The 144179-nt window shown below is 40.1% G+C and overlaps 1 protein-coding gene and 2 pseudogenes across 1 annotated transcript; all 3 read right to left on the reverse strand.

Annotated features, from left to right (window-relative positions):
• Positions 1-30426: 30426 nt before the first annotated feature.
• On the reverse strand, positions 30427-31150 carry LOC113922919 (annotated as a pseudogene).
• Positions 31151-42047: 10897 nt separating this feature from the next.
• On the reverse strand, positions 42048-111839 carry LOC113922351 (integumentary mucin C.1-like). Its single transcript, XM_027594277.1, has 5 exons — positions 111680-111839; positions 62836-62871; positions 60581-60682; positions 42687-42722; positions 42048-42184 (listed from the first exon to the last, which is right to left on the reverse strand). The coding sequence occupies exons 1-5, from the start codon at positions 111681-111683 to the stop codon at positions 42048-42050; spliced, it is 315 nt and encodes a 104-aa protein (XP_027450078.1). The 5' UTR covers positions 111684-111839.
• On the reverse strand, positions 79863-80723 carry LOC113921619 (annotated as a pseudogene).
• Positions 111840-144179: the final 32340 nt, after the last annotated feature.

Below are 144179 nucleotides of genomic sequence, written 5' to 3' on the forward strand. Positions count from 1 at the left end.
TACCCTCCAGGTATTATATGGATATGGAAGCTTTTCCTTCTTTTTACTTTATTCCCTTGAGGAAAGAATAATCACAACTTGTGCTAATTTGTCCCTAATGGTCATTAACTCCAAATCCAGTCTAACTAAATTATGGCTACATGCTAATATACACACATTTCCCTGTGGTTGTACAGTAAACATACACTGAGATCTAGTCTATGAAAATTCATTTTGTATAAGGATGACTTAAACTATTATGGAAAAGAAGGTGTTAGCTATGTCTATTAAGGTATACAAATCTCTCTTGGCCCTTTGCAATTCCTACCTAGCCTTGATCCCATCAAGCTCAGCTCAAACAACAGAACACACCTATTTAATCTTCAATAGTCCTCTTTACCTCTTCTCCATTAACATGCCAAAATCATCATTACAAAATAAAATAGATTTAGTGAGAATCAAAGTCCAACTCAATCATTTCCTTATCAAGGCATGAGCATGTTGCTTTCCATGAATTGTGCAAGGCTTAGTGTACTGCTAGTAAGAATCAAGGCAAGTTTAAACATTCCCATTTAGCAAGTGTGTGAAAACTGGGCAGACATCCACAGTGGAAAGGACAACACACCACTACTTGTTTATATACAACATCCATTCCATTATGCAGTAAGGTGTCAAAGCCCTCCAGCCAAAACCCACCAGGAGCCCAACTGTAGCTCAGCAGATTGGATTCATCATCAATGCAGTGGGAGAGACCATACACATGGGGAACTGCAAAGAGATGTCCCAGCTCAAGGGTGTTAGAAAACACTTAACATAGGATTGGGACTTGTGTTAGGTGATTTCGGGGAGGTTATAGGAAGCAGGCCTCTGCCCTGGATTGGATGCTGTCAGAGAGCATGAGTATGCTATGATTGGGAATCTTTTTTTTTTTCATTTTTTTTTATTATGTTCAGTTATCCAACATATAGTACATCATTAGATTTTGATGTAGTGTTCAACAATTCATTAGTTGTGTATAACACCCAGTGCTCATCACAACATGTGCCCGCCTTTATACCCATCACCCGGTTTGATTGGGAATCTTAACAAACCTTCTCTAGAGGGAGAAGAGACTGGAATAAGGCAAAGCTGAGATAGGTAATGAAGCAGCATCACTCATTAACTAGGGAAAGGGCTCTGTGTTCTGTGGTTTGGCACACTGACATTGTTTCTCTCTGCATGGTAACAACACTGGGAAGTGATCTTGTTCTTTGCCTCCTTTCATCACAGTCATTAAGTGCCCTTGTCTGTCCTTGGTCTTCTGAGACTTTGTATGTGTTGGGAAAACACCATTTCCTAGCTCTCAGCCCAGCTCAGCCCCTAACACCTCTGAAGCCCAACCATGCCAGGCCAGTTCCCAGATGGCAGAGCTGCTTTCCTGCTTCTCACCTCCTGAGTCATTACAGAATAGAGTATGATCGTGACTCAGTTAAGAGTAGACTTTGATGGAATCCAAAATGGACATTGGTGCCTGATAAATGTTGATTAGTGCATTTAGGTGAGAGCAAACTCTAGTCTCTAGTGATGGGCCCAAGAAGTATATTTTATGTTTAAAACTTGGGGACACATGTACAATGTCCAATTCACAGTCACACAAGAAGGACTAGATAAAATTCAAGGTATCTGTCACTAGGATTGACTGAATCATTAAACAACCACTCTCCAACCTCTTAAAGATAAATGATTTTTTTATGTTGCTCAAGGTTATTTTTTATTTGAAAACAGAGTGATTAGTGATAAGACAGAGATGGTAGATGTGTTAAGTAGCAGGGTTAAATCAACTGAAGAGACATTGTGCCTAAGCCCAGCAGGATCAATTGCAAAAAGCCCAGGCTACCTTTATTTTAGTGATTATTCAAATCTAGTTTATTCTTAATCTTGTTGATGACACCTGCAAGAGAATAAAATATGTTGTCAAGAGGGTTTCAAAAAAGGATGAAGAATGTGGCTTCTTTCTTGGGAATCTGCAAGGAGACTAGCAAATGTCAAATGGCACTGAATTCCATGGAGTCAAAGGAACATGACATGTTCATCCCGAAAGAAACAGGATTGGCAGCCCTGGACAGGAGCCTAGGGAAGCTGGAGTTTTGGGAGAACAGGAAGTAGGCCAATATGCATTAGTTTTCCCTTTACCATAACACAGAACAACCCAGCATTCTTCTCAAAAGGGATGAATACTCCTTTTTCCCCCCACAGGCTGCCACTACACATCTTTGAGCAAGGTACCAGGCAATGGCCACGACACCGAAAAACTATAAGTCATTTTGAAAATGTTTCCTCAAGACTTTGATTGTTTAGGTACAAATCCAATCTCTCCCATGTGTTCCAGGGAAAGTCTTTCATTGTAAGTCTTCCATTTCTTCATCTTTACAGAGTTTACTTAGTAGAGTGACTCTGAGATTTAAATTACATTGATATGTGAATTGTATACTGCAATGTCTGGCATATGTCCACACTCAATAAGTTTTATAATTGATGTTCCATGAGTGTGAATGACAGAAAAGATGAACCAGGACTAGGAAGACTGTACTATCTTGATCCTCAATGATTGTCCAAATTCCCAAAACTATCCTGAATAATGTTCACAAGCTTCTGCCTTAGGGAAGTCTCATTTATAGCTGTTCTATTTTTAGAAAAGTAAAGGAAACAGCAACTTTTCTGATAAAAGAAAAAAAAAAACACACATAAACAGTTACCTGGTCCCAAAGAGACACTTACTTTGATGTTTCTAATGGCATTTCTGCTAAAGATGAATTTTCCCAATAAAATGCTAATGCGGGGGGGAGCAAGATGGCGGAGGAGTGGGAGACCTAAATTTCGTCTGGCCCCAGGAATTCAGCTGGATAGGGATCAAACCATTCTGAACACCTACAAACTCAACAGGATATCAAAGAAAAGAATAGCAGCAACTCTCTGAACAGAAAAGCGATCACTTTCTGGAAGGTAGAACATGCGGAAAAGTGAATCCGAGGCGATATTTCAGAAGATAGATGGCAGGGGAGGGGGCCTCTGTCAGCCTCTACTGGCAAGTGATAGAGCAGCAGAGCACAAAATCGGAAATTTTAGAAGTCAGCTCTGCTGAGGGACATCACTCCAGTGGCTAAGCGGGGTGTGGAACCCTCGCTGGGACAGTGTGGTCTCAGGACCCTCAGGGTCACAGAAAGACCAGGGGTGCCTGAGTGTGGCAGAGCTCCCAGGTATCAGAGCGGGGAAGCCAGCTGCAGAGACGGAGCCAAGGAGTGGACCCTCAGCTCAGAGTTGCCATAAACTGTGATCCGAGGCACAGTCGGGCCACTGCTCTTCCAGCAGGGACCCAACAAGCGGCAGATCCAGGGAGATTCCCCTTCCTCCCCTGGGAGGAGCAGCACAGGAGCACACCGCAGGGATCTACTGAGTTTGGAGACTCCAAACAGGGTCGGAAGCCAGAGATAGAAACCTCGGACACTGGCCAGGTGAGCACGGAGTGCAGCTGGAGATCAGGAGACGGGAGTGATTGACTACTTTTCTCTGGGGACTCACTGAGGAGTGGGGCTCTGAGTTCTATTCTATGCTCCTTGGGGAGGAGATTGGGAGGCCGTCATTTTCACTCTTGTCCTCCAAAACTATACGGAAACCTTGCAGGGAACAAAAGCTCCCAAGAGCAAACCTGAGCAGATTACTTAGCCTGCCCCCTGCAAGGGTGGGGCAATTCCGCCTCCAGCAAAGACATCTGAGAACCACAGGGACAGGCCCCTCCCCCAGAAGATCAGCAAGAACAGCCAGCCAAGACCAAGTTTCCGATCAATGAGAACGGCAGAACTCCAGCATTAGAGGAATACTGCACGTGCAATTCATAGCTTTTTTCCCATGATCCTTTAGTCTTTCATAGTTAATATTTTTTAATTTTCTTTTTCTTTTTTTTTATTTTTCTTTTTCCCTTTTTCAACTAACATATTATCAAAACTTTTTTTAAAAAATCTTTTTTATTTTTCATTTTAGGGTCATATTCTATCCCTTCATAGTAGTTAACCTTATTTTTGGTATATATATATATATATATATATATATATATATGTATATATATATATATATATAAGTTGTTCTCTATTTAAAATTTTTGGGTACAGTTTCTTCTAATAGACCAAAATATACCCTAAATCTCTAGTGTATGGCTTTGTTCTAGTCTCCTGCCTGATCACATTCTCTCCTTTTTTTTTTTATCCGCTTGTTTCTTTTTTCAACCAACTTCTTATCTTATCAATTCCTTTTATAAAATCTTTTATACTTTTCATCTTTACAATCATATTCCATCCCTTCATTGTATTAACCCTTATTTTGGTACATATATAAGTTTTTCTTTCTTTATTATTTTGGGAGGCACTTTCTTCAAACAGACCAAAATACGCCCAAAATCTAGTGTGTGGCACTGACCTATGCACCAGCCTGACCATATTTGATCATATTCTGTTTTTGTTGTTGTTGTTGTTGTTAGTTTGTTTGTTTTTATCTTTTTCTTTTTCTTTTTTATTCTATTTTCTTTCTTTCCCTTTCTATTCCCCTGGTTTGAGGTCTCTTCTGATTTGTTTAGTGTATATTTTTCTGGGGCCATGTTACCCTCTTAGCATTTTGTTCTCTCATTTATATATTCTCCTCTGGACAAAATGACAAGATGGAAAAAAGTCACCTCAAAAAAACAACAAAAGGCAGTACTGACTGCCAGGGACCTAACCAATATGGACATTAGTAAGATGTTAGAAACAGAGTTAAGAATGATGATTTCAAAGACACTAGCTGGGCTTGAAAAAAACCATAGAAGGTATTAGAGAAAACTTTCTGGAGAAATAAAAGAACTAAAATCTAACCAAGTCAAAACAAAAGGCTATTAATGAGGTGCATTCAAAAATGGAGGCTCTAACTGCTAAGATAAATGAGGCAGAAGAGAAAATCAGTGATATATAAAACCAAAGGATGGAAAATAAAGAAGCTGGGAAAAAGAGAGATAAACAACTAATGGATCACGAGGGCAGATTTCGAGAGATAAGCAATACCATAAGACAAAAAAACATTAGAATAATTGGGATCCAAGAAGAAGAAGAAAGAGAGAGAGGCAGAAGGTATATTGGAGCAAATTATAGCAGAGAACTTCCCTAATTTGGGAAAGGAAACAGGCATCAAAATCCAGGAGGCACAGAGAACCCCTCTCAAAATCAATAAAAATAGGTCAACATCCCGACATCTAATAGTAAAACTTATGAGTCTCAGAGACAAAGAGAAAATCCTGAAAGCAGCTCGGGAGAAGAAATCTGGAACCTAAAATGGTAGAAATATTAGATTGGCAACAGACCTATCCACAGAGACCTGGCAGGCCAGAAAGGACTGGCATGATATCTTCAGAGAACTAAATGAGAAAAATGTGCAGCCAAGAATACTATATCCAGCTAGGCTGTCATTGAAAATAGAAGGAGAGATCAAAAGCTTCCAGGACAAACAAAAACTAAAAGAATTTGCAAACACGAGGGAGCAAGATGGCGGAGGAGTAGGAGACCTGGATTTCGTCTGGGCTCAGGAATTCAGCTGAATGGTGATCAAACAATTCTGAACACCTACGAACTCAACAGGAGATCGGAGAGAGTAGCAACAACTCTCTGGACAGAGAAGGGACCACTTACTGGAAGGTAGGACATGGGGAGAAGTGAATCCGAGGCGATATTCGGGAGGATAGACGGCGGGGGAGGGGGCCTCCGTCGGCCGCTTCTGGCAACTGATAGAGCTGGGGAGCACAAAATCAGAACTTTTAGAACTCGGCTCCGCTAAGGGACATCGCTCCAGTGGCTAAGGGGGGGGGGTGGAACCCTCGCGGGACAGTGTGGTCTCAGGACCCTCAGGGTCACGGAAAAACCAGGGTTGCCTGAGTGCAGCAGAGCTCCCAGGTATCGGAGCGGGGAAGCCGGCTGCAGAGACGGAGCCGAGGCGCGAGCTCTCAGCTCGGGGTTGCCATAAACTGTGGTCCGCGGCCCAGTCGGGCCACTGCTCCTCCAGCAGGGACCCAACAAGCGGCAGATCTGGGGAGACTCCCCTTCCTCCCCCGGGAGGAGCAGCGCAGGAGTGCACCGCAGAGATCTGCTGGGTTTGGAGACTCCACACGGGGTCAGGTGCCATAGATAAAAACACTCGGTCACAGGCCAGGTGAGCACGGAGTGCGGCCAGAGACCAGAGAGACAGGAGTGACTTCTTTTCTCTGGGGACGCACTGAGGAGCGGGGCCCCGACTCCTCGGTTCCTCCGGGTGGAGATTGGGAGGCCACCATTTTAACCCTCGTCCTCCAAAACTGTACTGAGAGCTTGCAGGGAACAAAACCTCCTGAGAGCAAACCCGAACAGCTTGCTTAGCGGGGACCAACAAGGGCAGGGCAATTCCGCCTCCGGCAAAGACATTTGGGAACCACAGCAACAGGCAACTCCCCCAGAAGATCAGCACGAACGGCCAGCAAGCCAAGATGAAGTTTACCGATCAAGGAGAACAGTAGAACTCTAGCACTAGGGGAATACTGCACATAGAATTCATGGCTTTTTTTACAATGATTCATTAGTTTTTCAAAGTTAATTTTTTAACTGTTTTTTTAATTTCTCTTTTCCCCTTTTTCAACCAACATCTTATCAATCCCTTTTTTAAAAAAACATTTTTTATTTTTCATTTTTAGAGTCATATTTTATCCCTTCATAGTAGTTACCCTTATTTTTCACATATATATATAAGTTGTCCTTTCGTTAAAATTTTAAGATACAGTTTCTTCTAACAGATCAAAATATACCCTAAATCAGTAGTGTATGGCTTTGTTCTAGTCTCCTGCCTGATCACATTCTCTCCCTTTTTTTCTTTTTTTTTTTAAATCTTCTTCTTTCTTTTTTCACACAACTTCTGATCTTATCAATTCCTTTTATAAAATCTTTTATAATTTTCATCTTTACAGTCATCTTCCATCCCTTCATTGTATCAACCCTTATTTGTACATAGATAAGTCCTTCTTCCTTTAAAATTTTAGGAGGCACTTTTTTCTAACAGACCAAAATACACCCAAAATCTAGTGTGTGACACTGATCTATGCACTAGCCTGATCATATTTGATCATATTCTGGTTTTTTTTGTATTGTTCTGTTTTTGTTTTTATCTTTTTCTTTTTTTTTTTTTTTTTCTCTCTCTTTCTTTTTTCTTTCTTTCCCTTTCTTTTCCCCTGGTTTCAGGTCTTTTCTGATTTGTATAGAGTATATTTGCTGGGGACGTTGTTAACCTGTCAGCATTTTGTTCTCTCATTCATCTATTCTCCTCTGGACAAAATGACAAGACGAAAAAAATCACCTCAGCAAAAAGAACAAGAGGTAGTACCGTCAGCCAGGGACCTGCTCAATACGGAAATTAGTACGATGTCAGACATAGAGTTCAGAATCATGACTTTAAAGATACTAGCTGGGCTTGAAAAAAGCATGGAAGTTATTAGAGAAACCCTTTCTGGAGAAATAAAAGAACTAAAATCTAACCAAGTCGAAATCAAAAAGGCTATTGATGAGGTGCAATCAAAAATGGGGGCACTCACTGCTAGGATAAATGAGGCAGAAGAGAGAATCAGCGATATAGAAGACCAAATGATGGAAAATAAAGAGGCTGAGAAAAAGAGAGATAAACAACTACAGGATCACGAGGGCAGAATTCGAGAGATAAGCGATACAATAAGACAAAACAACATTACAATAATTGGGATCCCAGAAGAAGAAGAAAGAGAGAGAGGGGCAGAAGGTATATTGGAGCAAATAATAGCAGAGAACTTCCCTAATGTGAGGAAGAAAACAGGAATCAAAATCCAGGAGGCACAGAGAACCCCTTCCAAAATCAATAAAAATAGGTCAACACCCTGACAACTAATAGTAAAACTTATGAGTCTTACAGACAAAGAGAAAATCCTAAAAGTGGCTCGAGAGAAGAGATGTGTAACCTACAATGGTAGAAATATTAGATTGGCAACAGTCCTATCCACAGAGACCTGGCAGGCCAGAAAGGACTGGCATGATATCTTCAGAGCACTAAACGAGAAAAATACGCAGCCAAGAATACTATATCCAGCTAGGCTGTCATTGAAAATAGAAGGAGAGATCAAAAGCTTCCAGGACAAACAAAACCTAAAGGAATTTGCAAACACGAAACCAGCCCTCCAAGAAATATTGAAAGGGGTTCTCTAAGCAAAGAGAGAGCCTAAAAGCAGCATAGATCAAAAAGGAACACAGAAAATATACACTAACAGTCACCTACAGGCAACACAATGGCACTAAATTCATACCTTTCAATAGTTACCCTGAACGTAAATGGGCTAAATACCCCAATCAAAAGACACAGGCTATCAGATTGGATTAAAAATCAAGACCCATCAATATGCTGTCTGCAGGAGATTCATTTTAGACCCAAAGACACCCCCAGATTGAAATTGAGGGAGTGGAAAACCATTTACCATGCTAATGGACATCAAAAGAAAGCTGGGGTGGCAATCCTTATATCAGACAAATTAGATTTTAAAACAAAGACTGTAGTAAGAGATGGGGAAGGACACTCTATCCTACTTAAAGGGTCTATCCAACAAGAAGATCTAACAATTGTAAATATCTATGCTCCTAACATAGGAGCAGCCAATTTTCTACAGCAATAAATAACAAAAGCAAAGAAACACATTCACCACAATACAAAAATAGTGGGGGACTTTAACACCCCCCTGACTGAAATGGACACCTCATCTAAGCAAAAGATGAACAAGGAAATAAAGACTTTAAATGACACACTGGACCAAATGGACTTCACAGACATATTCAGAACATTCCATCCCAAAGCAACGGAATACACATTTTACTCTAGGGCCCATGGAACATTCTTCAGAATAGATCACATCCTAGGTCACAAATCAGGACTCAACTGGTACCAAAAGATTGGGATTATTCCCTGCATATTTTCAGACCACAATGCTTTGAAACTAGAACTCAATCACAAGAGGAAAGTCGGAAAGAACTCAAATACATGGAGGCTAAAGAGCATCCTACTAAAGAATGAATGGGTCAACCAGGAAATTAAAGAATTTTAAAAATTCATGGATACCAATGAAAATGAAAACACAACTGTTCAAAATCTTTGGGATACAACAAAGACAGTCCTGAGAGGAAAATATATAGCAATACAAGCCTTTCTCAAGAAACAAGAAAGGTCTCAAATACACAACCTAACCCTACACCTAAAGGAGCTGGAGAAAGAACAGCAAAGAAAGCCTAAACCCAGCAGGAGAAGAGAAATAATAAAGATGAGAGCAGAAATCAATGAAATACAAACCAAAAGAACAGTAGAACAGATCAACGAAACTAGGAGCTGGTTCTTTGAAAGAATTAACAAGATTGATAAACCCCTGGCCAGACTTATCAAAAAGAAAAGAGAGATGACCCAAATCAACAAAATCATGAATGAAAGAGGAGAGATCACAACCAACACCAAAGAAATACAAACAAATATAAGAACATATTATGAGCAACTCAATGCCAGCAAACTAGATAACCTGGAAGAAATGGGTGCATTCATAGAGATGTATCAACTACGAAAATTGAACCAGGAAGAAATAGAACACCTGAACAGACCTATAACCACTAAGGAAATGGAAGCAGTCATCAAAAATCTCCCAACAAACAAAAGCCCAGGGCCAGATGGCTTCCCAGGGGAATTCTATCAGACATTTAAAGAAGAATTAATACATATTCCCCTCAAACTGTTACAAAAAATATAAATGGAAGGAAAACTTCCAAACTCATTTTATGAGGCCACCATTACCTTGATCCCAAAAGGAGACAAAGACCCCATCAAAAAGGAGAATTACAGACCAATATCCTTGATGAACATGGATGCAAAAATTCTCACCAAATACTAGCCAATAGGATCCAACAGTACATTAAAAGGATTATTCACCATGACCAAGTGGGATTTATCCCTGGGCTACAAGGCTGGTTCAACATCCGCAAATCAATAAACGTGATACAATACATTAACAAAAGAAAGAAAAAAAAATCATAGGATCCTCTCAATAGATGCAGAAAAAGCATTTGACAAAGTACAGCAACCTTTCTTGATCAAAACTCTTCAGAGTATAGGGATAGAGGGTACATACCTCAATATCATAAAAGCCATCTATGAAAATCCTACAGCGAATATCATTCTCAATGGGGAAAAGCTGAGAGCTTTTCCCCTAAGGTCAGGAATGCGGCAGGGATGTCCACTCTCACCACTGCTATTCAACATAGTATTAGAAGTCCTAGCCACAGCAATCAGACAACAAAAAGAAATCAAAGGCATCCAAATCGGCAAAGAGGAAGTCAAACTCTCACTCTTTGCAGATGATATGATACTGTATGTGGAAAACCCAAAAGAATCCACCCCAAAACTGCTAGAACTCATACAGGAATTCAGTCAAGTAGCAGGATATAAAATCAATGCACAGAAATCAGTGGCATTCCTATACACCAACAACAAGACAGAAGAGACACAAATCAAGGAGTCGATCCCATTTACAAATGCACCCAAAACCATAAGATACTTAGGAATAAATTTAACCAAAGAGGCAAAGGATCTGTACTCAGAAAACTATAAAATACTCATGAAAGAAATTGAAGAAGACACAAAGAATTAGAAAAACGTTCCATGCTCATGGATTGGAAGAACAAACATTGTGAAGACGTCAATGCTACCTAGGGCAATCTACACATTCAATGCAATCCCCATCAAAATACCATCCACCTTTTTCAAAGAAATGGAACAAATATTCCTAAAATTTGTATGGAACCAGAAGAGACCCCGAATAGCCAGAGGAATGTTGAAAAAGAAAAGCAAAGATGGTGGCATCACAATTCCGGACTTCCAGCTCTATTACAAAGCTGTCATCATCAAGACAGTATGGTACTAGCACAAAAACAGACACATAGATCAATGGAACAGGATAGAGAGCCCAGAAATGGACCCTCAACTCTATGGTCAACTAAACTTTGACAAAGCAGGAAAGAATGTCCAATGGCAAAAAGACAGTCTCTTCAACACATGGTGTTGGGAAAAGTGGACAACCACATGCAGAAGAATGAAACTGGACCATTTCCTTATACCACACACAAAAATAGACTCCAAATGGTTGAAAGACCTAAACGTGAGACAGGAGTCCATCAAAATCCTAAAGGAGAACACAGGCAGCAACCTCTTCGACCTCAGCCACAGCAACTTCTTCCTAGAAACATCGCCAAAGGCAAGGGAAGCAAGGGCAAAAGTGAATTATTGGGATTTCATCAAGATAAAAAGCTTTTGCACAGCAAAAGAAACAGTCAACAAAACCAAAAGACAACCGACAGAAAGGGAGAAGATATTTGCAAATGACATATCAGATAAAGGGCTAGTATCCAAAATCAATAAAGAACTTATCAAACTCAACACCCAAAGAACAAATAATCCAATGAAGAAATGGGCAGAAGACATGAACAGACATTTTTCCAAAGAAGACATCCAAATGGCCAACAGACACATGAAAAAGTGCTCAACATCACTCGGCATCAGGGAAATCCAAATCAAAACCGCAATGAGATACCACCTCACACCCGTCAGAATGGCTAAAATTAACAAGTCAGGAAAAACCAGATGTTGGTGGGGATGTGGAGAAAGGGGAACCCTCCTACACTGTTGGTGGGAATGCAAGCTAGTGCAACCACTCTGGAAAACAGTATGGAGGTTCCTCAAACAGTTGAAAATAGAGCTACCATATGATCCAGCAATTGCGCTACTGGGTATTTACCACAAAGATACAAATGTAGGGATCCGAAGGGGTATGTGCACCCCAAATTTTATAGCAGCAATGTCCACAATAGCCAAACTGTGGAAAGAGCCAAGATGTCCATCGACAGATGAATGGTTAAAGAAGAGGTGGTATATATACACAATGGAATATTATGCAGCCATCAAAAGGAATGAGATCTTGCCATTTGCAAGGACGTGGATGGAACTGGAGGGTGTTATGCTGAGTGAAGTAAGTCAATCAGAGAAAGACATGTTGTCATATGACCTCACTGAGATGAGGAATTCTTAATCTCAGGAAACAAACTGAGGGGTGCTGGAGTGGTGGGGGTTGGAAGGGATGGGGTGGCTGAGTGATAGATTGGGGAGGGTATGTGCTATGGTGAGCGCTGTGAATTGTGCAAGACTGTTGAATCACAGATCTATACTTCTGAAACAAATAACGCAAATTATGTTAAGAAAAAAAAAGAAGAAGAAGATAGCAGAAGGGGAAGAATGAAGGGGAGTAAGTCGGAGGCGGAGACAAACCATGACAGACGATGGACTCTGAAAAACAAACTGAGGGTTCTAGAGGGGAGGAGGGTAGGGGGATTGGTTAGCGTGGTGATTGGTATTAAAGAGGGCACATTCTGCTTGGAACACTGGGTGTTATGCACAAAAATGAATCATAGGACATTACATCAAAAATTAATGATATAATGTATGGTGATTAACATAATAAATAAATAAATAATAAATAAATAAAAATAATTTGCAAACATGAAACAAGCCCTGCAAGAAATACTGAAAGGGGTCCTCTGAGCAAAGAGAAAGCCTAAAAAGCAACATAGACCAGAAAGGAACACAGACAATATACAGTAACAGTCACCTAAACGGCAATACATTGGCACTAACTTCATATCTTTCAATAGTTACCCTGAATGTAAATGGGCTAAATGCCCCAATCAAAAGACACAGGCTATCAGTATGGATTAATAAACAAGATCCATCGATATGCTGTCCTCAAGAGATTCATTTTAGCCCCAAACAAACCCCCAGATTGAAAGTGAGGGGGTGGAAAACCATTTACCATGCTAATAGACATCAAAAGAAAGCTGGGGTGGCAATCCTTATATCAGACAAATTAGATTTTAAAACAAAGACTGCAATAAGAGATGGGGAAGGACACTATATTCTACTTAAAGGGTCTATCCAACAAGAAGATCTAACAATTGTAAATATCTATGGCCCTAACATGGGAGCAGCCAATTATATAAGGCAATTAATAACAAAAAGCAAAGAAACACATCGACAACAATACAATAATAGTGGGGGACTTTAACAACCCCCTCACTGAAAGGCACAGATTATCTAAGCAAAAGATCAACAAGGAAATAAACACTTTAAATGACACACTGGAACAAAAGGATTTCACAGACATATTAAGAACATTCCATCCCAAAGCAATGGAATACACATTTTACTCTAGTGCCCATGGAACATTCTCCAGAATAGATCACATCCTAGGTCACAAATCAGGTCTCAACTGGTACAAAAGACTGGGATCATTCCCTACATATTTTCAGACCACAATGCTTTGAAACTAGAACTCAATCACAAGAGGAAAGTCGGAAAGAACTCAAATACATGGAGGCTAATAGCATCCTAATAAAGAATGAATGGGTCAACCAGGAAATTAAAGAAGAATTTTAAAAATTCATGGAAACCAATGAAAATGAAAACACAACTGTTCAAAATCTATGGGATGCAGCAAAGGCAGTCCTGAGAGGAAAGTATATAGCAATACAAGCCTTTCTCAAGAAACAAGAAAGGTCTCAAATACACAACCTAACCCTACACCTAAAGGAGCTGGAGAAAGAACAGCAAAGAAAGCCTAAACCCAGCAGGAGAAGAGAAATAATAAAGATGAGAGCAGAAATCAATGAAATACAAACCAAAAGAACAGTAGAACAGATCAACGAAACTAGGAGCTGGTTCTTTGAAAGAATTAACAAGATTGATAAACCCCTGGCCAGACCTATCAAAAAGAAAAGAGAGATGACCCAAATCAACAAAATCATGAATGAAAGAGGAGAGATCACAACCAACACCAAAGAAATACAAACAATTATAAGAACATATTATGAGCAACTCTGCCAGCAATTTAGATAACATGGAAGAAATGGATGCATTCCTAGAGATGTATCAACTACCAAAACTGAACCAGAAAGAAATAGAACACCTGAACAGACCTATAACCACTAAGGAAATTGAACCAGTCATCAAGAATCTCCCAAGAAACAAAAGCCCAGGGCCAGGTGTCTTCCCAGGGGAATTCTACCAAACATTTAAAGAAGAATTAATACCTATTCTTCTGAAACTGTTCCAAAAAATAGAAACGGAAGGAAAACGTCCAAAGTCGTTTTATGAGGCCACCATTATCTTGATCCCCAAACCACACAAAGACCCCATGAAAAAGGAGAATTACAGACCAATATCCTTGATGAACATGGATGCAAAAATTCTCACCAAAATACTCGCCAATAGGATCCAACAGTACATTAAAAGGATTATTCACCATGACCAAGTGGGATTTATCCCTGAGCTGCAAGGTCGGTTCAACATCCACAAATAATCAACGTGATACAATACATTAACAAAAGAAACAAGAATCATAGGATCCTCTCAATAGATGCAGAAAAAGCATTTGACAAAGTACAGCATCCTTTCTTGATCAAAACTCTTCAGAGTATAGGGATAGAGGGTACATACCTCAATATCCTAAAAGCCATCTATGAAAAACCTACAGCGATTATCATTTTCAATGGGGAAAAACTGAGAGCTTTCTCCCTAAGGTAAGGAACGCTACAGGAATGTCCTTACCACTGCTATTCAACATAGTACTAAAAGCCCTAGCCTCAGCAATCAGACACAAAAAGAAATAAAAGGCATCCGAATCGGCAAAGAAGTCAAACTCTCACTCTGCTGATGATATGATACTTCGTGTAGAAAACCCAAAAGACTCCACCCCAAAACTGCTAGAACTCATACAGGAATTCAGTAAAGTGGCAGGATACAAAATCAATGCACAGAAATCAGTGGCATTCCTATACACCAACAACAAGACAGAAGAAAGAGAAATTAAGGAGTCGATCCCATTTACAATTGCACCCAAAACCATAAGATACCTAGGATTAAATCTTACCAAAAGGCAAAGAATCTGTACTCAGAAAACTATAAAATACTCCTGAAAGAAATTGAGGAAGACACAAAGGAATGGAGAAACATCCCATGCTCAAGGATTGGAAGAACAAACATTGTGAAGATGTCAATGCTACCTAGAGCAATCTACACATTCAATGCAATCCCTATCAAAATATCATCCACTTTTTTCAAAGAAATGGAGCAAATAATCCTAAAATTTGTATGGAACCAGAAGAGACCCCGAATAGCCAGAGGAATGTTGAAAAAGGAAACCAAAGCTGGCGGCATCACAATTCCGGACTTCCAGATCTATTACAAAGCTGTCATCATCAAGACAGTATGGTACTGGCACAAAAACAGACACATAGATCAATGGAACAGAATAGAGAGCCCAGAAATGGACCCTCAACTCTATGGTCAACTCATCTTTGACAAAGCAGGAAAGAATGTACAATGGAAAAAAGACAGTCTCTTCAACAAATGGTGTTGGGAAAAGTGGACAGCCATGTGTAGAAGAATGAAACTGGACCATTTCCTTACACCACCCACAAAAATAGACTCCAAATGGATGAAAGACCTAAATTTCAGACAGGAGTCCATCCAAATCTTAGAGGAGAACACAGGCAGCAACCTCTTTGACCTCAGCCACAGCAACTTCTTCCTAGAAACATCGCCAAAGGCAAGGGAAGCAAGGGCAAAAGTGAACTCTTCGGACTTCATCAAGATAAAATCTTTTGCACAGCAAAAGAAACAGTCAACAAAACCAAAAGACAACCGAGAGAATGGGAGAAGATATTTGCAAATGACATATCAGATAAAGGGCTAGTATCCAAAATCAATAAAGAACTTGTCAAACTCAACACCCAAAGAACAAATGATCCAATCAAGAAATGGGCAGATGACATGAACAGACATTTTTCCAAAGAAGACATCCAAATGGCCAACAGAAACATGAAAAAGTGCTCAACATCGCTCGGCATCAGGGAAATCAAATCAAAACCTCAATGAGATACCATCTTACACCAATCAGAATGGCTAAAATTAACAAGTCAGGAATCGACAGATGATGGCGGAGATGTGGAGGAAGGGTTACCCTCCTACACTGTTGGTGGGAATGCAAACTGGTGCAGCCACTCTGGAAAACAGTATGGATGTTCTTCAAAAAGTTGAAAATAGAGCTAACATACAACCCAGCAATTGCACTACTGGGTATTTACCCCAAAGATACAAATGTAAGGACCCGAAGGGGCACGTGCACCCGATGTTTATAACATCAATGTCCACAATAGCCAAACTATGGAAAGAGCCAAGATGTCCATCGACGGATGAATGAATAAAGAAGAAGTGATATATATATATACAAGGGAATATTATGCAGCCATCAGAAGGAATGAAATCTTACCATTTACATCGACATGGATGGAACTGGAGGGTATTATGCTTAGCGAAATAAGTCAATCAGAGAAAGACATGTATCATATGACCTCACTGATATGAGGAATTCTTAATCTCAGGAAAAAAACTGGGGGTTGCTGGAGTGGGGGTGGGGTGGGAGGGATGGGGTGCTGGGTGATAGACAATGGGGAGGGTATATGCTATGGTGAGCACTGTGAATTGTGTAAGACTGTTGAATCACAGACCTGTACCTCTGAAACAAATAATACATTATATGTTAAAAAAAAAAGAAGAAGAAGATAGAAGGAAGGGAAAAATGAAGGGGGGAAATCGGAGGGGGAGATGAACCACAAGAGACTATGGATTCTGAGAAACAAACTGAGGGTTCTAGAAGGGAAGGGATGGGGGATGGGTTAGCCTGGTGCTGTGTATTAAAGAGGGCAGGTACTGCATGGAGCACTGGGTGTTACATGCAAACAATGAATCATGGAACACTACATCAAAATCTAATGATGTAATGTATGGTGATTAGCATAACATAATAATAAAAATAAATAAATAAATAAAATTAACAATTAAAAAAAATAATATGTGGAATCTAAAAAAGCCAAACTCATGAAAACAGACAGAAAACTGTTGTTACCTGGGTCGGGGTGTGGAGAGTCAGGACAGATGTTGTTTAAAGGTACAAACTTACAATGAGGAGTGAAAGAACATCCCAAAGATCCCTTCCTTCATTTGGGTGAGTCTCTGAGGCACAAGAGTCATTCCGCTTGCCAGGACATGCTGGGGGATCATCATAGAGTAGATCGAGAAATGCAGCAGGAATCTCTTAGAAGGTGCTCTGCTCTCTGAGGCAAGGGGATGTCCTGGTCCTAGGTAACCTCACTTCTGCCATGAGGCACATACTTGTCATGCCATGGTGGAGAGTTAACATTTTTAAAAAATCTAAACAAAACATATTCTGAAGGAAAAGAAACAGAAAAGTTAAAAAAAAAAAGGTGAAAAAGGAAGTAGCCAGAAAGTAAAGGGGCACTAGGGTTACAGCCAGTATGGAATAAACCCCAGCAGCCCAGACAGTCACTCAAGGGCTCTCAACAGAACCAGGCACAAACTAAAGGCTGACCTAGCAAATGGTTCGGTATTGAGCCCCTGCTGTATGCCTTCCACCATGCTGCCAGTGCAGGGCACAGAGACCCACCAGATGGAGTGAAGGGGATGACTGGTTTGCTGAAGAAAGACTACAGATGTGCATCATTTAGGGTCCACTCAGGACTTAAAAACAACACAGTGGGTGAAACAGGGGAACTTTAAAGAATACCGAATTCTGATACATGGGTAACTCCAAGGAACCCGCATGTGGAGCACCAGGGCTGAGGGAGAATATTCAAGGAAAGATAATGGTGGAATGGGGCCTTCTCCCTGAAACTGGTGGTCAGACCTAAGTCAACAAGGTGGAGTTCCACCCACTGCATAGCAGAGATGTTCCCTGATTTTCCCAGACTGAAGCTGGTCTGTAGTTGCTGGGCCAGCAGGGAACAACCATCCCCCCTGCCCCTCGGAGTGCAGGGGGCAGGAGACAATCAGCAACCCATGGCCTAAATGTGCAGAGGAGGTAAGGGCTCAGGGTGTACGTGGGCAACATGGGGCCTGAAGAGAGAGATGCGGCTCAGTGGGAACCCCCAGGCCACTAGCAGGGACTGCTGAGTGAATTGGGACTGGGGCAGAAAAGGGCCCTTGGGATGCCAGGTCCCATGTCAAGAGGGTTGTGGAGAGATTAGTGCCTATCCAGACCCAGCCTGCCAGTGCCCCCAGGACTGCAAATGCTGGCCACGTGGCTGGGGCAGGACTCATCCACGCAGTCCCACACCCACATTGCTGACCACCATGCTGCAGCTACAAACCACGGGGAAGCCCCTTCCTCCTGCAATCTCTCTCTAGCGGCCTGTACGGAGAAAGTGAACATCAACATCACTGTAAAGGACCCATGCTTAATGAGTCCTCTGCACTGTGGCAGAGCATATGCTGAAGGGTGCATTTGGGACTCAAGGGCAGTAAATTGACCACTGACACAACAGGACACATAAAAATCCAAATAACTCTGAGCCTCAGATTCCCAGGTGCAGTAGCAGGACTCCAAGTTCCCCACCAAGGGTTCCACCAGCACAGCTGGAGGCTCATCGTCTGTCCTATCAGCTTCCACAGTAAATGTGGACCAAAAGTTCGACTCAGAGATTGTTTTTCTGACATGATAGGAATTTCGATGACTTGTAATGCTTCGAATAGCATGTCTTAGTATTATCCTTTTAAGAGGCATCTAAAAATTGAGTTATAATATATGTAAGATTGAAAATATGCTCACAAATACCAACAAATTTTTTCACTAAAACAAATGGCATTATTATATATATGGGGAATATTATATTAAAATGAGACTGAGTTCATTTCTGCACCTTTAATTTCATACATTTATGTGGCATCTGTCTATTTTTATTTAAACATATTTTATGAAAAAACAAAGTTAAGGGTGCCTGGATTTCAGCCAGTTAAACGTCAGACTCGTGATTTCCAAACAGGTCATGGTCTAAGGTCCTGAGATCAAACCCAGGATCTGGCTCTAGGCTCAATGCAGATTCTTTTTCTTTTTAATTTAATTTTATTATGTTATGTTTGTCACCATACTATACATCATTAGTTTTTTTTATTTTGTTATGTTATGTTAATCACCATACATTACATCATTAGTTTTTATGTAGTGTTCCATGATTCATTGTTTGTATGTAACACTCAGGGCTCCATTCAATACGTGCCCTCTTTAATACCCATCACGAGACTTACCTATCTGCCCACGCCCCTCCCCTCTAGAACCCACAGTTTATTTCTCAGAGTACATAGTCTCTCATGGTTCGTCTCCCCCTCCGATTCCTCCCCTTCATTTTTCCCTTCCTACTATCTTCTTTTTGTTTTTTTTTTAACATATAATGTATTATTTCTTTCAGAGTTATAGGTCTGTGATTCATCAGTCTTACACAATTCACAGTGCTCACCATAGCACATACCCTCCCCAATGTCTATCACCAAGCCACCCCATCCCTCCCCCCAACCCCAGCAACCCTCAGTTTCTTTCCTGAGATTAAGAATTCCTCATATCAGTGAGGTCATATGATACATGTCTTTCTCTGATTGACTTATTTCACTTAGCATAATACCTTCTACTTCCATCCAAGTCATTGCAAATGGCAAGATCTCATTCCTTTTGAAGGCTGCATAATATTCTCTTGTATATATATATACCACTTCTTCTTTATCCATTGATCTGTTAATGGACATCTTGGCTCTTTCCATAGTTTGGCTATTGTGGACATTGCTACTAGAAATATTGGGGTACATGTAACCCTTCAGATCCCTACATTTGTATCTTTGGGGTAAATTCCCAGTAGTGCAATTGCTAGATCATATGGTAGCTCTATTTTCAACTTTTTGAAGAACATCCATACTGTTTTCCAGAGTGGCTGCACCAGCTTGCATTCCCACCAACAGTGTAGGAGGATACCCCTTCCTCCACATCCCCGCCATCATCTGTTGATTCCTGACTTGTTAATTTTGGCCATTCTGACAGGTGTGAGGTGGTATCTCACTGAGGTTTTGATTTGGATTTCCCTGATGCCGAGCGATGTTGAGCACTTTTTCATGTGTCTGTTGGCCATTTGGATGTCTTCTTTGGAAAAATGTCTGTTCATGTCATCTGCCCATTTCTTGATTGGATCATTTGTTCTTTGGGTGTTGAGTTTGACAAGTTCTTTATTGATTTTGGATACTAGCCCTTTATCTGATATGTCATTTGCAAATACCTTCTCCCATTCTGTCGGTTGTCTTTTGGTTTTGTTGACTGTTTCTTTTGCTGTGCAAAAGCTTTTTATCTGGATGAAGTCCGAAGAGTTCACTTTTGCCCTTGCTTCCCTTGCCTTTGGCGATGTTTCTAGGAAGAAGTTGCTGTGGCTGAGGTCGAAGAGGTTGCTGCCTGTGTTCTCCTCTAAGATTTGGATGGACTCCTGTCTGAAATTTAGGTCTTTCATCCATTTGGAGTCTATTTTTGTGGGTGGTATAAGGAAATGATCCAGTTTCATTCTTCTGCATGTGGCTATCCAATTTTCCCAAACCGTTTGATGGAGAGACTGTCTTTTTTCCGTTGGACATTCTTTCCTGCTTTGTCGAAGATTAGTTGACCATAGAGTTGAGGGTCCATTTCTGGGCTCTCTATTCTGTTCCATTGATCTATGTGTCTGTTTTTGTGCCAGTACCATACTGTCTTGGTGATGACAGCTTTGTAATAGAGCTGGAGTCCAGAATTGTGATGCCACCAACTTTGCTTTTCTTTTTCTACATTCCTCTGGCTATTTGGGGTCTTTTCTGGTTCCATACAAATTTTAGGATTATTTGCTCCATTTCTTTGAAATAAGTGGGTGGTATTTTGTTGCGGATTGCACTGAATGTGTAGATTGCTCTAGGTAGCATTGACATCTTCACAATGTTTGTTCTTCCAATCTATGAGCATGGGACGTTTTTCCATTTCTTTATGTCTTCCTCAATTTCTTTCAGGAGTATTGCATAGTTTTCTGAGTGCAGATTCTTTGCCTCTTTGGTTAGGTTTATTCCTAGGTATCTTATGATTTTGGGTGCAATTGTAAATGGGATTGACTCCTTGATTTCTCTTTCTTCTGTCTTGTTGTTGGTGTATAGGAATGCCACTGATTTCTGTGCATTGATTTTATATCCTGCCACTCTACTGAATTCCTGTATGAGTTCTAGCAGTTTTGGGGTGGAGTCTTTTGGGTTTTCCACATAAAATATCACATCATCTGCAGAGTGAGAGTTTGACTTCTTCTTTGCCGATTTGGATAATTTTATTTCTTTTTGTTGTCTGATTGCTGAGACTAGGACTTCTAGTGCTATGTTGAATAGCAGTGGTGATATTGGACATCCCTGCCATGTTCCTGACCTTAGGGGGAAAGCTCTCAGTTGTTCCCCATTGAGAATGATATTCGCTGTAGGTTTTTCATAGATGGCTTTTATGATGTTGAGGTATGTACCCTCTATCCCTATACTCTGAAAAGTTTTAATCAAGAAAGGATGCTGTACTTTGTCAAATGCTTTTTCTGCATCTATTGAGAGGATCATATGGTTCTTGTTCTTTCTTTTGTTAACATATGGTATCACATTGATTGATTTGCAGATGTTGAACCAACCTTGCAGCCCAGGAATAAATCCCACTTGGTGGTGGTGAATAATCCTTTTAATGTACTGTTGGATCCTATTGGCTAGTATTTTGGTGAGGATTTTTGCATCATGTTCATCAGGGATTTTGGTCTGTAATTCTCGTTTATGATGGGGTCTTTGTCTGATTTTGGTATCTAGGTAATGCTGGCCTCATGGAAATGAGTTTGGAAGTTTTCCTTCCATTTCTATTTTTTGGAACAGTTTCAGAAGAACAGGTATTAATTCTTCTTTAAATGTTTGGTAGAATTCCCCTGGGAAGACATCTGGCCCTGGGCTTTTGTTTGTTGGGAGCTTTTTGATGACTGCTTCCATTTCCTTAGTGGTTATAGGTCTGTTCAGCTTTTCCATTTCTTCCTGGTTCAATTTTGGTAGTTGATACATCTCTAGAAATGCATCCATTTCTTCCATGTTATCTAATTTGCTGGCATAGAGTTGCTCATAATATGCTCTTATAATTGTTTGTATTTCTTTGGTGTTCGTTGTGATCTCTCCTCTTTCATTCATGATTTTGTTGATTTGGGTCATCTCTCTTTTCTTTTTGATAAGTCTGGCCAGGGGTTTATCAATCTTGTTAATTCTTTCAAAGAACCAGCTCCTACTTTTGTTGATCTGCTCTACTGTTCTTTTGGTTTGTATTTCATTGATTTCTGCTCTGATCTTTATTATTTCTCTTCTCCTGCTGGGTTTAGGCTTTCTTTGCTGTTCTTTCTCTAGCTCCTTTAGGTGTAGGGTTAGGTTGTGTATTTGAGACCTTTCTTGTTTCTTGAGAAAGGCTTGTATTGCTATATACTTTCCTCTCAGGACTGCCTTTGCTGCATCCCAAACATTTTGAACAGTTGTGTTTTCATTTTCATTGGCTTTCATGAATTTTTAAAATTCTTCTTTAATTTCCTGGTTGACCTATTCATTCTTTAGGCGAATGCTATTTAGCTTCTATATATTTGAGTACTTTTCGACTTTCCTCTTTTTATTCAGTTCTAGTTTCAAAGCATTGTGGTCTGAAAATATGCAGGGAAGAATCCCAATCTTTTGTACTGGTTGAGACCTGATTTGTGACCTAGGATGTGATCTACTCTGGAGAATGTCCATGGGCACTAAAGAAGAATGTATATTCTGTTGCTTTGGGATGGAATATTCTGAATATTTCTGTGAAGGCCATTTGGTCCAGTGTGTCATTTAAAGTCTTTATTTCCTTGTTGATCTTTTGCTTAGATAATCTGTGCCTTTCAGTGAGGGGGGTGTTAAAGTCCCCTACTACTATTGTATTGTTGTCAATGTGTTTCTTTGCTTTTGTTATTAATTGTTACTTCCACGTTAGGGGCATAGATATTTACAATTGTTAGATCTTCTTGGTGGGTAGACCCTTTAAGTAGGATATAATTTCCTTCCTCACCTCTTATTATAGTCTTTGGTTTAAAATCTAATTTGTCTGATATAAGGATTGCCACCCCAGCTTTCTTTTGATGTCCATTAGCATGGTAAATGGTTTTCCACCCCCTCACTTTCAATCTTGAGATGTCTTTGGGTCTAAAATGAGTCTCTTGCAGACAGCATATTGATGGGTCTTGTTTTTTTATCCAATCTGATAGCCTGTGTCTTTTGATTGGAGCATTTAGCCCTTTTACATTCAGGGTAACTATTGAAAGATATGAATTTAGTGCCACTGTATTGCCTGTAAGGTGACTGTTATTGTATATTGTCTCTGTCCTTTCTGGTCTATGTTACTTTTAGGCTCTCTCCTTGCTATTTCTTGTAGGGCTGGTTTCGTGTTTGCAAATTCCTTTAGTTTTTGTTTGTCCTGGAAGCTTTTGATCTCTCCTTCTATTTTCAATGACAGCCTAGCTGGATATAGTTTTCTTGGCTGCATATTTTTCTCGTTTAGTGCTCTGAAGATATCATGCCAGTCTTTTCTGGCCTGCCAGGTCTCTGTGGATAGGTCTGTTGCCAATCTAATGTTTCTACCATTTTAGTTTACAGATCTCTTGTCCTGAGCTTCTTTCAGGATTTTCTCTTTGTCTCTGAGACTCGTAAGTTTTACTATTAAATATTGGGGTGTTGACCTATTTTTATTAATTTTGAGGGGGGTTCTCTGTGCTTCCTGGATTTTGATGCCTGATTCCATCCCCAAATTAAGGAAGTTCTCTGCTATAATTTGCTCCAATATACCTTCTGCCCCTCTCTCTCTTTCTTCTTCTTCTGGGATCCCAATTTTTCTAATGTTGTTTTGTCTTATGGTATCACCTATCTCTCGAATTCTGCCCTTGTGATTCAATAGTTGTTTATCTCTCTTTTTCTCAACTTCTTTATTTTCCATCACTTGGTCTTCTATATAACTAATTCTCTCTTCTGCCTCATTTATCCTAGCAGTTAGGGCCTCCATTTCTTATTGCACCTCATTAATAGCCTTTTTGATTTCAGCTTGGTTAGATTTTAGTTCTTTTATTTCTCCAGAAAGGGTTTCGCTAATATCTTCCATGTTTTTTTCAAGCTCAGCTAGTATCTTTAAAATCGTCATTCTGAACTCTAGTTCTGACATCTTACTAATGTCCATATTGATTAGGTCCCTGGCAGTTGGTACTGCCTCTTGTTCCTTTTTTTTTTTTTTTGAGGTGATTTTTTCCATCTTGTCATTTTGTGCAGGCGAGAATAGATGAATGAGGGTACAAAATGCTAACAGGGTAACAGCGACCCCAGAAAAATATACACTAAACAAATCAGAAGAGAACTGAAAGCAGGGGAAAAGAAAGGGAAAGAAAGAATAAAGGGAAAAAAAGAGAAAGATTAAAAAAACAGAATTTGATCAAATATGATCAGGCTGGTGAATAGATCAGTGCTGCACACTAGATTTTGGGCATATTTTGGTCTGTGAAAAGAAACTGCTTCCCAAAATCTTAAAGAAAGAAAAACTTACATATACACAAAAATAACGGTAAATACAATGAAGGGATGGAATATGACTGTAAAGATGAAAATTATAAAAGATTTTATAAAAGGAATTGATAAGAAGTTGGTTGAAAAAAGAAAGAAGAGAAATTTAAAAAATTAAAATTAAAATTAAAAAAAAGGCAGAGAATGTGATCAGGCAGATCTGTTAGAAGAAACCATATCCCAAATTTTAAAGAGAGCACAACTTATATATATACCAAAAATAAGGTTAATATGACTCTACAAATGGAAAATAAAAAAGTTTTTAAAAAAGGGATTGAGGGCGCCTGGGTGGCTCCGTTGGTTAAGGGACTGCCTTCGGCTCAGGTCATGAGCCTAGAGTCCCAGGATCGAGTCCCGCATTGGGCTCCCTGCTCAGCAGGGAGTCTGCTTCTCCCTCTGATCCTCCCCCATCTCATGCTCTCTCTCTCTATCTCATTCTCTCTCTCAAATAAATAAATAAAATCTTTTAAAAAAAAAGAGATTGATGAGATGTTGGCTGAAAAAGGGAAAAAGAAAAATTCAAAAAAAATAGAAAAAGAAAAAAAAGAAAATTAAAAAAATTAACTTTTAAAGACTAAAGAATCATGGGGTGGGGGGAAGCCATGAATTCTATGTGCTGTATTCCCCTAGCACTGGAGTTCTGCTGTTCTCATTCATGGGTAAACTTGGTCTTTGGCTGGCTGTTCTTGCTGATCTTCTGGGGGAGGGGCCTGTTTTCATGGTTCTCCAAATGTCTTTGCCGTGGTGGAATTGCCCCACCCTTGCCGGGGGCTGGGCTAAATAATTTGCTTGGGTTTGCTCTTGGGAGCTTTTGTTCCCTGCAAGCTTTCCATACAGATTTGGAGGATGAGAGTGAAAATGGCAGTCTCCCAATCTCCACCCCGGAGGAGCAGAGAACTCAGAACACCCCAGAGGAGCGGAGAACTCAAAACCCCACTCCTCAGTGAGTCCCCAGAGAAAAGCAGTCAATCACTCCTGTCTCCCTAGTCTCCCGCTGCACTCCGTGCTCACCCGGCCTGTGACCAACCATCTCTATCTCTGGCACATGACCCCGTGTGGAGTCTCCAAACCCAGCAGATGCCTGTGGTGCGGTCCTGTGCCACTCCTCCCAGGGGAAGAAGGGGAGTCTCCCCAGCTCTGCCACTTGTTGGGTCCCTGCTGGAAGAGCACTGGCCCGACTCTGTTGTGGTTCACAGTTTATGGCCACCCCAAGCTGAGAGCCTACTCCTTGGCTCTGTCTCTGCAGCTGGCTTTCCCACTCCAATACCTGGGAGCTCTGCCACACTCAGGCACCCCCGGTCTTTCTGTGACCCCGAGGGTCCTGAGACCACACTGTCCCAGTGAGGGATTTACCCCCTGCTTAGCCACTGGAGTAACATCCCTCAGCGGAGCCAACTTCTAAAAGTTCTGATTTTGTGCTCTGCTACTTTATCACTTGCTGGTAGCGTCTGACAGAGGCTCCCTCCCCCTACTATCTATCTACCCAAATATCACCTCGGATTCACCTCTGCATGTCCTACCTTCCAGAAAGTGGTCGCTTTTCTGTCATAGAGTTGCAGCTATTCTTTTCTTCAATCTCCAGTTGACTTTGTAAGTGTTCAGAATGGTTTGATCCCTATCTAGCTGAATTCCTGGGACCAGATGAAATTTAGGTCTCCATCTCCTCTGCCATCTTCCTCCTCCCCCTTTCACATCATTAGTTCTTTTTCTTTAAATATACATTTTTAATATACATTTTTTTGAGATTTTATTTATTTATTTGTCAGAGAGAGAGAGGGAGAGAGAGAGAGCACAAGCAGAGGGAGCAGGAAAGGGAGAAGAGGTTCCCCACGTAGCAAGGAGCCCCATGTGGGACTCAATCCCAGTACCCTGGGATCATGACCTGAGCTGAAGGCAGCCACTTAACCAATTGAGCCACTCAGGCGTCCCTTAGGTCTTGATGTAGTGATTCACGATTTTCAATGAGGATTCTACTTGAGATTCTATCTCTCCCTCTTCCTCTGCCCCTCTCCCCAGCTCACACTCTAAGTAAGTAAAAAATAATAAATAATAAATAAATGATAAATAAATAAATAAATAAATAAATAAATAAATAAATAAATATTTTTTAAAAACTTCTACCATCTTGTGAGCTTAATAAGAGCACCAATGGTATAGGCTAGCCTGAAAGAATTTCTGATAAGTGAGGGCACCTGGGTGGCCCAGTCAGTTAAACATCTACATTTGGCTCAGGTCAAGATCTCAGGGTCCTGGGATGGAGCCCCATGTGGGGCTCCCTTCTCAGCAGGGAGCCTGCTTCTCCCTGTCCAACCGTCACTTCCCCGTTTGTGCTCTCTCACTCTCTGTCTTGCTCTATCTCTAAATAAATACATAAAATCTTTTTAAAAAAGAATTTCTGATAAGGGAAAATCAATTCTATTTTAGCTCACACACTAGAAATAGATCCCAATTTTGCCGTTTAGGTAAAATTTATCTTCCAATGTATACTAAAATTGGTAAAAGACAGAGATCTTCTCTTTTTCTGTAGACCCAAAGAGAGAAGGTAGGCAATTTGATATTAGGGCTTTAGTGACTCTCTGAAGGAGCAGTATGCCGGAATCTTGGGACTCATTTCCTCTCCTTGAGTATCCTACCATTTCAAAAGAAGAAAGGATCTGGTCATCCTACCCAGAGCGAGAGAGCTGGATCAGATGCTTTTTCTAAGTTCTCTGTTGCCCAAAGCCACTTGAAATTAGATTGGAATGTTGCAATCTATCCAGTGGACGTTAGAAAAACTCAGCTAAAGAAAAACGGACTGAGTGAGTATAGAATTCTTGCTACATGTCGAAGGCACATTGTTACATGTGGAGACTAGGGAACAATTGTTCTTCCATGCTGAAGAATGGGACAAGAGAAATGAGCTAAGAATTCAGCAGAATGAAGTTCAAGTAAACCCCACGGGGACTGCCAGTAACAACCATAAAACAACATTGTCATAATGACTGACAAGATGCTATGGTAAAGATAGTAAGAAGGGAAAAATGAAGGGGGGAAATCAGAGGGGGAGATGAACCATGAGAGACTATGGACTCTGAGAAACAAACTGAGGGTTCTAGAGGGGAGGGGGGTGGGGGGATGGATTAGCCTGGTGATGGGTATTAAAGAGGGCAGGTACTGCATGGAGCACTGAGAGTTATGCACAACAATGAATCATGGAACACTACATCAAAAACTAATGATGTAATGTATGGTGATTAACATAATAAAATTTTAAAAAATAAAAAGTTAAATTAAATTTTTTAAAAAAGATGCTATGGTAATTGCTGCTTGGGAACACTTGCAAACCAAAAGGCAGATTTCTCCATAGAATTCAAAGGACTGTGAATTCAGAACAACTTCAGGGATTCATGGCAAATGAGAAATGTTCTTAAATGTGACATACACTTGTCACCAGGGAGAAGGATTGGGAGAGGAAAGCGGTGATTTATCCCGGATAACCAATTTTCCAGGTCTTATACAACAAAGAAAATTACTTGGAACCCCTTGTTCCCTCAATGGGGCTGTACCATTTAGAGTGCCTGTGAGGGTGCTGAAATAGGAACTACAGTTGAAATGATGGGATGTCTCCATTTCAAAGGGGACAACATCAAGGGAAGGGGTTTTCTGTTCAGACATGTAGTGTGTGTTTGTAGGTATTGGTGAAGAAGAAGGAACACAGAGGCAGTAGGAAAAAGAAAGGTCAACTAGGTCCTGTTAGAACCCAGGCTTGGGCCCCAGAGTCAAGCCCACATTGGTACTCAACATGAAGATATAACTGACCATTACTTTTGTTGCTAATTTTTACTATTGTTACACATAACAATAATTACCTATTATTACTGATGCAAAAACATTTGTAAGGCAAATGCCCCTCTCGTGTTCCCGTCATTATTCCACATGCTGGTTAGTAATTTTATAAATGCCTGAAGTTTCCAAAACATTGCACTAAGGAGAATGTTTTCAATCAGATATGCGGGGCGGGGGGGGATATCTCAAATTGACTACAACAGAAATGGAAATGATCGTCTCATGGGCCTGGGATGCTTAGAAGGGAGAGTTGTCGTCAGCTGAGGCTTGAGCTTATACCTCAAACAATGGGATTAACAGACTGTTCATTCCATTTTTTGCCTCTGGTTCTTTGATGATGGTTCTATTTTCAGTGAGTTTTGCCTTTCATCCTCTAACACTCAATCCTGGGCTCAAATCTTCCCCCACTACATATAACATGAAGAGTGAATCTCTTTCCTCTATTTAAATAAAAAACTGCTAGGCTTCAGTCTGCTGGATCAACCTAAGTCACTGCCCCACATGCATCCCTCCATTCCTGAACAATCAACTCTGACTATAGATTTGAGATTCACTGACTGGTTTGTTTAGGTTTCAGCCACAGGCTCTGCCCCTGGAGACCTGGGTAGATTCAGCTTCTACAGAAACACAAGGAGCCATCTGGAGATACATGGATACTCAAATGTTAATCAGGGTAGGCTCACTCAGGAAAAGGGAAATTCATCCTATACAGCTCCACTACCAAATATCAACAGAAGGCATTTCATGTATTTCACAGTACATTCCTAACATTTGGACAATAACATTCTCCTGACAAAACTGTGAGATAGGCCTCATTGGTTGCACATTTGTCAGAAAGAGGAAACAAAATTTAAAATATTATGTGACATGTCTAAGACCTGTCAGACAGTTAGGAGGGCTCAGGGACCCCATCTTCGACTAGCCATACGGGTGAGTGGTTCACAGAAGTGACCATCCTAAATGAACTTTCTAATAAAAGCGTCCAGTGCTATTTTTTCTTCTGGTTTTATGAAGAGATAAATAATATATAACAATGCATAAGTTTAAGGCATACAACATAAAGGGTTGTTATATGTATTAACATTGCAAAATGATGATATATGTACTAACATTGCAAAATGATTACCACAGTAAGTCTAGTTAACATCCATCACCTCACATATTTATAATTTTTTTCTTGTAATGAGAACTTCTAAGGCCTACTCTTTTGGCAAATTTCACCTATACATACAGTATGGTTAACTTAGTCACCATGTTGTCAATGATTCCCCAGAACTTCATTATCTTATTGCTGCAAATTTGGACCTTCTGACTACCTTCACCCATTTTGTCCTTGCCTCTGGCTACCACCAACCTGTTCTCTGTATCTGTGAGTTCGGTATTTCAATTTTTATCATTCCGTGTATGAGTGAGTTCATACAGTATTTGTCTTTCTCTGTCTGACTTACTTCATTTAGCATAATGTTGTTGAGGTCCATACATGTTATCACAAATAGCAGGATTTCCTTCTCTTTTGTGGCCAAATAATAGTTGAATATATATCACATTTTCTTAATGCATTCATCCATCAATGGACACTTAGGTTGTTTCCATGTCTTGTGTAGTCTACATAAGCCTCCAGTGAATATGGGGGTACAGATATCTTTTCAAGACAGTGATTTCTTTCCTTGTGATAAATACCCAGAAATGGATTTACACAATCATGTAGTAGTTCTAATTTTAATATTTCATGAAAACTTTAACCATTTTCATGTGGCTGCACCAATTTTCATTCCACCAACACTAGACAAGGGTACCGTTTTTTTTAATTTGGAATTTTAATTATGTACATAAATAGCAACTTGAGAATGAGGAGTTCTAAGGCTGCACATTATCTCTAGGTGAAAGGATTTCTGTTAGTCCACTTGCAGTATGGCATCACCCAAGATAACAAAGAAGACTAGTATAGTTTGTCCTGAAGAAGAAAGCCAGTTTACTATATTCAGTACTGGCTTCTCTGCCATTTTTCTGTAGAAATACTGGTTTACTGCATGGAGTTTCCAATGTTTACCTATAACTGATTAAAATGGGCAGAGCATGGAGCATTCTATTTATTTCCAGGTGAATTCTTCACATTTCCTGGCTTTTGAAAGTTCTTCCACAAATCTTCTACGACTATTATCCTCGTAAACCCCAGTCATATAATTTCTCCCCACTGACCTGGACAAATACGATGGCTTGTTGTGGATAATAAAGAGAGGCAGCAAGTCCCATGAATCCAGGTGGATACACCAGCTTCTTTATTTTTGAACCTCTAGCCAAAAGAAGTCCAACAATGCCAGCAAAACCAATAATACCAAGTCTTGGAAAAAATCCAGGAGGTGCATTTTGGAGATATTCATAGCTGCCTAACCCCCATTGAACCAAGCTCTGCACCCTGGGCTTAGTTTGTGAGTACATTTCCTGACACCAACTTGTATATGGCTCACAGTAACGTCAGAGATGTGAAATGCTTTCTTCAAGTGGGGTCCTTGGCTCCTCCACATATTTAGATTGACCCTCAGGGACGGAGTAGAGTGAAAGCTCATTAACCTTCACAGAAGTTTTGTGAAGTGAGTCCTTTTTAGGTGATGCATAGACTCTGAAGGTGAGCAGACTCAGGCTGGCTGGCCCCACAGACCTCTGAATTACCTTGAACATGCTGCTGGCAGAGGTGGCTCCGGCGGGGTCACCAAGGGTACCCTTTTTTTCCACGTACTCAGTTAACACTCTTGTCTTGATAAACTTGATAATAGGTCTTCTTATCTGGTCATAAATCTGGTAAGTTTTACAACTTTCTTCTTCCTCCAGGATTTCTTTTGCTATACATATAAATTATAAAATAAACCTGTTGATTTCCACAAAAATACTGCCAGGATTTCTTATTAAATTGTTTTCAAAGTATATATCAATTTGAAAATAATTGACTTTTTCACATTATTAAGTCCATAACCATGATCTCTACCTCTGATTTGAGGTTTTCTTTAACTTATGTCAATAATATTCTCATTTGCTTAGTGGAGAGCTCTGCAAAAGCTTAATAAAATATGTTCCTAGCTATTTCAAACATTTGTACTTATAATAATTTCATTTTTAAATAAATTTTTATTGCTTTATTTCTGGTAAGACATAAAAGGAAGAAAGAAAAATGCTTTTGTACCTCGAGTTCATATCCAGGTGTGTGGCTAAATTTTATTAGTAATCCCAATTAATTACATTTAATTTTCTCTATATACCATATGTTCTTTATAAATGATTCTAATTTTATTTCTTCCTTCCCACACCTTCTGCTCCTCCCTTCTTTTTTCCTTCTTTATTGAATTGCCTTAGACGTTTAGTACAATGTTCAATAAGAGGAGTGATAGTGGGCAACATTCACCGTAGTCAATTTCAGTTAAAATGGGAAATACTGTTCCAAAGCTAGCAAAACTCATCACATGTACTCAAATGATTTTACATCTGAGCACACTTAGGAGTCTGAAATCAACCATATTACTTCTCTATTGCTGCATAACAAATAACTACAAATTTAGTGTGGGTTAGAAAAATACACATTTATTATCTCACAAGTTCCAGGGTGAGGGATTCAGGCACTAGCAAACTGGTCCTCTCCACAGGGTCTCACAAGGCTGCAAGCAAGGTGGCAGCCAAGACTTGTTCCTTTCTAGAGCTCTAGATATTATTCCAACATCACATAGTTGTTGATAGAATTCATTCCTTGAGGTTGTAAAACTGAGATCCCAGCTTCTTACTAATGGTAGGCTGACCATGCCAGTTCCTAGAGGTCAACTACAGTCCCATGCCACATTGTTCACTCCATAAGCACCATGTAACATGAATGTTTGCTTCTTCAAAACCATCAAGAGAATCTCTCTCTTCAATCTCTGAACAAAGGGACATCATATGACTTTTGCCAGGCTCTATTAGTTAGAATCAAGTCACATGTGCCATGCACTCAAAGAGAAGGGATTACACAAGACCTGGATCATTGGGGCTCGATAGAATATGCACACCACACAAGCAAGTCTCTTAAAAGTGAAGCATGTTTTCACTGTCATGCCACATTGGAGATTTTCAGGGAAAGCCTGGATAGCTCCATCTCAAAATGCTAGAGGAAGAATTCCATCATCAAAAGATATGAGTCCAAGAGATCTTTCACATCTTGTCAGTGAATATGCCTGAATCCCATCAAGGTAGGACTTCCAATAGGCATGGTCAGGCATCTTCACTTCAGGGGATCAAGGCGATCACTGTATAACCCCACACCCTGGTACTGAACAGACATTAAGGTGAAAGACTTAATTACAGGTGTTGACAGGATGTTCCAAAGGATCAACAGAATCTTAAGCAAGGCTGAAATGGTTTACATTGGGGATCACCCTCTGGGACAGAGCAAAAACTTTACTGCCATGAAAGGAGAACTTGAGTAGCACAGGAAAGGCACGGTGAGGTTGTCAGCTTGGGTGAAGGGCTGACAGCTACCAGCCAATTGAATGGACCAAATCCACAAAGGTTTGGCCACAGCTACTTGAAAATGACTTACGTGTGGTCAGAACAGAATAACCTTTCTTGTGAGTAGGTCAGGTTCCCTAGCTATGTAGGCAGTAAGTGGGAGGCAAAAAGAGCCTGAAAGAGGAAATAAAACTGCCTGGAGAAAATGGCAGAGCCCAGAAGGGCACTTTGCTAAGGATTGTTTGGAATATTTGCTTCTGAGTTTCCTTCTGTAATGGTTTTCCATTGCTGCTGTCACAAATTACCACAAAGTTAGCATCTTAAAACAATATGCATCTCACAATTCCCTGGATCAGCGTTTAGTGCACTACTTGGCTCAACTGGATTCTCCGCTTAGGGTCTTACCAGGCAAACACCAAGCAGAAAGAATAATTTTCCTTTCTGGAGACCCTTGGGAAGAATGTTTCTCAGATCATTCAGATTATTGAAGAATTCACTTCCTACTCAAGTGGTGCCCTTCACTGTCAAATCTGCATAGGCACATTGAACAATTTATGTGTCTCACATATTTCTGCTTTTCACCCCTGCCTTCCTCTTTTGCTTTTGGGGACTCACGTGATTACATTGGGCTCAGCTGGATAACCCAGGAGAATTTCCCTATTTTAGGGTCAACTGTAGTAACCTTCATTACTGAAATGCCCCTTTGGTCCTATAACACAACATATTCATCAGTGTGTGATCTCATCATATTTATAGTCCTGGGGATTGGGGCCTGAGACCATCTTGGACACCACTCTACTGTCCACCTCACCTTCTACCTAGATATAGATAGATGATAGATAGATGATAGATAGATAGATAGATAGATAATAGATAATAGATAATAGATAGATAGATGATAGATAGATAGATAGATAGATAATAGATAATAGATAATAGATAGATAGATGATAGATAGATAATGTCTATCTATCTATGTATGTATATATCTGTATATATCCACATTTATCTATATAAGTACAAATAGATACAAGATAAATGTGGATATATACAGATAGATATAGATAGATATACAGATATTTCACAGAACTATATATATATACAGAGAGAGAGAAGTAAACCTTCATGAATGATGTCACCATTGTTCCAGTTGCTCCAGTACAAATCTTCAAAACTATGCCCAACTCCTCTTTTCTTTCACAACCCGTATCCAAATTGTCAGCAATCCTTAAGCTCCTCCTTCAAATTACACCCAGACACAGACAACTTCTCATCACCTCCATGTTCTCCTGGACCTGGTCAGCACCCTAGGTGGCCTGAAATAGCTTTCTATACTTTGCATCTGCATACACATTGTGTCCCCGTATTCCATCCTCAAGATATTAGCCATAACTATCATGTGAAAATGTTAATCCTGCCATGTAATTTCTCTGTTCTCAGCCTTCTAAGGCTTATAATCTTTCAGCAAAATCTGAAGTCTTCAAGATTGTTGAAAAGCTGTGCCTTACCTGGCCTTTCACACACGACAGTCTCATTGGTGGTTAGAGTCAGAGCACACATGGCTACGGTGGGAAGTAGAAAGAATGGAATCAGCTAAAAATACTATCAGTGAGGGTTCACGATTTCTGAGACCAGGAAATTTTTATTCAAAAAAATTAAGCCATGCAACTGGTAAAAGGTAACTAGCAATAAACAGAAGTAGTCTGTGACTGTGGTGGAACAAAACAAAAGCAAGACCACTCCATAATCATGGATGAACCCACTGTCAGAGGACACTGTTCCACTACAAAAGGAATCAAACATCTGCCTCCCATGGTGAATATGTGTGATTACAGCCCTTCTCTCAATAACAAATCTTTATTTCAAATTCATTCCTCTCACTCCATAGATGAAAAACTTTAAGATACCTGCAATGCTCAAAGTCCATTCAGGAGATATCAAACATACAGTAATTAGAACAGGGAAAGTCTAACTATAATTGACTGGTACACAAAAATTCTTTTAAACCATCAAAACACAGTCATGTTGAAAAACAGAGTGAAGAAGAAAACTATCAGTAAATTAGGGATAGTAGAAATTTCTTCAATCTGCTAAATGACATCAATAAAATGCTACAATTAACAATATGTACAGTTGAGAAGCCCTGAATGCTTTCCCCTAACATAAGGAATCAGAATTTGGTAAAGATCTCTGCTCTTATCACCTCTAGGTAATCTTTATGAAGGTCCTAGCCAGTGCAATTGGCAAAAAAAAAAACGGAAAAAGACTTGTAAGAACTCAGAAACATTGAAACAAACTGACTTTCCTTCCAGATGATATGGTTACACACATGTACACCCACACAGACAGACACACACACACACACACACACACGCAAAAAACGTTTGCTAGAAAAAAATAAAGTGATGTCATAAGATAGAAAGTCAATATATAAAAATCAATTATATTTTCCACATGTTAGTAATAATCAATGGGAAATGAACATTTTTTAAAAACACTCTCCAAAACAGCATAGAAAATATGTATTTATTTATGGACAAATTTATCCAAAATATGCCAGACCTCTACAGGGAAGCTACAAAATATTGATGACACAAATCAATCACCATAAATAAATGTACACACATTTTGTACAAGTCTTAGAACAAACAATAATGTTAAAGTATCAATTTATCTATCTTCAATTCAATCTCAATCAACATGTTGGCACGCCTTTTTGTAAAAATTGACTAACAGTTGGGGCACCTGGGTGTCTCGCAGTTGGTTGGGCGTCTGCCTTTGGCTCAGATCATGATCCTGGGTTCCTGGGATGGAGCCCTGCAGGGGGCTCCCTATTCACTGGAGAGTCTGCTTATCTCTCTCACACTCTACCCCTCCCCCTGCATGCTCTCTCTCTCTCTCTCTCTCTCTCTAAAATAAATAAATAAATCCTTTTTAAAAATTGACAAACAGATTCCACAACGTACATGACAAAGTAAAAACTGAAAGGTAGCCAAAACCATCTTGAGAAACATCAAAGTTGGAAGAATCACACCACCTGATTTCAAACTGACAGCTATATTAATTAAATCACTGAGATATCAACTCACAGAAAGTCTAAAAATACACTCACACATATACACTTAATTCATCTTTGACAAAAATGCTAAAGCTACTCAATAGAAGAAAAGAAAGCCTTTCAACAAAGTATACTGCAAAAGAGTATTACTACCTGTTTGATAAAAGAAATAAACCATGATTCAGACCTTTTCCCACACACAAAAATCAAAGACTTGATCATAAAACCTAACATTATAAATAATCTGGAAGAAGACCTAACAGATAAACTTTTTAAACATAGGGTATACTAACATTTCTTTGACAGAAAACCAAAAGAAGCCCTAACAGGAAAAAGAAAATTGAAAAACTGGATTTCATCAAAAATATGATGTTTCATTTACCATCTCAGTCCATTAAATAGTAGTTCCTAGTAGCACTAAGCTTTGTAACCTGAGAAGAAATATATCTAAATGGACCAAATGGATGAAGAATTTTGAGTTCCAAACATTCATTGCATCTCCAGGGTTGTTCCTTTACAAGATGAGCAAATCCTAGAGAAAAACAGGTGTCCAGTTAAGATAGAACAGGTGCCCAGTATTTACACTCAGTTACAGATTCCTGGTAAGGAGAGGTGAGGTGTGATCCACTTGCACATAGCTACTAATTTCACCCACAGCTATTATGAAGCAAAACCTTTCCTGTAAATATAGGCGCATATTCTTGTGTACATCATTTCCATTTTTGTGTTCAGAAACTGTGTCCTCTGTAGGCCACGGGGGCCAAAACTGAGCTTCCGCATGCATCTCCTTTAGGACCCAAGAATGTCTAGGGAGCTATATAAGCATTTCAATCCTTTTCTTGGCCAACAAATTTTTGTTTCACATTCATATGATTTTAATCCTTCTGCTGAATTCCCAAAGACATTTCTTATCTAAGTGCATCATACAAGTAGTTTTTTTCCCCCTACTTGCCTGGAGCCCATTTCCCTAAAAAGACATGCAATTCTTGGCTACAGCACAACAGACTAATACATTCAAGTGGACCAAATGGATGAAGAATTGGATGTTCCAAACATTCATTGCATCTCCAGGATTGCTCCTTTACAAGATGAGCAAATCCTAGAGAAGAACAGGTGCCAGGTTAACACGAATACTTAACACCCACTGCAGAATCCTGGGGCCACCAGGAGAGGTTTGGTGTGATCCACTTGCCATATCAGCTAATTTCACCTACCCAAAGCAAACCCTTTCCTGTAAATATTGGATGCATTTTCTTGTGCAAATCATTTCCATTGTGTTAAAGGGGACCGTATCTTCTCTAGGTCACAGTGGGGTGCCAGGAGGGGGGGCCTGACCTGAGCTTCCCCATACATCTCCCTTAGGAGCCAGGGATGTCTAAGGAGCTATGTCAGCATTTCAATCCATTTTGTAGCCAAAGATTTATTTTTGTTTGAAATCCTGATAATTTTAAGTCTTCTCCTAAATTCCCAAGACATTTCTTATCTGAGTGTATCATACAAGTAGTTTTGGGTTTTTTTTCCCCTACTTTAATGGAGCCCATTTGCCTGACAATACACGCAACTCTTGGCTGCAGCCCAACAGACTAGGGACAGGAGCCTAATATTTTGTCAGGTCCTAAATGAAGAGCTTTCAACTCCACTCTCTGGGCCAACTTAACCTTTCACCTTCTCATCAGAGTTTCAGTATCAACAGAGCCTGCTGCAAACAGACTTCCACACAGCAACATAGGCCTCAACTCAAGAACTCCCACTGGAAATCCAGCCATCCTTCTTGTCACACCCCACTCAGTAATGAGGTCAGGGATGTCCTTGCAATTCTATTTTCCACCCAACAAGTAGCAACACAACTTGCTTCTGTTGTGTGGGACTTTCCCTGAACTTCTTCTGCTACAATGCACGTAAAAATAAATCGCCACTCTATGAGTGACATTCCTGTTCTGCCCATCACATATTTGACAGTTTCTCTAGCATCAACCAGAACACAACACAAAACCGTATTTTGCCTGATGCTCTTCATTGGAAGGGCTTCTTTCATCAAACACCACTGAGTTGTTAGCAACTATTTTTTAAATAGACTGGCAGAAGAATATGCCTCAAATAGTGTTCAAACCCAAAATCCCAAGACAACTTTACAAAGAAATCTTATTTTATTTCTATTAATTCCTATTTGATTTCTGTCAATCCAATTTCATTGCAACATGATGGCAGAAACATCTATCATATAGTCACATCTATGGGCTCATAGGGACTACCTAGGGCTAACTCTAAGTAAATCCACTGACAGTTTTGGCTCAGGGTCTGATGAAAGTCACTTTGTGAGAAGAGGCTAACAGGATTTCTACATAACGACTATGATTTTACCAAAACCCCAATAGTCCTAATAATCTCTGACATTCTTGCTTACTAGCATGATCTGAAAAACATGACAATGTGTTGCAAATTTGAGCAATATCTTTATTTCTCCAGGTGAAGGAATTCTCATGAATTTCAGAGATGGGACACAGCTTGGAATATTAGCTGGCAATTTCAACTACCCTCCAGTCTTCTATGGATACTAAAGTTCTTCCTTCTTTGAGTTTATTCCTCTGAGGAAAGAATGATCATAACATATGCTAATTTGACCATAGTGGTCATGAATTCCAAATCCTGTCTAACTAAATTATGGCAACATGCTAATATACACACATTTCCCTATGGATGTACAGTAAACATACACTGAGATCTAGTCTATGAGAATTCATTTTGTATAAGGGTGACTTAAACTATTATGGAAAAGAAGGTGTTAGCTATGTCTATTTTTTTATGACCTACTTTTTTTAAAATTTTTTATTGTTATGTTAATCACCATACATTACATCATTAGTTTTGGATGTAGTGTTCCATGATTCATTGTTTGTGTATAACACCCAGTGCTCCACGCAGAACATGACCTCTTTAATACCCATCACCAGGCTAACCCATCCCCCCACCCCCTCCCCTCTAGAACCCTCAGTTTGTTTTTCAGAGTCCATTGTTTCTCATGGTTGGTCTCCCCCTCCGATTTCCCCCCCTTCATTCTTCCCCTCCTGCTATCTTCTTTTTTTTTCTTAACATATATTGCATTATTTGTTTCAGAGGTACAGAACTGTGATTCAACAGTCTTGCACAATTCACAGTATCTATGTCTATTAAGGTATACAAATCTCTCTTGGCCCTTTGCAATTTCTACATAGCCTTGATCCCATCAAGTCCAGCTCAAACAACAGAACACGCCTATTAAATCTTCAGTAGTCCTCTTTACCTCTTCTCCAATAACATGCGAAAATCGTCAATAAAAAATAAAACAGATTTAGTGAAAATCAAAGTCCAAACTCAATCATTTCCTTATCAAAGCATGAGCATGTTGCTTTTTATGAATTGTGCAAGGCTTAGTGTACTGCTAGTAAGAATCGGGGCAAATTTAAACATTCCCATGTAGCAAGTGTGTGAAAACTGGGCAGACATCCACAGTGGAAAGGACAACACACCACTACTTGTTCATATACAATATCAATCCCATTATACAGTCAGGTGTTGAAGCCCTCCACTCAAAACCCACCAGAAGCCCAATTGTAGTTCAGGAGCTTGGGTTCATCAACCCTGCAGTGGGGGGAGGATACACATGGGGAACTGCAGAGAGGTGTCCCAGCTCAAGGGTGTTAGAAAACACACAGGATTGGGACTTGTGTTAGGTGATTTGGGGGAGGTTGTAGGGAAGCAGGCCTCTGTCTTGGATTGAACACTGTCAGGAAGCACAAGTATGCTATGTTTGGGGATCTTACCAAACCTTTTCTAGAAGCAGAGACTGGAATGAGGCAAAGCTGAGATAGGTAATGAAGCAGCATCACTCATTAACTAGGAAAAAGGGTTCTCTGCTGTTGTGGGTTTGGAACACTGATATTGCTTGTCTGCATGGAAACAACACTGGGAAGTGATCTTGCTCTTTGCCTCCCTTCATCACAGTCACTAAGTGCCCTTGCCTGCCCTTGGTCTTCTATGACTTTCCATGTGTGTAATGGGAGAACACCATTTCCTAGCCCTCAGGCCAGCTCAGCCTCCAAAGTCCAGCCATGCCAGGCCAGTTCCCAGATGCCTGAGCTGTTTTCCTGCTTCTCACCTCCTAAGTCATTACAGAATAGAGCATAATCATGGCTCAGTTAATAGTAGATTTTGGTGGAATCCAAAATGGACTTTTGGTTCCTAGGAAATATTGATTAGTGCATTCAGGTGAGAGAAACCTGTAGTCTCTAGTGATATGTCCAAGAGGTGTATCTTATGTTTAAAAATCGGGGACAATGTACAAAATCCAATTCTCAGTCACATAGGAGGGACTAGATAAAATTCAAAGTAGCTGTCACTGTGATTTACTGAATCATTGCACAAGCACTCTCCAACCTCTTAAAAATATAGATTTTTGATGTTGCACAACATCAAAATTTCCAAAATTTTTTGGAAAACCAAAAAGTAGAGATAAGACAGAGATGGTAGACTTGGTAAGTAGTTGGATTAAGTCAAATGAAGGGACAAGTGGCCAAGCCCAGCAGGATCAAATGCAAGGCCCAGGCAAATTCCATCTTAGTTATATTTCATTATATTCTTCATTTGTTGAGGATGACCACAAAAGGATAAAATATATTGTCAAGAGAGTTTCAAGAAAGAATGAAGAATGTGGCTTCTTTCTTGGGAATCTGCAAGGAGACTAACATATGTCAAATGGCACTGAATTCTGTGGAGTCAAAGGAACATGACATGTTCATCCTGAAAGAAAGAAACAGAATTGGCAGCCCTGGACAGGAGCCTAGGGAAGCTGAAGTTTTGAGAAGATAGGAAGTAGGCCAATATGCATTAGTTTTTCCTTTACCATAACACAGAGCAACCCAGCCTTCTTCTCAAAAGGGATGAATACTCCTTCCCCTCCCAAAAGCTACCACTGCACTCCTTGAGCAGGGTACCAAGCAATGGCACCGAAACTGAAAGACTATAAGCCATATTTGAAAATGTTTCCTCAAGACTTTGACTGTTTAAATACAAATCCAATCTCTCCACATGTTCCAGGGAAGTGTTTCATTGTAAGTTTTCCATTTCTTCATCTTTGCAGTGTTTACTTAGTAGAATGACTCTGAGATTTAAATTACATCGATATGTGAATTGCATACTGCAATGTCTGGCATGTGTCCACACTCAATAAATTTTGTAATCAATGTTCCATGAGTGTGAATGACAGAAAAGATGAACCAGGACTAGGGACTCTGTACTTTCTTGATCTTCAATGAATGCCCAAATTCCCAGAAATACCTTGAATAATGCTCACAAGCCTCTGCCTCGGGGAAGCCTCACTTAAAGCTGTTGTCTAATTTTAGAAAAGCCTTTCAAGGAAACGGCAACTTTTTGGTTAAAAAAAAAAAAGGAAAAAACACACATAAACAGTTACCTGACCCAAAAGAGACACTTACTTTGGTCTTTCTAATGACATTTCCACTAAAGATGAATTTTCCCTATAAAATGCTAACATTTTAAGACTATGCAGGTATACATCAAAAACTAATGATATAATATATGGTGATTAACATAACAATAAAAATTTTTTAAAAAAGACTATGCAGGTAAATTATTGAACAAGAGGCTGCAAATCTCAGGCTCCTCTGAGATCTATCTGTTGACTTGATTTGTAAAACCAAGAGGAATTAGAGAATGATGAAAACAGAACTACCTCAGGCCTTCTCCCTCTTGCCCCCAAAATATAGTCTACTGGGACAAATACAGAACCCAGGAATCCACAAGCCCCATAGAGAAAGAACTTAGAAGATGAACCATGAGAGATGATGGGCTCTGAAAAACAAACTGAGGGTTCTAGAGGGGAGGGGGGTGGGGGGATGGGTTAGCCTGGTGATGGGTATTAAAGAGGGCACATTCTGCATGGAGCACTGGGTGTTATACACAAACAATGAATCATGGAACACTACATCCAAAACTAATGATGTAATGTATGGTGATTAACATAACAATAAAAATTTAAAGGAAAAAAAGTCAAAAAAGAAAGAAAGAACTTAGATCAGGTGGATTTACACTTTAGAAGGCCAGTTGGAGCAGCGCTGGTCTTGGTATCAGGAGCTTCAGTGGTGTCCTCATCAATGTCACTGTCCTCAGTGATTTCATCGTAAGTGGTGGTGATACCAGTGAAGCCACCAGCTGGAAGTGAAACAAGGAGGAAAAGATCCAGCTGAGACACTTGACTCTGCCACAATAAACAAAATTTATCCTGCCCAAGCTTGGAGGTTGTTCCTCATTCTGAATTCAACTCTGCAAATGTCAACAATTCTGTCACATCCTAGGCCTGGCTACCCACTTTCCTTTGGCCTCATTCTTCATAGTCCTGCCTTGTGGGACAGAAAGAATTTGGGTTTCCCTATAAGGACTGCAACACTAAGAGAAGACATAGGCAAATATTTTCTCCAAGTTTACATAATTCACAATTTATATAAATCCATGCCAGAGACTTTATATTCTCTAATGATATATAAGAAATCAGCACATTTTCTATATGTTCATAATGAACTTTAGAAACAAGACTGTGCTTCTCCAGGCTTCTGCTTTGGAGTGTCTATACTCTGTCCTCCATGGCTGTTTGACACGAAGTTGGGATGGAAAACAGTCAACACAGGAAGGAGTGGATGTGTAAGCATAGCCTTACCAGTAGAGCTATCAGATGAAGCATCTGTTGAACTCTCTGAAAGAGAAAAAGAAAAAATAGGTGAAAGTTGAACACGAGTATTGGGGGGGTGGAGTGAAGAGAGATTATGGACAATATTGCAGGTTTTCACAACTGAAGAACCTTAGGCTTTCTGAAACATGCTGAAGGCAGAAAGATGCACAGATCATATGAACCCACAAAAATCCCACACAAAAAAATAATACGTCTCCATTTTTGCTTTCCTGAAAACAACCTCTGATGACCTTCTTAAACATATTGTCCTGAACTAACAATGAAGTTGCATTCCAAGGTTAAAACAGAAAACACCTGACTGAAATGTCAAAGCCTAAAGGGAGAGTCCACTCTATCTTGAGTGGTCAGGCAAAATGGGGATGGAACAGGGTAGTGGAGTAGAGAACACAGAGGTTAGCATTCTAAGCCCCTCCAAACCCACATCCACACAGAGCTTATATCATAATGTACTCTTGCTCCAGACCTTATTTCAGGTAAGAAGCTTTACTTACAGCCCAAGACCAGGAAGGTGGAAACTGCCACCAGGACCAGCAACGCCAAGCCCTTCATACTGGTGAATTGATTAGCAGGGAGCACAGAGAAGAAAGCGTCAGAGCTCAGGAGGAGGTGGGACTCTGACTCCAGCAGTCCACATCCTGACATAATATAAGCAGAGGGCACCAATCAGAAGCTGCCAGACTAGAGTCCAGGCTAGTTAATGTCAGGAAATGTTTTTACTGGGAGAAACCACTAGAGAGTCAACAGCACAGCCAGAGGCCCTTTGGAAAGGTCACAACTTCAGTCTCTTGATTCTGACACAAGTTTCAAGTCAAGAGTTTCCCATATTAAACATTTTCCAGAAAATAATTTTGCTTCCAGGCTTCCTCTCACCTTGTAGGGTAAAGTGGCACCATGATTACCAGCTCTGCTGACAACCTGGAGGAGCCCAATACCCAGGCTTGCAGGATTACTCAAACCTGCAGTGCTCCTTTCATACACATTAGAAGTTGGATGACTACAGTGTGCATGGCCCTAAGTTTCCTGAAATCAGAATCATCAGGGTATGGCAGCCTGCTCTCTGAACCATCCACCTAGGTCAGACTGTACCTTCCTCCAGTGATGGCCTTCCTCATGTACATGTAGATACTCTCATCTGACACTCAAACACAGTGAGCCCACACTGATAAGATCTCTCCAAATTTAAGCACTTCTTGTGGAAAAATTCAAAGTCAAAGAGAAAGATAGAAAATGAAATGAATGTTTACTAATTAATGTAGGCATTGAATCAATGAATTCATGCAACAAATATTTATTGACTGCTACACTTTAGAGAAACAGCAATGAACAAAGCACATAAAAATTCCATGGATACATGCAACTGTGGGGATTCGTCCATTAAAAAGTAAACCGACAATTTACATGGAAAATATTTATTATGTTAGTCACCATACATTACATCATTAGTTTTTGATGTAGTGTTCCATGATTCATTGTTTTCGTATAACACCCAGTGCTTCATGCAGTACATGCCCTATTTAATACCCATCACCGGGCTAACCCATCCCCCCACCCCCCTCCCCTCTAAAACCCTCAGTTTGTTTCTCAGAGTCCATAGTCTCTCATGGTTCATCTCCCCCTCCAATTCCCCCCCCCATTTTTCCTTTCCTTCTCCTAATGTCCTCCACGCTATTCCTTATGTTCCACAAATAAGTGAAACCATATGATGATTGACTTTCTCTGTTTGACTTATTTCACTTAGCATAATCTCCTCCAGATCCATCCATATTGATGTAAAAGTTGGGTATTCATCCTTTCTTATGGCTGAGTAATATTCCATTGTGTATATGGACCACATCTTCTTTATCCATTCATCTGTTGAAGGGCATCTCAGCTCTTTCCACGGTTTGGCTATTGCGGACGTTGCTGCTATGAACATTGAGGTGCATAAGGCCCTTCTTTCCACTACATCTGTGTCTTTGGGGTAAATACCCAGGAGTGCAATTGCTGGGTCATAGGGTAGCTCTATTTTTAATTTTTTGAGGCACCTCCACACTGTTTTCCAAAGTGGCTATACCAATTTGCATTCCCACCAACAGTGTAAGAGGGTTCCCTTTTCTCCACAACCTCTCCAACATTTGTTGTTTCTTGCCTTGTCAATTTTTGCCATTCTAACTTGTGTAAGGTGGTACCTCAATGTGGTTTTGATTTGAATTTCCCTGATGGCTAATGATGATGAACATTTTTTCATTTTTAAATTAATTTTATTGCTTTATTTCTGTTAAAACCAAAAAGGAAGAAAAATGCTTTTGTATTTGACTTCATAACCACTTGTGTGGCTAAATGTTTTAGTAATCCCAATTAATTGTCTTCAGTTTTCTATGTATGGCATGTGTTCTATATAAAATATATTAATTTTAATCTTCCTTTCCAAACCTTCTACCCCCTTCTTTCTTTTTCCTTGCTTTCTTGAACTAGCTTAGCAATTCACTACAATGTTGGATAAGAAGAGTGATAGTGGGCAACATTCACCATACTCAATATCAGACAAAAAGGGAAATATGTTCCAAAGCTAGCCAAACTCTTATCCCATGTACTCAAATGATCTTATGCCTAAACACATGAGGAGTCTGAAATCAATCATATTACTTCTCTATTCCTGCATAACAAATGACCACAAATTTGGTGTGGCTTTAAAAAAATACACATTTATTATCTCATGGATTCCAGGGTGAGGAGTTCAGGTACTAACAACATGGGTCCTCTCCACAAGGTCTCACAAAGTTGCAAGAAAGGTGGCAGCCAAGACTTGTTTCTTTCTGGAGCTCTGGATCTTACTGCAACATCACATGGTTGTTGACAGAATTCATTCCTGAGGTTGTAAGACTGAGAGCCCAGCTTCTTACTGAGGGTCGTCTGAGGCCACACCAGGTCCTAGAGGTAACCAGCAATTCCATGCCACATTGTTCTCTCCATAAGCACCATATAGCATGAATGTTTGCTTCTTCAAAGCCAGCAAGAGAATCTCTCCCTCCAACCTGTGAATAGAGCGTAATCAAGGCAGTGACATCATATGAACTTTGCCACGCTTTATTAGTTAGAATCAAGTCACGTGTGCCATGCACTCAAAGGGAAGGGATTATACAAGAGCTGGATCATTGAGGCTCATAATAGAAAGTGCACACCACACAATGAAGTCTCCTAAAGGTGAAGTATGTTTTCACTGTCATGCCACATTGGATCTTTTCAGGGAAAGCCTGGATGGCCACATTTCAAAATGCTATAGGAAGAATTCCATCATCAAAAGATAAGAGTCCAAGAGATCTTTTACATCCTAGTCACTGAATATGCCTGAATTCCATCAAGGCAGGACTTCTAATTAGAGAAGGCATGGCCAGGCAGCTTCACTTCAGGGGATCAAGGAGATCACTGTATAACCCCACACCCTGGTACTGAACAGGCATTAAGGTGAAAGATTTAACTGTAGGTGTTGACAGAATGTTCCAAAAGGATCAACAGAATCCTAAAGCAAGGCTGAAATGGTTCACATTGAGGATCACACTCTGAGACAGAGCAGAAATGGGACTGTCACCTGCCATGAAGGGAGAACTGGAGGAACACAAGAAAGGCACAGTGAAGTTGTCAGCTCAGGCAAAGGGGCTGATGGACAGGTTGCCAGCCGATTGAATGAACCAAATACACAAAGGTTTGGCCACAGCTACTTGAAAATGACTTACTTGTGGTCAGAACAGAACAACCGTTTTTCTCAGGTTCCCCAGATATGTAGGCAGTAAGTGGGAGGCAAACAGAGCCCGAGAGAAGGAAGTAAAACTGCCTGGAGAAAATGGCACAGCCCAGAAGGACACTTTGCTAAGGGTTGTTTGGAATATTTGCTTCTGACTTTCCTTCTGTGATGGTTTTCCATTGCTGCTGTCACAAATTACCACAAAGTTAACATCTTAAAACAATATGCATCTCACAATTTCCCTGGATCAGAATTTAGTGCACTACTTGGCTCAACTGAATTCTCTGCTTAGACTCTTACAAGGCAAACACCAAGACAGAAAGAATAATTTTCCTTTCTGGAGACCCTGGGGAAGAATCTGCTTCCAAGATCATTCAGGTTTTTGAAAAATTCACTTCCTGCTCAAGTGGTCCCCTTCACTATCAAATCTACAAAGGTAAATTGAACCATTTATGTGTCACATATTTCTGCTTTCCACCTCTGCCTTCTTTTGCTCTTAGGGCCTCAAATGATCACATTGGGCTCAGCTGGATAATCCAGGAGAATCTCCCTATTTTAGGGTCAACTGCAGTAACCTTCATTACTCGAATGTCTCTCTTGTCATGTAACAAAACATATTCATCACTGTGTGATCTCATCATATTTACAGTCCCGGGGATTGGGACCTGAGACCATCTTGGAGGCCACTCTACTGCCCACCTCACCTTCTACGTATACATATGTGTGTGTATACACACATATACACATATACATATATACATATCTACATATGCATATATATATTTCTATAGAGACAGTCAACCTTCATTAATGATGTCACCATTGTTCTAGTTGCTCAAGTAAAAGCCTTCAGGACTATGCCTGACTTCTCCTTTCTTTCACAACTCATATCCAACTTGTCAGCAATCCTTAAGCTGAACCTCAAAATACACCCAGACACAGACAACTTCTCATCACCTCCATGTTCTCCTGAACTTGCTGCACACGCTAGGTGGTCTGAAATAGCTTTCTATACTTTGTCTTTGCACAAACACTGTCTCCTCATATTCTGCCTTCAGGAAATTAGCCGTAATTATCATGTGAAAATGTGAATCCTGTCATGGAATTCCTCCACTCTCAATCCTCTAAGACTTATACTCTTTTACCAAAATCTGAAGTCATCATGATTGCCGACAATCTGTGCCTTACCTGGCCTTCCATACATGACAGGTAGGTGATTGGAGTCAGAGTACATATGGTTACAAATCAAGGATTATAATGGAAAGAATAGAGTCAGCTAAAAATACTATCAGTGAATGTTCACAATTTTATTTCTAAGATCAGGAAAATTTTGTTAAAAAAATTAAATAACCGGGGAGGAGCAAGATGGTGGAGGAGTAGGAGACCTAAATTTCGTGTGTTCTCAGGAATTCAGCTAGATAGGGATCAAAACATTCTGAACACCTACGAACTCAACAGGAGATTGAAGAAAAGAATAACAGCAACTCTCTGAACAGAAAAGCAACCACTTTCTGGAAGGTAGGACATGCAGAGAAGTGAATCTGAGGCAATATTCAGGAAGATAGATGGCAGGGGAGGGGCCTCCGTCAGCCGCTACCAGCACGTGATAGAGCAGCGGAGCACAAAATCAGAACTTTTAGAAGTCGGCTCCACTGAGGGACATTGCTCCAGTGGCTAAGTGGGGGTAGAACCCTCGCTGGGACAGTGTGGTCCCAGGACCCTTGGGGTCACAGAAAGACCGGGGGTGCCTGAGTGCAGCAAAGCTCCCAGGTATCAGAGCGGGGAAGCCAGCTGCAGAGACGGAGCCGAGGAGTGGGGTCTCAGCCCGGGGTTGCCATAAACCATGATTCGAGGCACAGTCGGGCCACTGCTCCTCCAGCAGGGACCCAACAAGTGGCAGACCCAGAGAGACTCTCCTTCCTCCCCTGGGAGGAGTGGCACGCAGGGATCTGCTGGGTTTGGAGACTCCACACGGGGTCAGGTGCCAGAGATAGAAACACGTGGTCACAAGCCGGGTGAGCACGGAGTGTGTCCAGAGACCAGGGAAATGGGAGTGAGTGACTGCTTTTCTCTGGGGACACACTGAGGAGCAGGGCCCTGAGTTCTCCGCCCCTACGGGGTGGAGATTGGGAGGCCACCATTTTCACTCTCGTCTTCCAAAGCTGTATGGAAAGCTTGCAGGGAACAAAAGCTCCTGAGATCAAACCCGAGCAGCTTGCTTAGCCCGGACCAACAAGGGCGGGGCAATTTCGCCTCCAGCAAAGACATTTGGGAACCACACCAACAGGCCCCTCCCCCAGAAGATCAGCAAGAACAGCCAGCCAAGACCAAGTTTACCGATCAATGACAATGGCAGAACTCCAGCACTAGGGGAATACTGCACATAGAATTCATGGTCTTTTTCCCATGATTCTTTAGTCTTTCAAAGTTAATTTTTTTAACTTTCTTTTTCTTTTTTTTTGAATTTTTCTTTTTCCCTTTTTCAACAAACATCAATCCCTTTTTTAAAAAATCTTTTTTATTTTTCATATTTAGTCATATTCTATGACATCATAGTAGTTAACCTTATTTTTGGTATATACATATAAGTTGTTCTGTCTTTAAAATTTTGGGATACAGTTTCTTCTAACAGACCAAAATAAGCACTAAATCTCTAGTGTATGGCTTTGTTCTAGTCTCATGCCTGATTACATTCTCTTCCTACTTTTTTTTCAAAACCTCTTCTTTCTTTTTTCAAAAAACTTCTTCTCTTATCAATTCCTTTTATAAAATCTTCTACAATTTCCATCTTTACACTTATATTCCATCCCTTCATCGTATTTACCCTTATTTTTGTACATATATAAGTTTTTCCTTCTTTAAAATTTTGGGAGACATTTTCTTCTAACAGACCAAAATACGCCCAAAATCTAGTGTGTGGCACTAATCTATATACCAGCCTGATCATATTTAATCATATTCTGTTTTTTTTTTCTTAGTTTGTTTGTTTTTCTCTTTTTCTTTTTCTTTCTTTCTTTTTTTCTTTTTCTTTTTCCTTTCTTTCCCTTTCTTTGCCCCTGGTTTCAGGTCTCTTCTGATTTGTTTAGTGTATATTTCTCTGGGGTCATTGTTACCCTGTTAACATTTTGTTCTCTCATTCATCTGTTCTCCTCTGGACAAAATGACAAGACAGGAAAAAAATCACCTCAAAAAAAAAGAACAAGAAGCTGTACTGACTGTCAGGAACCTAATCAATATGGACATTAGTAAGATGTTGGAACTAGAGTTCAGAATGATGATTTTAAAGATACTAGCTGGGCTTGAAAAAAGCATGGAAGATATTAGAGAAACCCTTTCTGGAGAAATAAAAGAACTATAATTTAACCAAGTCGAAATCAAAAAGGCTATTAATGAGGTGCAATCAAAAATGGAGGCTCTAACTGCTAAGATAAATGAGGCAGAAAAAGAATTAGTGAAATAGAAGACCAAATGATGGAAAATAAAGAAACTGAGAAAACAAGAGATAAACTACTAAACCACGAGAGCAGAATTCGAGAGATAAGTGATACCATAAGACAAAACAATATTAGAATAATTGGGATCCCAGAAGAAGAAAGAGAAAGAGGGGAAGAAGGTATATTGGAGCAAATTATAACAGAGAACTTCCCTAATTTGGGGAAGGAAACAGGCATCAAAATCCAGGAGGCACAGAAAAGCCCCCTCAAAATCAATAAAAATAGGTCAACACGCCAACATCTAATACTAAAACTTACAAGTCTCAGAGACAAAGAGAAAATCCTGAAAGCAGCTCGGGAGAAGAGATCTGGAACCTACAGTGGTAGAAACGTTCGGTTGGCAACAGACTTATCCACAGAGACCTGGCATGCCAGAAAGGACTGGCATGATATCTTCAGAGCACTAAACGAGAAAAATATGCAGCCAAGAATACAATAGCCAGCTAGACTGTCATTGAAAATAGAAGGAGAGATCAAAAGCTTCCAGAACAAATAAAAACTAAAGGAATTTGCAAACACGAAATCAGCCCTACAAGAAATATTGAAAGGGGTCCACTAAGCAAAGAGAGAGCCAAAAAGTAACATAGACCAGAAAGAAACAGAGACAATATACAGTAACAGTCACCTTAGAGGCAGTACAATGGCACTAAATTCATATCTTTCAATACTCACCCTGAATTTAAATGGGCTAACTGCCCCAATCAAAAAACAGGCTATTAGATAAGATTAAAAAACAAGACCCATCGATATACTGTCTGCAAGACACTCATTTTAGACCCAAAGACACCCCCAAATTGAGAGTGAGGGGGTGGAAAACCATTTACCATGCTAATGGACACCAAAAGAAAGCTGGGGTGGCAATCCTTATATCAGACAAATTAGATTTTAAACCAAAGACTATAAGAGATGAGAAAGGACATTATATCATACTTAAAGGGTCTATCGACCAAGAAGATCTAACAATTATAAATATCTATGCCCCTAACATGGGAGTAGCCAATTATATAAGCCAATTAATAACAAAATCAAAGAAACACATCGACAACAATAAAATAATAGTAGGGAACTTTAACACCCCCTCACTGAAATGGACAGATCATCTAAGCAAAAGATCAACAAAGAAATAAAGACTTTAAATGACACACTGGACCAAATGGACTTCACAGACATATTCAGAACATTCCATCCCAAAGCAACGGAATACACATTCTTCTCTGGTGCCCATGGAACATTCTCCAGAGTAGATCACATCCTAGGTCACTAATCAGATCTCAACCAGTACCAAAAGATTGGGATCATTCCCTGCATATTTTAAGACCACAATGCTCTGAAACTAGAACTCAATCACAAGAGGAAAGTTGGAAAGAACTCAAATACATGGAGGCTAAAGAGCATCCTACTAAAGAATGAATGGGTCAACCAGGAAATTAAAGAAGAATTTAAAAAATTCATGGAAACCAATGAAAATGAAAACACAACTGTTCAAATGGTGTGGGATGCAGCAAAGGCAGTCCTAAGAGGAAAGTATATAGTGATACAAGCCTTTCTCAAGAAACAAAAAAGCTTTCAAATACACAACCTAACCCTACACCTAAAGGAGCTGGAGAAAGAACAGCAAATAGAGCCTAAACCCAACAGGAGAAGAGAAATAATAAAGATCAGAGCAGAAATCAATGAAATAGAAACCAAAAGAACAGTAGAACAGATCCACGAAACTAGGAGCTGGTTCTTTGAAAGAATTAAGAAGATTGATAAACCCCTGGCCAGACTTATCAAAAAGAAAAGAGAAATGACCCAAATCAACAAAATCATGAATGAAAGAGGAGAGATAACAACTAACACCAAAGAAATACAAACGATTATAAGAACATATTATGAGCAACTATATGCCAGCAAATTAGATAACCTGGAAGAAATGGATGTATTCCTAGAGATGTATCAACTACCAATATAGAACCAGGAAGAAATAGAAAACCTGAACAGACGCATAACCACTACCATAACCACTAAGGAAATGGAAGCAGTCATCAAAAATCTCCCAACAAACAAAAGCCCAGGGCCAGATGTCTTCCCAGGGGAATTCTACCAAACATTTAATGAAATTAATACCTATTCTTCTGAAACTGTTCCAAAAAATAGAAATGAAAGGAAAACTTCCAAACTCGTTTTATGAGGCCACCATTACCTTGATCCCAAAAACCAGAAAAAGACCCCATGAAAAGGAGAATTACAGACCAATATTCTTGATGAACACGGATGCAAAAATTCTCACCAAAATACTAGCCAACTAGTACATTAAAGGGATTATTCACCACGACCAAGTGGGATTTATCCCCGAGCTGCAAGTTTGGTTCAATATGTGCAAATCAATCAATGTGATACAATACATTAGTAAAAGAACGAGAATCATATGATCCTCTCAATAGAGGCAGAAAAAGCATTTGACAAAGCACAGCATCCTTTCTTGATCAGCTCTTCAGAGAATAGGGATATAGGGTACATACCTCAATATCATAAAAGCTATCTATGAAAAACCCACAGCAAATATCATTCTCAATGGGGAAAAACTGAAAGTTTTCCCCCTAAGGTAAGGACCATGTCGGGGATGTCCTCTATCACCACTGCTATTCAACATTGTACTAAAAGTCCTAGCCACAGCAATCAGACAACAAAAAGAAATAAAAGGCATCCGAATCGGCAAAGAAGAACTCAAACTCTCACTCTTTGCAGATGATATGATACTTTATGTGGAAAACCCAAAAAACTCCACCCCAAAACTGCTAGAACTCATACAGGAATTCAGTAAAGTGGCAGGATATAATATCAATGCACAGAAATCAGTGGCATTAAGATACACCAACAACAAGACAGAAGAAAGAGAAATTAAGGAGTCGATCCCATTTACAATTGCACCCAAAACCATAAGATACCTAGGAATAAACGTAACCAAAGAGGCTAAGAATCTGTACTCCGAAAACTATAAAATATTCCTGAAAGAAATTGAGGAAGACACAAAGAAATGGAGAAAAGTTCCATGCTCATGGATTGGAAGAACAAATATTGTGACAATGTCAATGCTACCTAGAGCAATCTACATATTCAATGCAATCCCTATCAAAATATCATCCACCTTTTTCAAAGAAATGGAGCAAATAATCCTAAAATTTGTATGGAACCAGAAAGACCCCGCATAGCCAGAGGAATGTAGAAAAAGAAAAGCAAAGCCGGCGGCATCACAATTCGAGACTTCCAGCTCTATTACAAAGCTGTCATCATCAAGACAGTATGGTACTGGCACAAAAACAGACACATAGATCAATGCAACAGAAGAGAGCCCAGAAATGGACCCTGAACTCTATGGTCAACTAATTTTCAACAAAGCAGGAAAGAATGTCCAACGGAAAAAAGACAGTCTCTCCAACAAATGATGTTGGAACAACTGGACAGCCACATGCAGAAGAATGAAACTGGACCATTTCCTTATACCACACACAAAAATAGACTCCAAATGGTTGAAAGACCTAAACGTGAGACAGGAGTCCATCAAAATCCTAAAGGAGAACACAGGCAGCAACCTCTTCGACCTCAGCCACAGCAACTTCTTCCTAGAGACATTGCCAAAGGCAAGGGAAGCAAGGGCAAAAATGAACTATTGGGACTTCATCCAGATAAAAAGCTTTTGCACAGCAAAAGAAACAGTCCACAAAACCAAAAGACAACTGAAAGAATGGGAGAAGATATTTGCAAATGACATATCAGATAAAGGGCTAGTATCCAAAATCTATAAAGAACTTATCAAACTCAACACCCAAAGAACAAATGATCCAATCAAGAAATGGGCAGAAGACATGAACAGACATTTTTCCAAAGAAGACATCCAAATGGCCAACAGACACATGAAAAAGTGCTCAATCGCTCAGCATCAGGGAAATCCAAATCAAAACCTCAATGAGATACCACCTCACACCCGTCAGAATGCCTAAAATTAACAAGTCAGGAATCAACAGATGATGGCGGGGATGCGGAGAAAGGGGAACCCTCCTACACTGTTGGTGGGAATGCAAGCTGGTGCAATCATTCTGGAAAACAGTATGGAGGTTCCTCAAACAGTTGAAAATAGAGCTACCATACGATCCAGCAATTGCACTACTGGGTATTTACCACAAAGATACAAATGTAGGGATAGAAGGGGTACGTGCACTCCAATGTTTATAGCAGCAATGTCCACAATAGCCAAACTGTGGAAAGAGCCAAGATGTCCATCAACAGATGAATGGATAAAGAAGAGGTGGTATATATACACAATGGAATATTATGCAGCCATAAAAAGGAATGAGATCTTGCCATTTGCAACGACGTGGATGGAACTGGAGGGTGTTATGCTGAGTGAAATAAGTCAATCAGAGAAAGACCTGTATCATATGACCTCACTGATATGAGGAATTCTTAATCTCAGGAAACAAACTGAGGGTTGCTGGAGTGGAAGGGGGTGGGAGGGATTGGGTGGCTGGGTGATAGACATTGGGGAGGGTATGTGCTATGGTGAGCACTGTGAATTGTGCAAGACTGTTGAATCACAAATCTGTACTTCTGAAACAAATAATGCAATATATGTTAATAAAAAAATAGGAGAAGAAGAACATAGCAGGAGGGGAAGAATGAAGGGGAGTAAGTCGGAGGGGGAGACGAACCATGAGAGACGATGGACTCTGAAAAACAAACTGAGGGTTCTAGAGGGGAGGGGGGTGGGGGGATGGGTTAGCCTCGTGATGGGTATTAAAGAGGGCACGTTCTGCGTGGAGCACTGGGTGTTATGCACAAACAATGAATCATGGACCACTACATCAAAAACTAATGATGTGATATATGGTGATTAACATAACAATAAAAAATTTTTTAAAAAGTGCTCAATATCGTTTGGCATCAGGGAAATCTAAATCAAAACCTCAATGAGATACCACCAGTCAGAATGGCTAAAATTAACAAGTCAGAAACGACAGATGTTGGCGGGGATGTGGAGAAAGGGGAACCCTCCTACACTGTTGGTGGGAATGCAAGCTGGTGCAACCACTCTGGAAAACAGTGTGGAGGTTCCTCAAACAGTTGAAAATAGAGCTACCATACGATCCAGCAATTGCACTACTGGGTATTTACCCCAAAGATACAAATGTAGGGATCCGAAGGGGTACATGCACCCCAATGTTTATAGCAGCATTATCCACAATAGCAAAACTATGGAAAGAGCCAAGATGTCCATCGACAGATGAATGGTTAAAGAAGATGCGGTAGATATCGATCTAGCTAGCTATCCTTATACACAATGGAATATTATGCAGCCATCAAAAGGAATGAAATCTTGCCCTTTGCAACGAGGTGGATGGAACTGGAGGGTATTATGCTGAGCGAAATAAGTCAATCAGAGAAAGACATGTATCATATGACCTCACTGATATGAGGAATACTTTATCCCAGGAAACAAACTGAGGGTTGCTGGAGTGGGGCAGGGAGTGGGTGGGAGGGGGTGACTGGGTGATAGACATTGGGGAGGGTATGTGCTATGGTGAGTGCTGTGAATTGTGCAAGACTGTTGAATCACAGATCCGTACCTCCTAAACAAATAATGCAATATATGTTAAAAAAAAAAAAAAAAAGAAGAAGATAGCAGGAGGGGAAGAATGAAGGGGGGCAATCGGAGGGGGAGACGAACGATGAGAGATGATGGATTCTGAAAAACAAACAGGGTTCTAGAGCGAGGGGGTGGGGGGATGGGTTAGCCTCGTGATGGGTATTAAAGAGGGCGCGTTCTGCATGGAGCACTGGGTGTTGTGCACAGACAATGAATCATGGAACACTACATCAAAAACTAATGATGTAATGTATGGTGATTAACATAACAATAAAAATTTAAAGAAAAATAAATAAAATAAAAATTTAAAAAACTAATGATATGTTGTATGGTGATTAACATAACAACAAAAAAATTTTTAAAAATTAAGGACAAAAAAACTGCATCAAAAACTATCATTGTACTATATGTTGACTATTTGAACTTAATTAAGAATAAATAAATAATAAATAAATAAATAAATAAAATTTTAAACATTTTTCTTCATCAAAAAAGAATACATCTTCATATCAATCTCATTCAATGTGTTGGCAGGCTTTTTTGTAAAAATTGACAACCAGATTCCACAATATACATGACAAAGTAAAAACTGACATGTATTTAAGACCAACTTAAGAACACAGGTGAAAGAATCACAACACCTGATTTCAAACTGATACAGCTACATTAATCAAGTCACTGAGATATTGACCCAGAGATAGAGAATAGGTCCGTGGAATAGACAGAGTCGAAGAATACACCGAAGCATATACAATTAATACATATTTGAGAAAAATTCTATGACTACTCAATAGAAGAAAGAAAAATCTCTCAATAAAGTATACTGCAAAAAAGTACTATTACCTGCACAATTAAAGAAATAAACTATGATTCTTACTTTTACCACACACAAAAATCAAAGACCTGATCATAAAACATAACATTATAAATCACCAGAAGACCAAAAATTGTATCTTTTTAAACTTAGGGGATGTTAACATTTTTTAGGCAGATAACCAAAAAAAAAAGCCCTTAAGAGGAAAAAGAAAATTGAAAAACTGGATTTTATCAAACCATTATGTTTCATTTACCATTTCTGTCCGTTAAATAGCAGATCCTAGCAGCAGTAAGCTTTGTAACCTGAAAAGAAATACATTCAAGTGGACCAAATGGATGAAGAATTGGATGTTCCAAACATTCATTGCATCTCCAAGATTGCCCCTTTACAAGATGAGTAAATCCTAGAGAAGAACAGGTGCCAGGTTAACACCAATACTTACACCCACTACAGAATCCTGGGGCTACCAGGAGAGGTTTGGTGTGATCCACTTGCCCATATCAGCTAATTTCACCTACCCAAAGTAAACCCTTTCCTGTAAATATTGGATGCATTTTCTTGTGCAAATCATTTCCACTGTGTTAAAGAGGACTGTGTCTTCTCTAGCCCACAGTGGGGTGCCAGGAGCGGGTGGGGGGGGCCTGACCTGAGCTTCCCCATACATCTTAGGGAGATAAGGCTCCCCTTAGGAGCCAGGGATGCTAAGAAGCTATGTCAGCATTTCAATCCATTTTGTAGCCAAAGATTTATTTTTGTTTGAAATCCTGATAATTTTAAGTCTTCTCCTAAATTCCCAAGACATTTCTTATCTGAGTGTATCATACAAGTAGTTTTGTTTTTCCCCCCTTACTTTAGTGGAGCCCATTTGCCTGACAATACACGCAACTCTTGGCTGCAGCCCAACAGACTAGGGACAGGAGCCTAACATTTTGTCAGGTCCTAAATGAAGAGCTTTCAACTCTACTCTCTGGGCCAACTTAACCTTTCACCTTCTCATCAGAGTTTCAGTATCAACAGAGCCTGCTGCAAACAGACTTCCACACAGCAACATAGGCCTCAACTCAAGAACTCCCACTGGAAATCCAGCCATCCTTCTTGTCACACCCCACTCAGTAATGAGGTCAGGGATGTCCTTGCAATTCTATTTTCCACCCAACAAGTAGCAACACAACTTGCTTCTGTTGTGTGGGACTTTCCCTGAACTTTTTCTGCTACAATGCACGTAAAAATAAATCGCCACTCTATGAGTGACATTCCTGTTCTGCCCATCACATATTTGACAGTTTCTCTAGCATCAACCAGAACACAACACAAAACCGTATTTTGCCTGATGCTCTTCATTGGAAGGGCTTCTTTCATCAAACACCACTGAGTTGTTAGCAACTATTTTTTAAATAGACTGGCAGAAGAATATGCCTCAAATAGTGTTCAAACCCAAAATCCCAAGACAACTTTACAAAGAAATCTTATTTTATTTCTATTAATTCCTATTTGATTTCTGTCAATCCAATTTCATTGCAACATGATGGCAGAAACATCTATCATATAGTCACATCTATGGGCTCATAGGGACTACCTAGGGCTAACTCTAAGTAAATCCACTGACAGTTTTGGCTCAGGGTCTGATGAAAGTCACTTTGTGAGAAGAGGCTAACAGGATTTCTACATAACGACTATGATTTTGCCAAAACCCCAATAGTCCTAATAATCTCCGACATTCTTGCTTACTAGCATGATCTGAAAAACATGACAATGTGTTGCAAATTTGAGCAATATCTTTATTTCTCCAGGTGAAGGAATTCTCATGAATTTCAGAGATGGGACACAGCTTGGAATATTAGCTGGCAATTTCAACTACCCTCCAGTCTTCTATGGATACTAAAGTAACAATGGGCAGACATCCACAGTGGAAAGGACAACACACCACTACTTGTTCATATACAATATCAATCCCATTATACAGTCAGGTGTCGAAGCCCTCCACTCAAAACCCACCAGAAGCCCGTAGTTCAGGAGCTTGGGTTCATCAACCCTGCAGTGGGGGGAGGATACACATGGGGAACTGCAGAGAGGTGTCCCAGCTCAAGGGTGTTAGAAAACACACAGGATTGGGACTTGTGTTAGGTGATTTGGGGGAGGATGTAGGGAAGCAGACCTCTGCTCTGGATTGGCCGCTGTCAGGAAGCACAAGTATGCTATGATCGGGGATCTTACCAAACCTTTTCTAGAAGAAGAGACTGAATTGAGGCAAAGCTGAGATAGGTAATGAAGCAGCATCACTCGTTAACTAGGAAAAAGGGCTCTGTGCTGTTATGAATTTGGCACACTGAAATTACTTTTGTCTGAACAGAAACAACACTGGGAAGTGATCTTGCTCTTTGCCTCCCTTTATCACAGTCACTGAGTGCCCTTGTCTGCCCTTGGTCTTCTGTGACTTTGTATGTGTGCAACGGGAGAACATTTCCTAGCCCTCAGCCCAGCTCAGCCCCTAACCCCTCCAAAGACCAGCTTTGCCAGGCCAGTTCCCAGATGGCAAGGCTGCTTTCCTGCTTCTCACCTCCTAAGTCATTACAGAATACAGAATAATCGTGGCTCAGTTAAGAGTAGAGTTTAATGGAATCCAAAATGGATGTAATGTTGTAAATGTTGATTAGTGCATTCAAGTGAGAGAAAACTCTAGTCTCTAGAGGTATGTCCAAGAAGTGTGTCTTATGTTTAAAAATTAGGGACACTTCTACAAAGTTCAATTCACAGTCACATAGGAAGGACTAGATAAAATTCAAAGCATCTGTCACTGGGATTGACTGATCATTGGACAACCACTCTCCAACCTCTTAAAAATAAATGATTTTTGATGTTGCTCAAGGTTATTTTTTATTGAAAACAGATAAAATGATTAGGGTAAGAAAGAGATGGTACACGTGGTAAGTAGTTGAATTAAATCAAATGAATGGACATTGTGGCTGAGCCCAGCAGGATCAAAAGCAGAAGGCCCAGGCTAATTCCATCTTAGTAATATTTCAAAAGAACACTCTCTTAAGCCAGCCGATGAAGCCTGCAAAACAATTAAATATATTGTCAAAAGGGTTTCAAAAAAGGATGAAGAATGTGGTTTCTTTCTTGGGAATCTGCAAGGAGACTAACAAATGTCAAATGGCACTGAATTCCATGGAGTCAAAGGAACATGACATGTTCATCCCCCCAAAAAAACGGATTGGGTAACCTTCAACAGGAACCTAGGGAAACTTGAAGTTTAGAGAGAACAGGAAGTAGGCCAATATGCATTTGTTTTCCTTCCACCAGAGCACAATGCAACCAGCTTTCTTCTCAAAAGGGATGAATACTCCTCCCCACCCCATTGGCTGCCACTACACATCCTTGAGCAAGGTGCCAAGGAATGGCCCCGACACTGAAAAACTATAAGCCATATTTGAAAACATTTCCTCAAGACTTTGACTATTTAAGTACAAATCCAATCTCTCCCATATGTTCCAGGGAAAGTCTTTCATTCTAAGTTTTCCATTTCTTCATCTTCGCAGTGTTTACTTAGTAGAATGTCTCTGAGATTTAAATTACATTGATATGTGAATTGTATACCGAAATTCCTGGCATATGTCCACACTCAACAAATTTTGTAATCGATGTTACATGAGTGTTGAAGAACAGGAAAGATGAACCAGGACTAAGAAGACTGTACTATCTTGATCCTCAAGGAATGTCCAAATTCCCAGAAATATCCTAAATGATGCTCAGAAGCTTCTGCCTCAAGGAAGCCTCATTTTAGAGCTGTTGTCTATTTTTGGAAAAGTCTTTCAAAGAAACAGAAACTTGTCTGATGAAAAAGAAAAAAACAAGCATAAACAGAAACCTGGTTCCAAGGAGAAACTCACCTTTGGTCTTTCTAATGGCATTTCTACTAAAGATGAATTTCTCTATGAAATGCTAACATTTCAAGACCATGCAGGTAATATTGGTGAACAAGAGGTTGCCAGCTCAGGCTCCTCTGAGATCTGTTGATTTGACTTGTAAAACCAAAAGGAATTAGAGAATAATGAAAACAGAGCTTTCTCAGGCTTCACCCTCCCACCCTCCCCAGCATCCCACCCAACCCTTCTCATAAGAGAGTCTACACTAACAATAGAATCCAAGAAACAAGAAATCCAGGAGGCCCATAAAGAAAGCACTCAGATGAGGTGGACTTACTGAGTCGAGTGGTGGTTTGAGCAGCACTGGTCGTGGAGGCAGGAGCTTCAGTTGTGGTGGCAGCACTGGTGGTGTCAGCAGCAGTGGTGTTACCAGCGACAGCTAAAATTAGGAAGAAAATATCCAGTTGAGACACTTGACTCTTCCCCAGGAAACAAAATTTGTCCCACCCGAGTTTGGAGGTACATTCCTCATTCTGAATTCATCTCTGCAAATGTCAACAATTCTGTCATACCTTTAGCCAGGCTACCTGCTTTCCTTTAGCCTCATTCTTCGTAACTCTGCCTTGTGGGACAGAAAGAATTTGGGGTTTCCCTACAAACACTGTGAGACTAGAAAGGAGACAAGAAAATACTTTTTCCCATGGGATGAGCACAAAATAACAATCCATATGTGTTCCTATTCTCAGGGATCATGGCTCAGAGGCAACAGGAGAGCTGCCAGTGGACTTTCTGGTGCCCTCCCATGGGCCAACTTGAACGCTTTGGTTTCCATTGCAGCATGAATGAGTGTGAGTAGGGGGTAAACTGTACAGGAGAAGAGAAAAAAGAATAAGATGATGTATCTCACATTAGGCCAATAGGATCTCCTTTCTTTGAAAGAAGCACAGTCCCTTCCCTCAGGATCCAGCCTGAAATGGGATTATATTTGTATGGCCTGTTGTTCAACTTAGACTCCATCTGTTACAAAAATATATAGGTGAGCCACATTAGACACAACAGGAAACATTAATACTATTCTGGCAATGATAAAAGTAAGTAAATGCCCCACCAATCATCCTATGTTCATGGCAAGATTGATGACCATTATCACTCTTTACACCTTACACCAGAGCTCCTGACCAATAGGCAGAGTCAGACCCTACATTTGTGAGTTGCATCTCAACAAGTGGATAATCCACTCAACAAGTGGATAATTCATTCTCCATAACCACACTCTAACCATGCTGTCTCTGTCCTCATTCAGAAGGGAGGATGTTGTTTTCCATTAGCCTCACATGGCAGGTAGGACATACGGTACAGTGTGTGAGGTCTGACTGCAGTCCATGACCTTCTGACTAAAGGACACAGGTCCCCAACTGTGGAGGACAAAAAAAGAAATCTTCCTCATGTCTGCATGAGCACAACATACATGGCATTGGACATACAGGACACTGTGGGAGAAGCCCAAGAAATACTAGGGGCTTTGGTATACAACCTTGGGTTTCAGATCACAGAAGGAAAACACACTTCAGTCTGGGAATAAAACATACATACTGTTACAAAGAGCAAAGCATAAGGCCATCCTTCCACCTCACCCCTACATTCTACAGTTTGCATTCCACACTCCCATGTGCTCCTAATGCCCACATTTCTACATCACCTTCAGCATCTACGTTCTCTTCCATCATCCTGAGACTTATTAACCCCTTTACACACTGGCCATATATTCAACCCCTCAATTTATGGTAATCAAAATGCTTTACGTGCATCTCTCCAAATTCACAGCCCACAAACTCAGACCATATGCCCTTGTCATTCCTGCTACAGGACGATGAATAATAATCCACAATTTATGTCAATCCATACCAAAGACTTTATATTCTCTAATAATGTATAAGAAATCAGCACATTTGCTATGTTCACAATGAACTTCAGAGGCAGAAATGTGGCTTCTCCAGGCTTCTGCTTTGGACTGTCTATACTATGTCCCATATGGCAGCTTTGAGAATAAGCTGGATTGGTGACATCACTGATATGAGGAATTCTTAATCTCAGGAAACAAACTGAGGGTTGCTGGAGTGGTGGGGGGTGGGAGGGATGGGGTGGCTGGGTGATAGACACTGGGGAGGGTATGTGTTATGGTGAGCCTGTGAATTGTGCAAGACAGTTGAATCACAGATTTGTACCTCTGAAACAAATAATACAATATATGTTAAAAAAAAAAAAAAGAAGAAGATAGCAGGAGGGGAAGAATGAAGGAGGGGAAATCGGAGGGGGAGACAAACCATGAGAGACGATGGACTCTGAAAAACAAACTGAAGGTTCTAGAGGGGAGAGGGGTGGGAGGATGGGTTAGCCTGGTGATGAGTATTAAAGAGGGCATGCTCTGCATGGAGCACTGGGTGTTATAAACAAACAATGAATCATGGAACACTACATCAAAAACTAATGATGTAATGTATGGTGATTAACATAACAATAAAAATTTAAAAAAAGAAAAGAATAAGCTGGATTGGAAAACAGTCATGACAGGAAGGTGCAAGCAAGACTTACCAGTAGAGCTACCAGATGGAGCACTGGTTGTAGACTCTGAAAGAGAAGAAAAAAAATAAGTGAAAGTTGAGCACCGGTTTGGGGGTAATAAGGGAAGAGAGAATATGGACAATATTGCAGGGTTTCACAGTTGAAGAACCTTAGGCTTTCCTACATATGTTGAGCACAGAAACATGCACAGATGATATGAAACCCACAAAACCCCACAAAAAACATAATACATCTCCATTTTGTTTTCCTGAATTCAACCTCTGATGACCTTCTTAAACATATTGTCCTGAACTAACAATGAAGTTGCATTCCAAGGTTAAAACAGAAAACACCTGACTGAAATGTCAAAGCCTAAAGGGAGAATCCACTCTATCTTGAGTGGTCAGGCAAAATGGGGATGGAACAGGGTAGTGGAGTGGAGGACACAGAGGTTAGCATTCTAAGCCCCTCCAAACCCACATCCACACAGAGCTTATATCATAATGTACTCTTCCTCCAGACCTTATTTCAGGTAAGAAGCTTTACTTACGGCCTGAGACCAGGAAGGTGGAAACTGCCACCAGTACTAGCAATGCCAAGACCTTCATTCTGGTGAATTGAGTAGCAGGGAACACAGAGAAGAAAGCGTCAGAGCTCAGGAGGAGGTGGGACTCTGACTCAAGCAGTCCACATCCTGACATTATATAGGCAAGGGGCACCAATCAGGATCTGCCAGATCAGAATCGCAGCTAGTTAATGTCAGGAAATGTTGGTACTGGGAGAAACCACTAGAGAGTCAACAGCACAGCCAGAGGCCCTTTGGAAAGATCACAACTTCAGTCCCTTGATTCTTTTTTTTTTTTTAAGATTTTATTTATTTATTTGACAGAGAGAGACACAGCGAGAGAGGGAACACAAGCGAGGGGAGTGGGAGACAGAGAAGCAGACTTCCTGCCGAGCAGGGAGCCCAATGGAGGACTCCATCCCAGGACCCTGGGATCATGACCTAAGCCTAAGGCAGACGCTCAACGACTGAGCCACCCAGGCGCCCCAGTCCCTTGATTCTGACACAACTTTCAAATCAAGAGTTTCCCATATTAAACATTTTCCCGGAAACAATTCTGCTTCCAGGCTTCCTCTTACCTTGTAGGGTAGACTGGCACCATGATTACCAGCTCTGCTGACAAGCTGGAGGAGCCCAATACCCAGGATTGCAGGATTACTCAAACCTGCAGTGCTCCTTTCATACACATTAGAAGTTGCATGACTACAGAGTGTTTAGCTCTAGGTTTCCCGAAATCAGAATCATCAGGGTATTGCAGACAGCTCTCAGAACCATCCACCTAGTTTAGGCTGTACCTTCCTCCAGTGATGGCCTTCCTCATGTACATGTAGATACTCTCATTACATGCAGATACTCTCATCTGAAACTCAAACACAGTGAGCCCACACTGATAGGATCTCTCCAGATTTAAGCACTTCTTGTGGAAAAATTCAAAGTCAAAGAGAAAGAAGATAGAATATGAAATGAACATTTGCTATTTAATGCAGGCATTGAATCAATGCATTCATGCAACAAATATTTGACTACTACACTTTCGAGAAACAGCAATGAACACAGCACATAAAATTCCATGGAATACATGCAACTGTGGAGATTCGTCCGTTAAAAAGTAAACAGAAAGGAAGAAAGGGATGGAGAGAAGGAGGGAAGTGGGTGGAAGGAAAACTGTGTATTTTGTAAAATGATGATTCCTGATTAATAATAATACAGGAAAATAGAAAGGGGAGTATCATGGAGACAGAAAGCGAGGTTAAATCTTAGATAAGGTAGCCAAAAAAGGCATTACAGTAAAAGTGATATTAGAACAAAGCCTCAAAAATGCTGAGGAATCAAACCTGTTACATCTTTGGGAAGTGATTTCCCAGGAAAGGAAAGAGTAAGTGCAAGTCCCTTATTCTTTCACGTCTGTCTACAGGTGCTGAGTAGGGCCCGATACTGCACCACGACTTGTCAAACTACTTGCCTTTATTTGTCACACACACCCCAGCTAAGTAAATGTGACAATGAAGCAAAAACTCCACATTCACATCACCACCGAGTGTGGGACCCATCCGGGTCTCCAATGAAAGGTACTGAAAATGTCTTGGAAAACTTGAAAACGATGAGAAATCACCACCATCTAAAGGTTCTTTTACAGTTAAATGGCTCTGATACTTCAAAAGTTGTTCTTGTTCATACAAAATATGCCTTTTAGTAACATAACTTCAGTGGGAGAATCTCAGTCCCATGGACAGCACTGAACATCTACTTCCTCTTTTGTATTGAACTATACTTGATATTTAACACTGTGTAAATTTAAGGTGCACTACATGTTAATTTGATAGATTCGTATATTGTATATGATTGCCATTGGAGCATTAAGTACCACTACTTCTATCATGTTACATAATGATCACTTCTTTTTACAGGTTGGAATAATTAAGTTCTACTCTCCTAACAAGTCAGATGATTGTAACAAAATTTTATTGTCTATATTGTGCCTATCGCTTTATTATGTGTTATAGCTCTAGGGCTTACAAATCATCAGGGAAATACAAGTCAAAACCACACTGAGGTATCACCTCATACCTTTTAGAATGGTTGTCATCAATAAAACAAGAGATAACAAGTGTTGGCAAGCTTATGCAGAAAAGAGAACCACAGTACACTGTTGGCGGGAATGTAAATTGGAGCACTCACAATGAAAAACAATATGAAGCTTCCACAAAAATGAAAAATTGATCTACCATGTGTTCCAGCAATCCCCCTTCTCAGAATATACCCAAAGGAAATGAAAGCATGATTTTGAAGAAACATCTGCCCTCCCATGTTTATTGCAGCATTACTCAAATAGTTAAGATAATGGAAACAACCACGTGTCCATCAATGGGTGAATGGATAAGAAAGATTTAGCCATGAGGAAGAAAGACAGCTGTCACCCACTACAAGGATGGACCCTGAGCATATTATGCTAAGTGAGATAAGTCAGACAGAGAAACACAACTGTTGCAAAGTATCACTTATACATGGAATCTGAAAAAGCCAAATGTATAAAAATAGACATTAAAACTGTTGTCACCTGGGACGGGGTGTGGAGAGGCAAGACAGATGTTGTTTAAAGGTACAAACTTACAATGAGGAATGACAAAATACCCCAGAGGGCTCTTCCTTCTTTTGGTTGAATCTCTGAGGCACAAGAGCCCCTCTGCTTGCCAAGACATGCTGGGGGATCCTCATTGAGTAGATGGAGAAAGGCCGCAGGAATCCCTGTGAAGGTGCTCTGCCCTCTGAGGCAAGGGGACGTCCTGGTCCTAAGTAACCTCACTTCTGCCATGAGGCACATACCTTCAAACCATGGTGGAAAGTTAACATTTAAAAAAAATCAAAACAAAACATATTCTGAAGGAAAAGAAACAGAAAAATTAAAAGAAAGTAAAAAAGGAAGTAAAAAAGGAAGTAGCCAGAAAGTAAAGGGGCACTAGGGTTACAGCCAGTATGGAATAAACCCCAGCAGCCCAGCACAGCCACTCATGGGCTCTCAACAGAACTGGACACAAACTGAAGCCTGACCTAGCAAATGGTTCGGTATTGAGCCCCCGCTGTATGCCTTCCACCATACTGCCAGTGCAGGGCACAGAGACCCACCAGACGGAGTGAAGGGGATGACTGGTTTGCTGAAGAAAGACTACAAATGTGCATCATTTAGGGTCCACTCAGGACTTAGGAACAACACAGTGGGTGAAACAGGGGAACTTTGATATAAAGAATACCGAATTCTGATACATGGGTAACTCCAAGGAACCCGCATGTGGAGCACCAGGGCTGAGGGAGAATATTCAAGGAAGGACAATGGTGGAATGGGGCCTTCTCCCTGAAACTGGTGGTCAGCCCTCAGTCAACAAGGTGGAGTTCCATCCACTGCATAGCAGAGATGTTCCCTGATTTTCCCAGACTGAAGCTGGTCTGTAGTTGCTGGGCCAGCAGGGAACAACCATCCCCCCTGCCCCTCGGAGTGCAGGGGGCAGGAGACAATCAGCAACCCATGGCCTAAATGTGCAGAGAAGGTAAGAGCTCAGGGTGGAGGTGGGCCACATGGGGCCTACAGAGAGAGATGTGGTTCAATGGGAACCCTCAGGCCACTAGCAGGGCCTGCTGAATGAATTGGAACTGGGGCAGAAAAGGGCCTTTGGGATGCCAGGTCCCATGTCAAGAGGGTTGTGGAGAGATTAGTGCCCATCCAGACCCAGCCTGCCAGTGCCCCCAGGACTGCAAATGCTGGCCATGTGGCTGGGGCAGGACTCATCCACACAGTCCCAAACCCACACTGCTGACCACCATGCTACAGCTACAAACCACGGGGAAGCCCCTTCCTCCTGCAATCTCTCTCCAGTGGCCTCTACGGAGAAAGTGAACATCACCATCACTGTAAAGGGCACATGCTTAATGAGTCCTCTGCACTGTGGCAGAGCATATGCTGAAGGGCACATTTGGAATTCAAGAGCAGTAAATTGACCACTGACATAACAGGACACATAAAAATCCAAATAACTCTGAGCCTCAGATTCCCAGGTACAGTAGTAGGACTCTAAGTCCCCCACCAAGGGTTCCGCCAGCACAGCTGGATGCTCATCTGTCATCTGACCAGCTTCCAAAATAAATGTGGACAAAGAGTTCTCAAGAGACTGTTTTTCTGACATTATGGGAATTTCACTGATATTGTGTTGCTTCAAATAGTATTTTTTAGCATTATCATTTTAAGAGGCATCTAAACTGGAGTGATAATATATGTAAATATTGAAAATATGCTCACAAATACCAACAAATTTTTCACTAAAACAAATGGCATTATATAAATATTGGGAATGCTGTATCAAAATTAGACTGAGATCATTTCTACACCCTTAGTTTCATACACTTATGTGGCATCTATCTAATTTTTTTACTTTATTTGATAGGTAGTCAATTTACTTGTGCCTCAGGATATTTATTCTTACTAAGAAAATAAGAAGATATATATGTGTCCGAAGAAAGTCAAATCCTTAATGCATCCCCAAAACTTTTAACTACTGCCCCTTCCCAAAACAATATTTTCATAATTTTCATTGTAAAAATTAAAATAGAAGTGTGTGTAAGAAGTGAAGGTAAAAAGTCATCAGATCTTCCAATACAATGTGAAAACTGCCATTATTACTTTGTTAATGACACATCTCCTAAACCTTTATATGCACACATGAACACATGCTTCTCCATGCCTAATATTCCATACTATCACTGTTCCCACCACCAAAAAGCACATGTTAAATGAGTTTGTCCATGTGCTCATTCTCATATGCAAATGTGTGTCTCTACAAACGTACATCTATATGTACTTGTGTCTTACAAAATGGTTTACAAAAATGGCATTAAATTCCAGACCATTCTCTCTTTGTTGTACAAGGAACTCTACTTCCTAGAAATGCAAGTCAGCCACTGCACATCTACAGCATTCTTCTCACTGGCTTTCCTATGTCATCACTTACTCTCCCTGCTGATGGGAATCCAGGTCATCTACCTGTTGCTCTTAGTCATGAAGCCATTCATATCCTTTGGACTGTACCTTTACATACAAAAGTTGCTATAGGTCTCCAGAGGGTTTTTGATAAAATCATATGTGTCATTTAAATTGAATAGATATATTGAAATTCATTTCCCAGAGGATCCTAAAAATTAATAGTGACAGAATAGAATGTAGAGGCGTGTTTTTCCTACCCTCTCTGGCAACACAAACTGCTATCTTGATTTAACTTTGTGTATCTGATATGTCAGAAGCAGTATTTGTCATACTTGTTTACATTTCCTGATTATAGCACACTTGAGTGTGCTGATCTGATCTATTTGTTCTGCATCTGAATTTTTGCTCTCAGGTTTTGCCCAATAACATCTGTTATCTCTCTGTCTTCGGTAATCATTTAAGGACTTATACCAGATGAGTAATATTATCATTTTCATCTTTCCTAAAATCACAAGGTTTCTGATCTAACATATAGATTTATTTTATTCACAATATTCTTTTCTAGATGTTTTATTCAAAGATTGCTTTCATATTTATTATAATTTTTATATTAAACAACTTGAGAAACATGTAATGGGATCTTCTTAAATCACCAACACATTAATACTCCTGCCCACAGAGACCACCGCTCTCTAATCCCTAATTTTTCCAATGATCAGGAGGTTGGTCTTGGTCCCCACTGCACACTCTACTTGGAGCATATTTGAAAGGAAGACAGGCTCTGAGACGAAACCAGAAAAGCAGCTTCACCTGAAGACAGACCCTAGGGGGAAGCATCAAAGACTCAGTCCAAAATCAGACCCCTCTCCCCCACCGTACACCACTCAGAAGGTGGAAGCCTCTGCAGCCATCCTGGGCTGCCATGGGCAAGGACACACAACTGAGTCTCAATAAAACAAGAGTTAACAAGGCACAGGCATTGATGAAGGCTAAAAAGAAGTCCTAGGGCAATAGGAGACCCAGTAGGATTGGGAGTTAGCACCAAAGAGAACATCTTGTCCCACTCTGCCTTCAAGGATCTGAGGCACACACAGTGCACAGTGACTCTCCAGCATTAGAAATCTGAAAGTGCACGAAGTGCCAGGTACAGATGCAGCCTGTTTCTACTCTGTTCAGTACCTGTGACTGCTGTCATATGTTATTGCCATTCAATCTCAGCCTCAACATCACCTCTTCAGGAGAGTCTCTGATGGCTTCCAAACTGAAGTACCCCTCAGCCACCGTCACATAACTTGATTCTATTCCCATCATAATATCTATCGTTATTTGATATTTTCTTGGCTCTTTGTGTGTTGCACTTTGTTTGGTTTTCTGCCTCCGCTCAATAAATAAGATCTAAGGGAAGAAAAGTTTAGTTTGTTCAACTCTACTCCATAGGACTCTTCTAAAAGAGTACCAAGCACTTAGTAAGCTCCTGAGAAATGAGTTATGAACGCATAAATGAATACAATAGAAATTCATATAAAAACATCAAACAAAAGAGGGAGAATTTTTCTTAAAGGATCAGGGAGGAGTATACTATGAGAAGTAAGGACAAGTGGATGTGAATGACATCTTGGAAAGCAGAGTCTCAGGCTATGCCTGTGAGTTATGATATAAAATAGAGGAAGAAGACTTAGGCAGGCAGGAATCCCATAAACAAAATTAAGAGAGAGTGAGTTCCAATGCTGTTTAGCTACAAAGGTACTGAATTGTCTCAAATCTATAATGAAAGAAATCTGGATATACAGAGTGTTGCACAAAAAGCAACATACACCCACAGAGGAAGATACGACTTCCACACACACAAGTGAAGTATATCCATTACTCAGCTGTACCCTAACACCTTACAGTACTTCCTGTAATGAAAACCCAGGGAAGGTCTTTCCAGAACTTCCACATGTCCTTGTTAATTATTTTGCTGTCAGAAAGATCTCTCCTAAGCACAAATTCGCCCCACCATTGGCTTTTCAAAATCAACAAAAGGAACTTCTAAATATTCCCCCAGTTCCTCTTCATTTCCCAATCCAAGCTCATCCCACTCACAGTTTATATCAGTTCCTACCATTGCCCATCGTCTTCCCACTAAGTGTGAATGGCTGCTCCCTGCTAGAAAACCCAGAGCAAACCACAAAATGCTCTCCTGTGAAGCTAAACATTCAGAAGTGTGATAGTTTCTAAATTTATTGCTTTATTTTTATCTCTGTCTTTTGAGAAATACTGCATTGTTACTTCTTCCTTTATTGTATTTTGCATTCTTTTCATTTTCTGAAGATCTTCCTGTTTCTCTCTACAATTCTCTCTAGTCCAAATGTCTTTGTCACACTCATATAATTGATAGCTCTCATCATCCCTTGACCACATCCAATCTTTGCTAACAAATTGCCTTTGTTTTACCTAAATGTTGCGGACTGTGCATCATTCTCAGGCATCCAAAATTTCCTTCCTGGAAATCTGAAAACAATGACAGTTTCAGAATGTCCTCACTGACATCCTAGCAAAACACCTTTCTGAATACAGTGTCAGGTGCATCCTGGAACACTTAAAGGAACCTACCTTTTCCTCCTCCTTACCTCCCTCAACCCTCACACTTATTCCATCAATCTTTGATCATCCATTACCCTCCTAGACATCTGACAACACTCATAGTTCTACAGTTTTCTTCCTTAGAGCGGTGTCATCTGAATATGGTGCCAAGCAGAACTTGAAATTTAATCAAGCCTCCTTCTTCCTGCTCACCACCCTCTACCCTGACATTTACCTTCTTGGATCATCACACTTGCTTGATTTTGCACACTGGCACATATTTGTTGAAAAACCTGCTCAAGTTTCTTGGACATTGTGTGATTTTTATCTGCCATTACTATTCATCTATTTTGCACCATTGTCCAAAAAAAGACTTACAGCCCTTTCATAAGAACAGATTCTGGGGTGATATTAATCCATACCAAAACCTCAAGAACACATCTTTTAACATGAAGTCTGTACTGCATCAAGCCTTGAGTCTACAATAATTTCATTGTGAGTGTAGATAATAGGCTTTGGAAATCCGCATGAATTGGCCTCTTAAGAATTAACCATTTATCCTGCATAGATCACAATATCCCCTATGTAGTACTCAAGTGGGGAAAGTATAACCTGAATCTAATTATGAGGAACAATTTTTAAAAACCCAAATGAGGAAATTCTTACTTTTTTCCAAAAATGGGAAAGGAAATGTATTCTTAAATTTATCAACGTATAAAAGATGTTTTTAAGTCAGAAACAATGTTCCAAAATAAAGAAGACTAAGACCCCAAGTAATTAAATGAAATATATGATCATGTACTAGAGTAATAAAATTTTATAAGGGATCTTTCTGGGTCAAATACTGACCTATATTGGGTACATTTTTTAGAGGACATAAAAGTATTGTCAATGTTGAAGTTACTAAAATGAAAAACTATATTCTGGTTTTGTAAGAAAATTTTTAGTAGAAATATACACTAAAGTAATTAGTGGTAAAGAAGTATACCTAATGAATTTTTGGGTCTGGCTAAGGAGATAAACCATCTGCACTGTGTTAACTACCTTGAGTCACCATACTGAGGAGTCCTAGCTGCAAAAAATGTTCATGTGTAAGCGTTCTGGTCCACAGTCTTAACTAAACTGAATCTTTATGTCATCCCAGACCAAGTAAAAGAAATATGTCTGAAAGAACCTCCAAATGATTTCAGCCCCAGACAGAGTGAGAAGGAGAGAGGACATCTCTTTTGTTTTTAGCCAAATACCTCACTTGCAGATTCTCTAAGCATACAAAAGTTGTTATTGTATAAAATCTTAGTATTTTGTTATGCAGAAGTAAATGATCAAATATGGATTTTGGTACCAGAAATGGGATGCTGTGATAACAAAAACCTAAAACATATGTCATTGGCTTTTAGAAAAGGTACAGGGAATAAGAAGTAAGAGATAAAAGGCAATAATTAGCCAACACCCACAAGACTGAAGCTTGTTGGTGAGGGCTTAAAGGAAACTGAGGAAAATGTTATTAAAAGCTGGAGCACACTTTGTTCTCTGTCTTCTTACCTCCCCACCTTTCAAACTGAAATCCAAACACCATTCCTCTCATGAAGCCTATCCTTATTTTTCTGACCTCACCAATGTCCCCTTACTTAGAACTCTTTCCATGAAGAAACAGTACCTTAGAGTTTAGCGTCTAATACTTCTTTAATTATTACTACTAGCTTTTAAGTTTGTAGCCATGTTTTTTGCTGCTTCTGAATCTGTGACAATATTTAACACAATACAAAAACACAAAATAAGTACTAAATATCTTTTACCTGCTTAAACTCATCAATAGACTTTCATCTGACAATCAGTTTCTTCCAGAGAAATGTGGTAATTTGTAACATACATCTTTCCTATTCATCACAATATCTCAGACTCTAGAGATTCCACCTGAAAAGCTGACTGAGAAACCAGTGACTTGTTCATGAAAAAAGGAATTAGACCTTCAATGGCATTTTTTCAAAACCTCATATTCTTAGCGGATGATTAGTGACCTATGGTATTTCTTAGTATTTGCTTTCATAAATGAATTCAATTCTTTAATAATTACATATCGCCAGACAAACTTTAAAAGTATTGTCAGATTAGTTCCATAAATTAAACTGGCTTGCTCAGTTACAGTACAGATGTGTTATGATGACAATGTAGGTAATGTGGGTAGCTTTATTTGCACTATTTTGCTTTTTCCTAAAGTTACGTGGACTATAATTGTATTTTTTTTTTTTTGGTGCTCAAACAAGATTCTCTTCTGAATGGTGTCTTCCAATGATGTTTAGTAATTATTATACCTTTGTTTGTATTAAATACTTTTCAATAAATGTTTCTCAGTCATTAAAAAAAAAACCTGGAGCTCAGGAAAACTTTGCTATATAGTGGCATAAAAATTGGGAAATCCCTTGCCTGAAGTAATGCAGAATATAGAAATGTACCTAATGAAGTGTTCAATCTAGCTAAGGAGATTTTCAGGCAAAATGTCAAAAGTGTCATCAGTATTTCTTCTAGCTGCACATCATAAAATATAAATAGAGATGAGATTAAAAAGGACACTTTGCTAAGATCTCAGAAATCCAGTATCTCATAGTACCTTTCAGCTAGATCCATAGGCTCTCTAAAGATTTCATGATGTGTGTCACAAATCCTTCCTGTTAAAGTAGAAGGTCTCTGGGAATCATAAGGGCATTGTTGCTGAAAGACCACTCCGGGAGCCAGAGAAAGGTCTGTCTAGAAGAAACAATGAATTTAAATTGTCATATATCTATTCAATAAACTGAATTCATAATATTACATCTTCCCAATAAGTAAACTGCAGCCCCAAGTGGCTTCACCAGGACTTTCTACCTAAAATTTAGAGAAGAAAATTCTTCCCAAATGTTGAAAAACCTATGAAGTATCTTTAATCTAATTTTATGATGCCAGTATATCTTTGACGCCAAAGCCTGAAAAAGATATTTTGAGAAAGAAAAATTACAGAATCATCATTATCATTATGATAAAGGCAAAAGTTATAAACAATAAATTACCAAAGTAAATCCAGTAATAAATACAAAGCATTAAACATCACCAAATTCAGTTTATTCTGGGAATACAAGATGATTAATATTTGGAAAATCAATCAATGTCAGTATATTAGTTTCCAATTTCTTCATAACGAATTACCTTAAACAGTGACTTATAACAACACAAATTTATTATCTTATAGTTTGGGATATCAGAAGTCCAAAATGGGTCTCTGGAAACTATTATCAAGATATGGACAGGGTTGCATTCTTTCTGAAAGTTCTGAAAGAGGAAAATCAATTTCTAGAGTCTGCTCACATTTTTTGGTGTGGCCTTTTTCCATTCTCAAAGCTAGTGATGGCTGTTTGAGTTTTTCTCATTCTACATCACTCACATTGACTTTTCTGCCTTCTTCTTTCATATTTAAAGGACCTTGTTTATTATATCGGGCCTAGCCAAATAATTCAGGATAATCTCCCTACTTTATATTCATCTGATTAGTAATTTTAACTCCATCTGCCACCCTAATCTCACTTTCCATATAATCTAACATAAACGCCGGATCTCTTTTCTCTACCAAAGTTAGAACAGAACAAAGGAAGAAAATTATGATTATCTCAATTAATGCATAAAAACATTTGATAAAATTCAATACCCATTTATTATTTTTTAATTTCTAGAAAAATATAAATAGAATTGCCTTAATCAATAGCAAGCACCATACTAAGGTTGAAATATTAAAGGCAGGGTGCCTGGGTGGCTCAGTTGTTAAGCATCTGCCTTCGGCTCAGGTCATGATCCCAGGGTCCTGGGATCGAGTCCCACATTGGGCTCCCTGCTCAGCGGGAAGCCTGCTTCTCCCTCTCCCACTCCCCCTGCTTGTGTTCCTGCTTTCGCTGTCTCTCTCTGTCAAATAAATAAATAAAATCTTTTTTAAAAAAGGAAATATTAAAGGCATTCTCCAGAGATGAAGACGGATGTCATCTATCATTGTGTTAGCAATTCAACCAGGACAATCAGGCAAGAAATGAAATGATGGGAAAAGGAATAGAAAGAAAATATGAAACTGTAGTTAATTATTTGTAAGTGGCATAATTCTGTTCATAGACCATCTAAAAGAATCTATAGAAAAACATTCAGAATTAAAAATAAACTGTAACTATTTACAAGATATAAGGTAACTATACAAAAATCACTTATATTTATATATACCAGCAAAAAAACAATTAGAATTTTTAATGATACAATTTATAACAGTGATATAACCAAGTAATTAGTAATACACCTTTTAAAAGACGCTCAAAACATCTATGCAGTAACTATGAAAAATAAACTATGAAGGATAAACCATATCAATGAATAGGAAAATTCCGTATTATGAAGACACTGCTTTCTTCAAATTAATTTATACATACAAAGCACTAATTTTGAGTGGCCACTCCAAGCCTGGAAACACAAAACAAATTAACAGTAATTCCTCCACAAAGCTAAATAATTAAAGGAGTGATATTTCTGAGTATTATCCCTTTTTATCTTTGCTCTTTCTTTCTGGGAATATGGCACTATATCTTTCTCCTTTATCATTTTTCCCTTTCCCTTTTTCTAAATTTGAAAGCCTTTCTATTTTTACTGTCTACGTCTCTTTGAATATTTTTGCATATTCAATTTATCCATATATCTCATTATCCCTCACCCACTTCAAACTCTGCTAACACTGTTTTATTTATACAATTTTTGCAGTTAGCATAGTATTTTTAGAATTCTAAAACTTCTTTCTTGGAAGCTTGAAGACAATTATACTCAGACTCTCTCTGACTCCTTGCCAATATCCATCTGATACAGTGCCATGTTCACTCTGGAAAGCTTCAGAAGTATTCTTCCCAGAACTCCTTCTACCCTCACACACACCCTATCAGTGTTTATCTTCTTATTTGCTGAAGGATCCAGAGTGTTTACTCTGTACCCTGCCAGCCTTTTTCCAAAAACTGTCTTAGGTGCCATACGATATTCTGGTAGTTTTTTTCTCTGTCATCACTGTTGATCCTGAGCAAAAGAGTATAGAAAGGATTAAAGACTTCACTAAAAGAAACAACTTTTGAGGCAAGAGTAATTCCTAACTATCTAGGAAGCTCCGAACAGGTCTGTGCAACAGAAAGTCTGTACTGCATCAAGTCCTAAGTATACAATAATTTCAAATGAAGTTTAGGGAACAGATGTATATATTAGAAAACCACGTAAATCAGCCTCATCTGAGTTAACCTACCCTGAGTAAGACTGGGAAATACAACTATGGCTGGGAATACATGAAAACAGTACACCCTTGTTAACCAAAAGCCAAAGCCTGAAAAGATACTAGCATAAATTGCAAGACAATCATTATCATGGTCATAAGTGCAAAAATCCTAAACAATGTATTGCCAACTGAAATCCAGTTATGAATAAATAAAAATAACACAATGCAACCGAATCAAATTTATTTTAGGAATACAAGATGGGATTAATACTAGAAAATCACCAGTGTTGGGCATCTAATTAACAGAGCAAAGGAGAAAAACCATATGATTATCTCAAATGATGCAGAAAAATTGGTAAAATTATTACTCACAGATGACAGCATAGAATTTATAAAACATAGCCAAAAATCTGCTACTAAGTCATCAGAATCAAAAAACAAATGTATCATTGTACTGGACACAAGGACAACATACAAAAATCAATTGTATTTATATATGCTAACAATAAAAAACTAGAATTGCTTACATGATACCCTTTATAATACCATTAATAAAATCAAATACTCAAAAAGTCATGTAAGGGAAGATGTTCTAGACTTCCAAATAGAAATTACTACAAACAAATGGAAGAGATAAACCATATAAACAGCCTAAATACAATATTTAAATACAATATTGTAAAATGCTAATTCTTTCCAAGTTGATTTATAGATTTGAGGAAATTCCGGTCAAAATGTGGGCAGTTTGTTTTTGGGAACTGGCTAGTAGCTTCTATGATTTCAAGGTTGTGGTAGGGTGAATTTCTAAAATGGCCTCCAAAGATGTACTATCCTAATCGTCAGAAGCTATGAATTTGATGAGCTATCAAGCCTGCACTTATTTTAAATTATATAATACAGTCCATGTTAAGATGGGGAGATTATCCAGCTGGGTCTGATCTAATTGCATGAGCCTTTAAAAGAGAGCTTTCTCTAGGTGATGTCAGAACAGGAAGTTAAGAGAGAAAAAGTGTTAGAAGTACTCCACAAGACTTTGCTGGTTTGAAGAGAGAAAGAATGTGAATAGCTTCTCAGAGGGTCCAGTGGCCTGCAGCTGTCAACCAGCAAGGAAACAAGGACCTTCAACCACAGACACAAGGAACAGGATTCTTCTAACAATGTGACTGAGATTGGAAGAGGATTCTTCCCAACAGCTTCCAGGAGAGAGCCCAACCCCACTGACACCTTGATTTTGGCTTTGTGAGACCCTGAACAGAGAATTTAATTGCAATATGTCAGACTTCTGACCTGAAAAACTATGATATGATAAAAAGGTATCATATAAGCCACTAAATCTGTGGTCATTTCTTATGCAGCAAGAGAAAATAAACACAGAGTTTGGTACCTAAAAGGAAGATGTTGCCACAGCAAATGCCTAAAACTGTTACTTTGGGAATTGGGTAGGGGTTGGAGGCTGGGAACATTTTGAGGAACAGGATAGAAAAATCTAAATTGCCTTAAAGAGATTGTTGTAGGGGCACCTGGGTAGCTCAGTCAGTCAAGCGTCTGCCTTCAGCTCAGGTCATGATCCCAGGGTCCTGGGATCGAGCCCCATATCAGCAGGGAGCCTGCTTCTCCCTCTCCCTCTGTCTACCACTTTGCCTACTTGTGCTCTCTCTCTCTCTCTCTCTCTCTCCCCTTCTCTCCCTCTCTTCCTCTCTTCCTCTCTCTGTCAAATAAATAAATAAAATCTTCAAAAAAATAAATAGACCGTTGTAGAAATGGTCATGCAAAAGAGGCAGCTGGTGAGGACTTAGAAAAAGGTGAGGAACATGTTATTGGAAACTGGAAGAAGAAAATCCTTCTCATGTACTGGCAGAAAATTTGTGGAATTGTCTCCTTCAGTTATGCAGAAAGCAGAATTTGTAGATGATGAAGTTGGATACTTAGCCAAGGAGATTTCCAAGACAAGTATTAAAGGCACAGCCTGGTTTCTCCTTGTTGCTTATAGTAAAATGCAAGAGGAGAGAGAAAATGAGGGAAGAATTGTTAAAGAAAAAGGAACCAGGAATAGAGGATTTGGAAAACTCTTGCCTATCCAGACAGCAAAGATCCTAAAGTTAACAGATTGCTCATGAAGTGGACATAGAGAAAAAGCTAACTGTGTGACTACACGACTCCTCTTGCTGGAACCTCAAAGATCAAAAGGCCAGAGTATTCAGTCACGTAAAAATCCTCCTAAAATAGTAAAGGGGTCCACATAGATCTCAGCTGCTCATCAAAGGAAGTTTAAGAGCCTTGACCTTTAGACATCCCAGCCTAGCCAAAGATAGAGAAGGGATTGAAAAGATTTGTGGATGTATCTTTCTACTAGGGAAGTGGGTCATCATGACATCCGCACAAGGCCTACATGGTTTATAAGAGATTTATGTTAGCAGAAACATTTCCAGCTTAGACAGAAAGAGAAAGAAAGAGTAAAAATGAAAGGCAACCCAATTTCTATAGACCAGGAAGCAGGCTGATGAAACTAAACAGCTAGGCACATCACATGCGGTCTGCCTTTCATAAAAAAGAAAGTTTGACTCAGCAGAACCACGGTGAGTACCAGGGAGGATTGTCCACATGCCTAGAAACCTAATGGATTTCAAAATTCTTTCTGACTGATGACTCCTTTTTATCTTCTATTTTCTCCCTTTTTAAACAGGAATGTTTTAGCTAGCATCATATGTCTGTCCAACTGCTATATGTTGGGAGGAAATAAATTATCCCTTTAATTGCACAGACTCACAGATGTAGAGGAATTGTGCTCAGGGTTTTCAGCCACCTCATTCAGATGATTTAGATGATGAGATCTGGAATCTTTGAGCTGACAACATTTAGATGTGATATTGAACTTTCAGTTGATGCTGAAAATAGAATGACAGAACCATAGGAGGAGGTGAATGTATTTTGCATTTGGGACAGACAGAATCTTTGGAAGCCAGAGGGTAGACTGCAGTAGGCAGAATTTCTAAAGTAATTCCCCAAAGATGACTTGCACTAGTCTCTGACGTCTGTAAATATAATGAGTCATTACACTCATGATCGAGTTTATATGGCACAGTTAACCTTAACATAAGGAGATTATCTGGGTGGGCCTGGTTTAATCACATGAGCTCTTAAAAAGGAAAGCTTTCTCCCACTGGTGACAGAAAAGAAAGTCAGAAAGATTTGAAACTCAGAAAACTCAGTACACTGTTACTGGCTCTAAAGATAAAGTGCCACCTTATATAAATCCTGACCTGTGCTACTTATCCTGGACGTAAATGTATTGTACACTGATGCTGACCCACTCCTGTACAACTGCTTCCTTTCTTTGCAACTGTTGTATGGCTTTATAAATGATAAAGTGAAAGAAAAAAAAGATGAAGAGGGAAACGCATAAGCAACAGAAAGTAACCACAAGGAGCTAAGAACAACTCCTTGCCAATAGCCAACAGGCAAATGGGGCCCTTAGTCCTATAACTAAGGCCTGAATGACCTTAATTCAGCCAACAACACAAATGAGCTTCAAAGAAGACCTCAGGCTCCAGATGAGAGTACAGCCAGCTGACACCGTGATTTCAGCATTGAGAGACTCTGAACAAAGAGCCCCATAATGCCATCCTTGACTTCAGACCCACAGACCTGGAGGATAATAAATTTTGTTGTTATTATTGTCATTATTGTTTTAATAGATCAGTTATTTAATGAGGTTCTTTGTAAGAAATGTAGAACACCAGTTTGTGAGGGTAAACTCCATTTGTGGGAGAAAACACAGAGCAAAGGTAGCCCTGAAGCTGAGGAACAGCTTTGAGTTTTGGCAGAATTTGCGAGTCCACAGCTTTCTGATCAACCTTGCTCTGCTCTATAATCTCACATTTCTCTTTCTCCCTGTCAAAGACCTTCCCAGTACGCAACTTCTTGAAGTAAGCATCAGTGAGATGCTTGGGAATTTTCACATTGCTGATAGCAATTTTGGTACAGGTGGCAATGACAGATTTCTGGTGTGTTCTTCGTAGAGGAACTCGACTGAGGGACGGAGGTCCAGTCACAAGTAGCAAGCCACTACTCAAATGTTTCACTACTCCACCTCTTGCCTCTGTGGAGCCCAGTGAGGATGATCACAATGGTGCCAAGAGTGACACTAGCTTGCAGTTTTCTCACATGCTAACTGAAAGGTGTTTCTTTTTTGGCCATGGCTCAACAGCTTTCAAGCCACATCTTCAGTAGGATAATACCTAGACATTTTGTGACGTTTAACCACTCAGGTACCACCATTCTTGTCACCACAAACTGGTTTTGTGACACTAGCAAGAACCTTCTCCTTTTTCTTTTCAACTCTGGATTTAGCTGCTGAATACTTCTTATTGTACATGGCCTTTCTGGAATAGATAGCCAATGGGAAATATCTGCCAATTCTTCCAGCTAGGACAGGGTTTTGGCTGCAGTGGGGCTTCCCTTTCTTTGGTGTTTTAGCCTTGAAGTTACCCTTCTTGATCCTGCCACCAGCATCAGCCAGGTTTCTTCTCTTTAGTGTCTGGCTTCTCAGCCTTTTCACACACCATCTTGCAAGATGGAAAAGAACAATAAATTTCATCATTTTAAGACACAAAGTTTGTGTCCTATTTTGTTACTTAGCAATAGGAAACTTCATAGGGCAAACATAGCCAAGATAATCATGGAGAACAAAGTTGCAGGAATTAACTAGCTTATATAAAGATTTACTTTTAAGCTCTATTATTAAATAAACATTCTGGGTTGGAAAAAGAATAGAGAAATAGAAAAATGGAACAGGCCAGGGGGCTAAAAAATTCACAAACATAAAGTGATCTGATTTGTAACAAAGCTGGGGAAAAGATGAACTCGTAAATGAATGTTGCAAAGAAATATGGATATATAGATAAAAATGAATACTGACCTCCATACAAAAGAAACATTTATTCTTCATGGATAGTCTCTCTAAATGTGAAATGTAAAAATAAAATGAAACAAAGAATAAGACAACAGAAGAAAATAGATTCGCATATTGATATAAGCAAATAATTGTTTTTTTGTTGTTTTTGGTTTTTTTTAAGATTTTATTTATTTATTTGAGGGAGAGAATGAGAGAGAGAGAGAGAGCACATGAAAGAGGGGAGGGTCAGAGGGAGAAGCAGACTCCCTGCCAAGCAGGGAACCCGATGCAGGACTCAATCCCGGGACTCCAGGATCATGACCTGAGCCGAAGGCAGTCGCTTAACCAACTGAGCCACCCAGGCGCCCATAAGCAAATAATTGTTAAAGAGAAAACAATAAACACTAATGAAGAAGTAAAAGAAGACTGCACTGGGTATAATAAATAAACCTGTTTGTCCAAAGTAGCGTTCAACAAACTTCAGCTCCCAAGCCAGTCTCTTATTTTATGTAAACAGAATTTTTTTAAAACTCATACACATCCGTTCATTCACAGGTTATGGAGGCCTGCTTCAGGGCTGCAACGTAACCAGAGCGCAGGGGTGCAGGAGCACCTGGCTCTAGGGATCCCAAACAGACCAGGTTCAGCCCCTTGCCACTGACAATATCCAAAGGCAGAGAGGCAAGCGATGGTGAGACAAGAAAGGAGTTTATTTCAGTGAGGTCAATACCAGAAGACAGCGGAATAACATCTCAAAGACTGTCTCCAAAGTTCTAAAAACACTTCTTGGTTTATAGAAGGGAAATGTGGGACAAAGGTCAGTGGGTATGTGCAGATAGGCAGTAAGTCAGGTTGATGGTTGTTTTGGGGTCAATCACATGGGATCTTGCTGGCTCGTATTAGTCGTTATTGCTTGAGGAAGTAGTTTCAGTTCATATCACAGAATACTTTGCCCCAAGAGTCTTTGCCTGAGTTCAGAGATAAGCTGAAAAGAAAAATTTAATCAATTAGAAAGTACAGACTGGGGTGCCTGAGTGGCTTAGTCGGTTAAACATCTGACTTGATTTGGGCTCAGGGTTGTGAGATCAAGCCCTGCATCGGGCTCGTGCTGGGCATGGAGCCTGCTTCAGATGCTCTCTCTCCCTCTCTTTCTGCCCTTTCCCCCACCCTCTCTCTCTCCCTCTCAAAAAAAAAGGCAAAGAAGAGAGAAAACCCAGGATGTTTCTAAAGAAAGTCAGAGGTGGAAGACCTGCTCTATCTGATATCAAGACAATGTAAAGCTACTGTAATTAAGACAGTGTGGTACGGCAAGATGGCGGAGGAGTAGGAGACCTGGATTTTGTCTGGTCTCAGAAATTCAGCTGAATAGGGATCAAACCACTCTGAACACCTATGAACTCAACAGGAGATCGAAGATAAGACGAGATCGGGCGCGTTCAGGGTGGTATGGCCGTAGACAGGAGATCGAAGATAAGAATAGTAACAACACTCTGAACAGAAAAGCGACCACTTTCTGGAAGGTAGGACCTGCGGAGAAGTGAATCTGAGGCGATATTCGGGAGGATAGACGGCGGGGGAGGGGGCCTCCATCGGCCGCTTCTGGCAAGTGCTAGAGCCGCAGAGCACAAAATCGGAAATTTTTAGAAGTCGGCTCCGCTGAGGGACGTCGCTCCAGTGGCTAAGTGGGGGGGTGGAACCCTCGCGGGACAGTGTGGTCTCAGGACCCTCGGGGTCACAGAAAGACTGGGGGTGCCTGAGGGCGGCAGAGCTCCCAGGGATCGGAGCGGGGAAGCCGGCTGCAGAGACGGAGCTGAGGTGCGGGCTCTCAGCTCGGGGTGGCCATAAACTGTGATCCGCGGCCCAGTCGGGCCACTGCTCCTCCAGCAGGGACCCAACAAGCGGCAGAGCCAGGCAGACTCCCCTTCCTCCCCCGGGAGGAGCGGCGCGGGAGCGCACCGCAGGGATCTGCTGGGTTTGGAGACTCCACACGGGGTCGGGTGCCTGAGATAAAAACGCTCGGTCACAGGCCGGGTGAGCACGGAGTGCGGCTGGAGACCGGGGAGACAGGAGTGACTGGTTTTCTCTGGGGGCGCACTGAGGAGCAGGGCCCCAAGTTCTCAGCTCCTCCAGGCAGAGATTGGGAGGCCACCATTTTCACCCTGGTCCTCCAAAGCTGTACCCAGAGCTTGCAGGGAACAAAACCTCCTGAGAGCAAACCTGAGCAGCTTGCTTAGCCCGGACTCACAAGGGCGGGGCAATTCCGCCTCTGGCAGAGACATTTGGAAACCATGGCAACAGGTCCCTCCCCCAGAAGATCAGCAAGAACAGCCAGCAAGCCAAGACCAAGTTTACCGATCAAGGAGAATGGGAGAACTCCAGCGCTAGGGGAATACTGCACATAGAATTCATGGCTTTTTTACCATAATTCACTAGTTTTTCAAAGTTAATTTTTTAACTGTTTTTTTAATTTTTCTTTTTCCCTTTTTCAACCACCTTATCAATCCCTTTTTTAAAAAAACATTTTTTATTTTTCATTTTTAGAGTCATATTTTTATCCCTTCATAGTAGTTACCCTTATTTTTGGCATATATACATGTAAGTTGTTCTCTCTTTAAAATTTTGAGATACAGTTTCTTCTAACAGATCAAAATATACCCTAAATCACTAGTGTATGGCTTTGTTCTAGTCTCCTGCCTGATCACATTCTCTCCTTTTTTTCTTTTTTTTAAATCTTCTTTCTTTTTAAAAACAACTTCTTATCAATTCCTTTTATAAAATCTTTTATAATTTTCATCTTTGCAGTCATCTTCCATCCCTTCATTGTATCAACCCTTATTTTGTGCATATATAAGTCTTTCTTCCTTTAAAATATTAGGAGGCACTTTCTTCTAACAGACTAAAATACTCCCAGACTCTAGTGTGTGGCACTGATCTATGCACTAGCCTGATCATATTTGATCATATTCTGGTTTTTTTTGTTTTGTTCTGTTTTTGTTTGTTTTTATCTTTTTCTTTTTCCTTTTTTTTTCTCTTTCTTCATTCTTTCCCTTTCTTGTCCCCTGGTTTCAGGTCTTTTCTGATTTGTATAGAGTATATTTCCTGGAGACGTTGTTAACCTGTCAGCATTCTGTTCTCTCATTCATCTCTTCTCCTCTGGACAAAATAACAAGACGAAAAAAATCACCTCAGCAAAAAGAAGAAGAGGTAGTACCGTCTGCCAGGGACCTACTCAATACTGACATTAGTACGATGTCAGACCTAGAGTTCAGAATCATGACTTTAAAGATACTAGCTGGGCTTGAAAAAAGTGTGGAAGTTATTAGAGAAACACTTTCTGGAAAAATAAAAGATGTAATATCTAACCAAGTCGAAATCAAAAAGGCTATTAATGAGGTGCAATTAAAAATGGGGGCACTAACAGCTAGGATAAATGAGGCAGAAGAGAGAATCAGTGATATAGAAGACCAAATGATGGAAAATAAAGAGGTTGAGAAAAAGAGAGATAAACAACTACAGGATCACGAGGGCAGAATTCGAGAGATAAGCGATATGATAAGACAAAACAACATTAGAATAATTGGGATCCCAGAAGAAGAAGAAAGAGAGAGAGGGCAGAAGGTATACTGGAGCAAATTACAACAGAGAACTTACCTAACTTGGGAAAGGAAAGAGGCATCAAAATCCAGGAGGCACAGAGAACCCCTCTCAAAATCAGTAAAAATAGGTCAACACCCCGACATCTAATAGTAAAACTTACGAGTCTCAGAGACAAAGAGAAAATCCTGAAAGCAGCTCGGGAGAAGAGATATGTAACCTACAATGGTAGAAACATTAGATTGGCAACAGACCTATCCACAGAGACCTGGCAGGCCAGAAAGGACAGCTATGAGATCTTCAGAGCACTAAATAAGAAAAATATGCAGCCAAGAATACTATATCCAGCTAGGCTGTCATTGAAAATAGAAGGAGAGATAAAAAGCTTCCAGGACAAACAAAAACTAAAGGAATTTGCAAACACGAAACCAGCCCTCCAAGAAATATTGAAAGGGGTCCTCTAAGCAAAAAGAGAGCCTAAAAGCAGCATAGATCAGAAAGGAACACAGACAATATACAGTAACAGTCACCTTATAGGCAATACAATGGCACTAAATTCATACCTTTCAATAGTTACCCTGAATGTAAATGGGCTCAATGCCCCAATCAAAAGACACAGGCTATCAGATTGGATTCAAAAACAAGACCCATCCATATGCTGTCTGCAAGAGACTCATTTTATACCCAAAGACACCCCCAGATTGAAAGTGAGGGGGTGGAAAACCATTTACCATGCTAATGGACACCAAAAGAAAGCTGGGGTGGCAATCCTTATATCAGACAAATTAGATTTTAAAACAAAGACTGTAATAAGAGATGAAGAAGGACACTAATATCCTACTTAAAGGGTCTATCCAACAAGATCTAACAATTGTAAATATCTATGCCCCTAATATGGGAGTGGCCAATTATATAAGGCAATTAATAACAAAAGCAAAGAAACACATTCACCACAATACAATAATTGTGGGGGACTTTAACACCCCCCTGACTGAAATGGACACATCATCTAAGCAAAAGATCAACAAGGAAATAAAGACTTTAAATGACACACTGGACCAAATGGACTTCACAGACATATTCAGAACATTCCATCCCAAAACAATGGAATACACATTCTTCTCAAGTGCTCATGGAACATTCTCCAGAATTGATCACCTCCTAGGTCACAAATCAGGTCTCAACTGGTACCAAAAGATTGGGATTATTCCCTGCATATTTTCAGACCACAATGCTTTGAAACTAGAACTCAATTACAAGAGAAAAGTCGGAAAGAACTCAAATACATGGAGGCTAAAGAGCATCCTACTAAAGAATGAATGGGTGAACCAGGAAATTAAAGAAGAATTTAATTTCTTCTTTATGGAAGAATTCATGGAAACCAATGAAAATGAAAACACAACTGTTCAAAATCTTTGGGATACAGCAAAGGCAGTCCTGAGAGGAAAGTATATAGTGATACAAGCCTTTCTCAAGAAACAAGAAAGGTCTCAAATACACAACCTAACCCTACACCTAAAGGAGCTAGAGAAAAAACAGCAAATAAAGCCAAATCCAGCAGGAGAAGAGAAATAATAAAGAGCAGAGCAGAAATCAATGAAATACAAACCAAAAGAACAGTAGAACAGATCAACAAAACTAGGAGCTGGTTCTTTGAAAGAATTAACAAAATTGATAAACCCCTGGCCAGACTTATCAAAAAGAAAGAGAAATGACCCAAATCAACAAAATCATGAATGAAAGAGGAGAGATCACAACCAACACCAAAGAAATACAAACAATTATAAGAACATATTATGAGCAACTCTATGCCAGCAAATTAGATAACCTGGAAGAAATGGGTGCATTCCTAGAGATGTATCAACTACCAAAATTGACCAGGAAGAAATAGAAAACCTGAACAGACCTATAACCACTAAGGAAATTGAAGCAGTCATCAAAAATCACCCAACAAACAAAAGCCCAGGGCCAGATGGCTTCCCAGGGGAATTCTATCAAACATTTAAAGAAGAATCAATACCTATTCTCCTGAAACTGTTCCAAAAAATAGAAATGGAAGGAGAACTCCCAAACTCATTTTATGACGCCACCATTACCTTGATCCCGAAACCAGACAAAGACCCCATCAAAAGGAGAATTACAGACCAATATCCTTGATGAACATGGATGCAAAAATTCTCACCAAAATACTAGCCAATAGGATCCAACAGTACATTAAAAGGATTATTCACCATGACCAAGTGCGATTTATCCCTGGGCTGCAAGTTTGGTTCAACATCCGCAAATCAATCAACGTGATAAAATACATTCATAAAGGAAAGAACAAGAATCATACGATCCTCTCAATAGATGCAGAAAAAGCATTTGACAAAGTACAGCATCCTTTCTTGATCAAAAGTCTTCAGAGTATAGGGATAGAGGGTACATACCTCAATATCATAAAAGCCATCTATGAAAAACCTAGAGCGAATATCATTCTCAATGGGGAAAGGCTGAGAGCTTTTCCCCTAAGGTCAGGAACGTGGCAGGGATGTCCACTATCAACACTGCTATTCAACATAGTATTAGAAGTCCTAGCCACAGCAATCAGACAACAAAAAGAAATCAAAGGCATCCAAATCGGCAAAGAGGAAGTCAAACTCTCACTCTTTGCAGATGAGATGATGTGTATGTGGAAAACCCAAAAGACTCCACCCCAAAACTGCTAGAACTCATACAGAAATTCAGTACAGTAGCAGGATATAAAATCAATGCACAGAAATCAGAGGCATTCCTATACACCAACAACAAGACAGAAGAGACACAAATCAAGGAGTCGATCCCATTTACAATTGCACCCCAAAACATAAGATACTTAGGAATAAATTTAACCAAAGAGGCAAAGGATCTGTACTCAGAAAACTATAAAATACTCATGAAAGAAATTGAAGAAGACACAAAGAAATGGAAAAACGTTCCATGCTCATGGATTGGAAGAACAAATATTGTGAAGATGTCAATGCTACCTAGAGCAATCTACACATTCATGCAATCCCCATCAAAATACCATCCACTTTTTTCAAAGAAATGGAACAAATAATCCTAAAATTTGTATGGAACCAGAAGGGACCCCGAATAGCCAGAGGAATATTGAAAAAGAAAAGCAAAGCTGGTGGCATCACAATTCCAGACTTCCAGCTCTATTACAAAGCTGTCATCATCAAGACAGTTTGGTACTGGCACAAAAACAGACACATAGATCAATGGAACAGAATAGAGAGCCCAGAAATGGACCCTCAACTCTATGGTCAACTCATCTTTGACAAAGCAGGAAAGAATGTCCAATGGAAAAAAGACAGTCTCTTCAACAAATGATGTTGGGAAAAGTGGACAGCCACATGCAGAAGAATGAAACTGGGCCATTTTCTTACACCACACACAAAAATAGACTCCAAATGGTTGAAAGACCTAAACGTGAGACAGGAGTCCATCAAAATCCTAAAGGAGAACACAGGCAGCAACCTCTTCGACCTCAGTCGCAGCAACTTCTTCCTAGAAACATCGCCAAAGGCAAGGGAAGCAAGGGAAAAAATGAACTATTGGGACTTCATCAAGATAAAAAGCTTTTGCACAGCAAAAGAAACAGTCCACAAAACCAAAAGACAACCGACAGAATGGGAGAAAATATTTGCAAATGACATATCAGATAAAGGGCTAGTATCCAAAATCAATAAAGAACTTGTCAAACTCAACACCCAAAGAACAAATGATCCAATCAAGAAATGGGCAGAAGACATGAACAGACATTTTTCCAAAGAAGACATCCAAATGGCCAACAGACACATGAAAAAGTGCTCAACATCACTCGGCATCAGAGAAATCCGAATCAAAACCTCAATGAGATACCACCTCACACCAATCAGAATGGCTAAAATTAACAAGTCAGGAAACGACAGATGTTGGCGGGGATGAGGAGTAAGGGGAACCCTCCTACACTGTTGGTGGGAATGCAAGCTGGTGAAACCACTCTGGAAAACAGTATGGAGGTTCCTCAAACAGTTGAAAATAGAGCTACCATACGATCCAGCAATTGCACTACTGGGTATTTACCACAAAGGTACAAATGTAGGGATCCAAAGGGGTACGTGTGAGATGGCATAGGCTTGCAGGCCCCTTGCGAGCCAGGGTCATTCAAGGACTGCAGTGAGAGTTAGGAAAGCCAGGCAAACCTGAGCAAGGAGGAGAAAATGTTCTCTTCCCCTTATCTCATGTTGCAAGTTCTGAATGCCTGGATCTGCAAGAAGTGGCTCTTACCTAGATTAGAGGTGTCCCTCCTTAGGACAAGAACATGCTGTCTCCAGAGGAAGGGTGGCTGAGAGAATTCTTTAGTGTATCCCTTTTCAAAGATGTTAGTTTAATCCCATTATGTGTGAAGGTACATATTGTTATGCTTATCTGATTGCTACAAGTATATAGCTATGTGGGAAATAAACGACAGGATGCAGTTGCAAGTGCTGCCTTTGCTCTGCATCCCCTGTGTCCCGGTTCTTTCGCGACCCTTACCCAGGGACCCCAACGCACTAGACATTGACAATTGGCGCCCGAATAGGGACCCTGAAGGACGTTCAGGAAGGGTGAGTAACTTAAATAACAGGGTTATGGGACAAGAAACTTCTACTCCTTATGTTTGAATGCTGAAGCATTCACTTGCTGTCTATGGCATCACTGTTAAGGTTTTTCAGCGGGTTATGGCTATAGCGGAGGGATCTAAGAAGTCCTTTAAAAAACCCTCCGCTCCACATCTGCCACCCGCACCAGGTCTTTCTCTTAAGAATCCTTTCCTTTCTGCTGCCTTGGCTGAGCTTGATGCGCTAGAAGAAAGCGATAATGAGAGCGAGGCTGATAATTCTGTCTTTGCTTTTCCTGTTATTAGGCCTCCCCCGGTCCAGGGAGTAGCACAAGCACCATATTATGAAGGTATCGGAATAGAGGATATCGGTCGCTTGAAAAAGGCAGTGTCTCTATATGGACCACAGTCACATTATGTGAAGGAGCTAGTTAATGGCCTAGCTCGACATTACAATAATTTCTCTTCTGAAGACTGGAGGGTCCTTTGTAGAGCCCTCCTGAAAGAGCCTGAGTATCTGCAATGGCAGATGTGGTTTTCTGAGCTATGTATGGATCGGGCTCGTCAGAACACATTAAGCCCCAATCCCCGAATACAGGTTATAGATTATCAAATGTTGGCAGGGATAGGCCAATATTCTGATGTTGCTGCCCAAATTAATACCCCTGAAGAAATTCATGACCAACTACGGGAGATTAGTGTGGAGGCATGGGAACGTATTCGGCCAGCAGGGGAGCATTATGGATCATGGACTAAAGTTATTCAAAAGACTAATGAACCTTATGTTGAGTTTTTATCACGTTTGAAACTAACTTTGGAAAGAACTGTTATTGGAGAAGAGGCTAGACAACAGTTGTTGAGGTTGCTAGCGTATGAGAATGCTAACGAGGATTGTAAGAGAATTATATTGCCCATTAAAGATACAGGAGACATTAACACCTTCATGAAGGCCTGTAAGGATGTAACATCAGAGAGTCGAAAGATGCAGTTGTTTGCTGAAACCATGGCCACTACTTGGCATTCCTTACAATCTAAGCAGCTAGATAACATGAAGTGTTTTGGTTGTGGCCAAATAGGACACCTAAAAAGAAATTGTAGAGGAAAAAATCAAATCTGCTTTCTTGACCCGGATTGATCCCTCATTACCTTTAAAATTATACATCCTCAATACATGGCAATATCCCACGGCTATACTCGGTCAAAGTGAGTTACCCATTGAATGGATCTATACTAAACATCATTTTTCAAAAAATATTACGCCCTATGGTATTCAAATAGCATATTTGATAGAACAAGCTCGAGACAGGGCTATAACCATAACTGGTTATGACATTATGGACATTGTTATCCCCTTGTCCAAGGATCAATTTTCATTTTTATTACGAAATATGGAAGAACTCCAAATTGCTTTAGCAGGGTATGTTGGTCAAATTGATTATCATTTTCCCAAAGGAAAGTTATGGGACTGTTTTCGTAAACAAGAGTTTGTTATTCAGGATATCATCAGTGATCAACCCCTAATTGATGCACCCACGGTCTTTACCAATGGCTCCAAAACTAAAAGTGCTTACTGGACCCCTACTAAATATTGGGTTCAGTATACAGACTTTAATTCAGTTCAGCAAAATGAATTGTTCGCCATTGCTCAAGTGTTAAAGGATTTTCCCTCCGCTGTAAATATCATCGCTGATTCTGCTTACGCTGTAGGAGTCCTTAAAAATATATGCACTGCTGTTGTACATTCACATAAGTCCAATTTACTTAACCTATTTTTACTTTTGCAAACTTTGCTTAAAAATCGGAATGCCCGTGTTTATGTGACTCATATTCGCTCCCATACTAATCTTCCTGGTTCATTGACACATGGTAATGCTCAAGTGGACGCTTTGGTGTCTTTTGTATCTGCGGAGGAAGAACATAATTTACTACACACCAATGCCGGAAGGTTACATGTTCAATACAAAATTCCATACTGTCAGGCAAAACATATCGTGAAGCAATGTCCAATCTGTAGACCTTTACATCTGCGCACTACAAAAGCTGGGGTAAACCCCCGAGGCACATATGCCAATGAACTTTGGCAAATGGATGTTACTCATGTGACACAATTTGGTCGATTATCTTATGTACATGTTGTAATAGATACTTATTCTCAATTCATATGGGCTACTGCACAAGCTGGTGAAACCGCACAACATGTCATCACCCATCTATTAGAAACTTTCGCTGTGATGGGCCTACCATCTACTATTAAGACAGACAATGGCCCTGCATATAGCAGCAAAAAATTTCAAACCTTTTGTAAACAATATGGTATAATGCATAAAACAGGCATTGAGTACAACCCTCAAGGACAGGCTATTGTGGAACGTGCGCATAGTACTTTAAAGTTGCAAATTAAAAAATTAAAAAGGAGGAAAAAGGATCATATATTATCATTCACTCAATCTAATGCGCGTTCTATTTTGATACAGGCACTATTTACACTCAATTTCTTGAATCTTCCGCAAGGAGATATTCTTTCCCGAGCAGAAAAGCATTTCATAGAAGGAGAGGCGGCTCCTCCTCCGTTAAATGAATATATATGGTTTAAACCGGCTGCAGATGCAGAGTGGCAACCAGGGCTATTACTTTATAGAGGGAAGGGTTATGCTTATGTCTCCACAGAGGATGGACGGACCTGTTCCTGGCTCCCCGCGAGATGGATCCGGTCGAGGACCAATTCGAATGTGTGCCTTACTTACTGTATCATCTTCAGCCGAGGCGACAAATGATACTGCCGCGGAGCCAATGGAATGAGTCAATGGTGAATCATCAATTGATGGCCTGGGGAGATGGCGGCATTGCAGATCCTCGTATATCACATCAGAAATTTCCTGATCATATTCAAACACACTTATGGAAAATTGCAGCTGCGCTTAAGACTGTTCGAATGTACAATGGAAATTTTTCTGGCACAGCGAACTCTGCATCAACTTATAACTTCACTATTTTTAAAGAAATGAATGTAACTGCTTGTGTACCTCTGCCATATCTATTTCTGGTTGGGAATTTTAGTTTCGATAATGGAATTAACTGTACCAAATGTCGACTATATTCTTGTATTAATAGTTCTATAGAATTTGAGCCAGGATTTTCTCTTATGATTTTGCAACAACGTTCTCACATTTGGCTTCCGGTAAATCTAGAACGACCATGGGCTCAAAATCCCGTGGACGCCTTAGTTTTGGAATTCTTCAAAAAGATGCTGAAACGTACTAAGCGCTTTGTTGGCATTATTGTAGCGGTTGTTTTAAGTTTGATTACAGTTACCACATTAGCCGCGGTATCAGGTATAGCATTACATACATCTTTACAAACTAAACATTTTGTGGAAAATTGGCACCGTGACTCTCGGGATCTTTGGCTTTCACAAACTATGATTGATATTCGCTTGCAAACACAAATAGATGTCCTTAGGCAGACAGTGGGCTGGTTAGGGAAGAAGGTATTGACACTAGAGAGACAGATTTGGCTGCGTTGCGATTGGAATTCTACGACTTTTTGTGTTACCAATTTAAAATATAATAAGTCACAGCATGATTGGAGCGTCATCCAAAGATACTTGGAAGGTAACTCGTCAGCAATTGACATGATCAATAATTTGCACACAAACATTCAGGAAGTGTTTGGTAGACCATTGGAGACTGAAGATACTGCCACATTGGCAGACTTGTTCCTTAAACAACTTGAGGGATTAAACCCAAAAGGTATCATTCAGAGTTTAGGGCACACTGCAGGAGGAATGGGGTTCATTCTACTGGTTATTATCTTATGCTTCATGCTGTTGCATTTTTGCTATTTAAAGCCATCACAGAATTCTATGGCCACCCTCTGGAAGGCAATTTTATTAAAACAAAAGAAAAAAGGGGGAAATGAGATGGCATAGGCTTGCAGGCCCCTTGCGAGCCAGGGTCATTCAAGGACTGCAGTGAGAGTTAGGAAAGCCAGGCAAACCTGAGCAAGGAGGAGAAAATGTTCTCTTCCCCTTATCTCATGTTGCAAGTTCTGAATGCCTGGATCTGCAAGAAGTGGCTCTTGCCTAGATTAGAGGCGTCCCTCCTTAGGACAAGAACATGCTGTCTCCAGAGGAAGGGTGGCTGAGAGAATTCTTTAGTGTATCCCTTTTCAAAGATGTTAGTTTAATCCCATTATGTGTGAAGGTACATATTGTTATGCTTATCTGATTGCTACAAGTATATAGCTATGTGGGAAATAAACGACAGCATGCAGTTGCAAGTGCTGCCTTTGCTCTGCATCCCCTGTGTCCTGGTTCTTTCGCGACCCTTACCCAGGGACCCCAACACACTAGACGTTGACATACATGCACTCCAATGTTTATAGCAGCAATGTCCACAATAGCCAAACTGTGGAAAGAGCCAAGATGTCCATCGACAGATGAATGGATAAAGAAGAAGTGGTATATATATACAAGGGAATATTATGCAGCCATCAAAAGGAATGAGATCTTGCCATTTGCAAGGATGTGGATGGAACTGGAGGGTGTTATGCTGAGTGAAATAAGTCAGTCAGAGAAAGACATGTATCATATTACCTCACTGATATGAGGAATTCTTAATCTCAGGAAACAAACTGAGGGTTGCTGGAGTGGTGGGGGGTGGGAGGGATTGGGTGCCTGGGTGATAGACATTGGGGAGGGTATGTGCTATGGTGAGCGCTGTGAATTGTACAAGACTGATGAATCACAGATCTGTACTTCTGAAACAAATAATGCAGTATATATTAAGAAAAAGAAAAGAAGAAGATAGCAGGAGGGGAAGAATGAAGGGGAGTAAGTTGGAGGGGGAGACGAACCATGAGAGACGATGGACTCTGAAAAACAAACTGAGGGTTCTAGAGGGGAGGGGGTGAGGGGATGGGTTAGCCTGGTGACGGGTATTAAAGAGGGCACATTCTGCGTGGAGCACAGGTGTTATGCACAAACAATGAGTCATGGAACACTACATCAAAAACTAATGATGTAATGTATGGTGATTAACATAACAATAAAAATTATTTTAAAAAAAGTAGTAACATAGATATTAGTACAAAATAAAAAAGACAGTGTGGTACTGTTTAAGAATAGACAAACAGGAAAATAAGACATAATGTAGACAAGAGAAATAAAGGAACTCTCTCTATATATTTTTTTATAATCAGAATATTTATTATTATGTTATGTTAATCACCATACATTACATCATTAGTTTTTGATGTAGTGTTCCATGATTCATTGTTTGCGTATAACACCCAGTGCTCCATGCAGTACGTGCCCTCTTTAATACCCATCACCAGGCTAACCCATCCCCCCACCCCAGTATGAGGAATTCTTAATTTCAGGAACTGTATATATTTTTTTACCACAAATGTGGCAATGCAGAACCGTCAGAAAATGTTTGTATGTTTGTTTGTTTGTTTGTTTTAAATAAGTGGTGCTGGGTCAGTTGGATAGCCATATGGAATAAAATAAAATTTGACTTCTACATTACTATCACAAAAAAATGACTTTAGGAAGATTTTAGATTTAAATGTAATGACGAAACAGAAAAGTTTCTAGAAGATAGAATAGAAGAATATAGTCATTACTTGAGATGAGAGAAGGGGGCAGAAACAGAAAAGGATGGAAGAGAGGAAGTAAGGAGAAGCAACTGCCAGAAGGCAACTAAACCACATTTCATTTGAATTGAAAGGTAACTCAATAGAAAAAAGACATTAAGATGTTAAAACTACTTCGGTCTTAAACTGTATTTGTCGTTAAAACAAAATGAATTCTCTCTGGAAATGAACAACACAGCTTCCCAGATACTACATGGCATAATGGATGTAAGAAAAGGATGTCAAATAGAATAAATTATCTACTTCTGTAACACTATCTCATAATTTACTTTCACTTTTTTATAATCCCAATAAATAAAAAGGAAACTGTGCTACAATTCATGTGTAAATTACAGATACATACTGTCGCTGCTACATTTAAAATAATGTAAGCCAATGTGAGTCTCTCAGAAAGTAGGAAATTAAAGCTCCTGTCTTTCTAGGGAAAAAAAAAAAAGAGCTTAATTAACTGGCCAAAGAAATACAGTGAAAGCATAAAATATCATTAAGAAAGTGGGGAACAAATGAGACACACAGAAAAGCTTCTCGGAAGCTAAAAGAGAAACTAAGGCGTATCCTGAAAGAAGACCATGTTGTTTTCTTTCCTAAACTGACCATAGTCCTCAACTGCCATTTGTCCTTACTCTCACACTTTGATCCCTATGCTGTGCAAACTGTCAAGAGTTTGCTCTGCTAATATTTTCTTTGACACCAGCATTGCCCAGTCTTGGCAGTGATGAAGGGTAAAGGACCAAAACTGTATGGAACTGTATGGAAGTTGGTGTGAATTGGGTGGACAGAATGTTCCTTAAGGTCACCTGAAGCCCCAGAGTAGGCTTCTCACTATTGTAAGCCCTGAGTCTATATTAATTTTCTTAAACTTGAGAAATAGAAGGGAGAACTACAAAACAACTTGAATGAACTTCAGTTGTGAATTTGTTAAATTAACATGTAATTAATATTTATTAAGTACAACACCAGGGTATGTGATGGCAGGCTGTAGTTCAACAAAAGACCACAAGGGAAACTGAAATAGAGAAGTTTAGTACTCATAGGGCCTGGAGAAAGTACACAGCATGTAGAGAGGGGCCACAGGGGAGGTCAAGACAGGGTGAAGGCAAAGAGTAAGCAGCAGGACCTGGGGCACATGCTTTCCATGGAAGGAGGGCTTTGGGGTTCTTGGACTAAGGTCAGATTGGTCAATTCAAGCCAAAAAGAGGCAGGTTTTGGTAAGCTCCACCAGGCTCTTAACCTAAGGGACAGCAAAGGAAAGGCTCTGGAAAGCAAGGGAGACTGTTGCTCACAAGGCTTTGGGGGTTCAGGGGAGAGGATCCTACCAAGAGTTTACATTTGCTTATGGCTGTTCTCTAGGGCATGAATTTGTTGGAGGGGACTAGTGTCAGTCCAAGGCTCCTGTAGGCCATTTGACCACACAAAATGAATGCCAAGACAGCATCATCATAGAATAGTTTGGGTAAACTCACAACAATCTGTCCTGTGATGCCTCAACAATAGGAACAGCAATCACTTGCCTCTCTATAAGTCCAGCCCCTTGAGAACCATAGGCTAGGTGGAAATTCCACTAGACTCCATGTTTCTGGAGCCCATGTGTGAACAGCTTAGGAGGTGAAATGGGTAGCTTGATCTAAATCTACAATGTCTCATGGGCCAAAGGGGATACACACATACCTAGTTAAGGAGGAGATTCTACAATGGGAAGCAGCGTTTTTGGAAAGAGCAGCTAGTAGAAGTCCAGTGAAGGTTCTATGATGGTGGCAGCATACCTGGGAGCTCCAGCAGAAAGCAGCAGCAGTCTGGTAAAATCAGTTTTCCACCAGATAAGTTCTGTCACCAAGGGGCACATGTCCCCACCTGGGAACTTTTCGGAGTTTTCTTTGGGAGCAAAAGGGGCACTTGTCTGTGACCACTTTGGCTAAAGCGGGGGGGGGGGGGGATGCTGCTCCTGTATGCCCAGTGAGTGCTGTCACTCTCTTATGGCCTGATATAATATGGGCCCACTCTGCTATGGATATGGCATCTCTAGGGGATTAGCTGTGTCCAGGGCTGTGTTTGGTACTCCAAATGTGGCTCACGTGGAACCCATATGTAGTTTGGATGAGTCTGCAATGTTATTATAATGTGTTTCTTGTGTTTGTTAGCATGTGTATGCTGAGACATTATTGACCATAATCCTTATGTACAAATTGGCTATTTCTTCCTAAATGGAGGCACTCCAGAGGGGCTTTCCCTAAATCATGAAATTATCTTTTTGCCATTGTGCAGACCACACTACAAGCCCATTGGCTACTGCCCAGGAATCATCAAAAATGTATGTTCTTGGGAGTCTCTACAACCTGGCCATTGTAGAGGCAAGTGCATGGCCACCAATTCTGCCAGTTGGGCCGAGACAGGAGAGCCCTCCCTGACTAGGGATATGCCACTAGCAGGATGATATGCTGTGGCCTTCCAGCAGGCTGCATTGCATACAGTGGTGGTACTGCCACTGGTGAAGAACACCAACTCTCTTTCCATGTCAGAAGGTGGGTCCCAAGGGGCTTCCAAAACTGCTGAAGGAACCAACTGTGGGAGTGCCACTACTTGCACTTGAGTTGGGGGAGGGAAGTCACATCCTCCTGTAATTTAAAAAGGCCCTTGACATCAAGTTTAGCCCTTTCCTAAAAGGTACCATTCCTATTTTAACAGTGAGTCCTCAGTGGCCATGCCAAGCCTCTGCTGGGTTGAATTCCTGATCCACAGCAGGATGGGGACTTGTATACAAAGCAGTATTGGCTGTCAGCCCATTAATACCTCTGACTCTAAAAGGGCCCAGTAGACTGCCAAAAATTAGCCCTCTAGTAACTTATACTGAGCTGCTGTCTGGGGCAGATGTCTGGTCCAGAACCCCATAGAGCCATGCTTAGTCTGGAGACTCCATGAGGCATAATCAGGCATTGCCAAGATTCAACCCACAAATCTGATGCTGCAGAGACTAAGGACAAGACCTTCTGTATGGCTTGCTGAGTCATTTGTGAGGCAGTCTGTTGAGGTTCTCACCAAGGGAAAGAAGTCAATTTACATGTAATAGCATAAATAGGCCTAAGTAGAATGGGTAAGTGTGAAATGTGTTGCTTCCAAAAGGTGAAGAGACCTAACATTTGTTGTGCCTGCTGCCGTGTAGTAGGTCGTTGTATGGAGTTGATGTTTTACCGTGAGAGGAATTTTGCACCCCTCAGCTCAATATGCTAAGAAACTGAACAAAAATGGCAGGTCCTTGGATCTTATGTGAGGCAACGGCCCACCCTCCCCACTGTAAATGTTGTGTTACTATTAGATGTAAGTGTTACTATTAGATGGCAACATCAGGAGGTCTCCTTAGCAGAGTCTCACGTCAAAGGCAGTAATGGGTGAATCTGGGTAAATTTAGATTTTGTCTGAATAGATTATAGATGATAGTGGGGTTATTTAGATAACCCTGGGCAGCCGAGTAAAGGTACACTGGGTGCCCTCAAAATGAAAATCAAATTAAGGTTGTGAGTATTCAGTTATAAGGACCGAGTAAAGCATGTTGGCTAGATCTGGAACAGCAAAGTAGGCGTCCTAAGGTTTTCAGATGGCATCTATCATCTCTATAATATCAGGAACCTTGATGGCAAGAACCTGTGCATTTAAGTTTTGATAATCAATTGTAAATCTCTATTCACTGGAAGACAGTCTTACCACTGGCCAGATTAAAGGGTGAGATGGTGGGCCTAATGACCCCAGTATCCAGCATATCACCAGCGAAGGCCCTGTGTACATTGAGTTAGCTGATACTGTGGTGTACTTACTGTTTTCACTGAAAAAGGCAGTTGGACATGTTCCCTTTTGGTGGTTCCCATGAGAAAGACTAGGAATTTGAGATTATTCCAACAGGCATGTGGCTGGGTGAGGATATCTTATAGCTATAATAGCAAAAAAGAGAAACAGAAGGGCCACCACCACTGGCAATTGTTTTAGAAATATATTATCAGTAGACACACCTAGTTTAATTTGTTTTACCTGTTATGCCCATACATTATAACAGTCTCCCTTGGGGAATTTAGAAGAGTTGCCTAGAATTACTGTGACTTGGGCTTCTGAGTCTAATAGAGCCAAGAATGCCTGGATACTCAAATAGTGGCCATAGTTAGATTGTCTTTGATGAGTGGAAATCCATGTTGCTGAACCCATACATAACCTCTATCTCTGCCACCATGGCCACTTGGCTCATGAGCCCAGTGGGTGATGACAGGAGTGGCTGGGGAAGGAGGCTGACTGGTATCCACAGAACAGGTCATCCTATCTACACAGTTATTAAAACCCTCTTCTGCCTGGGCACCAGGGGCACGCAGTCAGTTAAGCATCCAACTCTTGATTTCTGCTCATGTCATGATCTCAGGATCGTGGGATCAAGCCTCGTGTTGGGCTCTGCATTCACCAGGGAGTCTGCTTGAGGATTCTCTCCCCCTCCCTTTGCCCCTCCCCCTGTTCACACACTCTCTCTCTCTCAAATAAATAAATAAATCTTTAAAAAAAAAAAAACCCCTTCTGCTGAGGTCATCCTTCAGTGAACATTCACATGGGACACAAATATCCTCACATTTTTTGCCCATTCATTGAGGTCTCCACACATAGTTCTTCTCCAAATGATTTTGTCACTAATTATCCAATTATTTCCTTCTGAGTCCCTGACGATTCAACCACACTATTGGCCACAACTGACAAATTGGTATATAATTGCACATCTGGACATTTCTCATTCCAAGAAAAGTGAACAAACAGGCACACTGTTCAAAGTTCTGCCCACTGGGAGAATTTCCCTTCACCGCTGTCCTTCAGGGATGTCCCAGAGAGGGACTGTTGTGTTGCAGCTGTTTACTTTTGGATGGTGCCTGGATATCATGCAGAATATTCCATCTATAAACCAGACCCAAGTCTTCTTCTGACACTTGAATGTAAGGAATTCTTAAGGTATAGGTGCAGGCTGGAAGAGAGAAGGCAATGTAGCAGGAATTGGGACACCGGGCATTTGGGCCACTTCGTGTAAATTACTTATGCATTCAGAGCCTATTTGGGCCTAATCAGGTACATTAGGTCATAAAGTAACTTGATGGCCCACAGTTGCATTCAGTCTCTATTTAGGCCCTTAGCAGGCTAAGAGTTGTTTCTCAAAAGGAAAGTAGTTATCTACAGATGCTGGCAGGGTCTTGCTCCAAAATCTTAAGGCCTGCACTGTGATTCACATATGGGGGCCTGAGAAAGTCCCCAGAAAGGATCACTATCTGCCACTGATACTTCAAGCACCATTGGATGTTCTGGATCATATGGCCCACACAGAAGGACAGCTTGAAGAGCATCCTCAACCTGTTGTAGAACCTTCTCTAGTTCTATTCCCCACTCAAAACTAACTGCTTTTTGGAGGGGAAGAATGACGGGGGGGAATCGGAGGGGGAGATGAACCATGAGAGATGATGGACTCTGAAAAACAAACTGAGGGTTCTAGAGGGGAGGGGGTGGGGGGATGGGTTAGCCTGGTGATGGGTATTAAAGAGGGCACGTACTGCATGGGGCACTGGGTGTTATAAACAAACAATGAATCATGGAACACTACATCAAAAACTAATGATGTAATGTATTGTGATTAACATAACAATAAAAAATTTTTTAAAAATGGAAAAAAAAACTAACTGCTTTTCGAGTTGCTTGGTAAATAGGCTAGAATAACACAACTGAATGAGGAATATGTTGCCTCCAAAATCTAAAGGGACCCACTAAGCATTGTTCCATTTCCTTGGTTGTAGTAGAAGCCAGATGCAACAACTTATCTTTCAACTTAAAAGGGATGTCTCCACATGCCCTATACCACTGGACCACTAGAAATTTCACTGAAGTAGAAGGCCTCCAACTTTTAGTTAGAATTATATCCTATCCTGTAATATGCAAATGTCCTACCAACAAGTCCAGAGTAGTTGCTACTTGTTACTCTATAGGTCCAATCAGCATAATGTCATCAGTGTAATGGATCAGTTTGATCTCTTGTGGAAGAGAAAGGTAAGATCCTTGAGAACTACTTTATGACATAAGGCTAGAGAATTGTTGTACCCCTGAGGTATAGAATGAAGGTGTATTGCTGGTCTTACCAGCAGAAAGCAAATTGCTTCTGTTTGGCCTTATGGAAAGCTATGGAAATGAAACCACATCTGGTTGTGCTAACAATAACCCACTGTCTTTCTCCAAGATTCATCTGTTTTCTGCCCAGGTTAAATAGAAGAGTTGGTTGGGGATGTGGGAACCACCACTCCTGCATTTTTCAAGTCTTTGGTGTCACTAATGTCTGCAATCTCTCCAAGATTATAATATTACTTTTCCTATGTAGAGGAAGTTCTAATGGCTTCCATTTTGCCTATCCCATCATAAGCCCTCATTCCACAGGTCAGGGAACCATTGTGGGGATTCCACCAGCTGCTCAGTATGGCTATTCTGAAACTGGAGAAGTAACCAAAAAATGGTTTCAGAGATCCACTGATTTGAGTTAAAGCTCCACAATACCCTGACCTCCATAAGCCTCTACTCTGATTGGTTGGTCACAGTGACATTTTGGGTCTCTTAGAACCCATGTCAGTTCAGAGCCAGTGTCCAGTAGCACCTGGACTATTTCTCCCCAGTGCACAATTACCCTGGTAAAAGGCTGTATTCTTTTAGTAAAAGGCTGGAAAAAAGATTAACAGTTTAAATTTTCAGTAGCATACCAAGTTCCTGCCTCATGGGGACCTGGCCTCCCCTTCATTTAAGGGGTTTGGGTTTGTAAACTCGTTCAAGTCTGGAAATTGATTGAGGGACAGTAACTCTGTTTTTTCAGACTCAGCTTAAACTTTTATTCAGGGGCGTCTGGGTGGCTCAGTAGGTTGGGCGGCTGCCTTCAGCTTGGGTCATGATCCTGGGGTCCTGGGATCAAGCCCCACATCAGGGTCCCTGCTCGGTAGGGAGTCTGCTTCTCCCTCTCCCTCTGCCTGTTGCCCCCCTTGCTTGTGCTCTCTCTCTCTGTGTGTCGAATAAAGAAATAAAATCTTTAAAAAAAAAAAACACCTTTATTCAGTTGACGTATAATTTTTCTACGGAAATCAAGCCCACATTTAGTAGGCTTTCTACTAAACACCCCAATCATTTAGCCAATACCATTAGTCTGAGCAAGTTAGACTATTCTGATGGATTTTTTGATTCCGCTGTCCATTACAGTACCACATGCACCTTGCCTTCGGTGGTTGAGTGCTGCCACTTGGCCTTGGCCATACAGAGATCCAATTACTCCCATTGCATTTAGGTTTCCCAATTCAGTGACTGCAGTGCCACTATAAGGTCTGTTCTACAGAGAAGAACAATCACAGAGCTCTTCAAGGATTCTAGAGCTCCCCTCACTAATCTCTCACAGTATTGGTGAAAAATAAGTCTTCTGAACCCTCCCAGTGTGGGTGAGTAGGTCTTAAAGGACAAACACACTCTAATATTCCAATCTCCCTAAGCTTTTGAATCTCTTCTACATGAAACCAAGGCATGTATGGCATTTCCAGTTCACTCACTGTGGGACACCTTATGGTCCATATGTCAACCAAACACATTGTTAGAGCCTTTTCTAACTCCACAAGTTGCAACATTAAATGCAGAATCCCTGCTTAATAAGCTCATCCAATAAATTAGGCTTGATTCAACTTTATGTCCCTTCACCATTACCTCACACCCTTAGCATCCATCCCCACACATGTTCTCCAAATTCCTGTCTGTATAAATTAGAAAAGTAAAGTCACTTTTTTTTTTGGAGTATAACACATCTCTTCATGGGTCATCCCTTATAGTTCACTTTTAGGGACTGCTGGGACTTGAGTCTAGTTTAAGGTCTAGAAGCAAAGCAGGAGTGGTCTGGGTGAGCCCTAAGGAGAATCAGCATTGTCTTTTTTGACAGCTGCCTCAGGGGAGTCTATTGCAGTTGACGCCAGCACCCTCAACAGCTCAGTTTAATCTGAGCACCCCATGGCACAGTCAATTTATTTTTTTTAAGATTTTATTTATTCATTTGACAGAGAGGGAGAGCACAAGCAAGGGGGAGAAGCAGAGGGAGAAGCAGGCTCCCCACTGAGCAGGGAGCCGATGCAGAGCTCAATCCCAGGACTCAGTGGTCATGACCTGAGCTGAAGGCAGAAGCTTAACCATCTGAGCCACCCAGTCACCCTGGCACAGTCAATTTAATATATAAAATTAATTTGATATCCTATCGGGTGGAATGGAAATGTCAATACCACTCTGGGTAATACACTGGCAGGGGGATGCTGCTGCCACAAGAAGTGGGGAGGTCACTTCCACAGAGCTTAGGGAAGACACTTCTGATACAGGCAGGGAGGCCAATTCTGCTGGGAGTGGAAAGTGTATTCTACTAGCAAAGAAGATGCATCTTAATTTAGGGGCTCAATATCCCCCAGCTTCATCAGAGTGTATCCACATATCCCCAGTCCAATTTTCAGGATCCTATTCTCTCCCCACCAATGCCCTCATTTTTACAGTAGTTTCCCCTCAAGGCTGGGAGATCATCTTGTGTTGTAATTCAGCCAGTCACAGGATGAGGTTTTGTGTTAGATTTTCAGCAATTTTGGTGCCATGGCTAATGGACGTAAGGGTCTCCTTGAAGACATACATAAATGTTCTTAAGTTATTTATGCAGCATTTGAGCTGGGATTTCAAATCTTTGAGCTCATCCTTTACCACACCATTTTGTCTAGCAATATTAGGAGAAACAAACCAATGCCATTATATTCATTCATTTTCCAAGCATGTTCAAAGCATCATATACAAAGTCGTCTAGCTGCTCTCTTCTTATAAGTAATTGATTAAGAACATCTAATACAGATATTTTGTATATTTCCATTGTCAGATCATACTATGGATTATCACTGTTCTCTTTACTACTGGACATAAACTCATTAGTATCTTTATTTAGTGTCCCTTATCAGATTAAAGAGACATTCCAGAAACCTCAGAACCAATTGATAAAACCCATTCTTAACCTTCTGTTCCTTTAGAAACACTCCCACTACCAAAATAAATATTGGGGTTATAAAGGGATAGAGAGAAGCCAAGAAATATGCAGGTTTTTTGGCTATCGTTTTATTTAGTTTCTTCTTAAAATATTATTATACAATCTGGTAAATTTGGTGTTTTATGGAAATGGCATTGGAAAGACTGAAATCAAGCCTCTATACCTGGTGGCCCATTATCAATATCTGTTAGTTCTAATGATCACATTTGTGTTACCCTTGGAGAATTTTCCAAAATTTAAAATAGTTTTATAATGTGGCTTCCTTGGGGGCAGGGCTATAGACCAAATAATTTTGAGCATTTTCAAGGGAATTTCTAGGGATTTTGAAATTCGCTGAGTCTCCTATTTCTGGTTTATGTATTTCTCCCCTTTTACCCTTATATAAGTTTATCAACAAATATTTGCAAATGGGTAAATATATATAAGATGCAATTAAAAATCTCACACAAATTCTGTTTAGTATATTTTGAGGTGAGGGAATTAGATATACATAGTAGTGAGGACCTTGATCTTGGACACATGTGAAGCAAAAACAAAAAAACTTCTAATTTAATTGTGGCAACCTAGGTTCTAAGGAGTCCTTTCCAAATATTGCTTTATGTTAGATCAGATCAGGTAACTTATGGGTGAAAAAATGGCCTCATCTTTCTTCTTAGAAGAAGTCTGTAATGTTGTGTGACACATTTTAGTGAAACCAAATACATATCTTGGCTCCTCCTCCTGTCTTTCATCCTGCTCAGAATATATCTAGTTCTTGGGGGCACTGATGTTTTTAAATCTTTCCACAAGTTCCAGTGTCCAGGGATCTTGTTCCCAGAGCTCTTTTGACTCCACTGAATTTAGTGCCATCAGACACTTGTTAATTCCCTTGCAGATACTAAATACAGAAGTCACAGTCTGTAGCCTTCTGTGGAACTCTTGTTGACAAGACCTTGTGTCTTTTCCAGATTTAATCAATTGGATGATCAGAATACTATTTGGTCTTTATTGAGGTGGAATCGGTCACTTACACAGACTGACCCTACTGCATTTGTCCTCACTGGGCTGGAATGTGCCCATGTTTCACCCCATCCATTTTCTATACCCCCAACCCCACTCCATCTCCCATTCCCAGCCATTTCTCTTCTTTTAAATAAAAAGGAATCTCTAACAACACCAAAAATGGAGATTATTGCTTCTTTTAGAACAATCCAAGTAAAAAGTGTAGAGAATAACCAAGGTTAAAGGCTACACTTTGGTAATTTGCCATAATAAGCATGGAGCCCATGGAATAAATAATATAACATGGAAAATAAAATGAGTGTTACAGGTTCAAAGACCCATGGTCCTCGGGTTAAAGGTGATTCCTTCTCAGAAACTATGTTTTTCTTTTTGGCCGGTTATTTAATCCCTTCAACAGCCATATGGACCATCATTTTGGCCAGTTACTATTTTAGACATCAAGTTAGTTCAGTCACAAGATAACCAGTAACTCTGAGTTTGGGAAGCAGGAATTGTCCCTTGACCAGGAAGAGTGGTGATGGTGATGTGCAGCAAAATGAGCTTACAGTATCCTCCCCATGTTGAGTGCTGACTTCTACTATCAAGTATAGTATAAAAATGTTTTCAATTTAGATGCTGCTCAGTGGAAATGGCTTTAGTTATGTTGGCAAGAACGGAAGCAGGAAAAATAATATTCTAGGGGAGAGTAATTGAGTGAAGGGAGACATGATGGGAGAGATGGATTATAGATGAAGGGTGATAGTGAATTTGAAATGGGCAGTAGGGAAAAACAGTTAAAGAAGCTGTCTGTGGTCTATTTGCTCATTTTACTGGTGAAGTAACCCTGGGAGAAAGAAAATAAGACAGGTGACCCAGTCTGATTTCTTTGTTAATTTAACTTCCAGATAAATAAACTAATGGTGTTTGCAAGAAGAGTGTGAAATGGACACACTCCACTGCATGGCCAGTGCAGGTGCCTGTATAGTGGCAGGGCCTAGCTGTAAACACATATGTAGATCTCTGCACTCACCCACCAGATTCTTAAAAGTTTAAGGAGGGCACGTGTTGTGATGAGCCCTGGGTGTTATATGCAACTAATGAATCATTGAACACTATATCAAAACTAATGATGTACTATGTGCTGGCTAACTGAACATAATAAAAATTAATTAATTAATTAGTTAGTTAATTATTTTTAAAAAGTTTATATGAAGGCCTTAACTGGGTTCAGTCATGTACACTATCCAGAAGATCTCAACAACACCTTATTCTCTCAAAGCTACGTCTTTGAAAACCTCCTCCACTGTGGGAATGGTGGGTGGAACTTACATTCCAAGGACAGGGAGAAGTGAGAAGCATCTAATTGCCCTGGCCAAGGTCTCGGGTCTACTGGTGGTCACATCCTCTCAATGACCTCCTCCAACATGCACTGCAGCAGGTTAGGGGTCAAAAGTAAGCAGTCTGTTGGAAACCAGACATTAACCCAATAATCTCTTCCACTCACCGGTATCTAAAATTGGTTTTCTATGGCTGAGTAACAAACTTAGTGGTATACAGCAATATAAATTTAATATCTCACAGTTTCTGTAGGTGGGAAGTCTGGGCTCAGTGTGAATAGTCTCTGCCCAAGGCTAATTAGGCTGGAATAAAGAAGTTAGAGCTACAGTTTCCACCTGGATCTCAGTATCCATTTTGAAGCTCACTGGCTATTGACAGAATTTGGGGCTTTCTATCCCTCTGCCAAAAATTCATATCAATTCGCTTAGCCAGTTCTCTGAGAACTAAAACTATTTCCTCAAATACCACTGGTAAACTTTAACATCATTAATTTTCTTCAAAGTTTTTGCCACTTTGTACTAAAGGTGGATAAGCAATAATTCTGGAATCATATATTAATCATATACTTTTCAATCCCCAATTTATACTTGCTAAAAATCTGCTAACCAGTAAGATATAATTCATGGGTCTGAAAATAAATCCTGCCAATTATACCAAACTGAAATAGCACATGCATGAAGTTAATCAGACTCTCCTAATTCAGAGATATTGGTCAGATTTAAATTTTTTTACTATTTCAGTAGGTATGAACAATCAAGAGGCCCAGACAGGTAGAGACATCTTGGACATCCCACCAAGGAAACAACAGTCTTGAATCCCAAATAATAGAGGAGTCTCAAAGAAGGGTTTAGCAGAGTAACGTCACAGACTGAGTGGTATTGACATTTTGAAACATCTCCATTTTATATTCCACAGACAGGTATAGTTGGCTTGGCATTCTCCAGGGATCCATTCCTCACAAATCTGTAGCTTCTGGGTTTATTTATATGTGCAATCCTCAATCTGGGATAGCCAACTAAAGACATTCAATAGATAGACTGTTCCTCTTAGGAAATATTGTTCATTGATTTGTCCATTAGACAGTTAGCTATACCGGGTACGTTGCTGCCTTCTCCTTTCCAATGGATGTCTCCATGCGGCGGGGGCGGGTGTTAGTAAATTAACTGCAAGCCAACTGCTTTAACTATTTCCTACCCATTTCCAATCCACCTTCACATCTAACATGTAATCATACTCTCCCATCATTTGCTCCTAGAAGTAATGTCCATTCTCCTTCCTTAAAAACATTCTCCCAGATTATTATTCTTTTTGTTTTCCATTCATGCCTATTCAACCACAGTCCATTCTGACGGCAAACTCTGAGGTGATAATTTTCTAAAACACACCTGAGTATAAAGTAACCAAGGATGAGTTCAGCATTCAACACAAAGAGGAATTGTAATCCTCTTTAGTTTAGGAAACTATGGCGGGTTCAATCTTACCTCCAGAACACAGCATCACAGAATTAGTTATCATGAAACTGAACTAACCCAGCATCTAGTATAGTAGCAGACACATTATAGTTGGCCAATTTAGTATTATTGAATGGATAAATAAAAGAGCAGCCAGAAAAAAAAACTGCTGGAGGATGAAATCATCTGTAGACTATGTACCAAGTCTTCTACATTCTTAGCATTCATTTTATATCCCAGATTCTATAATTTGTTTCATAGGTTCTATGTTTATTACTATAAGTTTCTAAAATGCAGCCCTGCTGCATTTTGTTGTTTTCTCTCTCCTTTCCACATATGGAAAAATAGAGATATTTTTAAATTTTTTATTTTATTTAAATTCAATTAATTAACATATAGTGTATTATTAGTTTCAGAGGTAGAGGTCAGTGACTCACCAGTCTTATATAATACCCAGTGCTCATTACATCATGTGCCCTCCTTAATGCCCATCACCCAGTTACCCCATCTCCCCACCAACCTCCCCTCCAGCAACCCTATTTGTTTCCTATAGTTAAGAGTCTCTTAGGTTTGTCTCCCTCTCTGATTTCATCTTATTTTCTTTCCCTCCCTTCCCTTATGATAAAAGAGATTTTTATAAGAAAAAAACTCCAATTTTCATGTTGCTAGTGATTATTCTTTATGTGAAAAAAGATAAACAATTGTCAATAGGAGATGTGAAGGGATAGGGAGACAATCCATGATTTGAAACATGGCACATGACAGCTAAGTAGAACCAAAGACATATGGGCCAACCTGTGCATGTGAATGATTCAAGATTCAAGTTATATGCCCAGATATAAACCCGTATTTTGGTCCTTTCATCCCAATTATTGAACACTACATCTGAAACTAATGATGTACCGTATGTTGGTTAATGGAATTTAAATTTTTAAAAAAAGGAAAAGAAAAAATGATAGTGTTTGTAGAGTTCCATAACAAGTTGCAGAATATGACTCCCTATTTGATATCTGTAATGAGAGCAAAAACTGTCTAATGCAAAGGGATCTGGGGTTCAAGTTCCTAGAGTGCAGTACTGGTGTGAAGATCAACTCCTATCCAAAAGAATTTGGTCCATACAACTCTGGATGGAAGCCTAAGATGGATGAAATTTAAAATGGGAAGTATCCCAGGATATACTGTTTTCCTAAAATATACAACAAAGTAAGACAGACTTCCTCTGAAAAGTAAAGAGAATCAATTTGCCAGCTCTAGTCTGTTCGATTCAAATTTTTGATGAAGATGTCAAGATACACCAGATACTGAAACAGTATAAAGTAATGTTGGCAAATTTCTTCATAGATATAGATTGCTTTAATTCAAATACAGTCTTTTACCATTTGTCTTAGTCTATTTGGACTGCTATAACAAAATACCATTGACTGGATAGCTTATAAACAACAAACACTTATTTTTCACAGTTCTGGAGGCTGGAAGTCCAAGATCAGGATGCCCACAAGGTCATGTCCTGGTGTAGGCCCTCTTCTGGGTTGCAGACTGCTGATCTCTAGTTGTGTCTTCATATGGTAGACAGGGTGAGAGATCTCTCTGGGTTCCCTTTAATAAGAGCACCAATTCCATTCATGAGGGCTCTGCCCTCTTGGCCTAGAAACTTCCAAAAACCTGACCTCCTAATACCAACCATTACCTTAGGAGTTATGTTTCAACATATAAATTTGGGGGGAGACACAAACATTTAGACCATAGCACCCTTACTGCTATGTGTCCATTTACTCACTGTCTCTACTTATATTTCCTTACTTTATTTTTTTATAATGCATAGTCTTATTTTTTTATTATGTTCAGTTAGCCACTGTATAGTACATCATTAGTTTTTGATGTAGTGTTCAATGATTCATTGGTTACATATAACACCCAGTGCTCATTACAACACTTGCCCTCAATACCCATCACCCTGTTACTCCCTGCCCCCACCCTCCTCCCTTCTGAAACCCTGTTTGTTTCCCATGGTCCATAGTCTGTCATGGTTCATCTCCCTCTCTGATTTCTCCCCCTTTAGATTGCCCTCCCTTCCCCTATGGTCCTCCATGCTATTGCTTATGTTCCACATATGAGTGAAACCATATGATAATTGTCTTTCTCTGCTTGACTTACTTCACTTAGCATAATCCTCTCTAATTCCATCCATGTCGATGCAAATGGTGGGTATTCATCCTTTCTGATGGCTGAGTAATATTCCATTGTATATATGTACCACATCTTCTTTATCCATTCATCTGTTGAAGGGCATCTCAGCTCCTCCAACAGTTTGGCTATTGTGGACATTGCTGCTATGAACATTGGGGTGCATGTGGCCCTTCTTTTCACTACATCTGTGTCTTTGGAGTAAATACCTAGTAGTGCAATTGCTGGGTCAAAGGTAGCTCTATTTTTAACATCTTGAGGAACCTCCATACCATTTCCCAGAGTGGCTGCACCAGCTCGCATTCCCACCAACAGTAAGAGGGTTCCCCTTTCTCCACATCCTTGCCAACATTTGTTGTTTCCTGTTTTGTTAATTTTTGCCATTCTAACTCGTGTAAAGTGGTATCTCAGTGCTATGAATGAGATGCAGTCTAAACTGGATACTCTAACAGCTAGGGTAAACAAGGCAGAAGAACAAATTAGTGATTAGAAAATAAACTGATAGAAAGGAAGGAACAGGAGGAGGCCTGGGACAAACAGCTTAAAATCCATGAGAACAGACTTAGAGAGATTAATGATGCCATGAAACATTCCAATGTCAGAATTTTTGGGATCCCTGAGGGGGTGGAGAGAGAGGACTAGAAAGTATATTTGAGAAAATCATAGCTGAGAACTTCCCTAATCTGGGGAATGTAACAAGCATTCATGTCCTAGAGGCAGAGAGGACCCCTCCCAAGATCAAGGAGAACAGACCAATGCCCCAGCATGTAATAGTAAAACTCGCAAATCTTAGAACCAAGGAAGCCATCCTAAGAGCAGCTATAGGGAAGAGATTCCTTACATACGGAGGGAGGAACATCAGAATAACATCAGACCTGTCCACAGAGACTTGGCAAGCCAGAAAGGGCTGGCAAGACATATTCAAGGTACGAAATGAGAAGAACATGCAGCCAAGAATACTTTATCCAGCAAGGCTATCATTCAGAACTGATGGAGAGATAAAGAGCTTCCAGGACGGGCAGAAACTGAAAGAATATGTGACCACCAAGCTAGCCCTGCAAGAAATACTAGGGGAATTCTATAAAAGAAGAAAGACCCCAAGAGTTATATAGATCAGAAATTTACAGAGACCATCCATAGAAACAGGGACTGTACATACAATAGGATGGCAATAAATACATATCTTTCAGTAGTAACTCTCAATGTGAATGGCCTAAATGCTCCCATGAAACGGCACAGGGTTGCAGATTGGGTACAAAGACAGGAGTCATCCATATCCTGTGTACAAGAGACTCATTTTGAACCTAAAGACACCTCCAGACTGAAAGTGAGGGGATGGAGAACCATTTAACATTTCCTCATTTTAAAAATTTATGACTTCCTAAAGTTGACATAAAATTAAAATTTTATAGTAATTCTTTATATACATGCAAGCATTTGACCTTTTCTTTAGGTGTAATAGCTAGTTGTACCTACAAATTTACATTTCAAAATTCTCATCATTTTTATAATAAATTTATTTTATGTATTATAAAAAATTAAAATTTTATATGTGAAATGATTAAATGAGATGTATAGTTTACATAGTCATTTCCAGAAATCTATGCTCATAAATCTATAGAGATTCTGGGTTTATTTAATATAAGAATCTATAGAGATTCCGGGTTTATTTAATATAAGTAATCGTTCTATAGATAAGATCTCTACCTCTTAGTAATAAATATTAGCCTACTTACCCATCCAGCTGATGTGATTCCACTGGGTCACCTGGATTCTTTTACTTCCTTGATGATTTGTCTTCAAGAAAAGAATTGGCCAAATTGGTTAAATTGATTAAAGAATTAAGCAGCTGGAAAGATTTCTGCTTAATTAAACTACCTATTGCCTGGGACCTTAGTGCCTTTCACACCTTTAGCACACATTTTGAATCCTAGATTATAGACGCAGTCTTCTGCAACTTCTTTCTGGCATGCTGTTTTCCTTTTGCGGTGATTCAAGGCTGAGGCAAGCTGGCTCCTTTCCTGCTCCCAACCCAATCAAGAAGAAACACTCCCCCCCTCCTCCTTTCCTGCTCCTCCTGACTAAGCAGCAGCAGGGACAGCCAAAGAGCTTTGAATGGGGGCAACTGTTTCCTGAAGTGTGATGCGTGAAGAGATAGGAAGATATGAGCTTGAGCATCTCAGAAGCTTCAGTTCAGGAGGGAGGGAAGATGGCAGAATGGTAGGAGACCCATGCTTCATCTGGTCCCTTGGATTCAGCTAGATAGCTATCAAATCATTCTGAGCATCTATGTATTCAACCTGAGATGCAAGAAAAGAATTGCTGGAATTCTACAAATAGAAAAGTGACCACTTTTTGCAAGGTAGGAGGTGCAGAGAAGTGAATTGGAGGGGATATATCAGAAGATAAACAGTGAGGGAGCCTCCATAAGCTGGCTATGGGAAAGGGATATAGCCCCCAAGTGCAAAATCAGAACTTTTAGAAATCTGCTCCCATGAGGGATGGCCCTGCCTGAAATGTGCTCAGGTGGCAAAGCGAGGCAGAATCCTAGGTGGGACAGTATAGTCTCAGGATCCCTGGGGTCACAGAAAGAACAGTGGTGCCTGAGCCAGCAGAGTTCCCAAGCATTGGAGTGGGGAAACCGGCTACAGTCAGCAAGCCCGGGAGTGGGCTCTCAGCTCGGTTTGCCATAAGACACGAACCACAACAGGATGGGGCAACTGCTCACTGTGCAGGGCCCTACAAGCAACAAAGAGAGGGGGACACGATCTTTCAGCTCCAGTGCTGGAGATCAGGGCTGGCCAAAAGCCTTCATGGAACAAAAGCCACATAGAACAACCCAAAGCAGCAGGTTTGCCCTCCTCCCTCTACCTGGAGGATCAGCTTGGGAGCACACCACAGGAGTCTGCAGAGTTTGGCGCACACAAAAGCGAAGACTGCTTTTCCAGAGGGTTTACTGAAGACAGGGGGCCACGATCTTTCAGCTCCAGTGCTGGAGATCAGGAATGGCCATTTTTATTTTCATCCTCTGAAGTGGTGCAAAAAGGTTTCATGGAACAAAAGCCACATAGAACAACCCAAAACAGCTTACACCGAGCCTGGCCCCCTGGCAAGGGGTGGTGCAACTCCATGCAGGCAAAGACACCCGAAAGTCAGCACAGCAGGCCCCTCCTCCAGATCAGCTGCAACATCAGGTGAATACCAAGTTTACCGAGCACACAGAACTATATAACTCCAGCACTAGGGGAAAATAGTACATAGAATTCAATGTTTTTTCTCATAATTCTTTTATCTTTCAGTTTAAAATTTTCCTTTTCTTTTTTTCCTTTTCAACTAGTTTCTTATTTTATCAACTTTTTGTTTTTAAGTCTTTTTTTAACTTTCATTTTTACATTTACATTTTATAGATATATTCTTCATTTTGGCTTCCTTTCACTGTATTCAATTTTATTTTTCTATAAGCTTTGCTTTCTTTACAATATTGGGATTTAGTGTCTTCTAACAAACAGACCAAAATACATCCAGGGCCATGTGGATCACCCACCTGGGAGATTATAGTCTCTCCTTTTTCCCTTTTTTTCTCTTTCTTTTTCTTTTCTTTTTTGGTTTCTGACCTCCTCAGATTTGTCTGCTGTGTATTTTGCTTGGGTCATGGTTGGTATTTTTTATTTTGTTCTCTCATTCATCTATTCTTCTCTGGGCAAAATGACTAGATGGAGGAATTCACAACAAAGGAAAGAACCAGAGGTAATGTTCTCTGCCACAGAACTAATCAAAATGGGTATAAGTAAAATGTCAGAGCTGGAATTCAGGATAACAATTGTAACTAGCTGAGTTTGAAAAAAGCATAAAAGATACTAGAGAATCTCTTAGGACTAGTGGACATCAAAAGAAAGCTGGGGTAACAATCCTTATATCAGACAAATTAGATCTTAAACTAAAGACTGTAGTAAGGGATGAAGAGGGACACTGTATCATAACTAAAGTGTCTATCCAACAAGAAGATCTAACAATTATAATATAAATATTTATGCTCCTAACTTGGGAGCAGCCAATTATATAAACCAATTAATAACAAGATTAAAAAAACACATTGATAATAATACAATAATAGTAGGGGACTTCAACATCCCACTCACAGCAATGGACAGATCATCTAAGCAGAAGATCAACAAGGAAACAAGGGCTTTGAATGACACACTGGACGAGATGGACTTCACAGATACATTCAGAGCATTCCATTCTAAAGCAATAGAATACATGTTCTCGAGCGCACATGGAACTTTCTCCGGAATAGATCACATACTGGGTCATAATCAAGTCTCAGTGGGTACCAAAAGATTGGGATTATACTCTGCATGTTTTCAGACCAATGCTTTGAAACTTGAACTCAATCACAAGAGGAAATTTGGAAGGAACTCAAACACTTGGAGGTTAAAGAACATCCTACTAAAGAATGAATGGGTCAACCGGGAAATTAAAGAAGAATTTTAAAAATTCATGGAGGGGCGTTTGGGTGGCTCAATCGATTAAGAGTCTTTTTTCAGCTCAGGTCATGATCCCAGAGTCCTGGGATTGAGTCCCACATCGGGCTCCTTGCTCAGAGGGGAGTCTGCTTCTCCCTCTCCTTCTGCCTGCTTCTCCCTCTCCTTCTCTCTCTGCCTGTCGCTCCCCCTGCTCGTGCTTATTCTCTCGCGCTCTCTCTGTCAAATAAATAAATAAAATCTTTTTAAAAAATCCATAAGGGGCACCTGGGTGGCTTAGCCATTAAGCGTCTGCCTTCGGCTCAGGTCATGATCCCAGGGTCCTGGGATTGAGCCCCACATCAGGTTCCCTGCTCAGCGGGAAGCCTGCTTCTCCCTCTCACACTCCCCCTGCTTGTGTTCCCTTTCTCACTGTCTCTCTCTCTCTCTGTCAAATAAATAAATAAAATCTTTAAAAAAAATTCATGGAAACAAATTAAAATGAAAAAACAACTGTTCAAAACTTTTGGGATACAGCAAAGGTGGCCCTAAGAGGGAAGTACATAGCAATATAAGCCTTTCTCAAAAAATTAGAAAAGTTTCAAAAACATAACCTAACCTTACACCTAAAGGAGCTGGAGAAAGAACAGCAAATAAAGCCTACGCCAAGCAGGAGAAGAGAATTAACAAAGATTAGAGCAGAAATCAATGAAACAGAAACCAAAAGAACAGTATAACAGATCAAGGAAACTAGAAGCTGGTTCTTTGAAAGAATTAATAAGATCAATAAACCCCTAGCCAGACTTACCAAAAAGAAAAGAGAAAGGACCCAAATTAATAAAATCATGAATGAAAGGGGAGAGATCATGGCTAACACCGAGGAAATAGAAACAATTACTAGAAATTCTTACTGGCAACTATATGCCAACTACTCCTTAAGCAACCTGGAAGAAATGGATGATTTCCTGGAAACTTATAAACTACCAAGACCAAAACAGGAAGAAACAGACAATCTGAATAGACCAATAACCAGTAACAAGATTGAAGCAGTAATCAAACCCTCCCAAAAAACAAGAGTCCGGGCCAGATAGCTCCCCAGGGAAATTCTACCAAACATAAAGAAGAAATTATACCTATTCTAATGAAACTGTTTCCAAAAAAAAAATAGAAATGGAAGGAAAACTTCCAAATTTGTTCTATGAGGCAAGCATTACCCTGATCCCAAAACCAAAGTCCCCATCAAAAAGGAGAATTACAGACCAATATCCCTGATGAACATGGATGCAAAAATCCTCAACAAGATACTAGCCAATAGGATTCAACAGTATATTAAAAGAATTATCCACCAGGACCAGGTGGGATTTATTACTGGGATGCAAGCTTCAAATTTCACAAATCAATCAATGTGATATATCACATTAATAAAAGAAAGAACAAGAACCATATGATCCTTTCAACTGATGCAGAAAAAGCATTTGCAAAAATACAGCATCCTTTCTTAATTAAAACTCTTCACAGTATAGGGATAGAGGGAACATAATTCATTATCATAAAAGCCATATAGGAAAAGCCCATAGCTAATATTATTCTCAATGGGAAAAAACTGAGAGCTTTTCCCCTAAAGTCAGGAACATGACAAGGATGCCCACTATCACTACTGTTGTTCAACATAGAACTAGACATCCTAGCCTCAGTAATCAGACAACAAAAAGAAATAAAAGGCATTCAAATTGGCAAAGAAGAAGTCAAACTCTCACTCTTTGCAGATGACATGATATTTTATGTGGAAAACCCAAAAGACTCCACCTCAAAATTGCTAGAACTCATACAGCAATTCAGCAACATGGCAGGATATAAAATCATTGCACAGAAATCAGTTGCATTTCTATACATTAACAATGAGACTAAAGAAAGAGAAATTAAGGAATCGGTCCCATTTACAATTGCACCAAAAACCATAAGATCCCTAGGAATAAACCTAACTAAAAAGGTAAAAGATCTATACCCTAGAAACTACAGAACACTTATGAAAGAAATTGAGGAAGACACGAAGAAATGGAAAAACATTCCATGCTTTTGGATTGGAAGAATAAATATTGTTAAAATGTCTATAATACCCAAAGCAATCTACACATTCAATGTAATCCCTATCAAAATACCATCGACATTTTTCACAGAGTTGGAACAAACAATCCTAAAATTTGTATGAAACTGGAAAAGACCCCAAATAGCCAGAGGAATGTTGAAAAAGAAAACCAAAGCTGGTGGCATCACAATTCCAGACTTCAAGCTCTATTACAAAGCTGTAACCATCAAGACAGTATTGTCTGGCACAAAAACAGACATATAGATCAGTGGAACAGAACAGAGAACCCAAAAATGGACCCTCAGCTCTATGGTCAACTAATCATCAACACAGCAGGAAAGACTATCCAATGGAAAAAAGACAGGCTCTTCAATAAATGGTGCTGGAAAAATTGGACAGTCACATGCAGAAGAATGAAACTGGACTATTTCTCTTACACCATAAACAAAGATAAACTCAAAATGGGACACCTGGGTGGCTCAGTCAGTTAAGCATCTGCCTTCGGCTCAGGTCATGATCCCAGGGTCCTAGGATGGAGTGCCACATCAGGCTCCTTGCTCAGTGGGGAGCCTGCTTCCCCCTCAGCCTGCTGCTCCCCCTGCTTGTGCTTTCTCTCTCTCTCTCTCTAATAAATAAAATCTTTAAAAATAAGAATAATAATAAAATAAAATAATAAAAAAATAAACTCAAAATGGATGGAAGACCTCAATGTGAAACAGGAATCCATCAAAATCCTAGAGGAGAACACAGGCAGCAACTTCTGTGACCTCAGCCACAGCAACTTCTTGCTAGACATGTCTCCAAAGCCTAGGGAAACAAAAGCAAATGAACTATGGTGACTTCATCAAGATAAAAAGCTTCTGCACAGCAAAGGAAACAGTCAACAAAATTAAAAGACAACCTACAGAATGGAAGAAGATATTTGCAAATGACATATCTGATAAAGAGCTAGTATCCAAAATCTATAAAGAACTTACCAAACTCAATACCCAAAAAACAAAAAAAACCCAGTCAAGAAATGGCCAAAAGACATGAACTTACATTACTCCAAAGGAGACATACAAATGGCCAACAGACACATGAAAAAATGCTCAACCTCATTTGGCATCAGGGAAATATAAATAAAAACCACAATGAGATACCACCTCACACCAGTTAGAATGGCTAAAATTAACAAAGACAGGAAACAACAAATGTTGGCAAGGATGCAGAGAAAAGGGAACCCTCTTACACTGTTGGTGGGACTGCAAGCTGGTACAGCCACTCTGGAAAACAGTACAGAGATTCCTCAAGATGTTAAAAACCAAGCTACCCTATGACCCAGCAATTTCACTACTAGGTATTCACCCCAAAGGTACAAATGTAGTGATCCGAAGGGGCACATGCACCCCAATGTTCATAGCAGCAATGTCCACAATAGCCGAACTGGGGAAAGAGCTGAGATGTCCACTGACAGATGAATAGATAAAGAAGATGTGGTGTATATATATATATACACAATGGAGTATTACTCAGCCATCAGAAGGGATGAATGCTTACCATTTACATTGACATGGATGGAATTGGAGGGTATTATGCTAAGCGAAATAAGCCAATCAGAGAAAGACAGTTATCATATGGTTTCACTCATATGTGGAATATAAGAAACAGCACAGAAGATCATAAGGAAAGGGAGGGAAAATTGAATGGGAAGTCATCAGAGAGGAAGAAAAACCATGAGAGACTCTTAACTACAGGAAACAAATTGAGGGGTACTAGAGGGGACATGGGTGGGGGGATGAGGTAATTGGGTGATGGGCATTAAGGAGGATACATAATGTGAGGAACCCAGGTGTTATATGCAACTGATGAATTATTGAACCCTACATCTGAAACTAATGATGTACTATATGTTGACTAATTGAATCTAAATTTTAAAAATAATAAAATAAAATAATACATTTGGAAAACAAATTATTGGTTGCCAGGACTTAGGGATGGTGGTACAATGAGAGGGGACATGACTACAAAGGGATAGACAGAAATCTTTGTGGTGAGGGAAGTGTATTGCATCTTGATCATGGTGATTGTTAATGAATCCACATGTGTGATAAAATGTCATAAAACTCTACACACACTTCGTGCCAGTGTCAATTTCCTGGTTTTGATATTGTACTATTACTCTGTAAGATGCAACCATTGGAAGAAAGTGGGTAAAAGGTACATGGGATCTTTCTGTACTAACTTTGCAATTTCCTTCAATCTATAATCATTTTCAAAATAAAAAGTTTTAAAATATAAATGAACAAGAATGAAGGTGGAAATTATATACTTAATGTAAGTGCAGCTGGATTTCAGGGATGGTAAGTTGGTGTGAACCTCCAGAAAGAAAGGGAGTCAGAGATCCTACTGTACCACAAACCTATACCCATGAGGGCCAAAGAAATGCAGTGAAAACTGAACAGAGCATTGAGGATGCACAGAGTAACAGGGACAATCATTACTCTGCTCCTTCCTCCCCTCCTCCCCTGACCTTGTGCCTCAATTACCATTTGCTCTCACTTCACTTAGCCCTGGATATGCACCTTGCAAGCTTTCAAGGGTTTGCCCAACCTCCTGTGCCAAGACCCACCTGGCATCTTCTCTGACATCACCAACACTCAGATTTGGTAATGTAACTAAGCATGTGGAGGTAATGGCTTCCTAAGATCATGTGAGGCCTTGGTGGCAAGCCTGTCTCTCACTGTTCTAAGCTCTGAGCCTTGATTGTCTTTTAGAGTGACAACCTTCCCTGATCCTTGAGATTCTCATCTCCCAATACTGGTTAAAGAGTGGGACTCTATATTCTTAACTCCCTTTTGTTGGCTAGCCCTTTAAAAACAATATGTGTGTAGGAAAATTTATATAAGTGTAAGGAGGGGTTTCTCAGCCTCAACATTCTTGGGCAACACAATTCTTTGCTGTGGGGGCTGTGCTATGCATTGTAGTAGCATCCCAGACCTCTACTCTCTAGATGCCAGCGGCACTCCCTCCCCCAGGTGTGAAAACAAAAATGTCTTCAGACATTGCCAAATGTTCCAGGGAGGTCAAGATTCACCCCAGTTAAGAACCACTGACTTAGAGATTTTACTAGGGAAATACACCCTGATAAACCAGTTTTTTTTTTAAAAAAAGGAAAGTTTCTAGAACTACACTCTCCATAAACATTTATCTTCTTGAAGTTTATTTCTGTATTTCTATCAGGAGCTCTCAATAAATAATTTTTTATAACCCCATGAGCCTTGTCCACTCTTCAAACTATAAATCTTCCATCCATATGCCAATAAGATTATATTCCTCTGTGCTCTGAGAAGTCTCCTCTTCATTTTGGAACTTAGAGAATTGTTCCAACCATTCTAATCCACACCAGAATGCACCCTGCTACTGTAAGCTGTTCTACATGCTAATCCTTCCAAGAACTCCTACCCTGAAACATTTCCAACTCCTCATGTGCATGCAATCTCATCATTCTAGATTCACTCATGCAGCCCCTCTTCTTGGAAGCCCTTCTTGATCCCCACCGCACTGGTTCAGTGAGGGGCCCCTGTTACCCCACATCACCTTCTGCTTTCTCTATGGCATTCACCTTTATTATAACCATTGGTTTCCTTCTCTCTCACCACATCTAGACTCTGCACTCTTACAACACTCATGTTGCACTAACTCTGTGATCTTAAAATATAGCACAAAGTACCAGCTAAATACATCAATAAAAACGGGTGGAAGGAGGAATCAAAATGGAAAGTAGAAGAGAGGGAAGGAGAGAAGGAGGAAGGCATCAGACAAACAGGATTCACTCGAGTGCTGCAGTTTCAGGCAAGCAACTGTTACCTAAAGGGAGTTCCTAATGGTTAGGACTTCTTCAAACTTCTGTTTCTTTTCTCTCTTCCCCTTTGAAAGGCAAATCCCCAAATCCAGTGATAGTTAGAATTGTGTTGACCTTCCTTTGTTCACAGCTGTCCCAATGCAGCTTGGAACAGTGTCCAGAACCTGTTAGGTACTTAATGGAAATTAAAGGCATCAGAAATAAAGTATTGGCATCATTGAGTTCTGGTGTCAGCTCTGCTATTACAGAGGAAAACTGGCATGTCGTGGAAAAATCTGAGACTCAGTTTCATCAACTAGAAGAATTCCATAAATCCTGCCCTGTCAAACCAAAGGATTTTCTTTTCTGATAAACAAATAAAGCTATGGGTATAAAACTTCTCTGAAGGTAGTCTACATTCTAGGGTTTTAGAAGTTATGCTGAGAAAGGTGGGACAATATTTTGGAAAGTAACAGAGTGGTAAATACAAAAGCCACTCATAAAACTGTTAGCTAGGATGTAATGGGAAGTTACTCAAATAAGAGAGCTGAAAGCTATCAGCAGAAGGGAGGAGGGGAAGGGCTAAAAGCAGGGAAGAAATGTTTTGTTTTGCAGAACCAACAGTTCCAGCCAAGGAGACACCCAACAAGGTGTTTCACCTGATAGCCCCTTCCTAGGTGTGCCTTGCCTGACAGCCCCTTACATGAGCCAGTCTGAGCCACATTGGATCTGAGAACCTGCACAGAAGCCCCTCTGAGCTGACCTGAAGTTACATTTAGCTCACTCTAATACTAAGATCTCCTCCTATTGGCAGAGTTTTCTGCCATTTTTGAATATACAATGTATGTACTAGCATGTTGGCATACTAAACATGTGCAATTGAACCAAAAGGGTCTGTGCAAGCTCCCTGCCCCACCCCCTAATACATGGAATAGAAGCTTCCTGTACTAACCCACAGGAAAACAGTGCCTTGAGAGCTAGCTGTCTCCTTACTTAACAGTAATAAAACGTTCTTTGCTTTTAACATTTCCTTGGGTTCTATTCAATTCTATGTACCCCAAGCAGCGAACCCTCCTCAAGTTCAGTTACAAATCGATCCTCAGAAGGGACTCAAAGGAAGAAAAAAGTTAAATGCATAAACGAGATTATTGCTACATTGATTGCAATAACCAAAACCTGGAAATAACTTGTCTCACAATAAAATAAATTTAACAAAATTTTGGACTATTTTATAATCATTAAAGCAAATTTTAAATAACAATGAAAAGAATATAGTAAAACTAATTGGTGAGAAATACAAGTACCTGAGTGGCTCAGTTGTTTGAGCATCCGACTCTTTATTTCAGCTCAGGTCATAATCTCAGGGTTGTGAGATCAATCCCTGCTTGCACACACTCTCCCTCTCTCTCTCTCTTTCTCTAAAAAGGAAGGAAGGAAGGAAGGAAGGAAGGAAGGAAGGAAGGAAGGAAGGAAGGAAGGAAGGAAGAAGGAAGAGGAAAGAAAGAAAGAAAGAAGAAAGAGAAAGAAAGAAAAGAAAGAAAGAAAGAAAGAAAGAAAGAAGAAAGAAAGAAAGAAAGAAAGAAAGAAAGAAAAGAAAGAAAGAAGAAAGAAAGAAAGAAGAAAGATTAATTCAGTGTTGTCTAAACAATAAACACAACTATATAAATGAGCATGATAAAGAAGTAAAAATAATTGTGTAATAGGAAAAGTACTCACTGCAAACTAGCCTCAGCTAAGGCTAATTTCAGCAGAAAAGTAACTTAATATGAACTGTCAGTTGGTTCCTAAAATCGCTAGAAGGGCTAGAGAAACAGATGAAGTTTAAGTTCCAAGGGCACCAACAACGACCTGCCACCAGACTGGTCTGGTGAAAAAACGGCCACCAAAGACACTAGCCACCGCTGCTGCCAAGCACTAAATGCTAAGGATGTGACTAGCAACAACAGTGGTTGCTACCTGTAGAATGTGGTTCTGTGTCAGAATTCAATCCTGCAGCCATTGTTCTCCTTATAATCTAGATGCTTCGGCAGGTAGTACACACCAGCAAAACAAACGCTGTTTGCACACAATGCTCATCTTCAGACCAAGGTCTTATGAATGTTCCTGGGATTAGCAGAACTTATTCACTAACCAGCCTCCTGGAAGCTGAAAAATTTCCCAATTTCACTGTGGGGAAACCATACACAGCATCCTATTTAATTCTCATAAAAACAGCCAACATTATAATACAGATTTTCCAAGTAGAGAAATTGAGCTATATCCATTTTATAAATTATAGGTTGTTTGGGTTTTTTAGGAAAGAATATGTGGAAATGGGGAATCTGGAAATGGATTCCCTTTAAGCTATCTGTAACTGTGTACCTCTAGGGGAGGGTACCCCAGTTTGAAGATTGCCAGTCTAACTCAATTTATTAGATACTTCTAGCTCAGAAGACAAATACAAGATAATCTAATTTAATAACTGATTAATAACTGACTGTTAAGTAGCAGGTTGTAAAAAATGTGCAAAAAAAATATGAAGGATAGAGTTTGGGCCCTTCCAGAGTGAGGTAATTAAAAAGCTATAAAAAGACACATAGAGGTAGGAAGATTAACTGAGAGTGTCAGAGCTTAAAACAGAGAGGGAGACTCAGAGCAAGCACTGAAGTCATCCATCATCCACAAACAATGATATTTTTCGTTCTTCCTTTCCAACCATTTAAACTCTTTTTTCCTTTTCTCATGTCAATGCTCAGGTTAGGGACCTAGTACAATACTGAAAAAAAAGTAGTGATAGCAGCATTCTCTGAATTATTCCTGATCTTAAGATAGATGTCTTTAGGAATTCATAATTCATAATTGACTATAATGTTTGCTGTAGGTTATTTGTAAATGACTTTAACTTTTTCATGTTAAGAAGTTTCCCTTTTACTCCTCATTTGCTAAGACTTTTAATAAGTACATGTGTATTTTCTCTGTTAATCTTTTAATATGTGGAATTACATTAAGAGACTCCTTATCTTAAAACAGCTTTTCTTTCCAGGACGAAATCCAATTTTCCAGAGGCAGTGTCTTGTCTTTAAAGCTAGTTAGATTCAGATTGCTGTTAATTTGATTATGTGTTTTGCATATCTACACAAACAATACCCACCTGTAATACACGGTTCTTATATCATCCTTAAAATGTTTTAGTATAAAAGTTATGCTATTTTCATAAAATAAGTAGCATAACATTTCCTCTTTTATATCTTCAAAAGGAGTTGTCTATGATTAGAATTATTTATTCTTTACATTGCTAGTATGACTCACGCATGTGATGAGGGCTGGAAACTTCTAGTCCACCATCTTGCTGACATCAATCCCCTAATTTATATTTCTTAAAAGTTTGCACATTTCATCTGTTTTCAAATTCACTATCATGAAGTTACTCATGACATTCTCCTTACATTTTTAGTCTCAAGCATCTATAGCTACATTCCCTTTTTATACTGCTAATACAGTTAATTTGTGCATAAGCAATGTCCATCCTCAGAAGGAATCTCACTTCTGATTCCTTCTGATTGTTCAAATCCACAGCACAGCAGAGAGCCCAGAGTCATGGGGCATCCCATAAACTTTGATTTTATAGATACCCCGCAGACTTTAAATATTCATTTATTACTTATTAACCGAACAATAACACCTATGTGTCTCCTGGGCATTTATCCGCTTTTAAACATTCAATCAAAAATATCAGAAAATGCAATATATTAAACACCAAACATCAAGGTAAATGCACCCAATGTAACACTAAACAGGACAAATTCTGGGAAATCTCCCACATTCTTAGGGGAGAACACAAAAATCATGTAACAGTTGCTGAATATTATTATAGCTTAATGGCAAGTGTTCAAATGGTGAACATGGGTTAAACACTCACATGTGCCACAACTCAATACTATAAGCAGATCCCGATTTGTCATACCCAATTTAATTTACTTTATTCCTTGGTTTCACAGTATCATTTGGGAGCTGTACCAAACCCCTGTCTGCCTCCTCTGACAACTGAGAGATCCCTTTTTGTAGAGGAGAAGGAGTGCTGCTCTAACTGGTCAGATTTCAGAACATGTGTGAAGGGGTGTGTGTGTGTGTGTGTGTGTGCGTGTGTGTGTGTGTGTATGTAAAGGCAATGGGGAAATCTTCCCTTTGGCTATTTCTCCTCTAAGATTTGTAGGAGTAAATTCTTCATCCCATTTGAATAGTGACTTCCAAGAATCAATATTGGGCAAAAGAAGGAGGGTACCATTCACACTAAAGTCAAAGAAGATGCCCGTGAGGTCCATGACCTTAGGGCCCAGTGACCCAGAACATTTTACTCATGGGCATCCTAAAAGGATTTGGAAAAACCACATACCCTGTCACACATTTTTAAATTGACATTTAAGATTGTTAAAGAAATTATTTAAATTTAAATAGTTGCAAGTGATATAACTTCCAGCACATTATAATACTGACATTTAAAATAAAACTGTTGCTTTACTCATTCAAATGTATCCCACAGAATCTAAATGCCATAGCAATTTGACACCCACTATCAAACATTTTTAAAAGACAAGATGTTTTTAAAGTTAAAAATTTTACAAAATTCTTTTTTCTCCTTAACCTGTATTTTTACTGCACTGTTCCCTAGAACTTTATCCTCATACATGTTTATGCTTGAAAGCATTTTATAGATTCCTTTATCACATTTTTCTGCAACAAAAATATGTATATTATTTAAATCTTTTTGTAGCCACACAATTCCAAGTGCTAAAAATTTACTTCTGAATTTAGATATTAATACAATTTTTATGTACTACTGATCAAAATAGTAGATGTAAATTATAAATCTTGACAAATATCAAACATAAAAATATATCATTGGAAATGTATTTCATGGATGGACTTTTTTTCCAATTAGTTCATTCATCCAAGGATACAAGATTACTTAAAGCTGCCAGATTCAGCATCAATACTATCTCTATTTTTATTTTTATTTGTGAGGGCTGACAAAATATTTTCAAGCAAATTAGTTGGTTAAAAAAAAGGATGAAATTTTGTTTTAACAATGTTAACCAATTCTTCAAATTCCTTTTAAGTTATATGTTTTAAAAACCAATAACCACTTATTATCAAAAAATTAATAATCAGATGACAAAAATTTAGAAACCACTTGATTTGCAAAGTGATTGGCTATTTGGTTAGAGTCATTCACTGTGGTAGCCCCGGCACCATGTTTCAAGTATCCTTCTGTTTGATGTCCCAGAGGTTTTTAGACATCTGGTTAATTCCTTAATCACAGGCTCGTTCTCAGGCAAACAAATTTTTAGGAAAGAACGTGTGGAAATTGAGAATCTGGACATTTATTTCCTTTAAGCTATCAGTAACTGTATACCTCTAAGGTAGTGTACCCCAGCTTGAGGATTACTAGTTTAACACCAATTGCTAGATATCTCTACTTTAGAAGACAAACACAATAACAATCAGTTCAATCAATCTAATACAGTAACTGTTTAATAACTGACTACCAAGAGGCAGGTTGTAAAAATGTGCAACAAAGAATACAAAGAATAGAGTTTGGGCCCTTCCAGAGTGAGGTAGTTAAAAAGTTATGAAAGGACACATAGAAGTGAGCCCAGTGAGTGACAGGGTCAGGGAGGAAGACTCTGACAAAGTACTGAAGCCTTCAAGTCTTCAATGTGTGATGGTCAAATCTGAAAACGAGGAAGGTAAAGCTGGTTCAGGTAAAAGAAAATCCTTGGCTTGAACATCAAATGTGGGATCATGAACAGCCTCCGCTTGGGAGGGCCACAGAATAGAAGCATCCACAAGAGAGAGCCAGCTCTTAGTTAAGACAAGTGGGGGGGGGGGGCCCACAGGTATTAAAGGTGAAGGAATTTCTTAACCACATCCCAAAACTCTTGTTGCTTTCCCTTCCCTCGACTCCTTTGTACATTTATCTCCTTAAGGAGGTCTGCTGAGAAGAAAAGTGACTTGGCCAAGGTAGAACCTTCTTAGGTTTTGCAGCCCCAAAAAACATTCTCCTTGGAGGCTTCCGCAACTGTCATAAATGAAAGGATAAGCTTCAATATGGTCAAGGTCCTTCAGGAAATGAAGAAACAGAATGAACACGCCAGGCTGTTGGTAATGTGAGATCACAGCGGTATCCAGAGCTAGCACCCACACTAATTTCAGCATCCAGATGCCAGGACTCCTGGACCCAGAGGAAAGGAAAAAAAAGCCAGGATTTTAAAGTTTTATCCATGTTCCCTAAGGGGGAAGAAGGAGGCCTCTGAAAATCCCTGGGGATGCAAGATAACAATATTAGTGCTTCAGGTGCAATTCTTTGAAAACAGAAACGTTTTATTCTCCCAATAGTTGGATGTGTTTCTCCAATAACCTTCTGATGTAGACGCTGAAAGTGAAAACCAGTAGAAGGGCAGGCCCTGCGGCAACTGCTGGGGAGCCACCCAGGTGCCTGGGCAGGGGGCGGTGCGGGGGGCGCAGAAAGATTCGAGGGGCTGTAACTGAGACAAAGAGAAGGAAATGTTCTTGACAGTTAACTTCTCTGCGGGATCAAGAGAAAGAATATTCGATAGAAGGCTTTTTTTTTTAATTATCGGCACTTAGGGCGCCTGGGTGGCTCAGTGGGTTAATTGTCCAGCTCTTGATTTCAGCACAGGTCATGATCTCAGGGTCCTAAGCTTGAGCCTCCCAAGGGGCTCCACACTGGGCGTAGAGCCTGCTTAAGATTTTCTCTCTCTGCTCCTCCCCCAGCCCCAGCTCGCTCTCGGTCTCTCTCTCTCTCTCTCTCTCTCTCTCTCTCTCTCTCTCTCTCTCTCCCTCTTTCTCTCTAAAATTTAAAAAAAAAAATTTAAATTACTGGCACGGTATTACGTTGGGTTATACTGCCATCTGGTGGTCACTGTAATACTGCCATGACCAAACACCCTCCAACTTAAGAACAGAGAGAAGGAACGAACGAGCAGAGGCCAATTCTTACCACGTTATACTGGAACTGAATTAAATTCTACCTTGACATAATTTGTAAACTAATCTGGCAACATCAAAGAAGCTGTTCGGTCAACTACTTTGGTCTCAAGTGGGCATATACCTGATATATCACTAATTTTCCACAGCACTTTACCATCAGTGGAATGAAGAGAGCAGGCTGCCTGCATTTGAATCCCACCTTGGCCCCTGGAAGACCTTGAGCAAGGCATTTAATTTCTCTTAATCCCAGTTTCGGCATCTGAAGAATGAGGTTAATAATAGCATCTAATTTAGATGGTATGTTTGAGAATCAGGCTAACTCATAAATGTAAACTGTTTAAAACAGTGCCTGAAACATAGTAAGTGATCAATAAATGTTAACTATTACTCCTTCAGGAGCTGACCATAGGTTTGTTAAACTTGGGGAAAAAAAATAAAGGTGATCACTCTCCATCCTCCTCTTCACTCTTGCCCAGAAAAGAGGAATTTGGTTATGATGGGTCAGATTTCTGGATGCTAACTGGATCTGGTGCCTAGTACACAGAAAATTGGGATACGGACAGGCCTCTACTGGTAAATGCCACTTGTTCAGTCTCTCCTGGTTATCTCGGGTATGGTTTTGCATCATCAGAGTCCTTAACGCATAGCTTTGGGCTTATGGAGAACCCACTTTAAAAACCTCCAATGGCTTCTCCTTTCTCACAAGCCCCACGTGATCGGGCCTCCAGCCACTCCTCTGATTCTATGCATTCCCACTCTCCTCCTTTCTCACCTCTTCCCATCCCTGGTGGTCTCTTGCTGGTACTCGCACAGAGAAGTATGCTCTGCCCCGGGGTTTTATACTCACAGCCTCTTCTGCCTGCATCACTCATCCCCAGATATCCACAAGACTCCCTCCCTCACTTCCTTCAGATCACGCCTTAAATGTCATCTCCTCAGAATTCTTCCCTAATCACATCATCATAAAGAAAAATGTCACATTTTAGTTGATTCTGCCTTTATTCACTTAGGACGCAAGCGTGGCTCAGTCGGTTAAGCATCTGCCTTTAGCTCGGGTCGTGATCCCCAAGTCCTGGGATAGAGTCCCGTGTTGGGCTCCCTGCTCAGTGGAGAGCCTGCTTCTCCCTCTCCCTCTGCTGCTCCCCCTGCTTGTGCTCTCTCTCTCTCTCTCTCTCTGTCAAATAAATAATAATTTTAAAAAGCACTTAATTACTTGGCATACAATTTATGTAATTACCTGTTTGATTGTCTACCTTCCTCCACTCAAATGTTATCTCTATGAGGTCAAGAGCTTTGTTTTGTCTTGTTCACTCTAACAAGGTCAAACACAGACCTTTCCCATTTTTCCTGAACCTGCTGACCAAGCCAGACTCAGAACCTCCAATTTCCCATTCCTGTCTCCTAATTGATTAGCTAAGATTAGAACTGCATGTGCCCTCACACTATCCAACCACAGAGGAAAACATTTCCTATTCAGATAATTGACTGGCCTTACCCCACTTACCCCATCTGCAGCTTGGTTTCCCCTCCCTATAATATCTAGGGCAAAACCCCCCTGCTGAGTCACTGTGACTTTCAGATCTGGGGTGCTCTCGTTGCAATGGCCTGAATAAAATCAATCTTCTTACTTTTCTGGTTGTTGTCTGTAACACCACTTGTAGCTCCTTCATATAAGATGATTTTTAATACATAGTCAGCACTCAATAAAATTGTGTTGAATGAATGAACTATGGAGAAAGAATTCTCCACGTAATCCTGCCCAGCTTACTGGAGTCCTGAACTGAACTTTGCCACCAAAGCCCTGGTTAATTATAAAGACCTGCTTTGATTTTGATTTTAATTTGTTTTTGCTTTTCTTCTCTTGTGTACACACAGCCCCTTTGGATCTCCAGGGACTGGAGAAATGACAGGATTGACATAGGATTCTGGTTTTTTCCAGCTCTCCTAGCATAATAGCATCTTAGTAATACCTCGTTACTTTGCCTTTCCAGGAAGGCCAGCCCATCTAAGGGACAGAGAAGTGGACTTTAAATATTCTAGTAGAAGTATGTAGATGTACATAAGAGTTGTTCAGAAAAATTTCATTTATGTGTAAGTGTATATGTGTCTATTAAGTAGTTGACTTGGGCCTTTAGGACTTACTCAAACTGAGGGGGCAGCACTGGGCATGAGGAACAGGAGGAAGATGCAAGCTGTGGCATCTATAAAAACTAAGGCTTCCTCCTCTGTCTTTGAATCTACTCTTCAATTTTGACTTCAGCCTTAGCCTTTGGCTAAATGCTCAGTTCCATTTGACATTACTGAAAGTTACATGAACAATGATCATATTACCTCATGGGTACCTTCATAGTTAATAACCTAAAAACAGGGACACCTGGGTGGCTCAGTTGGTTAAGTATCTGCCTTCGGCTCTGGTCATGATATCAGGGTCCTGGGATCGAACCCCACATCGGGCTCTCACTTAGCAAGGAGTTTGTTTAATTTAATTAATATACTAGTCTCTCCTATCTTGCTGGTTCCCTCATTAATAAGTTAAGTAAATCTTTTATGTATTCTCATACCACGTTGTATGAGAGTCAAGGGGTTTTTTTCCCCAAGTTTTTGAAAAGTAGAGTTTGATGGAAGTAAGGAAGGAAAGAAGGAAAAAGAGATTTTTCTTCTCAGAGTACTCTCAATAAAGAGTAACCCTGGTACTTCCCTTCCCCTTCATCACCTCTCCTCTCCATTTCTGCCCCTCCTCCCTCTGCGGGTTCTCTCTAGTAAATCTACCAGACAACCTGAAGACTAATTCAAAAAGCACTTTCTGCCATCACACCACAGAGCCCCGGGACCTGCCAAGCCCAGTCTGGAGTCCCACTGCCCAAGGAAGAAGAAGCCATGGGATAATCTCCTCTGGGCTGCAGTCACTTCCCAAGTTAAATAAGGCCTTGGAACTAGAGAGGTTTTTTTACCTCACTGCCCCCACAGACACCCGCTCCTCCCCAGGCCATTCCCCTGGGCTCCTGGGGGTAACACAGCCAGGCCTGGGGCCAGGGCTGAGTGACCAGGGCTCTGGGTCACTCACCCACCAGGGTTGGCATCAGAAGAGCTCAACTTTCAACTTCTATAAATATACCACACTTCCGAGTAAGATTTAATCAGAAGCAAAGGGTATCATGGGGTTTTATTTGCATATGCATTTGAAATGTTTATGACATTTAAATGCTTCAAATATTAGCTTTTAGCATTAGACTTTTCAGTGTGGTATAATCATCCCGCTTGAATAATATATCATCTATAAAGTATTTTCAATATAAATAGAATATAGATGCATCTGTTCTTAAAATGGCCACCATCAGATTGTTGTTATCATATCCATTGTTATATAGTATCATAACTGGGCTAATAACTGCAACTTGCTTAGAATATTTTACCTTTATGTGGCATTTATGTAGCATTTAAATTATTAATGTACTGCCATATAACACTGAATCAACCTATTTCCCCGTTTATGAATGCAATTTATGCCCCATGTGGAAGAAAATAGAAGCTTGCTTCTGGCAAATATCATACACTAGAGAAAATGTCCATCCCCAGGGGGTGGGTCAAGCCAGGATCAGGGACACCTGCCTGCTGTGTAATTGCCAGTCAAGTTGCAAAGCAGCCCCATCCCCAAATTTCAAGGAGAATATCAAGTGCTTTCACTCAAATAAGATGGTCTCTGAGAGAAAAGAAAACACAGCGTTGTTTGTTTTTGTCTCTTGATAATCAAACTGAACACAAAACATTGCTCAATTCCTTACTTCCACCTCTCTGTATTGCCTTTTCTTCAAGACCCTTCTTTTGGATGTTGGTAGTGATGGGTGGGTGGGTCATTTTCTTTTTAATGCTGCAATGGGTTTTTTTATGATTATATATATCTGAGTGGAAATATGAGGATTAGAACCAAAAATACTTGGTACGCCTATGTGGCTCAGTAGGTTGAGCGTCTGCCTTCGGCTCTGGTCACGATCCCGGGGTCCTGAGATCGAGTCCCACGTTGGGCTCCTTGCTCAGCTGGGAGCCTGTTTCTCCCTCTGCCTACCGCTCCCCCAGCGTGTGTTCTCTATCTCTCCGACAAATAAATAAATAAAACATTTTTTTTAAAAAACAACCCAAAATACTCTTTTTTCCTCTCACCATATAGGCAAACCATAACTTGTACTGGAGTCACAATTACCAGTGACCCCGTCGCCTTCTGTCTTGTTACACTACCATCCTCATCACATGGTTTCTATGTTACCACCCAGTTGAAGAGGTCTCTTCTACTTCCAGCTCACCTGTCCTCATTCTGGCCAGTAGAAAGGAGAAAAGGGAAAGAGAAGAGCACACCCATTCTCCCCTCCAGGGATATTGCTCAGCAAACACATCAACCAGTTCCATGTACATACTCTTCGCCTGAACTTAGTCTGGTGGCCATAACAGTAACAATAGCAGCAGGGAAATCATCTTTAGGTCCAGCAACTAAGTGTCCAGCTAACATTTGAAGGTTCGATGTCTGAGGAAGAAGAGAAGAATGGATATTAGGGACTAACTTGCAATCTCTACCACCATCCGTCCCTTTGGCCACCCAACTATCAGTGTATACCTGTCCTCTCCCTACAGGACATATGCCCCCTCCTCAAAAAAGACAATAGCAATGTTCCAACCAGGCACCACCTCCAGATCAAAGTCCAGGATCTCTGGGTGATGAACTAACTCTTTCTCAGTCAGGTCTAGATCTGTCTCTGTGATCTGATGACCTATAAGCTGCAAGCCCTCATCTGCCCCAACCAACCCCTGACTGGCAGGTGCTTAGCTTTCCAATATCTGGCAGTTCCCTTTTTTCAAATGTACTGCCACTAAATAACAGCAGTCATTAGACTTTCACCCTGCAAAGTCTGGGTTTTTGCTGCCCACTGGTCAGTCACCAAGCCAATGTCTTATTTTTAGTTTGTGTCTGATGCATCTTCCCATTTCCAGGAGTTTAAACATGCTAAATGTGTCCCTTCTCCCCATATCTCTCTCTCTCTCATAGGAAGTCTAGCGTTTGCATGACCAAGCCACCACCAGGAGAAACCCAGTCTTCTCTGATCCTCTCGTTCTACCACCCTCACCATGTATTTTTCACTTCATGTCTATTCTAGCCTCAGTTATCATGCCCACATTACAAGCAGCAGGAAGGAAAAAAAAGAAAGGAATAGGGCATGTCCCCTCTTTTAAGGAAACTTTTTAGAAGTTGAATGATACTCTTCCTGCTGACCCCAGATTGACCATATTTAAGCTACATGGCCACACCTTATCTGCAAGGGATGTTCAGAAATGTAACTTTCCCTCTGAGGGGCCATGGGCTCAGCTAAATTTAGGAGCTCTAATACTGATAAAGAAGGAAATAATGGATATTGGGAATGCCTAGCACAAGGAGGAATGCTTCTTTTCTGTTTCTGTGGTTTCCTCCTGGATGAATAAGGTTCTGCTTGTACAATACTTCTGGCCTCTCCACTCTTGCTCCTGGGAGGTGGGGAAAGTGATCTCATCAGATCTATGACTTTGAAAAGTATAACTGGGGATGCTCAACCTATCTCCTTCCTCTCATCTCTTGAAAATAAGTTGCTTGCAGAAAGGACACAATAAACTTTGCCCCTTCATGTCCCATATTTTGTGGAGATATTCCCTGACATGAAGGATCACGGGAGCTCAGTGCTACCTGTGAATGGGCATCAATCTGTCTAATCCTGGACACCAAAATTTGGAAGCCCACTTGCCTATATGTCACATACTCCAATACCAACTTTATCAACAGTGGAGCTAATAATTTTATCTCCATATGTCTTACCTTGTCAATGTCAAGGAAATTACCACCTGTGTTTTCTTCTAGGACTTTTATGGACTCAGTTCTCACATTTAGGTATTTAATTCATTTTGAGTTTAATTTTTACACAATAGAATATTATTCAACCATAAGAAAGAAGAAAATCCTGCCATCTGGGACAACATGAATGAATCTGAAAGACGACGTGCTAAGTGAAATAAGCCAAACACAGAAAGACAATACCATATGGTATCAATTACATATGGAATTTTAAAAAGTTGACTTGATAAAAACAGACTAGAAAGACGGTTGCTATGGGCCAAGGTGGGTGGAGAAAATGGAGAGATGTTGGTCAAAGGGTACAAATGTTCAATCAGAAAATGAATACGTTCTGGGGCACCTGGGTGGCTCAGTCAGTTGTGTCCAACTCTTGATTTCGGCTCAGGTCAAAATCTCAAGGTCCTGGAATCGAGCCCCACTTCAGATTCCACACTCAGTGGGAATTCTACTTGAGTATTTCTCTCCCTCTCCTTCTGCCCCTCCCCCCGCTCATTTTCTCTCTCTCTCTCTTTCTCTCAAATAAAATAAATCTTTAAAAAAAAAGATGCATAAGTTCTGGGAATCGAAAGTACAGAATGGTGACTATGAGCAATACTGTATTGCATACTTGAAATTTGCTGAGAATAGATCTTAAGTGTTCTCATCATGAAAAAAATGGTAACTATGTGAGGTGTGAATATGTTCATTAACTTGATTGTGGTGATCATTTCACAATGTATATGCATACCAAAACATCAAATTGTACATCTTTTTTTGTTTTGTTTTGTTTTGTCTTAGAGAAAGAGAGAGTGCATGGGGGAGGAGGGGCAGAGGGAGAGAAAGAATCTTAAGCAGGTTCTACACCCAGCATGGATCCTGGTATGGGGCTTGATCTCATGACTTTGAGGTCATGACCTGCGCCGAAGTCAAGAGTCAGACCCTTAACCAACTGAGCCACCCAGGCACCCCTCAAATTGTACATCTTAAATATATACAATGTTTGTTTGACAATTATTCCTCAATAAAGCTGGGAGGAAATAATTTTTTAATTTTATAAATAAAATAAAACTTAGAAATTTAAAAAAAAGGAAAGATAGTAGAGCATCAGAATAGAGGTTAATAGGAATGGGGAGTGGGTAACTTTAGCTACAGGAGTCTATGAAGACCTGTCTGGGAAAAATGATTTTTGAACAAAGGCCTGGAAAGTGTGACTATAAAGAATAGGTAGGGGCACCTGGGTGGCTCAGATGGTTGGTTAAGTGTCTGCCTTCGGCTCAGGTCATGATCCCAGGGTTCTGGGATCGAACCCCCGCATCGGGCTCCCTGCTCTGCAGGAAGGCTGCTTTTCCCTCTCCCTCTGCCTCTTCCCCTACGTGTGCTCTCTCTCTGTATCTCTGTGTCTCAAATGAATAAATAAAATCTTTAAAAAAAAAAGAATAGGTATAAGATGATGAATTCTAGAAATCTGTACAACATTATGCCTTTACTTAACAATACTGTGCTGTACACTTAAAAATTTGTTAAGAGGTAGATATCATTTGGGATGCCTGGGTGGCTCAGTTGGTTAAGCATCTGCCTTCAGCTCAGGTCGTGATTCCGGGGTCCTGGGATCAAGTCTCGCATCGGGCTCCTTGCTTAGCAGGGAGCCTGCTTTTCCCTCTCCCTCTGCCTCTCCCCCTACGTGTGCTCTCTCTCTGTATCTCTGTGTCTCAAATGAATAAATAAATCTTTAAAAAAAAAAGAATAGGTATAAGATGATGAATTCTAGAAATCTGTACATTATGCCTTTACTTAACAATACTGTGCTGTACACTTAAAAATTTTTTAAGAGGTAGATATCATTTGGGATGCCTGGGTGGCTCAGTTGGTTAAGCATCTGCCTTCAGCTCAGGTCGTGATTCCGGGGTCCTGGGATCGAGTCTCGCATCGGGCTCCTTGCTTAGCAGGGAGCCTGCTTCTCCCTGTCTGCCGCTCCTCTTGATTGTGCTCTCTCTCTCTCTCTCTCTCTCTCTGACAAATAAATAAATAAAATCTTTAATAAAAAAGATATCATATTAAGTGTTCTTACCATTAAAAATTTTTAATTTAATTTAAAAAAAGAAATTCACAGAAGAAATGCAAACAGCCAATAGACATATAAAAAAAACCTCAAATTCATTGATAAAAAGAGAAATGCAAATTAATATAATAAGAAACCACTTTCATATACAGTATATTTGCAAAATTTTTAAGTCTAATAATATCAAACATTGAAGCAATGGGAATAATCATATACCTTTTGGGTATCACCTCTGCAGAGCATTTGGTTTGAAGATTTTGGAAAACAACTTGGTAATGTGTATTAAAATTGAAGATGCTCAGGGGCACCTGGGTGGCTCAGTCGGTTAAGCGTCTGCCTTCGGCTCAGGTCATGAGTCCCAGGGTCCTGGGATAGAGCCTGCTTCTCCCTCTCTCCCTGCTCCTGCTCTCTCTCTCTCTCTCTCTCTCTCTGTTCTCTCAAATAAATAAATAATCTTTTTGAAAAACTGAAGAAGCTCATATCATACAATTACAACTCTAACCCACATACCCAAGGAGACATGAACAAAAATATTTTTGTCGTATATTTAGTAAGAGAAAGAAATGGAAAAACAAACATCCATCAACAGGGGAATAGAAATATATTGGCTATGTTCACACAATAGAATCCTGGAAATCAGTTTAAATAATGAACTACAAGTATATTTTTCACCAGAGATAAGTCTCAAAATAAAATATGGAGTAAAAAAAAAGCGAGTTTCAGAAGCAAACAAAAATGTGAGAGCTTTTATTTAATATTTAAAATCTGTAAGGCAATACTTTGTAATACTAATGGACACATGATTATGTAATAAAAGAGCCAAAAATATGCAAGAGAGGAATAATACTCAATTAAAAAATAGTTGCTAGTTCTGATTTGAAAGGAAGAGGATTCAAGGTTCAATTGATTATTTTTTAATTAAATATGCATACTATTAAAATTGATCTAGCTAGACAGTGGGTATGTAATATGGGTGCCCATTATATTATTCTATTCTTGTGTGTTTTTGAAGTATTTCACAAACTAGAATAGTTGCAATCAGTTTGAAATACCTGTAACAGAATTATCAAAAATGAAATTCACACAGCTGGTCATTGCACACCTAAAAATTTAGCTGTCTAACAGTGCCCTCTGCTGTTCCAAACAGGCTATGGCAAACAATTTACTGCAAAAATCAACAGTAAGAAGCCTGAGAAATATCCCAAACTTCCTATCCTTCCACTCTAGCAGGAAGCATTCTCGTGTTTTGGGTTCCAGAGAATATAGCAAATACATACAATTTGTGGAAATTATTGTATAGAAGGGGTTTCTCCCAGGCAAGACAGAGAACTTGAGTAAAGCTCTCTGTGCAGGGCACATATCCGGAGAAAAGCCTGTCTCAGGCCCTCTGGGGGTCTCTGTGTTTCCACAAGAGAATACAAGGGTAGGGGTGGCAGAGGGGGACACCGAGTGAACATCAAGGCCAATTATCTGAGTGAAATCTGGTCCAACTTCTTTATTTACAAATGAAGAGTTTGAGCCTCAAAGAAGAGTATCTTTCCTTGGGTCACCCAGTGACTTCAAGCCACATGACGAAATACACCCAGAGAAAGTGGGAAGAAGGCCCATGGTAGTACTCTGTCCCTAATGAGCCCTCACCAACACCCCTGATTATTTCCATAATACTCCATGCTGCACTAGGTCCCCTTTGATATGCTCTTCACCAACTTCACCATCACCCACCTCATGTGCCTGAGGGGGCTATAACAGAATTGTCCTCCCACATTAGCTAGAAACTCAGAACTGCTTTGGATTTTGCCCTAGAAGGAGAATCACCCCACAGGAGAAGCAGCTAGACACAGTAGCCCACCAAGAGACTTGTCTCAGTGCATGGTTCCTATTGCCACTGTAACAAATTCTGCAAATTTCATGGCTTCAAACAACACAAATCTTACAGTTCTGGAGGTAAATGTCTGAAATGGGCTTCACAGGGCTAACATCAGGGCATCAGCAGGGTTGTATTCCTTCTGGAGACTCTAGGGGAGAATACGTTTCCTTGCCTTTTCCGGCTTCCAGAAGCTGCCCGGATTCCTTGGTTTATGGCCCCCTTCCTTCTTCAAAGCCAGCAATCACATCACTCTAACTTCTGCTTCACATCTCCTTCTCTGATTCTGACTCCCCTGCCTCCCCCTTTTCCTTATAAGTATCTTTATTACATTAGACCTACCCAGACAATCCAGGATAATCTCCCCACCTCAATGTCAGCTGGTTAGCAAACTTAATTCTACCTGCAACCTTAATTCCCCTGTGCCTCGTCACATAACATGTTCATAGGCTGTGAGGATGAGTATGTGGACATCTTGGGAGGAGGGGGGCATTATTCTGCCTAGCACACTCCAGAGAGAAACTACAAGCTTCAACGCATGGTCTTTCCCTTAATCTTCCCTGACACTCAATTCTCTCTCTCGCTCTCTCTTTCTCTCTCTCTCTCTCTCTCTCTCTCTCACACACACACACACACACACATACACACACACACAGAGTCTAATTTCAGAGCTCAGTGCTGCACCAGAGATGTGCATGAGTGCCATGAGGGGATAATTACCTCTGAGCTCAGGAGGCTTGAAGAAACAAGAGAGGAGATGGATTTTATGCAGGACCTTGAGAGTGGATAGCATTTTGACAAGAGGAAAAAGAAGAAAGAGCATTCCAGTCAGAGATGGGAACATCCTTGGAATGTTCAGGAACAATTGGATGAGTCCTGAATATGCCATGGATGAAAGGCTGGGAAATGAGGTTAAAAGAAGTTTGAATTGGGTTCTAAAAAGCCTTGAAGGCAATCTGAGTGGGTATCCTAACCTCACCGCCAGAAACCTGGCACAGGGAATTCTTAAGCCACTGGTAGGAGAAGACTGACCTACCTGCTGACTGACGAGTTTCAGGAAGGGCTTCCTCCTTTGTCCTTTGTAAACAAGCTCCCTGCCTAAGGACCCCTTAAGAACCCAAAACTAGGAGTGACAATTTTGGTCTCTTCCTACCTGAGCAGGACATGGCTAGGATAACTTCCCTAGTACCTTTCCCTCCAACTGTGCCTGTATCTGTTATGGAGCTTGTCCCTTTCCTTGTTAATTACTTCTTCAGAGCAGGAGATGCAATGCTGCCCAGAGGACAGAAGACAGGAGGGATCCAGAGTATGTGGCCTGGTTGGAGGATTTCTGGTCTCAGTTGCTACCTGGAATTCCATAAAGGGGCCCAGAAGTTGCTTCATCCATACTTTATCCCCAGGCCTTACTTCTCCCACCATTCTAACAGGACCACCATGAAATTTCGGCCCTTTCACAAATTTGCACCACTCTTTCATTCTTCAGGGCTTCCAGCAGCATTCCCACCTCCACTTTGCCTCTCCTTCCCCTGCTAACAAGCTCCACACCATCCATTCCACAGGCTCTTCCTTCATAAAGCTTCCCCAGATTATCCCCACTTTCCGAAATCTGAGGATTCCTCAGGGCTACAGATGATTCCTTAGAACCTAAAAATATGGTTTGCAGTAAGTCAGCTAATGAGTTTGTTGAGGTCATGTACAAGAGAAAGATGATAAGGTGAGCAAAGTTGGTTAGTCACTTTTCACAAATGAACCAGAACTACATTTCATGAATTGAGTGCATTCGATCATGGAAATCTAATGCAAAAGGGAAGATTGTAAAGACAGGAGTGGAGAAACCAAAGCAGCCAAGGCACTAGAGGTGAAAGAGGAGGTATAAATGAAATATCTATGTCAGAGTGTTAGGAATTGAAAGTCAAGGTCAGGGTCAAGGGCAGGAGCATATTTGAACTAAGAATTTCATAAATGAAGCTAATTTAGGTAATAAATTAGGTCCATGGGTGTCCAAAGCAGTCAGGATAAAATTTAGCAGAATTGGTCAAAGAATTGGGAAGCTCCAGGAAATGAAATTTATCTAGGGGCGCCTGGGTGGTTCAGTCAGTTAAGCATCTGCCTTCAGTTTGGGTCAGGATCCCAGAGTCCTGGGATCAAGCCCGCTGCCTCCCCTGCTTGTGTGCCCTCTCTCTCTCTCTCTCTCTCTCTCTCTCTCTGTCAAATAAATAAATAAATAAAATCAGAAGAAGAAAGAAAGAAGAAAGAAAGAAAGAAAGAAAAAGAAAAGAAAGAAAGAAAGAAAGAAAGAAGAAAGAGAAGAAAGAAGAAAAAGAAAGAAGAAGAAAAGGAAGGAAGGAAGGAAGGAAGGAGGGAGGGAAGGAAGGAAGAAAGAAAAGAAAGAAAGAAAGAGAGAAAGAGAGAAAGGAAAGAGAGAAGAGAGAGAGAGAAAGAAGAAAAGAAAGAAAGAAAGAGAAGAAAAGAGAGAGAAAGAGAAAGAGAGAGAGAAAGAGAGAGAGAGAAGAAAGAAAGAAAGAAAGAAAGAAAGAAAAGAAAGAAGAAAGAAAAGAAAGAAAGAAAAAGAAAGAAAGAAAGAAAGAAAGAAAGAAAGAAAGAAAGAAAGAAAGAAAGAAAGAAAGAAAGAAAGAAAAGAAAAAGAAAGAAAGAAAGAAAGAAAGAAAGAAAGAAAAAAAAGTATCTAGGATATGGGCAGGACATGGGACGGAAAGCAAGACTCATCCAGGAGCCAAAGTCTTAAATGAAAGAAGAGGAGTCCCTGAGAGGTGAGCCGATGAAGCAGTGAGGAGGAGTAGCCAGAGGACAGGAACCTCAGGAAAGCAGGGGCGATAGTCAGCCCCCGGGTCTGGAAACTGCATCGCCCACCGAGGAGCCAGCATGCCTGTGTGACCCACCTCCCGAGCCTGGGAGCGGAACTGCTCAGCACAGCCAAGCAAATTGCCCTTCAGGCGCCTCCCAGGGAAGAAGGGCCCCTGAGAACCATGTGTTACTCCCTTTGCAGTTTTCTACTCCGATGAGTTTTGCTTTTGTATCTGCTAATGCCTTCCTACTTTCATTGGTTTATTTGGCTTTTATATTCTAGTCCCTAAAGTTAAATGTTTTTGTTCCTTTACTTTTGCTATATCTCATTTTGTAGTAAAAATCAATAAAAAATGAAGAATTCTCAGAACCACACTGACTGCAACCCACAGGTGAAGATGTAAAGTGTTCATGTTTCAATTCCCAAATTGCCAGCAACTGAATGCTTGGTTCACCCTTTGACCAAGAGATATCTAGAAAACTGTCTTTTTTTTTTTTTTTTTTTTTTTGATGCAAAAAGGTTTATTAAAGCGCAGGGACAGGACCCGTGGGCAGAAAGAGCTGAGGATCATGAGAAGTGGCCCATTATATACTTTCAAGTTGGGAGGTGGGTTAGGGATAGTGTAAGCCTCCCAGGATCCTGAGGGGGGCTAGCTATTGTTAGGAAAGGTCATTTATTACTGTTTAGTAGAAATTCAATCATGAGACCCTTCAGATGCATATGGGTGCGTCATATGCTTGGGGCATGATTGATAATATGTATCTTGGGTGGTAGAGCTAAAGGAAGTTTCCAAAGGAATTTTTGTATGTAGAAAACTGCCTTTTAAAAATACTTTCAAGCAAGGCGCCTGGGTGGCTTAGTCGTTAAGCGTCTGCCTTCACCTCCAGTCATGATCCCAGCGTCCTTGGATCGAGCCCCACCTCAGGCTCCTGGCTCAGAGGCAAGCCTGCTTCTCCCTCTGCCACTGCCCCTCCCCCTGCTTGTGTTCACTCTCTCTCTGTTGAAAAATAAGTAAAATCCTTAAAAGAAAAAAATACTTCCAAGTGGTTAAAAGAGTTTTTGATTACAATTTTGTTTTTAATTTAGTTATATTGCATTATTTTGGAAAATGTGACCTGTACATCTTCAACCTTTGGGATTTATTGATATTTTCTTTAGTGCCTAGTATTTAATGCCCCATGGGAACTGAAAATAATGTTTATTCTTTGTTCATTGAGTGCAAAATCATAAATCTTCATCATAACACTCAAATCTTCTATGTTAGGTTGGGGGGGCGGCGGTTAATGTCCCCTATTGTGATTGTTGTTCTTTCCTTATGTTTTTAACAGATTTTATTTTATTCATCAAGTGCAAAGTAGTTTTGTATATACAAGTTCGTGACTGTTCTGACTTCTTAGCAAATCATACCTTTTTTTTTCCCAAATAAAAGGCATTATTTTTTCCACTTAAAGATTTTAACATTGAGTCTGCTTTGTCTGATACTTACATGGCTAACTTTGTTTTCTTTTGGTTAGCATTTACCTTGCATATTGATCTATCCATTTATTGTTCAACCTTCCTGTGTCCATTTATTTCTGGTGCATCTCTCATAAAATGCATACAACTGGATTTTACTTTGTGACTCCGCCATCTATTTTGCATGTGGCATTTTTCCCTTCTTTTTGTATTTTTACACCCTTGCTGGCCTTTCCAAGATCAATTGAGTTTTAGGCTGCTGTTTCTATTTGTCTCCTGGTGTTTTCAAGAATCTATGTATCAGTTAGTATTTGATTCCACTGACTAAAACAGAAACACTAAAATAAGAGAAGCTTAAGAATATGTATTCTCTGGCTAAAAGTAACAAGTCAGGCAACAACAGATGTTGGCGGGGGTGCGGAGAAGGGGAACCCTCCTACACTGTTGGTGGGAAGGCAAGCTGGTGCAGCCACTCTGGAGAACAGTATGGAGGCTCCTCAAAAAGTTGAAAATAGAGCTACCCTACAACGCAGCAATTGCACTACTGGGTATTTACCCCAAAGATACAAATGTAGTAATCCGAAGGGGCATCTGCACCCCAATGTTTATAGCAGCAATGTCCACAAAAGCCAAACTGTGGAAATAGCCCAGATGTCCATCGACAGATGAATGGATAAAGAAGATGTGGGAAATATATATATACAATGGAATACTACTCAGCCATCAAAAAAAAATGAAATCTTGCCATTTGCAGCGACGTGGTTGGAGCTAGAGGGTGTTATGCCAAGTGAAATAAGTCAATCAGAGAAAGACAATTATCATATGATCTCACTGATATGTGGAATTTAAGAAACGAAACAGAGGAGCATAGAGGAAGGGAGGGAAAAATAAAACAATTTGAAACCAGAGAGGGAGACAAACCATAAGAGACTCTTAAGCATAGGAAACAAACTGAGGGTTGCTGGAGCGGAGGGGGGTGGGAAGAATGGGGTAACTGGGTGATGAACATTAAGGAAGGCATGTGATGTAATGAGCACTGGGTATTATATATAAGACTGTTGAATCAAAGGCCTATACCTCTGAAACCAAATACATTATATGCTAATTAATTGAATTTAAATGTTAAAAAAAATTTTTAATTAAATTCATGCAAACCAAAAAAAAAAAAAGACAGTGGGAAAAATTAAATGGTTGATGTCTGCAAACAAAGATTATTTTGCTCAAAAAAAAAAGAATATATATTCTCGCATGTAAAAGAAGTCTGAAGGAAGGCAATACAGAGCTGAGGTAGAGGCTCCACGGTCTCAGGAACCCAGGCTCCTGCTCTCCTTCTGCTACACCATTCCCAGAGAATAATTTCCATTCTCAGAGTTATACAGTGGTTGCTAGGGTTCCACCATCATGCCCAAGCTCCAGGCAGGAAGAAGAAAAGAAGAAAGGATATTGGACAACTGAGATCTCTGCCAAAAATCGACATTCTATTAGCTATGATATTTAATTTTTTAACAAAGCTATTTAAACAGGCATTTCTCTACAAATATCAACAACTAAACACTATGATCTCTCCTGAAAATAAGATACGTATCATTTCTTTAATTTTCTGTCTTTCCCAACCGTCCCTTCTAAATAACAGTGAAGTATTAGTTCCATATTTTGATCAATTATTGTACTGTATACTCTTTTATTAGAGATCAATTTTTTAAACTGTATGAAATATAACAATAATTGTTATTAAATTTACCTGTAAATTATAATTAGTGCTTACCAACTATTATAGTAATCTATACCATCTTCTTTTTTAATTTTTAGTCTGTTGAGAGTAATTTTTTCAATGGTATATGAGCGGCCCTGTTATTTTGTACCTAATTCTTCTCTGACATTTTCTACCTACAGAAGTTCCATTTCCCAGTTCTTTCTCCTCAAAACCAAGTAGCCTCTGCTTCCTTGTCCACTGGCATCTAATCTTAACCATGAGTCTTGGGCCATTACACTTGGCTTTCCTTCGCTTGTGATTTTTTTCTGGAAACTTGTAAATTATTATCCTTACCCCCAAAATTCAGATTCCAGCAATTTCACCTAGCCGTTCCCTTCTCCCCTCGGTAGGGGGTTTTGATCAGAATTATTAATTCTTCACTTCCGGAATTTTTCTCCTCCTTCTTCATATTCTGATTTATTCTTCTAACTTCCTCTTAAACTTATCTGATCTCCTGGATCTGTCCTTCTTGACTCTTATCTGTATAGTCCTAATTCCCAGCTCCTTGTCTTTTTGGTCCATGCTATGGGACTCTACCGAACCATGATTTCCAAGTCAGTGAATCATTTTAGTCAGGTCTTCCAATTATTTGGAACTTTCTTTTGATAAGTGATTTTTTGATTTATAAAAACTTTTTGGGGATGCCTGGGTGGCTCAGTTAAGTGTCTGCCTTTGTCTCAGTCCTGGGATTGAGCTTCCCCCCACTAGGGCTCTCTGCTCGGCAGGGAGTCTGCTTCTCCCTCTCCCAAGCCCCCTGCTTGTGCTCTCTCTCTCAGTCAAATAAATAGAAAAAAATCTTTTTTTAAAAAAAGAGCTTTTTGCCTATGTTTGGCCCTTGATTTATAAATATAATATTCATAATATTTATGAATTATAACATAAAATTTTCTGGAAGATAATAATTATAATTGTTTAAAGTTTGTTTGTTTCATCCCTACCTGGTTATCTCATTTATTCTTCTTGGCCCTTCTTCTTTATGATGTTAATTTCCCTCAAATGTTTGCTAGCTTTACTTCAAGTGAGGTGCTAAGTTGACTTTATAGATACCAGGCATTGGATCCTCAGCATTTGTAAGGAGGACTGTCTCTC

The sequence above is a fragment of the Zalophus californianus genome, chromosome 9 (genome assembly GCF_009762305.2).
Source record: "Zalophus californianus isolate mZalCal1 chromosome 9, mZalCal1.pri.v2, whole genome shotgun sequence".
Taxonomy (NCBI): domain Eukaryota; kingdom Metazoa; phylum Chordata; class Mammalia; order Carnivora; family Otariidae; genus Zalophus; species Zalophus californianus.

Excerpts from the sequence above, each read along its gene's own strand:
- LOC113922351 (XM_027594277.1), bottom strand. Across the intron at positions 60,683-62,835 it reads TCCATCTGGTAGCTCTACTG|CTGTCGCTGGTAACACCACT; the intron begins GTAAGTCTTGCT and ends TCCTAATTTTAG. Across the intron at positions 42,723-60,580 it reads TCAAACCACCACTCGACTCA|AGAGTTCAACAGATGCTTCA; the intron begins GTAAGTCCACCT and ends TTTCTCTTTCAG.